Source organism: Amblyomma americanum, chromosome 1 (assembly GCF_052857255.1).
Source record: "Amblyomma americanum isolate KBUSLIRL-KWMA chromosome 1, ASM5285725v1, whole genome shotgun sequence".
Taxonomy (NCBI): Eukaryota; Metazoa; Arthropoda; class Arachnida; order Ixodida; family Ixodidae; genus Amblyomma; species Amblyomma americanum.
The window spans coordinates 528340981-528485159 of NC_135497.1; the positions used below are offsets into that span (position 1 = coordinate 528340981).

At 45.1% G+C, this 144179-nt stretch overlaps 1 protein-coding gene and 1 pseudogene across 3 annotated transcripts; one reads left to right on the forward strand and one right to left on the reverse strand.

The window, feature by feature from the left end:
• Positions 1 to 17060: 17060 nt before the first annotated feature.
• LOC144116259 (uncharacterized) lies at positions 17061 to 96184 on the forward strand. 3 transcript variants are annotated; one of them, XM_077650978.1, is made up of 6 exons: positions 17061 to 18692; positions 19095 to 23448; positions 25853 to 25997; positions 37998 to 38133; positions 70460 to 70516; positions 96016 to 96184. In XM_077650978.1, the coding sequence occupies exons 2-6, from the start codon at positions 23359 to 23361 to the stop codon at positions 96119 to 96121; spliced, it is 534 nt and encodes a 177-aa protein (XP_077507104.1). In that variant the 5' UTR covers positions 17061 to 18692; positions 19095 to 23358; the 3' UTR covers positions 96122 to 96184. The 3 variants fall into 3 exon arrangements, with proteins under 3 accessions (XP_077507104.1, XP_077507101.1, XP_077507103.1); XM_077650975.1 differs by having other exon boundaries at positions 17557 to 17715; positions 23356 to 23448; XM_077650977.1 differs by having other exon boundaries at positions 17558 to 17715; positions 23359 to 23448.
• LOC144101550 (uncharacterized) lies at positions 31668 to 34125 on the reverse strand (annotated as a pseudogene).
• Positions 96185 to 144179: the final 47995 nt, after the last annotated feature.

The following is a 144179-nucleotide window of genomic DNA, read 5'->3' on the forward strand; positions in this document are numbered from 1 at the left end:
TTTAGTGTATGATTAGTAATACCCGACTATAGTGATGCTGTGATAACTCTGATTACTGCAGCTTTTGCACAGTAATCAGTTACGTTTCTGTACTTATTTGTTATTTTAAAGTCAACTCTGTAATTGCAGTTGCAATGATTGGTTTGATTACTTAGGAGTCTGCATTTTTGTGAAGTTCAAGTTTTCTCATTTTAGTGTATGATTAGTAATACCCGACTATAGTGATGCTGTGATAACTCTGATTACTGCAGCTTTTGCACAGTAATCAGTTACGTTTCTGTACTTATTTGTTATTTTAAAGTCAACTCTGTAATTGCAGTTGCAATGATTGGTTTGATTACTTAGGAGTCTGCATTTTTGTGAAGTTCAAGTTTTCTCATTTTAGTGTATGATTAGTAATACCCAACTATAGTGATGCTGTGACAACTCTGATTACTGCAGCTTTTGCACAGTAATCAGTTACGTTTCTGTACTTATTTGTTATTTTAAAGTCAACTCTGTAATTGCAGTTGCAATGATTGGTTTGATTACTTAGGAGTCTGCATTTTTGTGAAGTTCAAGTTTTCTCATTTTAGTGTATGATTAGTAATACCCGACTATAGTGATGCTGTGATAACTCTGATTACTGCAGCTTTTGCACAGTAATCAGTTACGTTTCTGTACTTATTTGTTATTTTAAAGTCAACTCTGTAATTGCAGTTGCAATGATTGGTTTGATTACTTAGGAGTCTGCATTTTTGTGAAGTTCAAGTTTTCTCATTTTAGTGTATGATTAGTAATACCCGACTATAGTGATGCTGTGATAACTCTGATTACTGCAGCTTTTGCACAGTAATCAGTTACGTTTCTGTACTTATTTGTTATTTTAAAGTCAACTCTGTAATTGCAGTTGCAATGATTGGTTTGATTACTTAGGAGTCTGCATTTTTGTGAAGTTCAAGTTTTCTCATTTTAGTGTATGATTAGTAATACCCGACTATAGTGATGCTGTGATAACTCTGATTACTGCAGCTTTTGCACAGTAATCAGTTACGTTTCTGTACTTATTTGTTATTTTAAAGTCAACTCTGTAATTGCAGTTGCAATGATTGGTTTGATTACTTAGGAGTCTGCATTTTTGTGAAGTTCAAGTTTTCTCATTTTAGTGTATGATTAGTAATACCCGACTATAGTGATGCTGTGATAACTCTGATTACTGCAGCTTTTGCACAGTAATCAGTTACGTTTCTGTACTTATTTGTTATTTTAAAGTCAACTCTGTAATTGCAGTTGCAATGATTGGTTTGATTACTTAGGAGTCTGCATTTTTGTGAAGTTCAAGTTTTCTCATTTTAGTGTATGATTAGTAATACCCGACTATAGTGATGCTGTGATAACTCTGATTACTGCAGCTTTTGCACAGTAATCAGTTACGTTTCTGTACTTATTTGTTATTTTAAAGTCAACTCTGTAATTGCAGTTGCAATGATTGGTTTGATTACTTAGGAGTCTGCATTTTTGTGAAGTTCAAGTTTTCTCATTTTAGTGTATGATTAGTAATACCCGACTATAGTGATGCTGTGATAACTCTGATTACTGCAGCTTTTGCACAGTAATCAGTTACGTTTCTGTACTTATTTGTTATTTTAAAGTCAACTCTGTAATTGCAGTTGCAATGATTGGTTTGATTACTTAGGAGTCTGCATTTTTGTGAAGTTCAAGTTTTCTCATTTTAGTGTATGATTAGTAATACCCGACTATAGTGATGCTGTGATAACTCTGATTACTGCAGCTTTTGCACAGTAATCAGTTACGTTTCTGTACTTATTTGTTATTTTAAAGTCAACTCTGTAATTGCAGTTGCAATGATTGGTTTGATTACTTAGGAGTCTGCATTTTTGTGAAGTTCAAGTTTTCTCATTTTAGTGTATGATTAGTAATACCCGACTATAGTGATGCTGTGATAACTCTGATTACTGCAGCTTTTGCACAGTAATCAGTTACGTTTCTGTACTTATTTGTTATTTTAAAGTCAACTCTGTAATTGCAGTTGCAATGATTGGTTTGATTACTTAGGAGTCTGCATTTTTGTGAAGTTCAAGTTTTCTCATTTTAGTGTATGATTAGTAATACCCGACTATAGTGATGCTGTGATAACTCTGATTACTGCAGCTTTTGCACAGTAATCAGTTACGTTTCTGTACTTATTTGTTATTTTAAAGTCAACTCTGTAATTGCAGTTGCAATGATTGGTTTGATTACTTAGGAGTCTGCATTTTTGTGAAGTTCAAGTTTTCTCATTTTAGTGTATGATTAGTAATACCCGACTATAGTGATGCTGTGATAACTCTGATTACTGCAGCTTTTGCACAGTAATTAGTTACGTTTCTGTACTTATTTGTTATTTTAAAGTCAACTCTGTAATTGCAGTTGCAATGATTGGTTTGATTACTTAGGAGTCTGCATTTTTGTGAAGTTCAAGTTTTCTCATTTTAGTGTATGATTAGTAATACCCAACTATAGTGATGCTGTGACAACTCTGATTACTGCAGCTTTTGCACAGTAATCAGTTACGTTTCTGTACTTATTTGTTATTTTAAAGTCAACTCTGTAATTGCAGTTGCAATGATTGGTTTGATTACTTAGGAGTCTGCATTTTTGTGAAGTTCAAGTTTTCTCATTTTAGTGTATGATTAGTAATACCCGACTATAGTGATGCTGTGATAACTCTGATTACTGCAGCTTTTGCACAGTAATCAGTTACGTTTCTGTACTTATTTGTTATTTTAAAGTCAACTCTGTAATTGCAGTTGCAATGATTGGTTTGATTACTTAGGAGTCTGCATTTTTGTGAAGTTCAAGTTTTCTCATTTTAGTGTATGATTAGTAATACCCGACTATAGTGATGCTGTGATAACTCTGATTACTGCAGCTTTTGCACAGTAATCAGTTACGTTTCTGTACTTATTTGTTTTTTTAAAGTCAACTCTGTAATTGCAGTTGCAATGATTGGTTTGATTACTTAGGAGTCTGCATTTTTGTGAAGTTCAAGTTTTCTCATTTTAGTGTATGATTAGTAATACCCGACTGTAGTGATGCTGTGATAACTCTGATTACTGCAGCTTTTGCACAGTAATCAGTTACGTTTCTGTACTTATTTGTTATTTTAAAGTCAACTCTGTAATTGCAGTTGCAATGATTGGTTTGATTACTTAGGAGTCTGCATTTTTGTGAAGTTCAAGTTTTCTCATTTTAGTGTATGATTAGTAATACCCGACTATAGTGATGCTGTGATAACTCTGATTACTGCAGCTTTTGCACAGTAATCAGTTACGTTTCTGTACTTATTTGTTATTTTAAAGTCAACTCTGTAATTGCAGTTGCAATGATTGGTTTGATTACTTAGGAGTCTGCATTTTTGTGAAGTTCAAGTTTTCTCATTTTAGTGTATGATTAGTAATACCCGACTATAGTGATGCTGTGATAACTCTGATTACTGCAGCTTTTGCACAGTAATCAGTTACGTTTCTGTACTTATTTGTTATTTTAAAGTCAACTCTGTAATTGCAGTTGCAATGATTGGTTTGATTACTTAGGAGTCTGCATTTTTGTGAAGTTCAAGTTTTCTCATTTTAGTGTATGATTAGTAATACCCGACTATAGTGATGCTGTGATAACTCTGATTACTGCAGCTTTTGCACAGTAATCAGTTACGTTTCTGTACTTATTTGTTATTTTAAAGTCAACTCTGTAATTGCAGTTGCAATGATTGGTTTGATTACTTAGGAGTCTGCATTTTTGTGAAGTTCAAGTTTTCTCATTTTAGTGTATGATTAGTAATACCCGACTATAGTGATGCTGTGATAACTCTGATTACTGCAGCTTTTGCACAGTAATCAGTTACGTTTCTGTACTTATTTGTTATTTTAAAGTCAACTCTGTAATTGCAGTTGCAATGATTGGTTTGATTACTTAGGAGTCTGCATTTTTGTGAAGTGCGAGTTTTCTCATTTTAGTGTATGATTAGTAATACCCGACTATAGTGATGCTGTGATAACTCTGATTACTGCAGCTTTTGCACAGTAATCAGTTACGTTTCTGTACTTATTTGTTATTTTAAAGTCAACTCTGTAATTGCAGTTGCAATGATTGGTTTGATTACTTAGGAGTCTGCATTTTTGTGAAGTTCAAGTTTTTTCATTTTAGTGTATGATTAGTAATACCCGACTATAGTGATGCTGTGATAACTCTGATTACTGCAGCTTTTGCACAGTAATCAGTTACGTTTCTGTACTTATTTGTTATTTTAAAGTCAACTCTGTAATTGCAGTTGCAATGATTGGTTTGATTACTTAGGAGTCTGCATTTTTGTGAAGTTCAAGTTTTCTCATTTTAGTGTATGATTAGTAATACCCAACTATAGTGATGCTGTGACAACTCTGATTACTGCAGCTTTTGCACAGTAATCAGTTACGTTTCTGTACTTATTTGTTATTTTAAAGTCAACTCTGTAATTGCAGTTGCAATGATTGGTTTGATTACTTAGGAGTCTGCATTTTTGTGAAGTTCAAGTTTTCTCATTTTAGTGTATGATTAGTAATACCCGACTATAGTGATGCTGTGATAACTCTGATTACTGCAGCTTTTGCACAGTAATCAGTTACGTTTCTGTACTTATTTGTTATTTTAAAGTCAACTCTGTAATTGCAGTTGCAATGATTGGTTTGATTACTTAGGAGTCTGCATTTTTGTGAAGTTCAAGTTTTCTCATTTTAGTGTATGATTAGTAATACCCGACTATAGTGATGCTGTGATAACTCTGATTACTGCAGCTTTTGCACAGTAATCAGTTACGTTTCTGTACTTATTTGTTATTTTAAAGTCAACTCTGTAATTGCAGTTGCAATGATTGGTTTGATTACTTAGGAGTCTGCATTTTTGTGAAGTGCGAGTTTTCTCATTTTAGTGTATGATTAGTAATACCCGACTATAGTGATGCTGTGATAACTCTGATTACTGCAGCTTTTGCACAGTAATCAGTTACGTTTCTGTACTTATTTGTTATTTTAAAGTCAACTCTGTAATTGCAGTTGCAATGATTGGTTTGATTACTTAGGAGTCTGCATTTTTGTGAAGTGCGAGTTTTCTCATTTTAGTGTATGATTAGTAATACCCGACTATAGTGATGCTGTGATAACTCTGATTACTGCAGCTTTTGCACAGTAATCAGTTACGTTTCTGTACTTATTTGTTATTTTAAAGTCAACTCTGTAATTGCAGTTGCAATGATTGGTTTGATTACTTAGGAGTCTGCATTTTTGTGAAGTTCAAGTTTTCTCATTTTAGTGTATGATTAGTAATACCCGACTATAGTGATGCTGTGATAACTCTGATTACTGCAGCTTTTGCACAGTAATCAGTTACGTTTCTGTACTTATTTGTTATTTTAAAGTCAACTCTGTAATTGCAGTTGCAATGATTGGTTTGATTACTTAGGAGTCTGCATTTTTGTGAAGTGCGAGTTTTCTCATTTTAGTGTATGATTAGTAATACCCGACTATAGTGATGCTGTGATAACTCTGATTACTGCAGCTTTTGCACAGTAATCAGTTACGTTTCTGTACTTATTTCTTATTTTAAAGTCAACTCTGTAATTGCAGTTGCAATGATTGGTTTGATTACTTAGGAGTCTGCATTTTTGTGAAGTTCAAGTTTTCTCATTTTAGTGTATGATTAGTAATACCCGACTATAGTGATGCTGTGATAACTCTGATTACTGCAGCTTTTGCACAGTAATCAGTTACGTTTCTGTACTTATTTGTTATTTTAAAGTCAACTCTGTAATTGCAGTTGCAATGATTGGTTTGATTACTTAGGAGTCTGCATTTTTGTGAAGTTCAAGTTTTCTCATTTTAGTGTATGATTAGTAATACCCAACTATAGTGATGCTGTGACAACTCTGATTACTGCAGCTTTTACACTTTTGCGCAGTAATCAGTTATGTTTCTGTACTTATTTCTTATTTTAAAGTCAACTCTGTAATTGCAGTTGCAATGATTGGTTTGATTACTTAGGAGTCTGCATTTTTGTGAAGTTGAAGTTTTCTCATTTTAGTGTATGATTAGTCATACCCGACTATAGTGATGTGATAACTGAATACTGCAGCTTTTACACTTTTGTGCAATAATCAAGGTTATGTTCCTGTATGCATTTTTATTCACAGTCAGCTTTGCCACTGTAGACATTGCAGTGGTCATTTTGAATGCTTACATGTCTGCATTGCTGTGAAGTAAAAGGAGTCTTTAAAGTTTCTCATTTTATTGTGCGCTTAGTGATATCTGACTGCAGTGATGCTGCAATAACTGTGAATGCAGCAGCTTTTACACTTTGGTGCAATCAAGGTTACATTCCGTTATGCATTTTTTATTTATAGTCAGCTTTGCCACTGTAGACATTGCAGTTGCAGTGGTCATTTTCAATGCTTACATGTCCGCATTTTTGTGAAATAAAAGGCGTCTTTAAAGTTTCTAAATTGACTGTGTGGATACAGTGATCTATTACAATCACAAAGAGAACAGTGTGTTTACAAATTCATTTCTTTCCATCAGAAATACGGGGCGAAGCAAAAAGCTGCAGCAGCAGCTTGACTAGTCGTGGCATCTAGCAAGTTACTGCTTTCGAACTCCCTGATTACTGAAGAGGTTGGAAAACATAATGGCATAATGGATTCTTTGCATGGCAATGTAAAGAATGAAGTGTGCAGAGCTTTTATGGTACAAAAATTTAATACACAAGGACATATTCATAAGATGTAAAGGTACATAATCTGAATGGAGAGGCTCACATGCAAAATAAAAGAAAGTCTTCAAATGCAACAAAATAATTTCCCAATATTTACACACACACACACACTTGAGGCTGTAAATTATCGATATCCAACAAAGTTCGCTGGGGGAAAAGAAAAAAAGACAATGTGATACAGAGAATGCAGATGGTCAAGCATAATTACGCTTTTGAACTGACTGGGGACAACAGGGGCGACACAAGCACTGGTGCGCAAACAGTCAACTGAAGTTTATTGCGGTTTGCACACACATGTAAGGGTCACATGTCAAAACATAAATAAAAGAAAACATTGAAAGCAGCAACTTTCCTATCGTATCAACAAGCATAAAAAAAACTCTCCCAGCAGATCGGATATTACTTTTACTCCTTTGATATGGCAGGCAACAGTGACAGCCATACAAAAGAAAAGTTCTACATGTTCTGCTGCTTCGAAAAAGACACATTTTATCATAAATGTACAAAAATAAGAGCAGAAGTAAGAGTAAAAAAAGACATGAAGCCATTATACAAAGACTAGCGTATGCATGCACACAAGCTTGCAACAAACCCGATCACTGCATTCAAGTTAGACATAAAGCTAAGATTATTATGTTTATAGCACGAAAGTGCAAGTCATTCTAGAAATATTGAACGCAAAACTTTTCGGGTTATTAAAGGATTAAAAGAACTGGGTACATTGAGCTTATTGAGTAACACTGGCATGTATAGCTTAATGACTGTAGAAGGTAATTTGTTCGGCGGTGTGCAATTTTCCATTTTTCAGGCACGCGTTTTAAAAATATTGCAGCCTAACATTGCACCTGAAAGTGTCAATAAGAATTCTTTATACTTTGCATTACCAAAATGAAACTGGTGGAGGAGACGGTAATTATAAAAGGAGTGAATATTGATTATATGATGCTGACTAAATAGCTCGGCTGAGGGATGTAAATATGATACATTGTTTAAGCAACGTATCACTTTTTTTTCTATCACTATTCCTTTTCTATCACACCACTTTTTCATTATCAATGAAAAGCAAACCACCTTCTAGAAAAATGCCAGATTTTGGCAGATCAAACAATGAAATCATTAATGGTACCATTCGCAGTGGCTTAGTGGTTAAGGCACTCATCTACTAAGCCAGAGTATCCGGGTTCGAACCCGACCGCAGCGGCCGCATTTCAATGGAGGCAAATGCACAAGGCGCCCGTGTGCTGTGTGATGTCAGTGCACGTTAAAGAACCCCAGGTGGTCGAAATTATTCCGGAGGCCTTCACTACGGCGTCCCTCATAGCCCTAGTCGCTTTGGGACATTAAACCCTCATAAAAGCATAAAGCTAATGCAAGATGATGATAGACTGTCATCTAAGAGAATGGATGAGAATGAAACATGCAACTACAATTAGTAGTCTGCACTCGACACACACATGGCTGAGCCACTGCCCAAGCCTTACGGCTTGCTGACACCAGGTAGGCTCCACTGCCAGGGCACTTGGCCTTCAGTACCAAAGAACTCCAAAAATGTGTTGCGCACAACAGTGGCACTCTGTGCACAGTTGCGTGCCCTCGTCCTCTGCAACTGGAACATTGCAGAGGTAGACGCAGCCTCCCGCCAGGAGCCCTCGTAAACATTTCCGAACGTGTCGGTGCAGTCAGCGTAACCAGGAGGGCAGTAATAGCTAGCGGAACTGCTCTCCATACAAATAAAATTATGGAGCACACATGTTGCTTTTACCACACTGTCCACATTTTTGGGCTCGAGGTTGATTTTTCTTTCGAAGATGCGCCACCGAGACACCAAGATGCCGAATGCATTTTCAACACATCTTCTGTAAAAGAAACAATCACAATTTTGCTTGCAAAACTAATATGCGTCTCACTTTTCTCACACCAAGCAAAGCCCTTTTTGTGACTCAATAGGCTGGTTTTAGCACTTATAAAATATCGCATGCCTGCAAGTCTACGATGCTAACTGGTGACTGAGTGAGGCCAGAAACACAGTTAAATTTACTGTTAGGTTCTCACTTGAGTGATACATACCGTGCTCGGCTGAGGCGGTAGTTGAACACCACCTCTTTGGCGTCTGTGCGGCTCCCTGGCAGTGGCCGCATGAAATCTGGGCGCAACTGGAAGGCCTCATCGCCAACGAAAACATGAGGGCACACCTTCTCCGACTTTGGCAGTCGAGCTGCACGAGGCAGATTGAGCTTGCCCTCATGCAGATGTTGCCCAATGAGGGAATCTTTAAAGATGCCCCCATCACTGAGTCTTCCAGGTGCGCCCACGTCCACCAGCCGAAAAAGATACTTGCTGTCCACCACGGCCAGCAGAACAATGGAATGGGTACCCTGCGAATAAGTGCGAATACAAACACTAAAGGGGGTCCACAGGTTTCACCAGAGTGAGCAGTAGCAAGTGCGGTGACCTGGCATGTCATCCCACCCTCTACCACGTCCTGATGCTCGCTCTGCACCCACAGCAGTTGACCCTCCCCTCGTACTGAGTTTACTGCTGGAATGTCATGAACTTTGTTTCTTGCAGTGCGTTACAATTATTATTGCAATGCAGTAGTTTTCGCAAAAAAAAAGACTTTGCCTCCTCAGAATACACACTTGCAATCACGCTACACAAAACACCAGCTCAGTGTGACTGTTTCACAGTCAGATGTGACCCTTTCCACAATGCTCTTTGGGCCTTGACAGCAGTGCAACAAGTGGATTACTCCCTTTTTTACATCACAACATACAAATACTTTGCTTTCATACCTTGTAGTTGAAATAAAGGCTTCCAGCATTCTTGGGGCACTTGATTTCAATGTGCTTCCCATCAACGGCTCCCAGGCAGTTTGGAAATTGCCACAGACTCCAGAAGTCTGCAGCAATTTCCCTCCACTCGTTCTCTGTTGGAGCCTGCAATACGGAGGACTAGTGGTTAATGAAAACTGAAATGCCTATATCGTAGCTGTACTGTACTAGAGGGCAAAATTAATTGACACACCTTCATGTAAATTGGAGCAAGCACCTCCCAGAGCACTGTGCATGTCAGATGGATTGCCCGTCTGGCTGTTTCGATCCCCACCCTGAACGCCATTGCGGCATCTTTAATCAACATTCCTGATGACAGGTACCTGAAAATATAGACAATAACAAGAATTCCATCAAGTTCCAAAACGCACGCACACGCGCGCGCGCTGTGCTACTCTGTGAATTATTACAGGCAAGCAATCTCCTGTACAATGTCCCCAAACAAGCGTCGTCTGCTCAGAGGCGCTCGTCGCACAGCGTCCCTTCAGAAACAGTACGTCCTTACCGCAGCGTCAGGGCGAGGCGCTCGCCAGACGATATGGGCTCTCTGCACAGCCACTATTTTGTTAGACGACTTGCAACCATTGAGTGGAGGAGGTTAAATGTCTCCGGGGACATGCGGTAAAACTTGTGGAACAGCGATGCGTCCCCGTCTTGCATCACCTTCATCTGCAAGAATGCATTGAACCATATGCAGTTGCGCTGCTTTGATTTCTTCGCCAGGAACAACTTACCGCTGTAAAGAATTCGCTTTCCTCAGCGCGCCGCTCCCAGACTGGTCGAACCCAGTACTTGCGTGTAAGGGCCTTCTTTCTTTTCAAAATTAGGCGCAAACGTAGAGCTGCTACTTTCTGCTGCCACTCCATTTCGATCGGGGAAAAGCGCGCGGAAAAGCGCGCGGGGAAAACGGCCGAAAACAAACTCCACAACCAAGTGCCAAAAAGTTACGTGAGTGTTCAGTTAAACAGTCTACACTCAATGCACAAAGCTGTAAACACATTTTATTTTGAATTTCATGCGCAATATTTTAAACCTTGCACATAATGTGACTCTTGTTATAGGCGCAAACAGCGTTGTGGTGTATTATGCCAGCAACACTGATTGTCGTCGCCATTTCGCGTTCGCGTCTGTTTTGCGCATGGAGCTTGGCCGGTGGGCGACGGAGCGAACGCCAGCCGTCGCCGCCGCCGTCGCCTTCACGTTCGCGTGAGTTTTCGCGTACATGGAGTCCAGGCTCCGCATGAGGCGAAAATTCGCGGCGACACGCCGCGCGATGGCATCGCGCGATGGGCTGAGGGCCGCCGAAGCACAGTCGCTCATCGCGTCGCCCAGGTTCTGGGTTTGCAAAAAATTTCGCCCATCGCCCGGAAATGCCATGCGAGACTAGCCAATGACGGTAGGCCTTGCGGGTGAGTAACTTCCGATCCGTCTTGCGCGCGAAAGTCGATTTTTTTTTTCAGCGGGCTTTCCGCGCGGAGCAGACGGAGCTGTGCTGACGTGTCTCGCATGGGCTCCCGCCTCGAAGCCACTTTTCGGCAGAAAGAGTCAGCTTTCGGGCTCGAATATTTTGGACGACATCCGGGCCATTGTCCAGTGCCTGCTGCAGCCGGATTTTGCCAATCTACGGACACCTAGGCATATTGCCGGCTGACTGCCGGCCTAGCCATCGAGCTCGACCTAGCTCGTCACCTCTCCGCCGGGAACTGAGCGCCCAGGGACCCGCACAGATGGAGTACGCCGTGGAAGGCGAGAAAATATCACCGTCGGAGCTCGAGGCCGGAAAATGGGAAACCATTCTTCGTTACCGCGACCGACAACGAGGCCTGAAGAATAAAGGGCCCGCATCAACCGACGACGAGCCTGCGCAGGGGCACGGCCAAGGCAAGTCTAATTCCAATTTTCCATCGCGAAAGAACGGGAAGAAGCTACTTGCACTCAGCAAGAAAGCCCTCCTCCCGCGCTTACCGACCGATGACTACAAAATCGTCTGCCGACCACAAGGTTGGAATCTGAGGGACTTTGCGCCCGGACTACTACTCTTCTGCGCCTGCGAGGTGGCCAGGCTGCCGTATGATACGGTGAAGAATGAAGACATTATCAGAGTCAATACGGCCAACACCTTTACGCTATGCACGCCCGATCGTCAACGGGCGACTGCATACGCCAATATTGAAAAACTGAACCTCCAAGGTCAAACCTACAACGTAACGTCGTACGTGGCGGCGCCCGAAGACTCGGTAAAAGGGGTCATTTACAACGCCTACGCGGGAGACTCGCCCGAAGCGGTTCGCCAAGGCTTCGGAAACCGAAACGAAGGAATAGAAGTTGTGGATGCCCGAAGGATCGGGAAATCCAGAACAATACAAATCACCTTTTTTGGAAAGAAGCTACCCAGCCAAGTAATCTATCAGTGCGGCGTCTTTCGGGTCCACCCCTTCAGGGAGCAACATGAGGTATGCTACAACTGCAGGAGAGTAGGACACCGGGCCGATGTCTGCTACAAACCTACAAGGAACCTTTGCCGCCGCTGCGGAGAAAATCACTCGCCTCCACCTGAGGGAGAACAGCCAACCTGCCAACCCGTATGCATCGTCTGCAACGGGGGCCACAACACAGGCAGCCGGAACTGCAAATTCCGGCTGATCAACAAGAACAAACAAGGAACGCCCCATGGCAACCAGACACCCAAGCAAGGGGACAACGACTCATCACTACACGGACACCAGTCTAGACCCAGGAAGAAGGAACACGGTGCTACCGGAAAAGGAGGAAGCCACAGCCGGAACAACTCCAGCTCCTTCCCGCCCCTGGGGAACCCTGCAGGGAACGACAAGAGAAGCTCAAGCCGCGGACGCAGCGATAGCCGCTCCAATAAAAAGGTGAGCTGGCCAGCAGAGGCCTCCCAATCTATTGACGCTCGAGAGAAGGAGTTTCAGATCCAACTACAATCCCGAGACAGAGAAATTGCCAGCCTTAAAAAAGAGTTGGCTGACATTAAACGCCTGTTACAAGCGCATCAGGTACAGAATGCCACTGCGGCTAGAATGCCACCCACCGCGTCCCAGGATTCGACCAATAATGCGATGGAAACAGACGCTATTTGCCACACTCCCTCCAACGCGTCCCAGTCTTAAGCCCATAACGCGACGGGCACAGACGCCAGAATAGCAACTAAAAGACCGCATCCTACAAAAGAAGGCGAGGAATCCAAAAGAAAGGCCGAGGCTTCGGAAGCCGACACCCCGCAGCCGTCGAAAGCGCCTACCAAACTCAGGGCAGACATCAATACTCTGTCAGAGAGAACTAGCGCTATATCAACAGAACAAGCAACCTTCCAAGGCCTCGTTACTACCAAATTTGCAGAGATAGATATTCGCTTTGCAACACTAGAGGGACAGGTATCCCAAATAGCCACCTGCATGCAGCAAATAATGGATAGGCTTACAACTATCGAGGCCCGTCTACCCCCCACCTTGGATCTGTCCACGACGCCACAACCATCTATAACCCAACATGGCACCACGCCAAAAATTTGAAATTTGGCAATGGAACTGCAGAGGCTTCCGCCGCAAGCGGGCCCACTTGCAGCTCCACGTCCAACAAGCACCGTCTGTTCCAACCCCAGACGTGATTGCATTGCAAGAAGCTAGCGGCAGGGCTACACTGCCAGGCTATAAAGCATATCTGCCACCTCATTATGATACTAGTAACGCAGCCGGCTCCTTCACAGCCACTCTGGTGCATAGAAATATCACCGCAATTCAACATTTTATAAATGATTCGGAAGAAGATTACACCCTACTTGAAATAGTACCAAGGCAAAAAGGAGGCTCAAATCTCTTCATCCTTAATGTATACAACCCTCCCAGAAACAAAGGCAATGGACTCCCACACTTGTTGATAAACACAGTAAAGCTGGCTGCTAGGGCTCAACTATTAATTGTGGGAGACTTCAACGCTCAACACCCAGCATGGGGATATACCAAAGCAACTCCGAAAGGGAACCTGCTCTGGCAAATCATACAGTCACTAGGGCTCACAACGCTAAACAACCCGAGCGACCACACACGCATGGGTAACAGTGTATGTGTAGACACATCTCCAGACTTATCCCTCTCTAAAAACGTCAAGGACGCAAAGTGGGTCAACACCGGGCAAAACCTTGGTAGTGATCACTTCATCCTTAGCATCACCTTCCCCACGACAAAACTTAAAAACAAAGCAAAAGAAATACGAACCACGGATTGGGACAAGTTCAGGCAACTTCGCGACAAAACAGCTCCAAAGGAGATCTCTAACCTTAGCGACTGGGTTATCTCCCTGAATGAGGATGTCAGCTCCACTAGCGTTGTGGTGCCATTTGAGAAGGAGGAGCAGATTGCAGACTCAAAACTGTTACACCTGTGGCAGGCACAAAAAGGCCTCCAAAAACGCTGGAAGCAGCAAAAACACAACAAGCGACTACGCAAAAAGATCGCTGAAATCGAGAGGCGAATCGAGGAACGTACACTTACTCTCCAAACACAACAATGGAACCAAATATGTGAAAGCGTCAATGGACAGCTCGGAAATAAGAAGACATGGCATCTTCTAAAACACCTGCTCGATCCAGAACAAACACGTCCCGTGCAACAAAGTCAACTGTACAGACTCGTACATAAATATGAGGGTACAACTGAAGACCTAATCAAAGAGCTAGCAGAACATTATCTAAACACGGATGATAGTACCAGACTACCGGGGGACTCCTAATCCAAATTTAGACGCAGACATCACAGACGCAGAGGTCTGGTACGCAATTGGAAAACTGCGGACAAGCAGGACCAGACAAAGTAACAAATAAGACTCTCAGGAACTTAGACGCAACGTCGATCGCGGCGGTTACAGACCTTATGAACAAATACTGGCATGCAGGCAACATACCACCAGAGTGGAAACACGCGAAAATCACTTTTATTCCTAAAGCGGGTAAGAAACTCAGCACTGAGAATCTACGCCCAATTTTTTTAACATCATGCCTAGTCAAACTCATGGAGCATGTCATCCTCAATAGGCTCCAAAACTATGCGGAGGACATGAACCTCCTACCTGAAACAATGTTAGGATTCAGGGCCCAACTATCTACCCAGGACGTTCTCTTGCAGCTTAACAAGGACATAATTGAAGCTGACGAGGGAACAGGAACGAAAGCAATATTGGGTTTAGACCTTGTTAAAGCTTTCGACAACGTCACCCACAAAGCCATCTTGACAAACTTGTCAGAAATCAACCCCGGAGAAAGGACGTACAACTACATCCGATCCTTCCTCACTAACAGAACAGCAGTGATAACGGTCGGAACAATAGAGTCTCCCCCACTCAAACTAGGAAGTAAAGGAACGCCACAGGGCTCCGTCCTGTCCCCTTTCCTTTTTAACCTCTCCCTCATCAAAATTCCCCCCAAACTGGCACAAATACCAGACCTACATCACACGTTCTATGCAGATGACATCACACTTTGGGTAACCAAAGGATGCGAAGGCTACATAGAAGACACACTCCAAGCAGCAGTGGACATCATCGAGGCATGCGCATGGGATTCCGGCCTCACTTGTTCTGAGCAAAAATCTGAACTCTTCGTGATCCGTCGTAAACAAAAAGGTAGGCGTACCACGACATCCCCCCCGCAAATAAACGTCTATGTTAATGGATGATCTGTCAAAGAGGTACAGACCATGAGAATACTGGGGTTGTATTTACAAACAAATGGAAATACTGACACACTCACTAAGCTAAAACGCACGGTAGAAGCGACGGCGCGATTACTCCGCCGCATAGCTAACCGCAGACAAGGGGTGAGGGAAAGAGATTTATGCCGCCTAGTGCAGGCCTTTGCGCTGAGCAGGATACTCTATGCCACCCCTTATCTGAAATTTTCGAAAGCAGGAAAGGACAAATTGGATAGCATGATACGGCAGGCCTATAAGGCTGCGTTAGGACTCCCACTAAATGCCTCAACCGAAAGGCTTATGAGGTTAGGAATACATAACACCTACAATGAACTGAAAGAAGCCCATTTAATGGCTCAAACAGCGCGATTAGCCAATTCCAGAACTGGCAGGAGTATTCTTACCAGGCTCGGAATTAACTTTCAACCTACGAATAACGATGCTAAAGTAGACTTACCCCGCGCCTATAGGACGGCCCTACTAATCAAACCACTCCCCAAAAACATGCACCCCTTACACCATGGGGTAGAAGACAAGCACGAGCCAAAGCCTTACACAAGAAATACAGACAGTGCGCTGCAACACTTTATGTAGATGCGGCAGAATACAAAAATACCAATGCCTTTGCAGTTGTGGTTGTGAACGAGAATGGTGACCACATCGTCTCGGCGACAATCAAAACGAAATCCTCTGAAACGGCAGAAGAGGCGGCTATAGCCCTCGCACATACCCAAGGGAGCATCATCCTCAGCGATTCCAAAATGGGTATCAATAATTTCGCTAAAGGGCGAATTACAAACACCTCCCTTAGAATCCTTAACGCAACCAAATTCTCACCAAATTATTCCGAATTGATATGGGTCCCAGCCCATTCGGGGAATCCGGGGAACGAGGCAGCCCACAATAAAGCCCGAGGTTTCGTCGACCGGGCAGTGGATGAGTCTGGCTTCCTGAATTTCACGAAGGACTCAATGATCACATATCATGATCTCACCAATCATTTTAAACTAGAGAGGAGAATTTTCCCCCCTCCAGACAAAATACTTACTAAAGAACAAGAGGTTACGTGGCGTCGTCTACAGACGAGATCGATACGCACCCCATCACTCCTCGCGCACATTTATCCAGATCTTTACAACCCAAACTGCAAACACTGTGGCCAACGTGCTACCTACGATCACATCCTGTGGGACTGCAAAATAGAGCCACCTCCGGGTGATCTAGTTACAGCTCCTTCTCTCGAGCGGTGGGAGACCGTGGTGGCTAGCTCTGACCCCAGAACGCAAGTTTTGGCGGTGGAGTGGGCTGACAAAGTCGTCGAGGGCTATGTACTCTCGACCACTTAACGCGACCTCTTGCCAAGCTCTTCCCGGCGAATGTTTTACAATCAAACCGCGCGGAGCAACAGCCGACGCATCCCTCACCATGGCAGCTATGCAAGAATTTAATGAAATGCTCATTAATGAAGTTCAAATGTAAAGGGTGTTGTGGGTATGTCCTACACGCACTATAAGTCGCAAGAGCGCAGGAATGTCGCCTGGCGCCTCATCGCAGCGTCCCTCGGGCGCACGTTTCTGCGTCACGTGACTTTGTGTAGACTAAAAATAAAATTATTGCCTAATTATATTTTTCAATGTTTTTATTGTGTTTTATCTTGTATGAAGCCTTAAGAGCGTTGTTCTACGCGTTAATTAACGCAAAATGACTGAACGCTGAAGCGGCCGCAATCGAGCAACACTGAAAACGCGCCGCTCCGACGCCGAGTCCCGTCGCTTCGTGCGGTTTGCGCCAGCGGCAGCGATGGGCGACGGCGGCGTCAACGCGCGACGTATCGCGAAGGAATATCGCCTCATGCGGTTACCGCTTAACAAAATCTACGGGCTTGATATTAAGGCGCCGCACAGCGCTTGCAAGGTGCACGGCGTCGTAGCCTCCGAAGCTAAACGTACAGGTCTCAACCGACGGGCATAAACATAGGCGACTTCTGCACAATCGCTTGAGTTGCCCCCGAAGCTAAACGTACAGGTCTCAACCGACGGGCATAAACGTAGGCGACTTCAGCACAATCGCTTGAGTTGGCTGCCGCCAACAAGAACGCCTCGCATAGTCATTGCTAAACTGAGATAACGCAACCATTGCCAACCAATGTGGCCTAGGGACTGTCAAGCTCTAGGTTCAATAAGTTGAGCAGCTAAAAACGCTAGGCTAAACGCGCTAGGGACACTAGAGGGCTGGTGTACCTAGGGTGTTCCGCAGAGGTTACCCGCGTCCGGTCTAGGTTGCGGATACAAGTTTGTGTCAGCTGGGCTGTTCACGTACCGAAGTAACCGCAGGCACATTGCGATTATTTCGGCCCATTTTAATTGCTCAGTGAATAACGTTGTATTCTTCTAAAGGTAAGTGGCCGTCGGAGCAGCGCTTTGTTTCACGGCCATGTCACCTCTGTAAAACACATCCATTTTTGCGCAAATGAGTATTTGGATGTGTTTCAGAGCTCTCATGCGTAGTCAGGCAAACCTGCGCTTCACGACGACGCGAGCCTGTGGCGCAGTCTATTTTACCTGGCATTTAGCTCAAACTGACTGCCTCAAGATGGCCTTTGAAGCGCGCTGAAGCTTTCCGCAGTGACTTCAGCGCAGCCGCCGAACCTTTCGTGCCACGTGTTTACGATATGCGTATGTGTTTATCGTGCAAGACCGATCTCCGCGTTGTCTAGCCACGGGATGTCGCTCTGTCAGAACGGTCCCTTTCTCTCCGTGGACGTTTCGGTCGCCGCTTCGCAGCAAGAAAGTCGGGATTTTATATGAACAGAGCGAACGGTCCGATCATTATTGATACAAAACAGCTGATTTGCTGAAGGAGTTTTGTGCTGGGATATTTTGTGGGCAAGGTTTGGTTTTCGAAATCACATTATAGTGCTGGTATCAAACTGAATAGTGTAAGAAATTTTCTGTCGTTGCCAAGGAAATATAACAAACTGAGGCCCCCCCTCCCCTGCCCCCTTTTATTTATATAGCCTATCTCAATAGTCCATTTGAAGAGGGCTCGTCTTTGAGGGGGGTCTTTGGTTTTCCCCGTGGAAAGGGAGGAACTATTTCTAGCCGGAAAAGCACTTTTCCAGTTGAATTCCCAGCTGCAGGGGCTGTAAATGGCACTTTCAGTTCCAACTCTAGCTGGAAATGGAAAATTTCAAGCTGGAGCTAGCTGGAAGTGGAAATTTTCCGGCTGGACACGATTTCCAGTTCCATAATTCAGCTGCGGACGCCATTTTCCAGCTGGAATTGAATGGTATCCAGCTGGAAATGGAAACATTTTCATTATGTTTCTTTCACAAAGAGTCTGTGGATCATTTCAGTGTTCCGTCACATGTAAAGTTGGAATCCCATCTTGTCACACCAAATGTTTTCATGACTCATTCATACCTCGAACTTGTGTCAGCTGGAATCACCTTCCCCACGACATCGCAGGTATTTCCGATAACAATGCATTTCGTAAAGTCCTTAATGTTTCTTTCTGAGTACGTGTCGTTTATTACTGTATAAAAATTGCGTTTTTACTGTCTACACACTGTTTTAATATATCCCCACTGCATTCTAATCTTATTGCCTTCCTGTGTTTTCACTTTTTATGTATTCCTGGTTTATTTTTGTTTTCCCTCCTCGTTGTTGCTGTTTAGGCTGAATTTTTATGTATTCCCACTCCCCTCTGTAATGCCTTCGGGCCCTGAGGGTACAATAAATAAATAAATAAATAAATAAATAAATAAATAAATAAGTAGTGCTTATCGGCGCTGCACAAAAAAGGAAAGACCAAAAGTGCCCGAGTTGTACCAGCCTGTTTTCTTGCTTGCCGTCGCCTGTGTGCTTGATCAGCGAGACAACTGAACCAGCAGTGCCGAAAGAGGGTAAAGTCCTCGTGATGCTTGGGAGCTGGCTAATGCCCCTGTCACATGGCCGACTTGGAACTCTTGTGCACTTCCTTGACCTAAAGGAGCACAAGGGAGTTTCGCCTCAAAGGATTTGCCGCTTTGTCACACTATCTGTGATTAACGCGAGCAAAAACATAAAAGAATAACATTCGAAACAATTGAATAGTTTTTGATACTTCTCTTTTTCTCATACAATGCAGTTGTCACATAAAAAAAACATTATTGCAAAAAACAGTGAACGTGTTGTCAGCTAAGGGCATTTGTCTGCTCTGCTGGACACCATGTGCGGTGTTGTGCAGATTAGTAACTTTTTAGGAAAGGAAATGGTGCAGTAACTGTCTCACTTTTGGGTGGATACCTCAACTGTGGTGTGAGGGAAGAGAGGAAAGAGAGAGAGGTGCCATAGCGGAGGGCTCCGGAATAATTTCGACCATGAGGGGATCTTTAACAATATGCCCTGACATTGCATAGCACAGGGGTGCCTTTTGCATTTTACCTCCATCAAAACGCGGCTGCTGTGGCTGGATTCGAACCCGGGAACTCCGGCTCAGTTGCCGAGTGCCCTAACCACTGAGCCACCACTGTGGGTGTGGTGTTGTGCAATGCCTGTGCAATGGACTGTGACTATACGAATTATCCGTTCCGAAGCGTCGTTAGAGGAGGTTGTGCAGGTAGTGTGAATGCATCGTCCATCGTATAGCACTATATGGCATGGAGGAATGCTACATGGCTACACGTGCGAGGTGTGAGCATGCGTGTGACAGATCTAAACAAACAGAATGGTGTAGTCAAGGCTGGCCATCAGCGCCCAGTATGAGGGTATAATGAAATTGCTAAAATTAAACAGCCAAGCTGAAATACATTTTTTATGTAACAAAAAGTACTATAATTACTAGTAGAAATGGAACTATTGAAGAAAATCAACGCTCTTTACTTACTCGGAACTAAAGCACATTGGAAACGAGGATACTCTTTCACCCTTGGAGGGAGAGATCTCCTTTCGTTAGGAACTTTAAGCACTGAAGAAGTAGCGTGGAAAAATGAGGACAAGCGAGACAAACAAAGACGAGCGTTACTCACAACAGAAGGTTTATTCCAGACATATGCTCGAATATGGACGTATGTCCTCGTTTTTCCGTACCAGCAACTTCAGTATGCATATCAACCAACTAGCCCAACTTTCTGCTCCTTTGATCTAAAGTCACCTTTATTATTATTTATGGCAGTAATTAATGCTGCAAGCATACATTTGTTTAATGGGGGTTTAACGTCCCGAGGCGACTGAGGTTATGAGGGACGCCGTAGTGAAGGGCTCCGGAAATTTCGACCACGTGGGGTTCTTTAATGTGCATACGTTTCTCCAGAAAGTGGTATCCAAAACATTTGTTAAGCATTTGAACTTCATGCAGTTTGCACGTATGAGTTCATTTGTGAAAGCACTGCTTAGTTGTGCAAGTGATTGCTTTGCTTGCAATGAGGGAACCAGTGAAGCTTGTTTTTCTGTTCGCCAACGTGCATGTTGCAAAGTAAATATTTTGTAATATTGGCGCAAGGCTAATTTTTGTCACAAGCAGATGTATGCAAAAAGATGTTTTTCAATTTCAGCTGATTTAAAAATTGTTTTATGAGTGGATGTTTATATGCCCTGAACCAAAAAGTTGAAAGCTTTTTATAGGGACGGACAAACTGAAGTTTCCCTGTGTCAAGTAAATACCATGTTCTACTCACAAAGATGTTACTTTTGACTGAAAACAAAGCCTTTATGAGCAAGATGAGGTCAAAAAATGAAATGCACAAGCAAACTGCAGCGTGCCCACACAGTTTGGCATGCAGGGGCTAGGCAACATCGCCAAACATCACCGAGGGTGAATTGGGTGGTGGAAAAATTTTTAAACCAAATTTTCTCACTAATAAACATGCCTGTTGCTGCCAGGCAAAGGTCAGCATTTTCCAAGAAGAATAATTGGATATGGAGTTTTGTCCCTCTAGTCATGGCTATACCTTCAGCACTGCTTTGCACCCATTCCTAATTTGGTTTCATCGTGCATCAGAGCATATGCATTATTGGCCAAGAGAGAATGCATGCATGTCCCATGCTCAGAGCCGTGGTTTTCATTGCTGGGGAGAGACAGACTTGAAATTTGATGCTTTTGCTGGAGCTGAACGTTTTGTCGGCCTAGTCGGGGCATTCTTAAGAGACATAGCACAAGGCAGGAGACAGTCTGCGCACGAGTGACAGCTGCGTTATTTACTGGACGATTCACGCCAAAAATATGGAAGGACAAGTGGCACATGCACTGAAGAAACTCATTTTATAATTTCCTAGCAACAAGGAAGTATCTTGGAGCATTTTATTTAGAAAGACAGTCACTTTTGTGTAGCACAACTGATGTACCACCAATACAATCGTGGCCTAGTTTTGTGTAGTAGGCTGGAAAATTTGGCTAGTTGGGTTATGTTCATTTTAAAGGAAATATGTCTGTCTGAATTGATGGAAGCATTTTTGATGAAGAAAAGGGGCCACTATGGTATTAGCAAGATATCAGCTGTCCTGTGTGGAAGTGAGTTTCCCTTTCTAGGTACGCTGCCCTAAGATATCACATTGTTGCCTGGCAATGGTTGTATTTGTTCCTTCAGTGAGTGCGGCATTTTCCCCTTCACATATTTGGCAAGAACCCTCCACTAAATCAGTTGTCAGTTGTACTCGTCTTGTGTCCCACTTTGTTTTCGTGCAAACTGTGTATGTGTCAAAAACTCCATGGTTGTCAAGATATATTCAAGGGTGGAAGGATCTCTTTCTACACACATTACGTTGTGAATGCTGCAGTGTTTATCACATAAGCTATTGAAAGGTGGAAGGGAGCAACGAAAAAGAAATTGGAGGACCCTTCTTAACAATCTTCTTAAAGAAGAAAATGCAGTAGTATTTAGGTCACCTATTATGGTGTCTACAATGCATATTTAATGTACTTGCGATTTACCCGCCAAAACTTTGCTTGGAACCAGTTCCATTGCCCTTATATGGTATGGGTGAGTCATCGTCTTCTGGAATGTTCCAGTACCTTCCCATTGGATTATCGTATGGGATTACACTCATCTGACCCACTAATCCACCTTAATTCATTTTCTTTGGTGGGCTCACGGAGGGCAGGTAGTTCGCAACCAAGTGGGCAGGTTGCCATGTGCCAAGGTGGCCAGGTTCTAATGACGTTGCAATTCGCATCACCTGTCTTGGCCAGCCGTTAATTTAACTGCCAGCTGCCATGGTGGGGAACTTGATTACAGTCCGGTGGGCAGGTTGCCACCTGCCACGGTGAGCAGGTTGTGATGACATGGCATGGTCATTGCTTCTCTCGACCATTCAGGGAATTTCGTGACAGAGAAGCCGGAAATTTTTTGTGATGCTGCAACCTATATGCTATCGTATTAATAAAAGTGGCACCCAGTGCCGTCAGTATGATGCTGATGGAGGAACTGCGCGGCCAAGAGAATGTTAAATTAACCTGCCACCATGATTTGAATTTGAGCATATTGTTGTGTCCAGGGCTGGCTCATCATAATATAACAATTCTGTTGTAACTGTTGCATTTTTTTTTCGTCTGTTTGCGATTGCATCAGACAGTGCCTCTGCTGTTGCCAGAATTTTTCAGTTGCCATAGTAGATGTGAGCTGAATAGAAAAAAAAAATCATTATTTTGTGTTGGCCTTGGGTTCCTAATCTCAGTGTCTTTGCTTGCTGTAAGGTGCCATAATTTCAAGAAAAAAAACTTCAGTCTTGTACAAAAAAAGGTTGTAAAAATGTATGTCCAGCTAATTAAGTTTCCTTTTCTAATGCCCTGTGTGCAGTTTTTTTTTTTGCACACAGAGCATTAGAATCAGTTCCAATGCCATTGCACCCTCCTCAACATGTTTTATTTTTATTCAAACATTCAACATGTTGTTTTTCTTCTTATTTAAACAAATTAACCTCATTTACATCTTAATGGATGTGACTTGTTTTACTCTAAAATTGTCTGTCTTTTCTGACCTGTACATAAACCACTTGTCTGAATGTGAGTGCATCACATAACATGAGGGCCGTTCTCCCCCATCTCTTGCAACACGACAGCAGATGGGCAAGGTGAAACTGAAGCGTGTCAAGGGCAGCCGAGATGGTGCCAGGCCTGCAGACCACGCCAAGTTTGCTGATGCACGGTGTTCGGTATGTGTTCCTGGTCACGATAGTGGCTAGACCCGGTAGCTGGTACGCACACGTGTGGCCTTAGTGGTCATGGGCATACAAGGCAAGGTTACACGCAGTGTGCTACGACAGTACAGTATGAAATAAGGGAGTAATTACTTGTTAGCATCCACCCAAGCACAGCCACATAGCCTCAAAAGGAAGTGTTTCTCTGTGGGCTGCACTTGAGTGGATGCTAATGTGCAACCTTATTGCAATTCCACACCACCTTAGGAGTTTCCCCTAAACATAGGGATATACACTCTAAACATGAGTACACCTATATGGGTGTAAAAAGGGAGTAATTTGTCCTCTAGCACTTACTGTTTTATAAAGAAGGGGAGCGCGCCAGAGGACAGCTTACTATGATAATCTGGACTTGGAACATTTCCTGGCCGAGAGTAAAGAACAACATGCTGGTCGGGGCCATACAACGCATTGACCAGCCCAGCCATGTGTGCCCCTTATTTACCCATGCGGTAGCACCACCAAGTGAGCGGTAAACATCACATCCCTCCCACCCTAAGTTAACAAAACTAAAAAACAATTATAAGGTGATTAAGTATAACAACGGCAGCACTAGAGTTATGGGGAGTAACGCTGCACAGGCTGACGTACCCTGGTGCTCTGTCGGGGAGGCATGGTGCTAGGGGTTTGACAACGAGATGCTGTACTTTCCGCAGCCTTTGGCTGCCTTGGTTCCTCAGTTGGAACCCTGGAACAGGAGATTTCAGACCTGTGACCTGACAAATCAGGTGCACAACATGCCTAGCCGGGTTGGATATGTCAGGACTTCTCCCCGGAACGTCAGGGTCCGTGATTGTGCTAGACGGTTATGTTCAGCCGGGGCAATGGGTTCGTCTGTCGAAGATGATCAACGAGCCACCATGATCGTCAGTCTGCCAGTTGGACGTTTGGTGAACACGCTGCCTGAGCCGTGGCTACAGCCGGCGTCCATGCAGGCTCTGGCCTAAAGTTTCTGGCGAATACTTGTTCTCCGGGCCTCCCCTGAATCTGAAGTTTCGTTTCCCGGTCAGATCTGATCTTCTGCTTGAGCTTCCTTTGCTGCACGGTGGTCCTCGGATCCAGTTGAAGCAGGTCCATCACAGTCTTCATTGAGTAGTAGTTCTGAGGGACTGCATTCCATGACTTCATGTGGTGTTGACCTGTAAGTCAGCAGCATGTGTGCAGTTTGTGCACAAAGGTCTCCAGGACCTTCGCGCTTTCTTTAGCGTGGAAGAAGATTCGTAACGCATCCGGTCCGTCGATGGCTGCGACGAAAGTAACCAAAATCTTTCTTGTCATTTTCGGATGCTTCGCCCCTTTGCTCCCGAGTAATGTGGTAAAGCCACCGCGGCGGCTGATTGTCAGTGTTTCTGGTTTTTAAGGTGCGTTTCCCAGACCCGGCCCGTTCGTATATAAGCGCATCGCTGTAGTTTGTAGAAGCTTCGCCTCCTTTCCCTTATGCACCGCAAAGAAACGTCAGCATTTCTCCTCTTCACATCGAGTCCCCGCAGAAACGGCCGTCGCGAATGCTAGCGCGCTGTTTTGGTTTTGTTCTTGGAGGTGGTGGTGGTGCTTCGCCTCGTTGCATCAAGGCGCTGCAGGGAAGCCACCACGGCGATTGACTGCTGCAAAAAACATGTTATGTGCCGTCTCGTTCGGTTCACTTTTACGTTTGCTCATGTGCGGTTGGTCAATAAACGTATTATACGACCACAGTTTGTCGAAATTTGAAACGTAGTAGCTGGGAAATTGTGTTTTTCGGGAACCTATTGACCGGGAAAAATATAGTGTAACTCTATGAGACGTTTTTAATGTCCGCGGGTTTGATCGTGCGAACTGGGAAATCTTATGAACCGGAAACGTATCAGCGAGGTTTTACTGATGTATGCAGCAGCTGGCGGTCTTGTAATAAAGTTGGCACTTTGCGTGTTTAGGTCCCTGTCATTTTTCACTGTACCAGCTCTTGTTGGAAATCACTCGCCGGCTGCATGCTGGCACCTCGGGTGGGACTAGAGCACTGCATGCGTGCTGCCTCTTAGTGTCTAGTGCGTCTTACAGGCTTGTGAAGGGGTGAGTTGCTAGCAAGTACGCCTGCACCCAGGTGTTGATCCAGCGTTCTTGTGGCTAGTGTTATGCATGTGGTTTCGGCCACGTAATCTATCATGAATGCTAGCATGCTTTGGCAACCTTTGCCATTTGCCTCGCAGAGTACATGGTAGCACTCTGAAGAAAGTAAAGAAAGGGAAGGGAGGAAACTATGTTGAAGGGCAGCTGAGGATCACAGAAATCTGCTTGGGCATCATTTGGGGGCTGCTGAGGAAGGCCTTGTTGCCCAGACTGTGATTCTAATATCTAATTTGTCGATGGGAACGCTGCGCAGGCTGCGTCGCAGGCTTTATCGAGTGGTGCCAATGCAGAGGAGCTGGTGCATAGGCTGGGCCTGACGGAGCCCCCTGGTTGCAGCGGAGCAGCGCCCAAGACCAAGAAGGACAAGCGGAAAATGCGTCATGAGGCCTTCATAAAGAGTAGGAGCAGCTTTATTATTTTTTCCCTACTGGGTGTAGCAGTGGAAGAAACTGGTTAATCAAGTCAGGCAACTGATTAGCCTTCAGCGCATATTAAAGTCAAACCCTTGTTAAGGCATACCTCGTGGGACTGCAGAAAAACTACATGTGAGGTGACAGTGTACCCTAACTGAAAACAGCTTAAATATATTCAGTGAATTGGTAAAGGATGACACCTAAGGTATTCTATACCGGAAGGCACACGCACAAGATTTTATTCACGTAGGACCACAGATATTTACTATTTACGTCCACTATTTTAAGGCATTTAAAATGGATCCCATCTCCTATATTAGGTTTGGCCGCACTAGGCTAATCTTGGTCAGCAGAAGTGGTTGCTTCATTTGCTCTTGTTGCACTATGGTGGCACTGATGGTAAGGTGGCTTAGGTCACTGAGAGCGAAGCAGTCAGGCAGCAGTCAGCCAATTTTCTTTTTTATACTATGACAACACGATGCCTCACTGTTCCCACCAAATGGTGGCTTTCAGCATCTTCACTTCGTGCTGCATGCAGGTGTGCTCCACGACGGCTCCGGCATGCGCGGCTGTTGAATTCAGTATCTGCTGCTGACTCTTTTTCTGCTGTTTGTTCAGCAAGCAGCTCATGTATTTGCTAAAAGAATGCTTCAAACTAATAGAACACGATTCAGTGCATCAGCATGAAATTCCCTGGGGAATGGGCTGATGTCAACGGCTGCACCCAAGAGCTACGGTTGCTTGCATGTATTTATTTATTTATGCATATACCTACATCGCCCATGGGGCATTATTGTAGGGGGATTATAAACAAAGTAATACCAAACACAACAAGGACAAATAATACAAAATAGTGTAACTAATATAACGAATTCATTGAAAACATGCCTCAAGCAGAGCTGAGGAAAACATTGGAGAAAAAACATTGACAATTCTTTCAGGCAGACGATTCCATTTGTTTATTGTAAAAGGGAAAAATGAATGGGCAAAAACATTCGTGCGGCAAGCAATCTCTCAAATTGTTTTTGATGATTTTAATTGATGCGTGCAAACAGCTGTGGTTGTTTGTGTGGCATAAAATATATGCTGAACTCATACCTGCCAACAGTCTTGTGAACACATGGCAGTGCTGCATGTATAAATTGTTGTGCATCTTTTCCAATAAATTTGTTGGAAGGTAGAGCTGTGTGTGTCCTGCTCGTTCGCCGTTCCCTTGTCTTGTTGCGGTATTGCTCGTGCGTCGGTTGCTTTCCCATACGAGTGACACGGACCGCCGAGCTAGTTGGTAGGACATTATGTGGAAACACAGCAGACAAGAAAGAGGACAGGATGAGCGCTCGTCCCGTCTTTTTTCTTGTCTACTGTGTTTCATGCTGTTTCCACATAAATTCCCATATGAGTGGCTGTGGGAGCAACCATCCGGTAACCTCCGGTGCATGCGTTGCCCCAGAAACCGAAAGTATCGAACCTTTGGCTGCTCTGTTTGCTGCTACTAGGCTGGGCCACAGGCGAGGATGCTGTTTTATCGCCTTGTATCTCTATTTGCCTCTGACTGCTGGCTTTGTGATTGTATCGTTCCACGTTTATTGCTTTGAGCTGTGCACAGGCCTTTATGCTATTACATGGGGAACTGTAGAACGTGGGGTATGCATCGACATGTGGAGTCTACTTTTTTTGTTTACCAGCGAGGGGTGCGAGTTGTGGGGTTTACTTATATGTGGCAATATTTTAATTATTTATTTTATTGCAAATACTGTTGGCCATGGGACCGTTACTGTGGTGAGGCGTAACAGGTTTCCTTTTCATTATACAGAAATACAAAAATACAAAGTCATCGCCATCTACACAATCATATTTCTTGCAGCGTATGTTTTCCCTTTTTTTTTTCTACATTCCTGGCCTTCATCTTAGGCGAGATGTAATCACGAAGTGGTTAGGCATATGACATTAAAAAAACAAAACAATCACAACGACAAACAATTTTTAGTGTGAAATGGAGATAGCTTTTTCGAACGTTGTTAATGTACTGGACTGTAAGAGAGATAGATGCCAAACCAAACCAAACCAAACATTAATGTGTGGGTTCGTGGTCTGGTAAGAGTATTCATTGCTTGCTCTCAGATGTGTAAGTTGTTTTGGGACCAAGTAATGGGAGCTATTGATATTGAAGGAATTTCTTGAGAGCTGTAATAAATATTTTAGTCTGGTCATTCGGCGACGTTCGGCTAGAGGTGGCAAATTGAGAAGACGCAGCATCTCTGTTACAGAATTAGTACGCGTATATCTGGACATTATAAATCGAGCGGCTCTTCTTTGCGCACTTTCAAGTTTTTTTATTAAACCACTTTCTACAGGATCCCATATAATGCAGGCATATTCTAATGTTGGTCGCATATAAGTTAAATAGGCAGCTAACTTGGCAGATTGTGAGGCTAGTTTTAATCTTCGGCGCAAAAACCAGAGTTTCTTTTCAGCGGCTGAACAAATTTTAAGTACATGATTTTTCCAGCTTAGTTCTCTCGAAATGAGGACTTCCAGGTATTTAAGTGTTTCTACTGTGGTAAGTGCGGCAGATCCGTGCATATAACAGTGTTCATAGGCATGTTTGGTCCTGTTCGTGACTCGCAAAACTACTGTTTTCTCTTCATTGATTTTCATTGTCCAGCCTTGGCACCATTTTTCAACAGCTACGAGAGCATCATTAAGTGCTTTTTGATTATCTGGATTATTTATACCACAGTAGAGCAGGCAGTCGTCAGCGAAAAGTCTCACTGTAACATCCTTATTAATATCGGAAGCAGTGTCGTTAATATAGACTAAAACAAAAAGGGGCCCAAGACGGACCCCTGAGGTGCACCGGAGGTTACGCTTAATAATTATGATTTAATACCATTGATTTCGACAAATTGAGATATTCCACTTAGATAAGCTGATATCCAGTGCACAACTGTATGATTAATACCCATTGATAGTAATTTGTTAATTAAATCACTGTGTTGGACTCTGTCGAAAGCCTTTGAAAGGTCAAGGCATATTGCATCGATTTGTTTCTTGTTGTTCAGAGCCTTCGCGAAGTCATTAACTGTCTCTACTAGTTGTGTTACAGTTGACAACTGTTGCCGAAAACCATGCTGATTTGGAAAAAAGGCTTTTGTTTATTCAAGATGTGTATGGATTGCCTTTGATATTATGTGCTCCAGAAGTTTGCAACAAATGCAAGTTAAAGAGATTGGCCTGTAATTCTCAACTGCCTGCCGGTTTCCAGTTTTGTGTACTGGGACCACTTTAGCTGTAGGCCAGTCATATGGGACCTGTTTCTGTTCGAGTGAGGTTTTGAATATAATGATCAGATAATGGATTACCCATTCCACTTACCTGCGTAAAAAGGTGTTTGGTATGCCATCCGGACTTTTTTTTCATTTATATTTAGCACAAGAGATAACACTCCTTCGTAAGTTAATTCAGTATCAGGCATTGTTGATTCTTGTATTTGTGACGATACATTCGATGACACAGTGTTCGTTGCTGGGGCAGTAAACACAGTCTGAAAAACCTTATTATGAGCGGTCGCAATCACTGAAGAATCGGTAATCACCTCATCGCCAATAACAATGCTACAAGGGTTATTATCCCTCTGCGACAAGTGGCGCCAAAATCGATGAGGAGCAGATTTCATGTAATTAGTTAATGTCTCATCATAATACTTCGTTTTGGCTTCTCTCAGCATTTGTCGTAAAAGGCTTGATAAATGAGAGATTAAACTGCAATTTCTTGGCACTTCCCTTCTTTGTCGAATAATTCTTCGTTTTAAATGGATATCACGCGAAATCCACGGTTTATGTTTGTTTCTTTTCTTTCGTTTTGTTGGAATGTATGAGCTAACACAGTGGAAGAATATGTCCTTGAATCTTAACCACATGATATTGACGTCACCTTCTTCTCTAAAACTGTCCAAGGAAAAAGATAGATGGTCGTTAATACTGGTATCATCCGCTTTGTCAAAATCAGGTACAAGAATGACTCTCTCTTTTAGGCTTTCAGATCCAGGCTGTGTACTTATCTGTACAAAAACGAGTTTGTGATCAGACACACGCTCTTCGACATTTACTTCGTAGTTGTCGATCCGCCCGTCTAGGAACTCCAAGTCTAACGTTGTTTTCACATTGCTTGCTACACGTGTACTCTCAGTCACCACCTGTGTTAAGTCGTTATTAAAGGCAATATCCAGGAGCAATTCACTGCTTTCTGTTTATCTCGAGTTATTTGTCAATGTATTCCAGTCAATGCCTGCTAAATTAAAATCTCGGAGATAATAAGCTTATGCTTTCTCGGCTTCACGTGTTCTAGATAACACTGCAAATTTTCTAGGTACGAAACTGATGCATTTGGTGGCCTATAGAGTGCTGCTACAAGATAAGAAGTTTTATCTAAATTGATCTGGCACCAAACACTTTCATGATCGTGGATGCCGTGGACGGGTGAGAACTGAACGCCTTCTTTTATGATTATTGCGACGCCCCCTCCTCGAGTTTCCCGGTCGTTAAGGGCTATCCTGTAGCCTGGAGGTACCAGCTCGCTATCTCCCATTTCCGGGTGTAACCAAGTTTCGCTGACGGTAACTACATGTGGATCATAACTAAAAAGTACTCTAAATCATTTAGGAGAGCAGAAAGTTGGGCTAGTTGGTTGAAATGCATACTGAAGAAGTTGGCGCGGAAAAACGAGGACAAGCGAGACAAGCGAGATTGTGTTTTCCGCCCCTCGGAAGTTGGGAGCAATCTGTTCACAGGTGCACAAACGGATGGAAGAAGGAGGCGAAAGAACGGTACGAAAAACAAGAAATGAATGCAACATCAAACACAAAGCACCGTTCGTTACCTGTGCCAGGGGAGTTGTGTACAGATTGCCGTCGTCGTGTGGCGCTCTATACATCGGCCAAACTGGACGATGCGTCAACGAGAGAGTAGGAGAGCACCGAAGATTGCTCGGGGGAGATTCTCTTGATAACCTCCCTAAACATTGCCGCATGTGCATTACAAATGACAAGGAAAAGAAAATCCAGTGTAAACCGCTTTTTGAAAAAACGACCATCCTATTCAGGCACAGGGAGCAACTCACGCGGGAGCTCATGGAAGCCTTTCATATGCGCATCAGTGGCGATAAGTGCATTAGTCAGACTTCCGTCCGCTTCTCTGATAGGGAGTATCTGTTCCTAACCAAATCATTGGGATTCACGGGGTAACTTGTGGTGTTCATGACGTTTGTTTGTTTTTGTTCTTGTTGGTTTCACTATTTATTCGAGCATTGTCTGGAATAAACCTTCAGTTGTGAGTAAAAGCGCCCGTCTTTGTTTGTCTCGCTTGTCCTCGTTTTTCCGCGCCAACTTCTTCAGTATACTCTAAATCACCAGTTTTATTGACCAAGCTCCTAGCGTTCAGATTTATCAGCCAAAAAGAGGGTAGTTGCTGGTTTGCTTGAGTTCATTCCTGTTTTTGCATAGAGGGATGTTTTCTGGTACCACGAATTTTTACTCTCCGCTCCTTGTGCTCATCCCAAAAGAAAACCTCGCCATTTATAACCAGTTTATCATATTCAAGTCGCACTTTTTGTCCTTCGTCTCGATCTTTCTTTGCAGAATCCCACAGCTGTTTGCGTTTATTTTGTGTTTCCTTGCAAAAGTTGTTGCCAATGGAAATACTAGTTCCTTTTAGTTTCTTACAGTTCCTATAACGTTCTTGCTTTTCCCGATAGTCGTACAGCTTTAGAATAACCGGTCGGGGCTTCTTGGTTTGTTCCCCTCTGATTCTGTGAATTCTTTCTACGGTTTCCACTGTGACGCCTGATTTATCTAAAAAGACATCTGTAATAACTTTGGTTCTGAGCTCTTCAATAGTTTCCTCTTCGCTTTCTTTAATTCCAAACACCATTAGATTATTACTTCTGCTCCTGTCTTCTAAAGCAATTTTTTTTTTCATTTTGTTTCTGTAGGGCGTCATCAACGTAATTCACTGTCTTTGTCAGTTGTTTAATACTACGAGCATGGTCTTTAACAGCCTTTAAGCTGTTTTCAACCTCTAGAAGTCGTCTTCCCAAATCGACTAGTTCAGCCTGAATTGCCTTTTGGCCGTCACATAACTCTTTCAAAGTTGCCTTGTTTTGAGGGCCAGGATTCAGTTCCACATTTCCAGACAGCAAGAGAGACATTGAGGCAAAAACAGCAAAAATTACTTTGTGACATGGCAGCACAGCTACAAAACGATTTTCATTCTTGTAGCCATAACAACAGTAGCAGTAATAACCAACCTGCTCTAGAAGTAACAGCCGTAGGTTTAGACGCATTGCCTCCGCCGTGTTGCCATGCCCACTCTATATCGTATACATAGTGCGTTACGAGCTTTGTAGCGTCTTTTAAGACGTTTCTGCGAAATCTCTATGTAGTTTGCCCGCGCACCCCGCTTTTAAGCCTGAAGTTTAGGAAAAAAAAAAGTGCACAAATTATGCAAGTAAGTACGGTATGTTTTCCTGCCAAGCCATCTAGAGCATTGAAACAGTATGTGTAAAATGCAAAACAAGCTCAAATGGTGTGTGTACCTCAAAAGAAGTACGATGTTATAGATGTATACGTGTGTTTTACTTAATTTAGAGAAATATTTTTTTAATTATTAGTTGCAAATACTCAACACAAGACGCGTGTGTACAAGTGGCTACTTGTCGATCTGAGTGCTTTCTTAGCCATGGAGCGCCTAGAGACTGTTCAAGAATTACATGGCCTTCTTAACGCTTCTTTGAGTTGAGGAAGCGCGAAGTGCGCTTCATTTGACGTAAGAAAACCATATAAGCTAAGGAGCATTCTGGAAATTCGGCTCCAAGTATGCCACCAGAAGGCGCAGCTCTGTATTTTGGTTTAGGGTGTCTCATTGCCGGCACCTCCACTTTCAGGGTGGGGACACCCTTTGTCCTCACCCTGAAAGCCCTTTACTTGGGCGGCATGGTCTCTGTGAGGTGGTGCCGTGACTGCAGTGATGTGTCTGAACTGGGAAGAGACAGAAGATATTTTGCTTAGCCTGTGGCAGTAATGATATGGTTCTTTGCAGCCTATTTTATGCGCGATGCAGTCACTGCAGCTGCACAGCAATTGAGAAGCTGTTGTGGGCTGTTGTGCTCCTCAGTGCACGGCCTGCACTGAAAACTGACCACGGCTGTTCTGTTTCCTTCGTATTTGTAATACTATAAAGCGTGCAGGTCACCAAATCATGTAGGATTATACTACACTTGTCCGAACTTTAGGACTGTTCCTGCTTCGTGGGTATATCTGCAGCACGAGGGATGAGCTGCGTATGATAGCTGTGTTAGTGCAGCAGCTGTTTGTGCAGATAATTCTTTGAATTTCTTCCCTTAGTGGCATGTTCAGCTACAAATTCATGCGCATATATAGTTGAGTTTCCCTCTGGATAATGTAAACTAGACCGTTGCGTCATTGATTATATGATGCATCTTGTCGATTTGTAGTGGACAAGTGGTGTTACTGGAGGACAAATGTTATAAAGTGGGATTTTTTTTTCTTTTAAAAAAATGTAGGGGAGCAGGGAAGGACAAAAACTATTAAAAGTGGCTGATTGACTATGAAACCTGATGAAGTTACTCATAACCAGCTCTTTAAAATTCAAGTATCCCCGCCTTCAACATACAATAGAACCTCAGTAATTCAAACTTGGTTAACTCGAAATCCCGTATAACTTGAAGAATTTCTGCAGTCCCGTAATTTCTAATGCAAATTTGACCGGAAAATTCGAAGTGGCTGCCTGCACCAGCCCGCTATGCTATGTGGGAATCCCTGATCCCAATTTCGCCACAAACCAGTGAAGTGATGGCCCCTTGTGCTGCCGCAGAGCACTGCTTGATATGCAAAGTGCCTTGGCCCCTTTGCCTCCAGCAGAAGAACCAGTCTATGGTATGGCTTGCGGACCGCCGGAATACATGCCTGTGCATGTCCTGCGATGCAACCCTTCTTGTTCGGCAGCTCCGTGCCCACGACTGACTGGTTGACTTCAACGCCGGCCTGTGCTGTTTCTTTGGGCGATGTGTTAGGGTTAAAGGGTTAGGTTACCAGCATCTCGGATTACTTTAGTACCTTCGTGTGTGAGTCAACTTTTCTCGGAAAAACAACCATATGGCCTGAGGTAGTTTTGGACGAACGGCGCGCAGTAGGCGCCCCGTGCCAGCGTCCATTTACGGCTCCACGCATGGGGCTCCAGACATCAGAAAAGTAGTTAATATGTATGCTAATCGGTTCTGCTAAAGAAAATTTGAATTTTCTCGAGTTTACATGGTTCGTTCCGCTGGCAGTTTGCTTCCTCGGACGAGCGATCTGTAGTGCGAGAGTGACCTTTCCATAATCTCCGAGGCGTGCGTCGCGCCGGAATTCGAAACTACAGGACTGTTTGCAGTTCAGTTTGCCTCTGTAGTCAGTCGGGCTGCACGTGAGCATGGAAGACGGGATGAAGTGCCATTGTTTTCACTCTTGGTCTCCGTTGGCCTCGGACCGCTGTCCTTGTGATCGCACCATTAAGCATTTATTGCTTTGAGTTGCGGGTGTGCCGTGATTCCTCCCACGGGAAACTACATAAAACACAATCCGATGGTGGGACTATGCAGTAAGGAGGGGGGCGTCGGCTTGTAATTGGAGTCAACTTTTTTTTTTTTTTTTGCCCAGCAGGGGCTGCAGTTTGGTAGGCAGACTTTTAAACGGCAGAATATGGTAATTGCAAAGTTTGTTCAGTACAGGTAGCGTGTTCCCACAACGAAATTTTTTGTCTGCTGCCCATTTTTTTTGCTCAGCTCGGTTAATTTGAGAACCTGGTTAATTCGAATATTTTCCACTCTCCCAGTGACTTCGAATTAATGAGGTTTTTACTGTGTATCCAATAGGCGTTAGCTCACTTCGATCTCATGTGGTTTAAAGCTCAGCTAATCAGTGATTGTGGAAAGGAGAAAACAATTCTTTCCAACTAGCAAGGCAATACTATTTCTTCTCAGCTGTTCTAGAACCTTTGGAGACTCGCTGTGGGTCTCTGCAGTGTCACTTGGTTTCCCATGTGGTGGAAACGCACCACGTACGCCAACACGTGGGGTATGTTCACAGTGTTTAAGCTGATTCAAAGACAAGCCATTCCCAAGTCACTCATTAGCAACATCTAATATGCTGTCACCCGTCAAGAACTTCACGAGCAGAAGCATTTAGCGGCGTATGTTGAGGTATCTGCATTCATACCCCTGCACAAACAACACCCTGAGGGTGAACAGTAAATATCACCACTCTAGGTCACATAAATACGATAAACAGCTATTTCTTCCAAGCGAAAGTGTAGGAACACACTTGCAAAAAAACCAGTTTGGGCCGTGAAAGATGGTGGGTACCTGGAAACACCTCCTTCAGGCAGCGTAACTGTGGAATTTGGTCTAAGAGCTCTAAAGCCCCAGGCGGCTCATTACTCCACCTTGCACAGGGTCTGCAGGCATGCTAACCTAAACTATCAAAGGGAAGTCTAAGGAACAAAGGCCGCTTTCCTTGCTTCTGCCAAACCACCTGCTCTGGTCGTCTGGAATTTCCCATCGCGGCATTAAATCTCTCCTTCCTGCTGCTGTCAGCATGAGAGAAAAAAAAAAGAACTCTGAAGTCATGCCGGCGCGAAAACATGCCTGACAAATGCCACTGACGCTGCGGTTGTGGCGTCAACAACAGGAGCCCTTAGCCCCACTTTCCACCTTTTCTTTTATGCCCCACGAAGCAAGGTGTGGTGTGGCTTTGGTAGTGGAAATAAGTCATCCCGATTGCCAGAAAATTATTTGTAATTTGGAGTGTCCAGGTCAGTGAATCGTGAAGGGATATGCTGCATTCATTGCCAGAGTTTCTCAAAAAATGAGCCAACAAATATTACTTGCTTTAGCGTAATTAACTCCAGTTCACTGTTTCAACAATCTCTAGTGCCACCTCATCTTGTTAAGGTACAAAGTACGCAAAACTCCATGTACTAACCGCAAATTTCTGTTACAAACAGTTTGCCGCACTTCACTCAGCACAGTCGAAAGGGGGAGAGACACATGTAGCCAATGGGAGCAGCAGTTGCCCATTGAGGCACCCTATTTTGGTTGGTGTTAGCATGTCTCCCCTATTTTGCCGTTGGCTGTACAGAACATCAGCATTGCAGGTCTAAACTGGCTGCTAATATCATTTGTCACTTATTTGTTAACCTCTTTGGGTATTTTGGATGCTTTTAAATGCTAAAAAAAATTTAATTTATGCATGTGTTGCAAGTGCTGTTGACAGCTCTCTAAATCTTGACAAAAAAACAGTGGGATGAGTTGATGTGTTGCAGTGAGATTGCAGATATGTATTATCTCATAGAGTGGCATGATATTCATTCGTGTTACCCTCTTGGTACGAAGGCAGGTAGGTGAACAGTGAAGCAGTGTGTTTATAACTACAGTATAAACACATCTAAGAGGCGCACCTTGTTTTCCCTAAGGAAAGAAAAAAAAAAAAGATCTTTGTAAGGGCTGCACCAACTTTTCCTTAATCCATGAGGGAATAGCCTTCGAAATGCATGCGGGCAAGAGCTTCCAGGCGCTGCCCACTGATGGCGCACAAGGCCACAGGTCATCATCTTCATCGTCAAGTTTTCTCCTCCCTCCTCCGCAAACTCTCGCTATCCATATCAGCATGAGTGTCACCAGATCAACATTTTTGTGGTTGTCAACTGCACATGCACTGTGGCTTTCATGTGTTCTTTGCTTTTTCTTTTTATGAACTGCCGATGAGCGTTCGATGTTTAGCATGATGTGCAAGCACCTTAAAGAGGTCATTACACAAATTTTCAGACTTGAGTGGGTTATTGCATTTTGTTTGCTATGCATCATGTAACAACTGTGCAAAATATGAACTCATTTGGTGCAGTGAGTAGGTTGTAATTGAAGTTTTAAAAATGCTCTTGAACCATGTGGCAGTCGGGCAACACTGGTGCGCTCGCGGCCCATGACGGCATAAACCGATGGTTATATGCTTGCTCGCGGCTGAACGACTGAATTGCGCACTGCGCATAGTGAACGTAAAGGAGTGGGTCGTTCGGAAGGGGGTGCGGAGGGGTGAAGTCACGACAGTGGGAAGTCGCGACAAGGGGACAAAGGTAACAAAGGCTCGTGTCCTTCCCTTTTGTGTCTAGCTTCTGCCCACGGTCAGACTTGAGTGGGCACCCTGTGCTCCACACCCACCATGCGCGGGGCAGTTTGTAGCAGATGATGGCGCTGTCGGTTTATGACTTCACTCAGGCTGCTTCAATATGGCCGTCATTGCGAGGGGGAAGGGGCTGAGAGCCGATAACTGCAAACTGCAATTTCTAGCTCAGATGTGCACGTAGAGCCCTGCTTCTTTTTTAAGTGCGCATAGCAGCGTGGCGGCTAGTACTACCTGCAACGTAAAACTACAGTTCGTTGGCGGACCATGTCATGACCTATTTAAGCTGTTTTCTTGAGATTTGATGTGGATGGGAAGTGCATTCGACGAGCGCAGCACCAGCTTGGAGTCGGAAGACTCGGGGAGTGACGATAATTGAGTGTAGAATTAATGCCGCTCATTCCCTGATTAGGCGTTGTTTTTAATTGAAAAGGAAATTTTTTTTCGCACATTGCGTACATGGCCCACACCGCGATTGGCCCTTGAATCTGGAAAAAAAAGTGTGCCCCTTACATGCATTTATACAGTTTGGTTGGGGGCAATCATTTTGTGTGAGCAGCCATATTTATTTTATACTTACCAGAGGTATGTATGGTGGTGTGACAAACAGCTAGTAGCCGAATGCTGATTGCAACTGCTGTTAAGCTTTGCTTCTACTTGCGTCATTTTTATCAGCATTTGAATAATTGAAAAAGGAATGTGGTGATTTGTTGGTGTGCGGCAGTCAGTATACTTGGGTGTTTTGTTCTGTGCAGAGCTTGAGGCTGGCAAGGTGGTGAAAAGCAGACGCAAATGCTGCAAGAAGAAAGCTCCTATGTCCAAGTCTCTGGACATGAAGCATCTGTTTGATGCACTGCCTGCCGTGACGGACAGGACAACCCTCAAATCAGGGTGGGTGTCTGGGAGAGAAATGAAATTATTAGCCACTTGCTGCTTTAAATATGAATGCAAATTTTTAATTGTGTGTGAGGGTGGAAAGCAGGCCTCTTTCTGCACGCTCTCTTCTCAGAGCAGTTAACTGTGCCTCGCGCTTAGAGCTTGTCTGTAAGCGATGTGTGGAAGGCATGTAATGAATGTAAGGCAGCTGTGACACTGCATAGTAAAACCTTGATTATACGACTTTCAGGGGACTTCGGGAAACCGTCGTATAATCGAAAATCTTGCACAAGTGACGCGTTCGCATAATGAACGCATCCGCTACTCTGACTTTCAAAAATTAAAGTTATTTTCCCCGCGTGTTATAAAAGCACCCGTTTTCATTCTGTGAGAATTAGTTCTGAGACTGCACGCAGCCAGGCTTTTTGGTGTCCAAGAGGTGGCAACATTTATTGCTAGAACCTTATCCACTGAGGATTGTCTAGCAGTGATGTTTGAGGAACTAGTGGGCATTAAATGGGATGTCATTGGGCTTGGTGATGTTAGGTGGACAGATGAAGGGTGGACACATATAATGCTATCATGGTTTAATGAACAGACGAGAACTAGGTGTAGGGTTACTAGTCCATCAGGATGTAGCTGGCAACATGAAGGAATTCTATCTGCAATTTTCACGACCTATACTCCATCTCGGTACTTCCCCGCAGCACTGCCAAAGCTGCGATCAGTGCAACGCGACATTCTGACACTGCAGAATGTTGTGCCAGTATAAAATGGGCATATTGGGGTAGTGTGCGCTAAAAAATATAGTGTGCTTCATGGAGTACATACGCCAAATGCTGTTTCAAATCGAGCCTTACCGTACACTCGCATTGCGTGTGCTATTTCCGGAATTTAACATGCGTGGCTCTTGCGTAAGCTAAAATATCGTTTTGAAAACTGCAGTCGGCTTCAAAGCAGGGCTCCTTGCTTCGGACTGGATTCGTCGTTATTACTGCCTTTTTTAGTAGGTTCACTGGCCATAAATGGGGCACCGGGCTTTCACTTGGTCTCATCTCGCCTATAACAAAACGTATGAGCAATAAATTTGCGTACTTTTTTTATTTAGAGTGACAACTCTGCTTCTTGTAGCCCTAAAAAAGAGCATCAGTTTGTTGACAAAAATGGTTCTCGTTCTAACAACCAGGTGGTGCCAATAGACTGAAAATCTCCTCAAGGAGGAAGGAAAGAACTAACGAGAGGCCATGATGTCACTTTTTCGCAAAGCTGCCTTGCAACCAGAAGTTGGCTCACCTCTCCTCCTCCCTTGTTCCTCTCTCCTCGCCTCCTTCGGCGTGCAATCATGTGCCTTTACAGCTTGACTAACGCCGTGTTGCGTGAAAGTGATACTTCTGAAAGCCTAGTGCATAGGCAACATAGCTGCTGTTTTTCACGCTGCAGGCCACGTACATGACTTTTAGGAGGTGTTCCTTGGTTTCTCAATTGGTCGTTATTACGGTCCAGCTGTTTACAAAAAGCAAAACCTGCTGCGCGATGTCCACTTGCGTGCATTCTTCAAAAATAAGCACAGTTGAAAGACGTGGGCCTGCACTGCACACCCGGAGCTCTAACCCTATGCATTGACGCATAAGTCCAACTTTCCAGTGCTAAAATCATTTCGCTTTTGATGAGAGACAGGATGACATGGAACGGAAGTGCAGACATGCATGTACAAACTGGGTGTCATAAGGTGCAGTGTTAAGAAGGCCGCTAGACCGCAATCTGTGAGCTGATAACGCAGTCCGGAGCATTGTAATGCAAATACGTCTACCATACCTCGTATAATGCCCTGCTTTGCTCGCGCTACATATTAACTGAGCAGTGATACACAGAAGCAACGACTGAGGCCACTCGAGGAGTACGTGCACAGTAGTAAAAGCTGGATAGCAATTGTTTATATTTTCTTGAAGCTCTCTCAGTTAAAGAATTGTGCACCCCTATTTTACACAAATCTCGAGTCTTATTCCATAGTAAATTTTTTCAAATAAATTCACCTGACTAGCTTCAGATTATTCAGGTTCTTCTTAGAAATGTAAAGATGGGTATCTTATATAACTTGCACATGTTGCTATTACATTGCAAATATAGTTTTCTTCATATGCTTGCATGCGTGCTTTGCTTGTCTTGAAGCACTCTGGTTCGTTGTTTTCAGCCAGCATGGCGTGACTGACTCATTGTGATCATGCACAAATTGGTCTACGTGCAGATGTTTAACCAGGTATCATTAAGGATTAGCCTTTTTTTTTTTGCTGAGTTCATGCCCTGAAGCTGTGTTGTAAATACAAGAGATGCTCCACTGAATACCTCTCGCAAACTTATGTCACATGGACATTTTTGCATTTTGTCACCACTCAAAGTGGATGCTGGGATTACACTTGCACCTTAAGCCAAGCAGCTGAATGCTCTAGCCTCTGTGCCGCCACAACCAGTGAATGCGCATCTGTCTTTCTTATAAAAGTCTTGGAGTTAAGGTAAATGTAACCAGGCGCGTGCACTTCATTACGCTGATCATGTCTGTACACTTTTGCATATTTTATCACAGTGCTCATTGGCTTCCTTTCTGTGTGTACATAAGCTTGGTTTCTATTTTGTGTAAGACCGGCTTTCAGCTCCCGAACCATCGGCAGCTGGCGCTAAAGGAGGGACATGGCTCTTTTCCACCGAAAATCGGCCCAAAAATCCGATTTTCAATCTTTTCATTCTCGTGTTCCTCGCACCATTCCATATCTGTATGCAAATTTTCATCATTGCATCTTACGTAATTATGAAGTTATAGCGATTCAGAAATGTAGTACCACACCCACTGCCCTTTAAATTGTGGACAAACGACACCCAATTCCAATCGCCCGGCACATGGAAACTATGCGCTCCACCGCAGCCATTTTGGTCTTGTTCAAAAGCGCGGGCTTTCGGCTTATTTTTGCTTTCGTGCCTGAGCAACCCGTACATGCCGCCTTTGCCAAAAAAACGAAGGAAAAGATAACATGCAGCACACGCTGCTATTGGCCGGTTAAGGGCACAGGGTAAGGTAAAATTAGAAAAAAATCGTTTTTTTTTTCTTTTGTAATTTTAGAAGTTCAATTCTTTCTACACATGTTCCATGATCGCACTTTCCTCAGAAAGCCATATTTACGGCTGAAAAACGCTTTTTCCGAAACCAAGTAGTGAGCGGCCACGCCCCCTTTCAGGATTAACGTCAATTTTTTCAACCAAAAAGTCCACCACCTGATTTCAAAACTTGTCTAAAATCAGCTACATTTAAAAAATTGTCTGGCAACTATTGTACAGCTCCTCTTTTTTAGCCAAGACAATCCTGAGACGCTTTGCACGTTTTTTCCACGTTTCTGCAACCTTCATGCAGCTGCGTCCGAGTGCTATCCCTTTCGATCAGTATTGTAAATTGTGCCGGTGTTGGTTGCTGCTGATAAGTTGAGATGCCCAGGGCAAAGAAGGCCTTCGTCAGGCGTGAATTTCATGGCAACCGCTACGCTCATCGTGAAAAAGCAAAAGGATGTCCACGACCGAATGAGATCCCGAACGCCGAACGCGCCAGCTCCTCGACATCGAAGCTTTCAATATTTTCTCTGTGCTTCCAGGAAGAGGATGTGCTACAGAGCAGCAGCCAATATGCCTTAATGGACATGGACGGCATTTGTGCCGCAATTACATAGATTTGTGTGTGCAGAGAGTGCGGTGGAAGTGTTGAGCTCATCGAAATTGTGACAAAACGGGTAGGCGTTGCAAACGTTTACAGTTTGAACTGTGAAGTGTGTAGTGCCGCACAACGATTTGAGACGTCGAAGAAAACTACTTCTGGCCTCTATGAAGCCAACCTCAGGTTAGTGTATGCCTTGAGGTCCATTGGTAAGGGAATGGCTGCAGGAAATATACTCTGTGCTATGCTAAACCTTCCTAAGCCGCCGACAAAGTTTGCGAAATACAATCAAGAGCTTCTAGGTCACATCGAAGCTGCTGCTCAGGAGTCGATGAAAAGGGCAGCTGACGAAGCTGTGCAGCTGAATGAGGGGGATAAAGACATCGCAGTTGCTCTTGATGGAAGCTGGCAGAAGCGAGGCCATACTTCCAATAACGGCATAGTCTCTGCGACCAGTGTAGACTCTGGGAAAGTGCTGGATGTGGAGGTTTTGTCTAAACGTTGTCCAAAGTGCAGCATCAAGGGTACAAACAGTGACCCCCTTCATAGAGAGGTGTGCCAAAGCAACTACCAAGGCACCAGCGGTGGAATGGAAGTCGCAGGAGCACTGAAAATTTTCGGCAGGAGTGAGGAGCTTCACGGCGTTCGATACGTCAAATACCTTGGGGATGGTGACAGCAAGTCTTTTATGGCTGTGAAGGCACAAATGCCATATGGTGATTCCGTTGAAATATCCAAGGTTGAGTGCATAGGGCACGTGCAAAAAAGGATGGGCACAAGGTTACGAAGGCTAAAAAAAGGAAACAAAGCAGGAAAACTCTCTGATGGAAGGAGCCTCTCGGGCCGAGGCCGACTGACTGATGCAGTAATAGACAAGCTCTAGACGTACTATGGTTTGGCCATCAGAAGAAATGTAGGAAACCTGGATGAAATGCGAAAGGCCGTTTGGGCAACCTTCTTCCACTTATCGGCCACAGACGATGACCCATGCCATGGACTTTGCCCAAAGGGACCTGATACGTGGTGTGCCTTCAACAGAAGTCAGTCAGAGGGCAAGCCATTTTTCCACAAGGAGAGTTTGCCTGCATCTGTCTTGGAGGCTATCAAACCCATTTATAGGGAGCTATCGAAGGCTGAGCTCCTAGAGAAGTGCCTGCATGGGCGAACTCAAAATGCAAATGAGTCGTTCAACCATGTTGTTTGGGAACGCGCGCCAAAGAATGTGTTTGTTAGGCTTCGGACCCTACGGATGGCAACACTGGATGCTGTTCTTTCATTTAATGATGGTAGCATCGCACGGGCCAACGTTTTGAAGGCGTGTGGATTGAACCCAGGGAGCAACACCATCAAGTGGCTGAGGGAAGCTGACCATAAGCGCATGTACTTTGCGGACCGAGCAACACGACAGCTTACAAAAGAGGCCCGACAGTCAAAACGACAAGCCGAAAAGCGAAAAAATGATGGCGACAGTGACTACGAAGCAGGGGGCTATTAAACCAATTACTATGGAGGCGTTTCTGTGAATAAAAAATGGTTTTTCACACCTTTTTTCTCTTTACGCTCTATTATCTCAAAACAGTGTTTTTTCTTACAAAGGTACCATTATTTCCAATGCCTTCCAAGACAGACGGCTGATTTTTTTTTGCAATCATCTACATAAGTGTTGCCAACTACTGAACTAGAATTAAGCAATTTCACTGAGCAGTTATTCTGTTATGAATTTTGAAATGCGCAAAGAAAGGCCAGATTTGTGTACTACCGGAAAAAATTTTATTAAAAATCGAATTTTCAACACATTTCAAATATTCTAGTTCAGTAAAAAGAGCACAAAATTTGGCAAACAATGATATATGTATTATTAGGCTACTGTTATTAGTTAGTGAGAAACATGTACCTCAACATGGCCTAAAATGCATGGGAAGTATAGGGCTTACCCTGTGCCCTTAAGGCACGTGATCAAAATGGCGTCGACTGGTTGGTTTCCACAAGCTAGCCCTTCCTGGCAAGCAGATGCCCGGCGGTGCCATTTTGTCTTTCTGCCGACCACGCTAGTGCAACGCGAGAACCATGCCAGGAGGTGCGAAGAAGTACCGCTGTTTTCAAAAGTACGGGTGAAAGCGAGCAAAAGAAAAAAAACGCGTTAATGACGCAACATCGTTGCATACTGTGCAACAAGCAAGCGCCAGTGGTATGGGATTGCGTGACGGTCACGTTGCGGGCGGCGATGCTTCTCCGTCTCCGCTGGATAACGGCGGTGTTTTTCGTGCCGACTGTAGTCGCGTACGAATTGACACTGCACCTGTCACTAACAGTGACATAACTCAAGTGAGTGCCCGTGAGCAGGCTACGCTTGATCGACTGGAATCGACGCCGGTGCCGGCACGAAAGACCGCGCTGTTCACCGATGCAAGTGGTGCGTCCGCAGAATCAGACGCAGACGGAACAGCCTCCTATGCAGTAATTAACCTCAGCATTGCGAACGTCCTTCTGGATGCCGTGCGGTGCAAAACGTGTCGCGGATGTGTGAGGTTAATTACCAGTGGCCGGAGCTATGGCCTCGCTGTGAAACTGATCATGCTATGTGACAACTGTGGTGAGATTGCAGCCAAGGGGTACTCATGGAGGGGTGATGGCAAGAAAATGTGCAATCCTTTCAAGCTCAATATTTTGGCTAGTTGAATACCGTATTTACTTGAATGTAACGCGAGTTTTTTCCCATATTTTTTCCCCTTAAAGTCTACCCTCGCGTTATAATCGAATACCGCACTTTGGTTGGCCTAAAGCAGTGCCGCGGTGCAGCCATTTCAAGCAATCAGCTTGGTTTCGGTTTCTGCAGTTTTGCGATCTTATGCTGGCAGCGGGTACCACGGAAGCCAAATCTTCATCCATCCAAAGTCAAACTGTTGTTCTCTGTCATTTTTTGTGTTCGTTGCGACCTCGCGCTCAGTTCGTCATTGCATTGTGTTCTTGTGGCGTCGCTCGCGGTGTATTGATTCAGTGTGCACGATGGCAATGCGTCGTGCTCAGTACGACGGTCGTTTTAAGAGAAAAGCGATCCTGTTAGCTGAAAGGTCGGGAATTCTGCAGCAGCTCAAAGACTTGACCTCAACGAGTCAACCATTCGCAGATGGCGGCTGCAGCGGGAGGGGCTCTTTAATTGTGTGCCCGACCACAAAGGATTTTGAGGGCCTCGCCACGGCCATCACGTCGAGCTGCAGAAAAAAGTGGCGGACTTAATTATCGAGCAGCACAACCGTCTCATGGGGGTCAGTGTCGAGCTGATCCGTTGGAAAGTTAGACATTGCTCGGGAAATGGGAAGTTCAGAGCATTTCTTGGGTGGGCCCAAACGTTCATGAAGAGAAATGGATTCTCTCTGCGGCGAACAATATCGATGCGGCAGAAGTTACCGGGAGACTTCGATAGCTAAAAGGACTCCGTTTCCAAGAACTCGGCTTCCTAACGCGAGGAAGATAAATAAGCATGTTGGCCGCGATGTCTATTAAAGGTACTTTGTTTGGCGTCCTTAAGCCTCGCGTTACATCCGTAGTTTTATTTTTTCCCGCTGGGCAGCATGTAAAGTCACCCCTCGCGTTACATTTGTGGTCACGTTGCATTCGAGTAAATACGGTAATGCTGTCGACGGGTAATGGCCAGGCAACAATGAATGATATCTTTTCGGCGATGGGATTGTCACGGCGTGGAATGCATAACAAGACGTTTCAGCGGCACTTGAAAAACACACTGCAACCTGCTGCTACTCGAGCAGCCGTGGCAGCCAGTGGCGCAGGCCGCACAGCCAGTGGCGAAGGTATATGATGACTTGTGTTTTGGGCGCAGGGGGAACATTGCCGTGTGCTACAACGGCACATGGATGACGCGCGGCCACTCATGACATATAGGCGTCGGTGCCGTAGTGGACCTCTTCACTAGTTATGTGCTCGATTATGTGGTGCTATCTAACTTTTGTCTGGGAATCGCGCTACCAGTGCCAAAAAACACCAACTGCAAGTATGGCCAAATGGAGGTAGAGGCAGACAAAATTCTATTTGAGAGGTCTCTACAACACCACAACATGCGCTACACAACGATGTTATGTGATGGGGACAGTCGCACATTCAATGCCCTTCAAGATGCTCAAATCTATGGCTACATTGTAGTAGTCAAGGAGGATTGCATAAACCATGTGCACAAGCGTATGGGAGCAGCTTTGCGCAACCTCTTAGAGGCACGAGGGTACAGGAAAACAGTCTCGGTGGCAGAGGAAGGCTCACAGCTGATTTAGCTGACAAGCTGGCTATATACTATTATGGCCGAGCGCTGAGGTCAAATGTAGGTGATGTGGATGTGATGCAGCGAGCCGTGATGGCGACATATTACCACATCGCGTTTACTGATGACTGCCCCAATCACACTTTGTGTCCCACTGGTGAGCAGTCTTGGTGCCGCCACAATGCTGCAAAAGCAAAAGAGAAGCCTGAACCCAAGCATAAGTACAGTCTGCCAAGCGATGTGGCTGAAGCTGTTTTGCCTGTTTATAGTCGCTTATCAGAGAAGAGCCTGCTGCACAGGTGCATTCGGGGGAAGAGCCAGAACTCAAACGAGAGCCTTCGTTCGATCATCTGGACCTTGATCCACAAAGAGCAGCACTCGTCACTGTTTGCAGTGGAAGCAGCCACAGCAGAAGCTGTGCTGCGCTTCAGTGCCGGCTGCAAGCATACAGCAACAGCAATTCTGCAAGAATACAATGCAAACGTGCGAGCAACTGGCTCCAGGAGAGCTGAAAAAAAGGACTTGCGCCGTAACACACGTTCTGTGAAGAAGCGAGCGGCTTCGCTTGACTTTGCTAAAGCAGAAAAAAAAAAGCACCGCGACAGCATGCACTCCAACTATGCTCCTGGTGCATTTTGAAAGCATGTGAAGGTTTTTGGGATTTTCTTTCCTGAGTAAATATGCTGTGAGGCTTGAGTGCTTCTCACAATCCCCTAATTTTGGTGGTGTTGCATTTTCGAAAGGTTAATATCTCCGGTCGTGTTCTTGCTATTGCTATAATTTTTTTTTTTTTTTTGCTAGAAAGGGAACCGTGTGAGTCGCATGACACCATGGTACAATCGAGCCCACATATAACGGCCCCACTTCAGACGAACTTTCGCTTATAACGAACGAGACCTGCACGACCGTCAAAATATACATTGTTTCAGTGGCACAAAATCACACATATAACGAACGTCATTAAGCCCTGCTGATCGGCTACAGCGAACGGACGGCGTAAATCCGGCGCCGCGATGCGAGATAACCTGCCTTCGACCCCTTTGTGTACCCGGCGCGCGGTATGTTTTCCCGAGCCTCATCGCAGGGGAACTGCCCGCCCCGTTTCGTGCCGCTCTCAAGCGAGCTACCCTTTCCCCGCTGACGCACCTTCCAAGATCGCCCTCCCACCCCTCCTCGCAACTCCGCTCTCCCCCCCCCTCCTCCCCTGCTCGTCGGAAGCTGGCGGAGATACCGAGTGGGTGGGGCCGGTGCAGGAGCGCCACAATTTCACCATGCGAAAAGTGATGAGAGGAGAGAGAAAGGCGTGATGACGTGTAAATTCAGATTTTGACTACAAATAGCTCATCTTCCACAAAACGATTAAAAAAATTCTTGCTGGAGGATGTTTGTGAAGTGGCATCCTTTAGCATTGTAGGCATACCGCAACTTTATTCGGAGCCCCTTTAACACCTCAGCCGAATAATACACATCCGAATAACACACGGCAGAGAACCCACAATCATGCGCAAAAGTTGGCGAGCTCTTTCCGATGACTTTTTCATACCCGTGCCCACCTCCGTCTTGCACGTCTGCGTATGTCGGTCTAGAGATGGCTGTTGGTGAGATTCTTTCAGACATTGTGCAGTTACCATGGCCGTGACCAGTCAGCTGCGTTGCTCCGGTGGGTCAGGAAGCTTTTGCCACTCCAAGGAATCCTTGGGTGTGCCAGCAGCCAATGATGGGGCTGAGTGGGTGGAGCCGGCATTGAAGTGCCAACTCTTCAGTGTGCAAAATGTAGCAAGAGGAGAAGGAAAGGCGCTCAGATGCTGAATTTAAACTTTTGACTACAGATAACTCAGCTTCAACAAAACGTTTACAAAAAATTCTTTCTGGAGGATATTTGTGAAGTGGCATCCTTTAGCATCGTAGGCATACCGCAACTTTATTCGGAGCCCCTTTCAGAGCGCCTTTAATATACTTGTCCTGTCTAATTAATGTCGTTAATGTACCCGCTTGTATAAGTGCAGACAGCCAAACCTTAATTGGTTTGTGTCTGACAAGATAAGAATGGTGGGCCTAAAAATTATAATGCAGAAAATTATAGAAATGTTCAACAGTCTTGGAAGGGATCAGCAGTTTATGGTAGAGGTGCTTGCAGTGGTAAAGTAATAAGGCAGGTAGTGACTGCAGATCCGGATCACAAGAGTGAAATAACCAGAAGAATAAGGATGGGGTGGAGTGCATTTGGCAGGTTCTCTCAGATCGTGAATGGCAGTTTACCAATATCCTTCAGGCTGCCGCGGTGGCTCAGTTGTGGCACTCGGCTGCTGACCCGAAAGATGCGGGTTCGATCCCGGCTGCGGCAGTCGAGTTTTGATGAGGGCGAAATTCTAGAGGCCCGTGTACTGTGATGTCAGTGCACTTTCAAGAACCCCAGGTGGTCGAAATTTCCGGAACCCTTCACTACGGTGTCTCTCATAGCCTGAGTCACTTTGGGACGTTAAACCGCCGTAAAGTACATATAGCAGCTGTATCTTACCAATACTCACCCATGGGTCAGAACGGTGGAGGCTAACGACAAGGCTTCAGCTGAAATTCAGGACAGTGTAGTAAGCCATGGAAAGGAAAATGATAGGTGTAGCATTAATGGCGAATTTCATTGGCAGAACAGGAGCAGAGGAAAGAGCAATGAAGAGCAAAGCAGTAGCGCAGTGAGAGTATGACTTCTTGCTCCCCCATTGGAACGTGCACTCGCTCCGAGAGCAGTGTGAAGGCGAAGTTGTATCACGTGACATGTGACATGTGATGACCAGCACCCCTGCTACAGCCGGCTGAAACCGCGCAAATTTGTGTAGAAAGTTTCTTCCGCATTTCTGTTTGGTGTCGATCCGCTGCCATAGAAAGCGAGGCTGAACAGATTCTGCTTTTGCTAATCAGGTGCTTTAATAAATAATTTGTGATCTTTCTGTCTTCGAATATGAACCACTCACCTCTTTGTCCAAGTAGGCAGACACCATTTTCTTGTCATATGCCTCGACTTTGAGTCCTTTCTACGGTGTTGAGAACAGTTCTTCAAACATTTCAGTGTACTTTCGGTGTCTTCATCACTGCTAGAACTGCTCGAACTCGAGCTAAAGTAACTGTCACTGTTGTCGTCGTTCATTTCAACAAGTAAATCCGTGATTTGATGACGCTTTGCCATTGCCGTTGCTGCCGGAACGAAAAACACTAGCAAAATTAATGGATATGACACGTTTGCGTCACGTGAATTCCTCCGCACTTCGCTTCTCCTGCTGGAGCTGCTTGGAACTGCTCTTGACTACTCTCGGTGTCGCCAGACTGCTCCTGTTCTGCCATTGGATCACAGTGCTCCTGTTCCTGTTCCCAAACTGGAACACAGCGACTTGCGAGAGAGCACTTTGAGGGCAGTAAAAGTGCTGCTGTTCGCCGAGCGGAAACCGATATAAGAGATAGGGGAAGAGGACAGAGTGGGTGAGGGAACAAATGCTGGTTGATGGCATCCTAGTCAAAATCAAGAGGAAGAAATGGGCTTGGGCAGGGCACATGATGCGAAAGCAAAATAACCGATGGCCGTTAACGGTAACGGACTGGATACCAAGAGAAGGCAGGCGTAGCAGGGGGGGGGGGGGGGGGGCAGAAAATTAGGTGGACGGATGAGATTAAGAAGTATGCAAGGATAAGGTGGTTGCAGCTGGTACAGGACAGGGTTAACTGAAGAGACATGGGAGAGGCCTTTGCTCTGCAGTGGGCATAGTCAGGCTTATTATTATGATGACGGTGGGGGTGGCCCTTTAAAATTTTGGTAAGACTGCTTGAAGCAGCCGAGGTTCCAGTTTTTTTTAAATGTTCATTTTCTGTCTTGTTGTTGTCTAGTTTTTTTCGTGCTAGCGACTTATCAGTTAGGGAAGGCTTAGATTTCATTAAGATTCGATTGAGCCTGAACATTAGAATGAGGCTGGCAACAAGGCTCAGGTGGGCCTCTGGGATGAAAAAGGGGCCTTTGCTTTTGCTACAAACCTTTTTCTCACTTAAAGCGTAGGCTACGGCTGTTTGTCTTTGTACTTAACAAATGCTTTATTTTTCTCTTCACACAGTCAACTGAACTGATTTCACCTATCAGCAGCCTAACGTCTCGGTTGGCCTGTGCGGGCAGTGCCTGCTGTAAATGAGGTTTTTCTTTGGCTTTCCGGTTCCAGTGTGTACGCTTCGTGCAATTCACTTGTGGCTGGCTTTTGAGCAGGACCTGGGTGTGTAGTGTTTGATTGGAATTTATGGCTTTCAGTTAGGGAGTAATTAATCATTAGTGTCCACCTGAGTGCAGCCAAATGGCTACAAAGGAAAGCTATTCAGATTTATCAGAAGCTTTGCGGTTGCACTCCGGACCTTTGCTTCATCACACACCATACTGTCGCTGCCACCCTCAGTTCTTCCTCCATGGGACTTTGTGCAGCTGAGCGACAACAAACCTACCGATCTATGTTGACCAACCTCGTCTTATGCGGCATTGTCCCTTTGCAAGCAAATCGCAGAACAAGATAGTCACCTACCCCGCGGCTCAGTTATTATAGTATATGTTGATGCCAGTATCCAGGGCTGTGAAACGACTGCAGTTTACTGTCCCTGCAAGCCTGCACTTAACAAGACGGCCAGGTTTCGATTTGCGGAACCCCCTTCTTCCTTCTGTGCTGAGCTGGTTGCTATACAAGCTGCACTTCGCTCTGTAGCTGCAGTTACCTTGCTCCCTACAGCCCACATTATCATCTGCACTGACGCCCTTCAAACAACACGTCTACTCCAACGCGTCAGCCGCAGCCCAGAAATCTGCCAGAATAAACATCGCCTGGCGGCTCGCATCCCGCAAGCATTCGAATTGAGTGGGCCCCACGTGACCTGCTGAATTCACAAAGCTCTGCAGGTTCTGCAATCCGCTTGCCAACCCTACCCACATCAATGCCTCAATTCCTTGGCATGGATGATGCTACCCTCCTTCTCACAAGAAAGTAACACCCCAGGCACCGCACACGTGCTCTCGTCCCTCCGTGTGCGATAACCCTCTCCTGCGGTCTTACCCGTGCAGAGGAGGTTGTGCTCCGGAGGATCCGGGTCGGGGTTGCCCTCACTCCTGCCATCACTCGGACGTGGCCTCAATTTTGCCACTTATATCCCCGCCCAGGATGTCCTGTGTGTAACTCGCAAGATACTGAGGCTGACATTCACCATTTGTTGTGGGTTTGCCTGGCGCTGAAGCCAAGCAGAATTCGCCACCTGGCAGCAGCGGGTCTCCAGCCGGACAACCCATCCTCATATATTGCTTGGACGCAGGGGCCACATCACCGCTTACTCCTCGCCTTCATTAGATCGGCCAACCTTTTCTCGTTCATTTAACACTCACCCACTCTTCTCTTTTCTTTCCAACTCCTCTTATGCCCAGAGGCAATAAATAACGCTATCAAAAAAAAAAAAATCGTCCTGGCCCAGGGAACAGACCCGCAACCATCGCCTGTCCGTGTCGATCGCTCTACCAAGTACTGACCAGGATGGCTAGCAGATGGTATGGTGAAGCTGAATTGATCGACGACTCAAAGCGGGAGTGGTGTTAGTGCAATGTACTTTGGGGAATTCCCCAGGGTGGAGTAGATTTCAAGTAAGGAGTAATTACCCATTAGCACCCACCTGAGTATAGCCAAACGACTGCAGAGGAAAGCTAAAGAGATGGAATGGTTTGATCCTTTGAGGTAATCAAGGAGTAATTACTCTCTAATTCAAATCTTCACATTGGGGGATTCCCTTAAATACATCGGACGAATTGAGGGGATGCCTGGTAAATCAGCACAATGGGTCTGTCGGTTCAGAGTGAGGTGTGGCACTTTAAGGGAGATGCAATTATTTATTCAAAATACCCTCAATTTAGGGTATTACATAAGGGAGGGGAAGCGGGTACAAGGTATTGGTTACAAGTTATTTTTATTTGATTACAAATACTGCTATCCTATGAATTGGGACATTGCAGGAGTGGTACAGGAGGTTTCACATGAAACTAAATTATTAGGAAAGTGCATGATTACAAATGTGAGACCAAAAGTTACACAGAAAACAGTATAGTATTATAAGAAAATACATGAGTAGGTAAATGTGGCACAAAGTGATCAACAGACATCTGACGTAATGTGACGTAATGTTAAGCGGGTTTGTACGGCAAGTGACACGTGCTGAAGAACTGGCGAAAAAAGGAGGTGTTGATATAAATACGCTTGTTGATGATCTCGTGATAAAGGATAAGGCAATCACATTTGTGTCTGTGTTAAAGTGTGCCAAGTGATAAGGTGTGGATGTGAGCTGTGGGAGGAAAATGATGGTTGCAACACTTATATACTGGGTGTTTCAGCGAAAAAATTTTCAAATATAGGCTTTTTTGCCATTTTTTATCCCAAAAAGCCTATTTTTGAAAATTTTTGAAAGTGCTCACTGAAACACCTGGTATAAATCTTTTTTCTGTAGATTTTCAAGTTTAGTGACGTCTTCAGCGAAGTGCGGTGACCAGACCGCTGAGGCATATTCAAGAACAGGCCTTACTAGAGATTTGTATGCCGTCGGCTTACAGTTTTTGGTTGCATCTTTTAACGCACATTTTAAAAACCCAAGTTTTTAGGAGAGCCTTGGAGCAAGTTAAATCTACATGTTTAGACCAATTCAAGTTCGAACAGAACATTACACCTAGGTGCTTGAACTTGTTTACATGCGTTAGTTGATGTGTGTTGTTAGTATAATAAAAACGAAAAGGGTTTTTCTTATTAGTGAATGTCATCGACACAGTCTTGCTGAAATTTATCTTCGTCTGCCATGTGCTGCTCCAATCGTAGAATAAAGAAAACATTATATAAAGTGAGCTGGTCACATGCGGTATTTATATTTTAATACAGAATGCAGACATCTGCATATAAACGGATTTTAACAGATATGTTATCAGTTATCTGGACGATGTCATTAATGTAAATGAGAAATAAATTGGCCCTAGAACTGATCCCTGTGGGACACCAGATGTCACAGATACAGACATTGATTGGGAGTGATTAAACGTGACAAACTGTGATCTTTTAATAATAATAATAAAAAAGTCTTTATTCCCACTCTGATACAAGGAGCCGCCGCGGTGGCTGAGTGGTTACGGCGCTCGGCAGCTGGCCCGAAAGACGCGGGTTCAATCCCGGCCGCGGTGGTCGAATTTCGATGGAGGCGAAATTCTAGAGGCCCTTGTACTGTGTGATGTCAGTGCACATTAAAGAACCCCAGGTGGTCGAAATTTTCGGAGCCCTTCACTACGGCGTCCCTCATAGCCTGAGTCGCTTTGGGACGTTAAACCCCCATAAAACCAAAAATTCTGATACAAGGGAAGGGAGCTCAGACGAAAAGCTGCAAAGCAGCAGCTTGGGAGTGTCTAAGGCCCCACACATAGACATGGCATACAGATGTGGTCAGGTACGCGACATTGGTACAACCGCGGGACGAGACAGAAACAATGCACACACTACAGGCAGTTCAACAAAATGAAAAAAAAAAAATTATTGCGCTTGCACTCTACAATGGCTTAAATTTCCACATGCAAGCTTCTGCATGTCCGCCTGAACAAAATGCATTTCAAACTCTTTAGGGCGCAAAGTGTGAACATGTGTATTGCATAGGTTATATTTGTTTTTAAATGGTTGGCGTGAGGAACTGTAGTGCCTTTTTTCCATAGTTTGTTTTATTACCGGTGGCAGCCCATTGTTCCCTAGATCTTGCGGCGACAACTTTTTCCTTCAATGTAAGTTCGGCAAGGGATTTCAGAAATGGAGTCACCCCAGGGGGTCGAAACCTAAGATGGTATGTTAGTTTGTATTCATATATATAATATTGACATATAATCCTATATTCAAGGAAGAAAGAACGGGTGTGAGCTGTGAAATTAATTCCAGCAATATGCCTTATTGCCTCTTTTTTTAGTAACAAAAATAATTTGACGTTGTTTCCCAGACTAGATGGCATTAATTTAAATAAGAGTGAAATAACGCATGATAAATGGTTAGTTTAAAGCGCGTGGGAAATTCACATCGACATCTTGGGAGCAAGCCAACGGACTGCGATAGTTTTTTAGTAATGTAATTTACATGCCCTTTCCATCTCATGGTGGAATCGAAGACAACGCCAAGTGACCTGAAGTGGTCAACTAACTGTATGCAGTGATTTCCAAGCATAAGGTGGTTGGTCAGTGTAGTATTATAGTTCACGGGTCGAAACAGTACAGCTTTTGTCTTCCTAGTATTTATCATTAGCCCAGTCACGTTGGACCGTTTATGCAACTCTCTAAGGGTAACGTTACCTTTGCTTGTGAGTTCATCAATAGAGCAGCCATTTAGAAAAATGCTAGTGTCATCAGCATACAAAATGTAATTGGATTCATCATTTATTTTAATTAAGTCATTAATATAAACATGAAACAAGAAATGATCAAGAAGACTGCCTTGAGGAATGCCACATTGAAGAATATTTTCAGCAGAGCTAGTGCCATCAACAAAAATAACCTGCTTCCGCAGGCTTAAATAAGAAGACAGCTGGATGCATGATCCTCGAACACCATATGCTTGCAATTTGCATAATACAATATTATGATTTATTAGATCGAACGCCTTAGTGAGATTATGAAAATTCCTAATAATAGGTTTTCCCTTTCAATCTTGTGTAAAATAATTTCTTTTTGCAAGAGTAAGGCGGACTCAGTTGACGAAAACCGAACTGGGACTCAGATTGCAAGGAACGTTTATCAAAAAGTTTGTCGCTCTTTGCAATAATATTTTTTCGAAGGCTTCCGAGAACACGGGCAAGATAGAAATGGGGCGATAGTTGGCTAGATCATTTTTTTCTCCTCCGTTAAAAATGACAGACACTTTAGCTATTTGCATTCTTTGAGGGACTGTCGCGCATGAAATCGATAGATTAAAAACATCAGCTAGACAAGGGGCTAAAATGTCGGCTACAAATTTGATAGGTCTTACTTGGAAAACATCATAATCAGTGCTGGAAGTTGATTTGAGATTCATTATAATAGTAAACACTTTATTAGCATCTGTTAATTTAAAGGCAATTGACTGACTCACTCTGTTAGAGGCATAGCAGAGCTTCCGTTGGGGATCCTGATGAGGCAAAAATTATGAAAAAGGCATTAAACTTCTCAGCAAGACTACTGCCTAAGACAGTGTTACCATCGATCGTCGGTTCTCCTAGGTTGGTGTCTCGTCTCTTATTGAGAAATGTGTTGTTTATAACTTTCCAAAATGTTTTCGGATTATTGCTGCTGTTGTTAAATAGGCGAACCTGAAACTCTAGTTTTGCTCTTTTAAATTCTTTGTTTAGCTTATTGTGGTATGATTTAAAAGCGTTTAAATCTACAGGATCACGAGTAGACATAAAGCTCTTGCAAAGTTTGTTATTACACTTTATCGTTTTTTAATGGATAGGTGTAACCCAAGGTCTTCAAAGTTTAGTAGCTTTGGACATGTTAGTTTTCCACGGGAAACTGTTCTTGTAGATGTCCTTACATATTTTTATAAATAAGTGATACGCAATGTCAGGACACGAAGCTGAGTGAATGGGAGACCAATCAGTGGCACGCACACATTCACGAAAGAGACGAAGTGATTCGTCGTTAATGCACTTATAGGGGAACCAGCGGTGTTCAGAACTGTTTGAAAAGAACAAAAGTAATGAGCAAACAAAGGTGTGCTGCAAACTAGTTAGAACGCAAAGAAACAAAGCCGCGCTGCGCTGGGCTAATGCTGTAGTGAGGTCTAATATGTAAATTAAAGTTCCACATGACAAGGATACAAATATTGCAAAATGATCACTCAAATCGTATACAATGGTTCCAGCAGAGTTCACTGAAGAGGCAATGTCAACCATAAAATAATCAATAATAATACTACAGCATGAGGAAGTAATCCTTGTTGGTGAGGTAATCAAATTCCTAAAGCCGTTAGAAGCAATAATAGATTCAAAGTGAGAACTCACACTTGACTCATCAGACATGTTAATATATTAAAATCTCCTCCTACAAGAGTACAACATTTTTCCAAGCAAAAAGAATCCAAGAGACATTCAGAAGAATTGAAAACTTCATTTGGATTTCACGACGATGGTCTGTAATAATTAGCAGAAATGACAGAAAAATCTTGCTGCAAATTTGCCTTAAGACCTCGTTTTGCATAAAGCGCAGCGGCCCCCCCCCCCCTCCTGCAGGTCGATTTAGGTAAAAGCATTCATAGCCAGGAAGCTTCATCAAGTCTGTTGCATACACAGCCCAAGTTTGTGTTAATAGGATAACGTCAGAGCTATGCTTAATGCTTTGAAAGAAATAAAAACGCCATCAAACTTATTACACAGTGAACGAACGTTTAAATGGAATGCAGAGAAACCATTTGTGATTTCAGTGTGGTAACTGATATGATGAGGCAGAAGGAGGTCGAGGTACTTTATTATCAGTAGCATTCCTGCACAGGCAGCTCAACAAGATCGGCTTCAGATCAAACAACAATAGCGGTGTCACCCTGCTTCCTCCTGAGAAGCACCTTGCCATTCGAATGCCAGGCAAATGCATACCCATATTGCTTAGCCCAATCTTTGCACCTCACCAGAAGGTTACAGCAGTGCTTCGTCATATTTTCTGAAGTGAACTGATCACTGTTTGCAAGCCTTAGGGCATTTCGTTCAGCAAATCAAGGCGGACAAGGTGTACTTGAGCTCCAACTTCGTTGATCTTAGAAAGTCTGTCTTCTTTGTTCTTCTTTGTCGGTTTTTTCAATGTCATGAAACTCAAGATTCAGTCACCGATTACGGCATTCAAGTTCGTCAACAGCTGCTTTTAGCTGAACTAAATCTTCTGAGTCACTGCTTTGCTGTAGGTTGTGTACTCGCGCTTTGAGTTCTTTCGTTTCTTTTTCTTGCTTATCAAGCTGCACTGAAAACTTATCGAACTCATCCTAGAGCATCTCAGTTGATCTTTCTATTCCATCGACCTTTTCAGGGAGGCAGAGAAGATAGTTTACCTTCTTGTGCATGTCTAAAAGAACAATTCCAATATCTTCGCCAGCTGAATCACTTGTTCCAGCATTGCCACCTTTTGGCTTCCCTGGTTTGCAAGACATGCACTTCCATGGATTCCTAAAGGGTTCAATCTTACTGCTCAACATCTCTTCGGAAATTCCGGAACAGACACCCACATGAAAAGAAAAACTGCATTCAGAGCAGGTCAAAAATGGTTTGTCGTCCAGTAGGACACATTTGCATTCACAACAGCGTGACATTTGGAGCACCCTTGGAGTGCAGGAAAATGAACAAAAGACCACTGGCAGCAATGGTAGACAATATAGAGCAAGCAATGAAGCCAGGCTAACCTGCTAAAATACAGAGAGGTGCTCAGTGAGCATCCTGCCGCGAGCTGCCGAATGGTTGGAAAACGCCCCTTACGGCTTCCTGCTGATGCCATTGTGGTGTCGCTGGAAATAGCTTCACTTCGTTGCCAGTGACTGTGCGCTCCGACGAAATTTGTGGCGTTACTTTGGTTACATAGGCCTAGCTGCGACCAACACCAGCCAGAATGGATCTCAAGTAGAAAGTTCCAAGGCTACGGCTACCGCGTAGATTCAGCACAAATGTTGATGGCAGGCTGCAATAAGAGGTGTTCAGTGAGCGTCCTGCTGCGAGCTGCCGCCGCTGCCAAAATCTTAGTCGTAAGTAGTCCTTAATCCAGCCGAATAGTCGGACTCCGCGACTTGAAAAAGGTACCAAGTTAAGTCATGAGCTTACTATGAGGAACCAAATTGAATGCTTTAGAGTAGTCGATGAAAACGGTGTCCAACTGACCATGATCATTTAGGCATGATGCAATGTCTTGTGTGAATTCAATTAACTACGTGAGAGTAGAGAACCCAGCCCGGAAGCCATGCTGATTATTAAAGGGAAGATTATTGTTAGACAAGTACGAGACAGTGTGTTTATGAATTATGTGCTCTAATACCTTGCAACAAGTACATATTAACGAAATTGGTCTATAATTGGAGAGGCTTTGTTTGTTACCGGCCTTAAATACTGGCACTGCATTAGCTATTGTGGAACTGTTTCAGATTGGAGGGATTTTGGAAAATAACAGTAAAGTAGAGGGCACACCACTCGGAATAATTTTTTAGAAACATATTCAGTATAACATCGGCTCCAGCAATTTTGGTCATGTCAGTTTGTAACAAAAGATTAAGAATTCCATTATAACTTATATCCAACTTCGGGAAGGATGGCAATTCAGTGACTAAACTTAACATCAGTCTAGTGTGGTTTTCACTATCAAATACCAATCTAAAATGTTTATTAAAAGCTTCAGAGATAATAGAAGGGTCAGAACATGGTTCATCATTAACAGCAAATAATGAACAGCGACTGGACGGAATTATTGTTTTTCAGAATTTTTATGGGTTGGTTTTCATGAATGTTCTCAGCGTGTTTTCATAATAAAATTTCCTAGCGTCATGCATTTTGGTTCGCAGAGCCGCTTTCAAGGAAACTAGAAGCGCACCATCACTTTTATGCTGTGGCTTACATCACTTGCAAAGTCTCTTTATGCGACGAATACCCTGGATGATTTCCCTGCTGTACAAGATATTCTCGGGATGCCTTTTACCATGCTTCTTGGGCACGAAGTTAAACAGACAGTCATGCAAAACTTTATAAAATCGTTCAACCAACATATCAACATTGCAGTGTTCGCTACTAAATAAAAAGTCATCAAAATTTGACGCCATAGCACCTAGTATCATGTTATCATCAGCACGAGTGAGGTCAGTAATCATCCTGTATTCTGGTCTTTTACGTTCAGGTGCGATTCAATTTAAGAACGACTGATATGTGATCAGACAGACCTTCAGTAACCTTGCATTCGAACCCACACTGTACCAACTGCTCATTCAAAAGCACAAGATCCAGCAAGGAGTCACCACGCGTAGGAGAGTGGACAACTTGTGAGAAATCAAATGAGATTGTTATGTCGATGAGTGAGTCGCACTGTGCCCTGTCGCGACCAGTCGATACAAATGAGGCCCAATTTATGCAAGGCAGATTAAAGTCGCCACACAAAATCATTTTTTAATTATATAATCAATCTGTTCTGATATAATCATTCAGAGCAGGAAGCACATTGCAATCGGCATTTGGAAGACAATATATAACACCTATAACTGACGTTGAGAAGGAAATATTAACTTTGCACCAAACTGACTCAGTTTCTGGAAGTTCAGGTAGCGAAGAAAAGTCTATGCTATTTTTAAGAAATAAGGCCACACCGCCACCGCGACCGGACGGTCTGCCTTTTCTCAAGACACAATAACCAGGTGATACAATTTCTTCATCTTAAGATTGAGTTGTTGAGCCACGTATAAGTCACACAAATTATAGAAGGGTGGTATGTTTCTATAAGCCAGTTGAAATTAACAATTTTGTTCAGTAAACTTCGACAAGCCACATTTAAAAGAATAACGCACGGTACCTCATTTCGGGCATTTGCGTTCAGTAATCTCGTCTTACACTTCTTACGTCAATCTTGGTGGGGCGATTCACCATCTTGGTTGTTTGTAAGCCTGACACTCGTGTCAGACTGCGAATCCCACGTGTAAGTGGCACGATCGATAAAAAGTTTATCGCGGACCAGCTTGATCTTTGCCCCATTGCGCTTGTTTTTTTGCGCAGAACGCCAAAGCAATGTCCTTTTTTGCGATGTTTCCCGAGGATAGTCGTCAGAGACACTATAGTTGGCCCCTTTCAGTTTTCTGCGTTGTTTGAATATAGCTGCTTTTTCATTATAGTCATATATCCTCATAATTACGGGCCTGTGTCCTTTTTTCCTTTGACCAATCCTGAGAATTTGCTCCACTGATGAAACAGTGACACCAAGAGTATCAGGGAATATTCCTTTCAACACTTTATCATCAGTATCCTGTCTTGTTTCGTTAATGCCCACCGGAACACCGAAAAGAATGAGGTTATTTTTCCGCGCTCTATCTTCCAATTCAATTTGTTGTTGTTGGTCGACCGTGCGGTGCAGATGTTGAATTGCACCTTCAAGGGTAGTTAGCTTAATGCACAGCTCGGAGAAAGATTCCAGTTTATTTTCAATGCCAATTAGTCTAGTTTCCATCTGCGTCTGCTTATTCAGGAGTTGCTGTAATAACTCCTCTATTGTTGGCCCCAGATTGATTTCAGTGTCGCCAGATAGCATAAGAGAAAGATGAGAAAGATGTGACAATAACACACTGAACATTTCGTAAACATTCACAGGGAGTGGCAGTACTAAAAGAAAAGGATCCTTTGCACGAAAATGTGCTAAAGAAGTATAATATCCAGCCTCCAAGATTATCACGCATGTTGGAACGACATAGTTGATGCCGTACTGCCGCTCCCACTGAAGACTGGTCGATGCAGGGATGCTTTTATACGCCCGGTGTCAGGTGACGTGCCCCTACCGGGGTGTTTCCAAAAGCTTTCCTCGGTGATGTCACATTGCACGATGAACGATGATTCAGACGAGGCCGGAAGCTGTAGCTCGTTCCTTGGGAGGCAGTCGCAAGCGGCACCATGTGCAAGATAATCCACGCATGTTTGAACGACATAGTAGATGCTGTACTGCCACTCACACTCGCGAGCGGTATAATAATGCACTGAAATAAAACAGAAATCCCAAATATTAGTGAAAAATAGGCATCCACAAAAAGAGTCCGAACAGTGCACTTTGCAGGAAAATAACAGCACCGTACGAAAAAGACACAACATCGGAAAAAGTGCACCGAAGTACAACAAAAAAGAAGACAAGACGGAAGAAAGTGCGCTGAAAAAAAAACAACCTTTTTAGTTGTTGAAACGTGAGGGAATAAACTTATTTAGGTCAGATTCAGTGGCAATGTCTGATGGTAAAGCGTTTCATTCGGTTATTGTGCGTGGTAAAAAAGAATATGCATAATGGGATGGCTGCCAGCTTACGCATTTAATTTTGTAAGGATGATCACGACGTGAAAAGATGACTGGCGGTGGCTGAAAGAATTCGCCATGAAGGGAAGGATGGTGATAAAGCTTATGGAAAAGTGGTAGGCAGGAGATTTTACAGAGCAGTGCCAAGTTTTCTAACTCGGCTTTAGACTTTAATGAGGTGACACTGGTGTAACATGAATAATCAGAAAAGATGAATCCATCAGCATGGTTTTGCAAGGCTTCGATGTTACTGATGATATAAGTTTGATGAGGATCCTAATTGGCAGATGCATATTCGAGTTTAAGACATGTGCTGCGACCTCTTTTAAATATATGTTTGAGAAGTCCGAAAGTACGATTAGCGGAGGCAAGAGTGCGATTAATATGATGAGTCCATGATAAGTTGGACTGAAGGTTAATGCCAAGGTACTTGTAACTTGTGGTGATTCCTACACGATTGCTATCAAGAGAGTAGGTTGTCGGAATACGTGGCTTGTTGGTGAAAGGCAGGAGCTTAGTTTTGGAAAGATTTAACGGCATTAACCAATTAGAACACCATGTGCTTGTCGCTTCTAGGTTGGACTGCAGTAATTGGCTATCAATGTTACAAGTTATACATCGATACAACACACAGTCATCAGCAAATAGTCTGATTCTAGACGTCACGCAACTGTGTAAATCGTTAATATAGATGAGAAAAAGTAAAGGTCCCAATACACTGCCTTGTGCAACTCCAGACATAGCATTATCATAACATGAGTTTGTTAACTGATGTGAACTGGATTCTAGATGAGAGGAAATCTGCTATCCATGCAATAATATTAGGGTGAATGTTCAGTTGTGAAAGTTTAAGTAACAACCTTTGGTGAGGAACGCGATCAAACGCCTTAGAAAAATCTAAAAATATTGCGTCAACTTGAAAACCATCGTCAATCAGTGCATGTATGTCGTTTATAAAACCGGCTAGGTAGGTGTTGCATGAGTAGCCCTTGCGAAAACTGTGCTGACGATTGAAGATAATATTATGATCTTCAAGGTAGTTGATGCTGAGTATGTATGATATGCTCGAGTAATTTACAAACTGTACCTCTTAAGGGGATGGGGCGATGGTTAAGCGGAGAAGCATGATCACCTAATCTGAAAATAGGTATTATCTGAGCTACGCGCCAATCGTTAGGAATTGTGCCAGTTGATAGCGACTGGGAAATAATGCGGTTAACATGCAACAAATACCATGTGATGTATTCCTTATAATAATTGAAGCCCAGATCGGCACTAGAAGATTGTTTAGTAGAGATAAAACACCAGGCTCACTGATGACTATTTCGTCCATGGTTAGTCCCATTAATGCACTTAACTCTTTCATTACCGCGAGAAAATGGCCGTTTTTCATAGGTCCCGGAAGAAATTTTTTTTCCGGTACAAATAATGCTCCAGCACACGTTACAGCTTGCCAAATTGCACATAATGGAATGCTCTTTCCAAAAACATAAGTTACAAAGCAAACAATTTATTAGGGATAACACAAAATTTTGGAAAAGTGCCATTTTTGTGGCGAGTTGATAAAAACAAAGAAAGGCACAATATCTACATATGCATTATTAACAAAGAAAATTTAGAATATGCATTTTGAAGATCAATGACTCAGGAACACTGTCTAAAAAAAATAAATTCTCTGTACAGTGCCGTTCTACAGCTTCATAAAAAAAGAGACCGGAAACAGCTCGTGCCATGCGGTGAAACAGTTCCTGGTTTTTGTGAGGCACAGGTGCACTCTGCAGTTTTCGCAGAAAAAGTTTGTTTTTTGTTCGATTTTTCGTTCCTGGTAGCACATCCGGCAGTTTCGCCTTTTCGACATCTTTTGCGGATGGTGCGGCACTTCTTTTGGGACAGGATCTAGTTGGGCAACCTCTTCATCATCAAGCTCGAGCAGCTGTTGGGTGAGCTCCATCCGAAAAGAAAGTTGGTCGAAGTGGGCGCTCCTTTGAAATTCCGGTGTCGAGAGGTGTTGCTGGTGGTGCTCTTGAAAAATAATGAAGCTATTCACAACAGCGATGTCAGTACAATGAAAGAAAAGTGTTTTCCACTACCTCACGCACTTCATCAAAACGTTATAAGATGCAATCAGCTGATCCGACTTGTCAACACCGAGCATCCCAGAATTATAGTCGTCAATCAGTAGCGGCTTCTCGATTGGGATGGTAGTCCACACGCCCCCTCATTTCTCTTTTCTTGTGGGTGTTACATGCCTGTTGGCAGTGTGTGCTGTAGACATCATGTGGACAATCTTCCTGTCCTTCCATTGCAAATAGAGGATGTTGTTCCGTCGGAGCCACCGAACATCACCTCTCTTTGCCTTCTTCTCCAACGACACGTCCTTCAGTTCAGATGGGAAGCACCGATGATCTTTATGTGTCGTGCCACAAGCGAGGGTTTTGTGATTTTGCAGGTGAGCAAAGAGAGACGCAGATATGTAAAAGTTATCCATGTAGATAACGTATCCTTCATTGAGGTAGTTATTGCACAGTTGTGTCACCACATCAAATGCTAGTCCACTTGCACTAGCTGTTTCCTGTTTGCCTGCATACACATAAAATTGAACGGAATAGCCAGTCTGCGAATTGGCTAGCACCCACAATTTGTATCCCCACTTTACAACTTTGTCCCGCATATATTGCCGAATACCCAATCTTCCTTTCGATTTCACCATTCTTTCATCCACAGAGAGGTTCCGCGCAGGTTGAAAAAGTTCTCCTAAAGTAGTATTCACATGTTGCAGAAGCCACAATATGCGGTGCAGCTTGCCGTGTGAAGCTACAGTAGTCGCCTCCGGATCAGTGACACTTAGGAAGCGCAGAAGTGCAGAAAACCGTCTCCTTGGCATAATGTTCCACGGAAGAAGCCTTGAAAAAGGCCCACTGGTATTTTAGTAAAGGTGGATGCGTGGCACATTAACAATGCCCATATAAATGAGCAGTCCAATGAACTTCACTAGTTCATCGGGAGTCACTTCTTTCCATGACCCATCTCTTTCAGCATAAGTTGGAAGGTCCAAAATATGCATCCAAGCATATTTGTTCGTATTTTTGCAGATAGCATGTATCACTTCCGCGGTGAGGAATAGGAGGAAAAAATTGCGCGCTGTTGTAAAACGTCTTGCGCTGCTCCGAAGTGCTGGGCCGAGGTGTGCTCAGGGCGGCCTTGTTGGCGTGAACTGAAGTTTCTTCACAGCCGGTGGCAGCACATCCTGGCCTAGCGACGTACGGACCCTGCACATAACAAGAATAGCCCTAAGCTTGTGCACAAAGGTCGGCAGATAAGCGCTCATGACGCCGGTGACTGCTCAAAGCCGTAAAGGTAGCTCACCAGTGAGCAGCTGCGGATGTCCCGGGCTGACTTGAAACATCATCGCCGTCAGAGCTTGAAGCAGAGGTACTGTCATCTTCGGACTCGAAGCTCGAATCCTCGTCACTAAAATCAGGTGCGGGTGTAGAATACTTTCGAGCAGAATGCTTTCCGTGCGGCGCAGTCGCGAGGGATGCCGCCGCCATGGCAGCGACCAAAGCGACTGGCGTTGTAGCGATATAGTAACAACGGATGCGGCCCTCTAGCAGATTTAACAAGAGAAGCGAAACCAAAACTGCTGCAAACTGGCTCTAAAGGCCAGGTATACATGCTGGACATGCGGCGGACCTTCAGGAATGCATTTTCGTGGAATAAAACCACCCGGACTCCAAGTCAGAGCTCACTAGTGAATAGCTGGCATCATTTTCGGGTAATTATCACCACTCAGCACTGCCAGATAACAAAGCCGACGATATGATTCAATATTTCACTTGTTGGGAGTCTTTTGATAACAAAAATTTGATGTTAATGCTGCATTACCACACGTGGCAGGTTTTTTTCTCTAGTGCGGCCGCCACGCCCCCTTTCGCAACAACACATGCACATTAGTTCTCAAAAAGGTGCATAAAAAATCAGAACGTCACCAGAGCGGGAAAATTTAAACTGTTTCTACAAGTGCAGTGCCTAGACTAACCACTGGACGGCGCTAGGTGCACGTGAAACGATTCCAACCTGTCGAAATCGGAGATATAAAGCATCGATCACTGGGGATCAATTTGAATAGGCATGGTAACGAAAGAGTTAATGTAGGCAAGGAAGTAATGTCTTCCATCAGTAAACACAGTTACAGTCGTATTGTAAAGAAGTTGAGCACGCTCTGAATCGGGGATAGGAACACCAATAGAATCTGTAAGAGTGATGTTAGGTCGAACTGCTGGGTTTACCACACGCCGAAAACGGCGAATATTATTTTTCAGCATGGAAGACAAGTCGTGAGAAAAAAAGTTGCGCCGAGTAGATTTTAATGGTGCCTTATAATCCTTTTCACATGCTCTGTATTTGTCATGTGAACTCTCAAGACCATTCAGTTTTGCCTGTCTGTATAGTTTTTTTCTTTTTGTTGTTCAGCCGCCGAAGACGGTTGGTAAACCAAGGAGAACTGCTATCACAGGTAACATGGGAATGAACTGGTCGATGAGTGAGGTCAGGGGATCCAGTTCTGCTCTATAGAGCAAGAACAGAAATCATGCAAAAATTCATCTGAAAACTTCAATAATTCTGTGTTAATTGCGTCAAAATTGGCTTTGCCGCAACATCTTTCTTTTTAGTAATCTTTTTACTAGCGCAAAATTTAATGCACCCAGTGGTCATATCATGGTCAGAGATGCCTTCTTCATGAGTTATGCCTGAAAATATATCAGGTTTGTTTGTCAGAACTAAGTCAAGTACATTGGCAGAGGCTTTAGTTGATCATGGTGGTTGATTAATGAGGTGCGTTAATGAAAAATCAAGACAAGTACTGAGAAAAGAATGTGCTGCTGCATCTGTGGCTGCTACGGAAAGTGTTGACCAATTTATGCGTGGAAAATTAAATCTCCAAGTTTAATAACAGTCGAATTGGGAAAACACGCATACATTTTGTTTAGCACTTGATGATATTCATCTGAAAACGCACCAGCCATGTCGGGCAGACGGTAGGAAACGCTGATGATAACACGAAATGCAGCACCCTTCAAAGAAATCCAAGCACATTGAAGGAAAGAATCGATAACAATAGGCGTGGCAATGAATTCCTCCTTTATCTCGATGAGAACACCCCCCCCCCCCCCCCCCCTCGCAATTGTTTATCACAGCGAAAAAACTTGAAATTCCATGCACTGGTAGAGATGCTGACATCATGAGTAGTGTTGTTCAGCCACCGCTCAGTTAGTATCACTAAAGAAACTTGACATGAATCTATGAAAGATGATAGTGCAATACCATTGGCCACAACACTTCTAATATTGATATATAAAGAGACATTTGTTATCACCACAATGTAATTTGGCAGGTGAGGTGGTAGATGAACCTAGGCTTCAGGAAACAGAGGGAGGACGTCATCGTGCCCTGATATAAAAATGGCCAGACTTTCATTGGCGTTCCACGCGTAAAGATTATCATTAACGAAAAGCTTGTTGAAAACAAGTTGCACTTTATCCCCATCTTTCTTAATTGATTTTGAGAACTGGAGAAGCTTCCATCACTTTTCGCGAACGGCTGCGAAGTAATCGCGCGAGATGTTTAAGTTGGTGTTTTGAACTTATAGCCGCGGCTCATGACCAAGTCAACTTCCCTCTCATTAAAGAATTTGGCTATGATAGGCCACTTTTTCTTGGAAGAAAAGTGGCCCACGCGATGCGCCCTGGAAACAGACTCTACAGTAAGCCCAAGGTTTTCTTTACAAAAGTCATGTATGAGACGTTCAGACTCTTCCCAAGTTTCCGATTTCTCTGGATCAGCTATACTGTAAAATAGAACATCGGGCCGCCTAGAGCGATTTTCAAGGTCAACAGTTTTTTCTTGTGCAACTGCAAGACCCTTGTTTGTCACTGTTCACCACGAACTCGGCAGATGGCGAGATTGCAAATTTCTGCTCTAAATCATGAACTCGCTTTGTCAGTTTTTCTAAATCACATGTTAAGTCTGTGTGAGTCTGGAGTACTTTGTTGACAGATTCTTGAAGGACTGCATTGCTAGGTTCAAGGCATAAGATAGAACCGGCCACAAGGTCAAGCTTTTCCTCTTAAGCCTTAGTCATGGGTCCCGGGTTTAGCTTGACATCGCCTCCCAAAACTAGCCGACACCATAAATATGATACACAAGTGCGGACACATTTCAAAACATGAGGTGGCCATGACACCGCTAAAAGACAGACATCATCGTCACAGTAACAGTAAGCGTCATAGTAACCAACCTGTAGAAACATCAGTGCTGAGCCAGGGATCGCAGTGGCGGTGCCATGGCCCAGAAGGGCTTCGAAAGGTGCGTACATTTGTACCGCCCGATCAGCAGTTACGGTCCCGCTTTGCCAGACGGAATTGACCATTGCATCCAGAAGTAGCGGAGCATCCAGAAAAGGTGAAGCAGGCAAAAAACATGTTGATAGGCCGCAGTCGGTTGATGAAAGTGCGCAGAGCTGGGAGCCTGTGTCGTTTAGCCATTCCATCTTGTGCATCGTCCATGGCCAGCCCAGGAAAATCAGCAGCAGGACCTGTAGAAACACCAGTGGTGACCATGGGATCAGAGTGGTGGTGCCGTGACCCCTTTTTCTTTAGTCCACTGCCAAATCACAGACAAGCAAGTTAAAGCTTAAACACTATCTCTGGGCCGTTGCATCCACGAGTGGTGCTTCATCACAGGATGTATGCTGGTGGCTGTCTTGCTACTGGCTGTTATGTGCATTGATGCTTATAGGGGACCACAGCTTCCCAGGGGGGCGCTGCAAGTGCCAGTGATAATTGTAGGGGAAGCTCTTTGTTGTTGTTTGAGGCCAGGATAGAAGTTTTGCGGACTAAGACATAGAGTCAGGTACCATGAGATAGACACGTGCGTTGCGTGCGGAGAGGAGGAGGAAACGGCTGAACACTTGATACTTTTCTGTAAAGGGCTTCACCCTACAGTGGAAAGCAGCGGGGCTGATTTACCCAAGGCATTGGGGTTTAAGGACAGTGAAGGGAAAGTAGATTTTAAGCGGGTAGAAGTAACCAAGCGAAGGTTATTTGATTGGTCCCTAAAATCAAGAAGAGTAAAATTTCACATGTCATGGCTACGTGGCTTGAACCACCGCCTGATTTAAAGGGTTCAGCCTTATCCATCTGCCTGTCTATCCGTCCACCCACCCACCCACCCACTCATCCATCCATTCACCCTTCCATACATACATACATACACCCGCCTGCCCGCCCGCCCGCCCGCCCATCCACCCACCCACCCACCCACCCACCCGTCCATCCGTCCGTCCGTCCGTCCTCTCCGCGGCCGACTCATCATAATTGACCGGGCAGACCGGTCACCCCTCCTATTGAGTAGCTGCGCGTGTAGCGCGCTTTCTCTTGAAATGAAAAAGGCCAGTTCTGCACGTGCTTTGCATGCGTTGGCCTGCCTACAAATGTGTTTGGTCAGTCGCATGCTTTTTCCTTCTTGCTTGAATGCTGATGAGCTTCAGAGGATGAGGAAAATGCAAGGTGTGACAGAGAGAAATGTGAACAGTGCGGCGCTGACACGCTGCGTAGTTGGAATTTATCTTCAATGTGCTTGTACCTGGGTGGTAACCAAAAGATGCTAGAGTGGTCTAATATTGTATCGTGGATGTCTCTAGAGCATTTGTGTTGCGAGCCAAGTATAATCATAACGGAAATAAATTGCAACAGCTGAGGGCGTAGGCGCACGCTGTTCGTATTTCTTTCTATCGCGACAGTATACTTTGAGATGTAGATTGAACGGAATAGTGAAAAATTTTTTTCGCAGCGCAAACTTGAAAAAAGGAGAACTGCTAGTGGATCAGGTCCACTCCGGGGAGCTGATTGTTGACGAAAACGCCTTTACTGACACATAATATGTGTCGCAAGTAGATGACAAGATCCTTTTAAGATGTGGAATTTGAGGTAAATACATACCTTTTTTTTTTTGGCACGGTCAATTTCACAAAATAATTTCTTAATTTTGTTGGATGGCTGAGCAGTTCGGTGCCCACACAACTCAGTTGGCCAAATAGTTGCCATTTCGTTATGTTCTTCTATAACTATTAAAATAATTTTTATTCGAACATAAAATGAAGTGCCCGTAAAGCAATACGCGAGGCTGAAGAGAAAAACGAAAACCCGCTCGAAATGCGCCTACCAGCTGCTCGCTTATGGCTAACGGAAAAATGCTCTAGTTTGCTTAATCATTACCACTAAGATAAACAGTTTATTTTAATGCCGATCATAGCGCACGCGCATCCCCAAAACAATGTATGTGCAGAGCCATCGCTTATATGCAAGTGCTCATTCATGTGCAAGCAAACATTTTGACTACTTTTATTTTTAGAAATTTTTTACATGTAGTAAAGTAACTTCTTAAATTGTGCCAGCCATCACACGTTGGAACAATATGCCGATCATTGACCTTGTCTCACACCCATCTGCAAAACGCAGCTGTTGATATCAGTCTCCAAAATAATTTTATGCGTTACCTGAGTTGTGCAGGGCTTTACTGCCCCCCCCCCCCCAAAAAAAAATAAAAAGGAGTTTCATTAGTGCAACTCAACAATTGCAGACAAAAACATTTTTGAACAAGAAAGAGTGTATTGAAGCATTTTTTCATATACTTTAAAATTTGGCTATAACAATCTCCCATCTACAGGCTTGCATTTTTTTTTTTTGCTATTAACGTTTTTGGTATCGTCAACTGCTCTATGCGAGCGATGGAAAACTTTTAAAAGACTTTACTACACGTTGAAAGGATGGGCCATTACCTTCAATATTTCCATAGAGTACCTCGCAATTTACCAATATGAATTTTTTTTTTTCCAAGAATGCAGGTCATGTCCAGGAAATCTGTATAATTACGCTGGCATATCTTGGCCATTGGTGTTCAGAAAATCATTGTGGCAGCCCTCGACGCAACAATAAGTTTCTCCACTCTTTGAACGTTGCGGAATTCCAGCCGTGCCGCATAACGAGTGGCAACCCCTCTTTTGTACCCTTGCGAGCAGGACTGCACGTGCATGCAATAAAGGAGATAGTGCCAGTGGTGCCAGCAATATGTGTACCAGTCAAGGTGTTGCTGACTGAATGCGCTCCGCTGGCGACATGCCCGGTCAAAACTTCCGAAATGACCGCCAGAGGAGAGGCGGCGCTAATGCAGGGGGAGCAAACTTTGTTTGCTTCCCTATTACATTGGCAGTAAATTGCTGCCTTAATTGGTCTTTTTATTCATATCATGCTGAGTTGCCATGCGGCTTTGCTTTATTTCAGAAGGCCAAAAGGAAAATCCCGGGCGTCTAAAAGCTTCCAAGCAAACAAGAAGCTACTGTGAGTCTTTTGGATGCATTCTTTTAGTGCTGAGGTACTGCTGCGACATATACAGTATTGTGCATTGTTATCGTGAAGACTTCAGAACATTTTCTCGCCTCAACCGCTGGTTCGTTTGCGGTAATACTGAGCACAGAGCATGTATATTGTGATAACTTTTGTCTCGTAGCAAGTTTTACAACGATACTTACTTGATTCAGCCGCGATTGATGTAACTCTGTAATCGTCTGCGCCGAGATCGACGAACTGAAAGCCACCAGCCCCAGAATGCCGCAAAGGGTGGCAGTGGCACCATCAGTCTGTACACATAAAACGCGTGGGGCACTGAGTTGTGTTGGTGTGCACATGACTCCCTCGTTGTGTACGGCTACCTTGGACAATGGTCTGGAAGCTCAGTAAACGAGGAGAGTGATAATACCCTGCAAGCATCGCTAATAAACAAACTATGGACACTGTTAGTCACACGGAGAAACCAAAACCACGGGAGCAAACCATGGGACTTGCTGAAGGTCGAAGTTCTCTTTCTCTGTAAGAAGGTAGGATAAGCAATTTTCTAACACTTCTTATAGTCCAAAGAGCTGGCAGCACCTCTCAGTGAGCGTGTATTGCCAATATGGCGTGAATTTTCAAACGCAAAGTTGGAACCATTCTCGTGCAGCAAAAACCCTGTGGGACAGAAATCCTCCAGCATACGTGAATGCCAGAAAGCATTTAATGGTTAAGCAATCCGTCAAACTTAAGTGTTATCTATAAATTTGCCATTTGCTTTAAATAAAAATTTTAATCCTGAACTTGTAACCTTATCACTGCCCTGCTTTTGAGCCACTTCCGTCTACTAACTTCCACCGCAGATTTATTTACATCACCTTTCTTATCTCTAAACCCTTGAGCCTCATGGAGAGTAACTGTGCCTGCATCGACATCTGGGTGGATACCTCCACATACTACAGATTTACCAAACACTCTACATGTGTCATCTTCTTGGTTAAACTTCCTTTGGTAGCTTCATGCTCTGAGACTCCCTTATCTGGCTTCAAAAAGTAGGACACTACCTATTCAGTTATCAGAGAACAATTCCTTCCCGATTTCTCTTTTACGGTTTCTATATAGTTCTACAGTCTGGTCCTTTTCCATTGAATTAGTCCAGTTTTTACCTTCTGCATTTTTTACCTATCACTTAAAGCTGTTTATTTGTTAGTACTTGTTTCCTGCATACTTACTGGTTAGTCTCCTGGTCGTTATCTTACAGTGCAGGTCAACGCTCTTTCTTATAGGTATTTTAATATCTTAGCTGCCCACCTGTTATCGTCCAATCTCCTCGGGCGTTCTTCCTATAGTATTTTACTCTGAGCTTCCCGTGCTTTGAACGTTGCCCAGCCCATATCCCCCCGTACTGCCTCGTTTGTGGTTTTCCCGTGGGCACCTAGGGCTAATCTTCCAACAGCTCTCTGATTTACTTCTAATTTCGACTGAACTTCTGCCCTTAAGCGCAGAACTGCATTCCCAAAAGTAAGCCCCGATACTTCATACCTGTTGTGCCCTCCTATATAATTATTTGTTATTTATGCATTTACAGATAATGCAATCCACAAAACGGACTTTAGCAGGGTGGACATATAATATATCGGAACATAAATGCAGGAAATGAAACAAAATGGAGGCAAAGTACACTGCTTCAGTAACAACACAAACAACATCGTCATTCAATGAAAAGTGGCATGAAAAAAAAATACATATTTCAGCGTGTAACAAAATTAACAGCAAATTAGGAGCAAATATGGACATGGAATGTTGAGCAACTTCGATATTAGTCAGGGTATTCCATTTAATTGTAGTCCCAGGAAAGAAGGAATATTTAAAACAGTTGTTTTTTTTTATGCGGAATGGTGTCATTCCTAGTTGATGCCTCTGCCCTGCTGCATATCTGGACGAAAATGTAATTAATGTATATTTATTTACTTATTTTATACTCAGGGCTTACAAAAGCATTTTAGAAGGGAGGGGCAGAAATACAAACGGCACTCTGCAATTTCAATTAAGTTTAGAAAAATGGAGAGGATAAAGGCAACAACAACAAAAAACAAAAACTGCGCTTATCCAAAAAACACGTGTAAGTTCCAAATGCGCAGTAGATTGGTTTGAACACATCACAGCGTATGAAGTCAGATGCCTTCGCACCAACGTATCAAAGAATGAAGGAACAGTCATACAGAACGGGATGAACGCCAAGTGCGATTAATAATAAAAAAAAGGACTTCAAAATGTTAGTGAAATACGAAAGCGATGGTCGTCGGTGATAGCGACCAGGGTAGCAGGTAGGTGGTTCCAATCACGGGATGTTCTTGGTAGAAATGAATGTGCATACGTCATGGTGTTTTGGCGAGGTATGGCAACTTTGTAGTGATGGTCGACGCGCACAGAAGCATGAGCTGCATGTGTGATCAGGCGTGATCTGAGTTGGTTGTTATAATGATAAATCTTATGGAGGAGGCAAATCTGAGAGATCTTACAACGGACAGCGAGAGGGGTGGGGAGGGGCCAAATTTAGACTTTATTTCATGTTGGTGACGCTTGCTGTGTGGTGGTAATTATTGAGGATAATATGAGCAGAGCGGTTTTGTACACTCTCTAAGGTATTATTCAGTGGTACATGGCCGGCGTCTCATATGGATGAAGTGTGCTCAAGATTGGATTGGACATAGGTAGCATATAACTTTTTTTTTTCAGTGAAAATGGTGCTAGTGAAAAGTTCCGATACCCAAGCATGCAGTTGGCTTTGGATGTTATGTAGTTCATATGATTCTTCCACAAAAGGTTATTCGTAATGTGTACTCCTAGGTACATATAAGCTGAAACGGAGTCAAATGGAGAATGATTAATAGAGTAGCTGCGACAGGGTGATTGACTGTGGGAAATTCACATTATTTTGCATTTTGCAGCATTCAATTCCATCTGCCAAAGAGGGCACCAAGAAGTGATATTATTTAAGTCAGTCTTGAGTAATTTCGTCTCAGAAGCATTAGTTATTTTACGGCAGATTACTCAGTGGTCAGCAAAAAGACAAATGGAGCTAGAAACACAGTAGGGTAAGTCATTAATATCAATAAGAAAAAGTAATGGAGCCAAGACTGATCCCTGAGGCACTCCTGATTGGAGGGTACTTGAAGGGGGGTCTGTCTCATTAGCGGTGAGGTACTGGATGCGGTTAGACAAATGCAATTATCCAGTTAAGTACTACAGGATCGATGTTAAAGCAACTTAGTTTTAGTATAAGAAGTTGATTAATCTTATCGAATGCCTTGGAAAAATCTAGAAACATGCCATCAATAATGAACCCTGAATCTAAAAATGAATGTAGAGCAATCGGAAATGAAGGAGCCACTCCCTGTTTTTGTCCTAAATGGTGCGATTCCAACCTTGTGTGTGTGGTCCAGTTGTAATGAGATATATGAAAGCGAAGTGATGAGTGTGCTACAAACCTTTTGACAAACATGAAAGATTTTATGGCATAAGCAAATGGGAGAAAATTTCTGGCGAGAAGCTAATGAAGGTAGCTCTAAAATGTATTTCATGTTAAAGGGATCCCAGATAATGGCTGCATAATCTCGTACTGGTCGTATAATTGTTTGAACAGATGAAGCACACAAAAGACACACAGACAAAGAATAACACGAGAAAGGTGGTTATATAATCGTGTTATATGCTAGTCACTATGGGTGTGCGAATATTAAATTTTCTAATATGAATCGAGTACAATATGAAGAAAAAATGGCTTCGAATATCATTAAGTAAGAAAAAAAATATTTCAGGCAAAGAAATGCAGGCAAATGTTGCCGTTATTTTTGTTCAAATAGTGTATGGTCTTTGCAACTGAAATAAAAACTAGACCGACTCAGCACCATATAAAAAAACATGATGTGCACAGAAATGTATACTACTTGATAGAGAGCATAATCTGTAATGTGGTCATGCAAAATTAAATCCATGAAGCGACGCATGACTGCTGACTAAAAATAGCACAGTGGCCAGTGAAAGCTTGTAGAAGTGTTTTCTGGCGGGCTAGTTGGTGTGATACGTTAATCTTCAAAACTGCGCTTGTGTATCCCTAGCTCTGTTTTTTTTTTTTTGCGTAGTTTCGGAGTAAAGCCTTATTAATTAGATTTCGAGGGACTGGAAGAAATGCCTGTATCATCCAAAGGTTGATTTTTAAAATGCTCCGCACCCCGAAAAAAATAAAATGCTGAAAATGCGATGTTATGAGGAGGCTGCATCGCACAAATGAAAAGCTCATGACAGGCACGCAGTTTTGGCGTGCTGGAAGAACAATGCGAACGTAAGCAAGGGGAACGCACATTGGTGTCGAAACAGCAAGTCTGCTTTTAAAAAGAAAAAAAGAAATCACCAGTGATGCATCGGTCGGCATCCGAAAGTGTCAGGGGAGGAGCTGGGTTCGGACGACCGGCGAGAGCGTAGGACAGATGCCATTGCCGTGGACCGGTGGCGAAGCTCAGAAATCGAAACTACGCAGCCAGGCTTTTTTTGGCCTCATGACAGGGGGCCCTTTCGTCACGCCAGCCGTTGAGCACATTTAAGAGGTGCGTGGGTTACAATGCACCATCAAATAGGCGTTACACGATCACTTGCCCTGCTGTCTGGACTCGCCCCTTCATGCAAAGTTCCGCAAGTGGGCTTTCGCGCATATCACAGTTGACCAAAATGATATGGCGGAGCTTGCACTTAGAGATTTAAGGAGGCAACAGGACGACTGCCATGGGTATGGGCGTTAAGTGTGTAACGCATTATGTAAAGAGCAAAGAAAAAACGGCGCTTTCTCATTGTGATTGTTTGAAGCGAGTGGTCAGCCATCTTGTTCTTATTGGCCGTCGTGTGTGGGAGAGCCAACTTGCGGGGTTTGGCACGAGATCATGCCTAGCGTTGTCCGAATGCGATCGGTCTACACGATAAAAACCAGAGAAGAAAGCATTTGAATTGTTTCCTTGGCACTTTAAACTCGATCTTCGGATAATTTGCCCAGATATTGTGTTTATGCCATGGCCGAATTGAAAGCCAGAATTTATGAAAGCCAGCGTGGTATACGATGACTGGCAAATATTCGAAATTTTTCGAATATTCGGAAATTTTCAAATATCGATTTCTCGAATGCGAGTGCGAACTGAATATCAAATGGATTCGATTCATAAATTTCGAGCTTTCGCACACCCCTACCAGTGAGTGAACGAGGCATGTGGACGTTTTTTCAGTGTGTTGATTCAGTTTGAGGTTGTGTTAGTTATCCACAGCCCAAGTTACTTGTGTTCTGTTGCTTCAGATGAAACAGTATTGTTAGCCGAGTAATTGAAATTAAGCTTATTCTTTTTTGAGTAAGACTTATAAAAAAATGTCTTCTTAAAATCTACGGACAGCAGCTGATATTCACATTACCTAGCAGCCTTCTAAAATGCATCAGTCAACATTATTTAATTGAGGGGCTTTCTGTTACCAAGTTTAGAACAGTGTCGTCCCTATATAATTTGATTTTACGGGAAGGTCATTTACGACGTCATTCATATAGAGGAGAAAAAGAAGAGGCCAAAGAACCGAGCCCTGGAAAATGTTTTAATCGTCTTAAAGATTCTTGGAGTCATGACTTTTAAATGTAATGAATTGTTCATGTGCGCTAAGGTAATCTGAAGACCAATTAATTAGGTCAGGATTTTTAAGAATTAAAAAAAATTTATGCTGTAGCTTCTAGCGTGAGACTTTGTCAAAAGCTTTAGAAAAATCCATAAATATGGCATCTGCCTGTTTACCATTGTTATAGGATTAGCAAAGTCATGCACTGTTTGTAACAATTGTTTTATTGTTGAGTAGTCTTTCCGGGATCTATGCTGATGGATTGCTGGAAAGTTATGCTTCTCAAGGAATTCCAAAATGTGTTTATGAGTAATATGCTCCCAAGATTTTAAATATGGTTGATGTTAATGAAATAGGATGGTCATTCTGAATGTACTGCTTATTACCGGTCTTACGGAGTAGCTCGATCCGGGGCATCTTCCAGACGCTCAGCACTTGACCAAGGCGCAAAAATTTAACAGACAAAACATATAAATATTTTGGCATCCTTCTGCATAGCGTTTGAGAAACTCATTTGGAATGTCATGTGGGCCAGAAGATTTACTGTTGTCTAGATTAAGAATCAAACTGAGAGTGTTGTGTTCAGTTATCTCAATATCAGGAATAGGAGTCAGGTCTGTATCACAACACGGTAAATGTCATTATCTTGCATAAAAATAGATTTTGAAATAAACATTAAATAGGTTTGCAATTTCTTTGCGTTCATGAGTCCGTGTGTTATTTACTTCAAACACATCACACTCTTTTGATTTAGGGCTAACGCTTCTCCAAAATTTATCTGGATCCGATGCAGTGCAACTTGACAAAAAGTCACCATAATAGCGCCGCCTGCCACTACTGGCTTGGGCTTTGAGCTTTGAAGTTAATTCACGCACTTCTTTTTTCTGGCACGGAGAGTTTTGACTTTTTATTTTATTCTTTAATTATGTTAGCCTTTTCAAATGGAGTTTTTCACGAGAACTGCAGGGTTTATTATGTTTCTTCCCTTTCATAATTAGTGGTAGAAAACAGTTTGTAGTCAATTATAATGCTTTTAAACCTGACCGAAACTCATTTACATTGCATTTGCTGCTTGCAAACACTTCCAAATTAAATGCAACTTTGTCAAATTAAATGCAACTTTGTCAGTAATTGAAACATCGTCTGCCTGAGAGAAATCGGGGAAAGATGAACATTCTAGTTTTTTGACCAATGAAGTGTTGCTTAGGGTTAATATCACGGTTCGGCAGTCCCAAATTCCTGGAGGTACCTCAAGTTGTTTGAGCATTGATGGATCCGCTGACAATTAAGTCCAGGACTGACTTGAAACATTCCAGAATTCTGGTATAATCTTTTAAAACTTGCAGCACATCACATATAAATGCAATGTTCAGCATTGCGTCTCTGACGAGATTGTGTGTTTTATGAACGAGAATGTTGACCAGTGTATATTAGGTAACTTAAAATCCCCTGAAAGGTGATATTATCGTGCAAGTATTTCTCCGGTTCTTTGAGCATGGAAACTGGCAAGTGTGCTTGTCTATATATAACACCTAATGTACCTAATGCCATTGTAATAAGCCTTACAAAAACTACCTCCAACATCTCGTATATTTGGCACTCGCAGGACATTGTGATGGCTTTAAAAGAGTACTGACACCACCAGCCCTACCGTCTCAATCTTTCCTAGATACGCCATACCCAGTAGGAACAAACTCATCATATATTGAGTCATTGAGCCATGTTTATGTTGAGGAAGGCTCAAGCCTTATCAATCATAAGCCCTCACAGGCTTTCACTAATTATCAGAGGGAACTTCAGTCCCCTATGTCCAAATTGTAGCGAGGTTGGTACACAAAATCACACTATGTGATGTGGGGATGTCGGGCAGAGCCCACACCCACACACACACACACACACACACACACACAAAAAAACTCGTGCCAGCCCCGGACCCAGATTTCTAGGAACACCTGCTCCAAGACAAAGAAGCACAGCAAGGCCACGTGGAATGGCCTATAGAGGCCGCCTCAGAAATGGGACTACCTAGTGGACCAGTGCAGGCTTAGCACACAAGACAGCCTCTTTTCTGTTAAATAAAAGTTTTATATCTGTCTATCTGTCAGACTCTGACAGCAGAATCATGTGAAAGGACAAGAGCCTCCAACTCCGCAACCTTGTTAACTATACTCCTACAGTTAACATTTATTACCTTTCAGCACCGAGTGTTAGGGTGCTGGTGTCATTCAGACTTTGCCTTAACTGAAACCATGGATGTTTTCCTTCAGCCCAGTCCGAACAAGATACCATTGATGCTCAGCTTATCATAGACCAGTTTTACTTTCGTGCTGTCTTCTCTTTCTACTGCTGCACTTTTCCGCAGTTTATGTCGTGAACACACTTGAAAAAGTATTCAGATATATCTGTGCCTGTTAGCTTATGGGCAGTCTTCAAGATGGACATTTTTTCGTGATTGACGAGAACCTTCAAAATAACTGGACGTGACTTACTTGTTTCTTTTATTCCTGTCCTGTGGCATCTTTCCATGCCATCTACCTCCTTGCTGGAGTGCTTATGAAAATGTCTTGTACTTTTTTCTCTAGGTCATCATTTGACTCAACAGTTGACTCGTCTAGACCTTATACGACTAGATTATGTTGTTTCTGAGCCCTCTGTTCTCTAAGTCGTTTATCTGGTCTCAAACTCTCAAGACCTGATATTCATATTTCAAGACCGTTTATTCCATATTCTCAACCTTCGTGGCTAGAGCATTCTGTTTGTGTAACTGCTCATCTATGCCATCAGTATGCTCAGTTATTCTGGTCAGCTTGTTTTTGGTTTCTTTATTTGCACACCGCATGCTTTCAACTGTTGTACTGATCCATTTTTGGCCTTACATAAATTCGGATAACATTTCCTTCTGACAAGGCCCAGAATTGGCCTCGATGTCACCAAAAGATAACTTATCAATTGTGGCTGGCAAAACACAATTCAAAAACCTTTTAATAACAGAATGGGCAAGGCAACAGCACTAGGAAATGGTTGTCGTTTCAGCAACAACTTGTGGGCAATTAGCTACTAAACTGGACAGCGAAGTAGAGCGCATTTCTAAGCATGTTGCCGTCCGTGGTGCAGCCGAGCCCACTGAGGAAGAGCTGGCCCGGTGGGTCTTTTATAGCCTGCGAATGCGCCGTGTGACATGACAAAATCATTGGTACATAAACAGGCATCATGACACAGGCTTCAGGAGCACCGGAGACGATGTTGGTCTGTGTCGATGCTGCCGCATGTAGTCCAGGAAAGTAGCTCACATGTATTGCCGCCAGGCAACCATCGTGTGTAGGCTTCAGAATTGTGAGGAAAACCTGGACAGCGAAGCAGAATGCATTTCTAAGCATATTGCCGTCAGTGCTGCAGCTGAGCTGTGTGATTCATTATTGCGGCATATCTGCGTCCTTTCGCCCTAACAGTCTATTCATGCTTTTCTATGTATATTGGTCCTTTGTTTACCCGTACCCCGAGATGTTTGTATTCTGCCAGTCTGGGTATTCATGACCTTGTATTGTAAGCACCTGATCAATGGAATCGTTAAAATCATTAGACACGACTTAGCTGTGCAAAAAAGTGAAGCCTAGAGAGTCCTGTCCGCAAGAATTAACCAGAGTCTTCAAATCTTCCTGGCTGTCAGCTGATAGTACAATTTCATCGGCATACATTAAACCAGGGAGCTGCTGGTCTACGAGCACTCCACCTAATTTGTATAAGAGATTATAACCTACATTACTTTCTTGTAGCCTTCTTTCCAAATTTATCATATAAAGCTTGAACAGCAGCGGTGACAGAGGACAACGCTGCCTTAATCCTTTGTGTACCTCAAGAGTTGTACTTTTTATCCCTTCCGGTGCAATTTCAATTTTATTTGGTTTGCTTTATAGGGATTAATGACCCAAAGCAACTCTAGCTATGAGGGACGCCATAGCGGAGGACTCTAGATAATTTTGACCTCCTGGTGCTCTTTAACGTGCACTGACATCGCATAGCACATGGACCTCTAGCATTTTGCCTCCATCGAAATGCAACTATCGCAGCCGTGATGAAACCTGCGTCTTTCGGGTCAGCAGCTGAGCACCATAACCACTGAGCCACTGCAGTAACTTTCAGTTTTATCATCTCCATATATTTTCTTTAGGAAGTTAATTACCTCATGACCGATACCTTGATCTTTCACTATGTTCCACAGGAATTTCCTGTTCACGGTGTCATACGAACAGCTTATGTCCAGGAAGGCTAAATACAGAGGTTTGTTTTCTGCCCTAGCTATTTCTATGCATTGGTAAGCACGAGCAGTCTATCACCTAAGCGCCTACCACTTCTGAACCCGTTCTAAAGTTTTCCCGAGTATCTTATTACTTTCTGTACATGTCTGCATTTTTAATTTCGCCGCCTGGTTTGCCAGCCTGTATATAACAGATGTTATCGTAATTGGTGTGAAGGATTTTATGTTTGCCCTTTATAAATCAAATTCATTTTACCCTGTTGCCAGCGGTCTGGAATTTGGTTATTTGTATGACTGTTTCCAATGCTTTTAACAACGCTTATTTGCTTCTTGAACCAAGGTTATTAATCAGCTTGATTGGAATTTCGTCTGTCTCTGTAGATGTCCATTTAGGAATATTTGCCTCCGCCTTTTTCCATGAAAGATTGGTCATTTCTAAGCTCCTTTTTATCATGCTGTCCTGTGCTGCTCCCTCATTTGGGAAATTACCCTACTGTCTCTCGTAAATGACTCGGCTATAGCTGATGTAATGTAGTTCACAGCGTCGTCTCCTTCTAAACACTTTCCCTCGGCATGTTGAATCCATTCCTGCTTTCTTTGATACTTTTTACCCAGACACCTTATATGGTTCCAGAATTTTCTTGGCCCACCTTTAGTTGCATCGCGAACTTCGGTCATCCAGTGATCAGTGGGGCGAAGCCCCGTGGGAACTTATCCGAAGAGCTTGTCTCGTCAGGCCTCGTTAATCGTCCTGCCCTAGCATTGGTGAACACTTGCTCACCCCCCTGCTGGTGAGTCGGACGACCTCAGTTCCTTGGTGCATTTTATTACTAGCCTGCATTATCACTCTAGCAGCAATAAGTGTCTTATCCCACAGACCATGGCCCGCTATGGTCGGCGTGCATTTTGTAGTGCTTGCAATTATGGGGTGAGGTTGATGGCTTGGAACGGTCAGGCGCGGATAAGCGGGGAAGATATGTAATCCGTCGAATAAAATCCTATTAGTGGGATGGAATCATTCAATTCTGATGCTTCCTTGAAGGTGGCAGTTATGGGCTTCAGGACAGCATTGTCAGGGAAGCTAAGGTATTAGAAAGTCGCAGCTGCACCTCATCTCGCTAGTAGTCTTTGGTACTGAAAATACTACAGTAACGTGAGCCAATCAGGATGGTGCTCGCTTCATAAATATGTTCTTCTGCGCCAATATTTGCCAGCTGGTGGCTTCATCTCTAGGGAGGAAGGAGTACTAGTAGTCAGCTGCTCTATCTTCGCAGGAGGTGATTCGTTGCAAAGCGATTTGAAAACTCAAGGGAAATTGCTTCGCTTGCTTGGGGAAACAGTGCACTTTTGATGGATGGCACACAGGAGGCATGTCCAACTTGGTGAACACATTTGCGAATCGTGGCTTGCACCACTTCACAGCATGCCTCCGCAGAGATTTGTCGGTACAGGCTTTCTCTGTTAATGTGAGCACTGATTGAAATGCTGGCTTATTTGAAAAACTTCAGCCTGAACTACCTATTCAGTTACTGTATTAATTGTTTGAAAATTGCTCTGCACTGTTCAGATATTTGAGAGGCTATTTGTTGTGTTCCTGCAGCCTATAATAGACAAGAGAACTATGGGTTGCACACTGCTGCAATCTGCTTGTTATGTGGAGTATAGAAAGACAGGCTAAATTGAAACAGGGATGAATGCATTCCTCCTGTTTGAATGAAGAATAGTGACAGTTATGCACGATGTGCCTGAACTAGCTGTGAGGCCTGTTCAGGAGCCCTATGCAGAGATAGGCTGTACTCGAGCACATGAAACGCATTTTTGCACGTGAACATACCTAGCACATGAAGGAAACACTGAAAGGAGAACCAGACAAGAGCTGACACAGACAAAGCAAACATTCTACTGTGGGTGCCAATGCGCTTGCTTTTGGAGGTGCTGGCCGTGCTGCCAGAAGCCACAGATGGACAGCTGGCAATGGGCGTCGGGGAGCTGGCCCATTCGGTGGATGGCAGGTGTGTGTGAGCCGGCGATGGGTGTGAAGAGGGTAGCTGGTCCCTGAAGCTTGAGATCCAGCCGGATCTGACGAGCCGGCCTTCTCACGTTGAGCTTTTTAAAAGATGTGTCACATAGTGGGAAACCGCAGCTTCCGACACCAGCGCACCAAACATGTTCTACGTCTTGTGTGCTTGAGCTCACCCCGCATGCGGCGTTCTGCCACACTCCGCACATCAGCACATTCCACATCATCACAGTTGCATTGATAAGCGTCCAAGCAAGTGAAACTGAGCGGATTGTATGGTAGCCAGAACCAGAGAGACCTCCTGGATCCTGCACCAGATGTTTTTCAGTGCACGTATGTTCTCACACATGCACATCTACTCCACAGTCCTGACTGCATGCCGGCTTGTTGCTGCCCTAGTGTAGGTGCAAACTGCCGGTAGAAACTTGAGCAGTCATTGTTTGTCTTCACATGCAGCTGCGGTCCCAATGTGTGGCCGGCAAAGTGTCTCCCTTTCTGTGGTAGGATTTTCTTGTGACAGCAGCCCAACAAAATTGTTTGATTTGTGAGAAACTAGGAAGCCTATCATCGGTGAAGGTGTAGCCTGCTCATTGCATGCATTTTTGATCAGCGTGCTGCATTGACGTGGCAGCTGCAGGTGCATTCAAGGGCCTCTGTCATAACGGTGTAACCCTGCTCGCTCAATGATGCATGGCAAAGTCGTCATCTTACATGCAGAGCTGTCAAAAATTGCACGGCAGCACACGAGTTGGATGTTGCCGTAAAATGTATCGGGTACCGAAATCGAAGAAATGATGTAGGAGTGGCTTTCTCGCGTGTAGTAGCAATGCCAAGTTTTCCGTGCAACCGAAGAGGATTACTGCTGTTAGTGTGCGACATACTGTGGTGCTGCGGGTGTTAAGCATGTCTGCTGAACTTTATTGTAATGAAACAAAGGTTTTTGCGTCCCGTTTGTTCTGTTGTGCTTCGTCGGGACAATACATTATATTCGCGCTCTGTGCGCAAGTGTGGCATCTCTGGTGACGAGTTTATCACTGCTCCACCGCTGCTCTATGTGATGCACTGTGCCAGTTGCTATTGTTAAATGTTTGCAGCGTGGAGCTTCTATTGGTTGACCAATGTGGCATTCTAAAATTTTCATTTCTTTTACAGCTTCCCGAAGTTATGGGCCAACTTGCATGATGCTTTAAGCTAATATGTGTGTAAATACCAGATAGCATGCCATTATCGCTACATACAGTAAAAACCCTGCGTATTATACGAACCCAAATATAATACGAGGTGAAGTTTGAGACGCGAAATGGAAAAAAAATTTTACCCGTGTATAATACGAGTGATGAATGCTCAGAGAAGACATTTATTGAAATCGCATCCCGCACTTCACTTCAATCACTTTCATCTTCAGAAGTGCTTTCTTCGGACATTTCTTTGACAAATTGTCTCAAATGTACTCATCTTCCGTGCCATCGAGGGCGTTCGAGATGCCGCACTTCTTAAAAGAACGACGCACAAGATCTTCTGGGATGGTCGCCCATGCATCCACGATCCATGTGCACAGCGTGGCTGGCGAAGCCCGCTTGAGCTGCCCATTTGGCGTCATTGCAGGCTAACCTGATCGCATCCACTCTGCGTAGCACCGCTTGACTGCGTCCTTGAAGGGTTTGTTTACACAAATCTCAAGGGGCTGTAGTTGTGACGTCATCCCACCCAGATTCAGCATGGATCCGGCTGGCGTAACTTAAATGGTGGCCAGACTACACTACCAATGTTGTCAGACTGCATGACAGATTTAGTACAGCCGAGTTTGACGACCATAGTGTTGCTGTTAGCGCCCGTGCGACTTGCCACTCCTCTCAACCTGCCTCCTCATGCATTCAGCAAGGTCATGCATCCTCATGCATGCCCCCTCAGATACAGTGTTTCACACCATGTAACGCACGCGCTATAACGTGTTTGCTGCTACATAAGGCTGCACTGCTCTGACACGACAAACTTTCCCTCTTCGCAGCCACTACAGCCGGCATGCATACGTCTCCGGAAGGCGTTGCGTAATTTTGGCGCGCTTCCAACAGCCTCGGGAGCTTTCAATCCCGGATAGCGTAAATGCATCCTCAGGACATCCTGAGGAATAATTTTTTAGGATGTTGTGTTGTCGTGAGGATGTCCTCTATTGATCATCAATAAGTCCTCACATAGTCCTGTTGTCCGGCCTCAGGACATCTTCAAAATTCCTCTCAAGGACCTTATTATGTATTCAGGACGTCAGATGACGATTTAGCCCAGAGAATACGGGTCATTATATTGCTTAATTACTTTGGGGAGTGTGCACAGAGGCTGTCAAACAGCTTTCTTTTTGCTTCATTTGTCGTGGATTCTAGCAAACAAATTATGCAGTTTCGCCATGCTCAAGATAGGTTCATTTCATACCTCGGCAAAATCATTAGTGCTCACTCAGGCTCACAAAAGTTTGGTCAACCTGCGAGCTCACTCACACTTGCACTTACAGAGGCCTGAGCTCATTCGAACTCATGAACTCAAACTCATTTATGATCAAAACTCACTTGGGCTCACTCAAATTCACCACTCATCCGGGGTCAACCACTCATAGCGACTCACGATTCATCAAGGCTCACTCACTTATTTCAACTCACGACTCATTTGGGCTCACTCACCCATTTCAACTCACGACTCATGTGGACTCACTCATTTCGACTCGCGACTCATGTGAACTCACTCATTTCGACTCAAACTCATCTGGGCTGATTCATTTCGTCTCACGAGTCTCAACTCATTCAGGCTCAGTCGCCCATTTCAGCTCATGGCTCAGCCAGTCTCTCCTTGACTTACGACTCCTATAAGCTCACTCATCGGACAGATGAATCTGCTTTACGCCCAACGGCCCACGTTACGCGCCTGAAAGAACATTTACATGTGGCAACTATGGGACCTGTACTTGTACTTTTTGTGGTTTTGTGCTCTAGAATTCACTAACAATTTTGGGTAACGTTTAAAACATAAACACTTCTTTTTGGTGTTGCAGTATTTTTGCCTTTATTGTCCTTTTTTGTTTCTGTGCTGTGGTACCCTTTCTCCAGAATTAATCCTATTATCAGGCCTTTAAATCGGGCTGTTTCTGTGTTTGACACCCTCTCAAGAGCAGTGAGATCCTCCCCTAAGGACTTTAGAACTGCTATGTTACTGTTATTTACGTTACTGCTATATATATAGTCGTTATAAGCTAATTTTCTTATTATACAGCTTTTCTCCTCTACGACCCTTCTCCCTCATTATCTCTTAATGGATCCCATCTGGAGTATATTGTTTAGCCTCGCTGTCAGGGTTGCATCCTCTGCCGTTTTCTTTTTTATCCGCACTTCATGGACGGGAGCAAAAATTGCGCCTTCTAGCGTGTGATCAACCCACCAAACACCTTGGGTCCAAGCTTCACCGATTCACCATGGACACACAAATGCTTGTGTAGCGGTGCGGCTCGCACACATTTGCAGGTAGGAGAGAGGTGAGGCCCGCCTACGAAAACTGTCCCCCAAGTTCACAAAAATTATGCGGGCACCTAAGCAATTCTTATGATGCATAAATGCGAGAGCACTGCTTGTCTCGGCGTTTTTATCGGGGACTTGGGGGGGGGGGGTGAAGTTGTTTCGTTGCAGCATCTCACTTCGCACGTTTCGCTGCCTTGGTCGCGTACTTAGTCGGCAATGAACTGCTGCCTCCAGCCACGCTTTGCTGTCCCGCCTGATGGTGTAGACGCAAGCGATTCAACTGAAGGCTAAATCACCGCGGTGTCGAGTACTTTCCCTTTTGTGTAATCTCTAGCCTTGTTTACAAGAATACGACAGGGGCGCATCGTATTTCCTAGTGACACGCCACTGTTTACATGTACATCAAGTCATGCGGGACAGTGGTATCTCGCCCATATGGCGGAGGGGGTCAGCTGCTCTCTTCTTGAGAACTTTGCTAGAGCTTGGTCTGCTTTGTTATCTGAGTGAGGGGGTATTGTACCCCAGGCAGGAGGAGGGTTGCCTCCAGACCTGTTTCCATTCATCGCAGAAGTCGTCTTGCCATTCTCGGAAGGAGAAAGTCGCAATAATGGTGATGACGTCACTCGCGTGCGGGGTCTCTGCCACGAATTTCTGCCACGCGTGTCTGCCACGGCTTTCTGGCTACGGCCCGGTTTTCGCACAAGCCAAGTGATGCTCTAGCTGTGATGCGATGAGCTCTTAATTGCTGCTAGCCTGTAGGAAGGCCTGCATGAGAGGCCTGTAGCTGCCCCTCAAGAGGGGGGGGGGGGGGGGGGGGGGGAGGGGGGGGGGGGGGGGGGGGCAAAGATCTGAGGCCACTGCATGCGTTTTGCAACAAATTAAGAATTTGCAAAAAAACTACAGCAAGCGCGTTACAGCCAGACACAAGTAATATCCACCGAGACCAAGCGCGGTGGCCAATAAACATTTCTCGTGTTTTAATAACCTACAGCCACAGAAATTACATATCAGGAAACAATGAAATTGCTTTGCATCATCATCTGCATTAGAAGCTTGATAAGTATTACAAGTGCACAGGAAGCTCGACCGGACTGACCACGACGGATAATGATCTGAATGTGACCACGGACTCTCCAAGACTCAGATCATGATCTTAATATGAGCCTGGACTCATGACTCATATTGCGATCTGAACATGAGTCCGGACTCTCGACTCGGATCTTGATCTGAATGTGAGCTCGGGACTCACAATGACTCAAATCATGATCTGAATGTGAGTCCGGACTCATGACTCGGATCACGATCTGAATATGAGTTTGGACTCACTCACAACTCATACCATGATCTGAACGTGAGTCCGGACTCACTCACGACTGGGATCATGATCTGATTGTCAGTCCGGACTCGCAATTCAGATCATGATCTGATTGTGAGTCCGGACTCGCTCACGATTCAGATCATGATCTGAAATGAGCGTGAGTGAGCTCGGGTGAGTCCACTCATGAGTGAGTTCGCCTACCTATGGTTCGTTTGCCACATTTCTTGGTACGTACAGGCTGTTCTTGTGCGTGCACTATTTTCATACAGCGACGACTACAACTCTTTCTGGAGTTGAACTCTGCCACCTCATTGCAAGAGATTTCTGGACTAATGGCCCTAAAACATAAGTAGTCCATCCCCACCAGAAGCATGCAGCACATAAGAATGGGTTTAAAAGCCAAAATACCTTAAAAAATCTTCTCAAGGGTATATAGTTTCTTAGTCAGAATGGTTTCCTTCATTGTATTGCTATTGTACACAAACATCTTTTAACAAATATCTTTTAACATGTAAAACACGCTTATCTAAAACACGCTCGACTATCTCTGTTTCACATGCATTACCATCACAACGTTTTGCATGACGACTTCTTTCAGCTGCTTTGCCACATCTTCCCTCGCCGTGATCATCCTTACAAAGTCAATCGCCCAGTCTGTCAGTCATCACTTTACACGCAATCATTCATACGTAGAACCATAAGGGACTGGAATAACCTACCATCAGATATTGCTACTGAAGTTCACCCAGACAAATTTCACAAAATGCTGCATACTCACATCAGAATGTGACGCACCTGTGCACCACTTTACTTTTATAGAGTTAGTAAATCTTCTTTTGTGCTCCCTCGAATACCACTGCCTTCTTCCAGATGTTTTTTTTTCCATTCTTTTTTTTCTTTCTGCGTTGTTTTTGGATTCTTAATCCCGGCTGTTTGAATTTTTACGCTTTCTATTTGCATTATAGTGTTATTGTTTATTACTGTACTTCAAAATGATGTCTATTTTTTTATCTTCCTTTTCATTTTCTAGCAAAGTGTTATCAAAGTGCTTCGTGTCCCCCCCCCCCCCTATGTAATACCCTCCCCGGAGGGCGTTTAGAGTTGTTGAATAAATAAATAAACCTGAGCCGTTGCGGTGGCCGAGTAGTTATGGCGCTCGGCTGCTGGCCTGAAAGACATGGGTTCGGTCCTGGCCATGGCGGCCGAATTTCGATGGAGGCGAAATTCTAGAGGCCCGTGTACTGTGAGATGTCAGTGCACGTTAAAGAACCCCAGGTGGTCGAAATTTCCGGAGCCCTTCACTACGCCGTCTCATAGCCTGAGTTGCTTTGGGACGTTAAACCCCCATAAACAAACAAACATAATAAGCCTGCAGTTTTTAATTAATGAAAACCGGGCGCGAGCAATAAACCTTTTTTATCTCAGTTCAGTGCCACAGTATTGTCCTGCGATAGGACGTTTTTTGGACACTTGAGCAATTTTCATCTTCGAGTCATCCAGCGAAGTACAAACTGAAGACATCTTCATCAGGAAGTTTGGTCATGACGCACTCAAATAGTACTCAGAATGTCCTGTTAGGAATGAGGACATTTGGTGTTGTCTAGGATTTTCAGCTGCACTGCTCTGACACGACTGAAACTTACGCTTTTCGCGGCCGCTATAGCCGGCATGCATACGTGTCCGCCAGGCATTGCATGATTCTAGCACGCTTCCGACGGCCTCGGGAGCGCTCAATTTCAGCAGCACTGCTCTGACCCGACTCAAACTTTCGCTCTTTGCGGCCGCTGCATCCCAAGCTTCCAAGGAGTAAACGGAGCTCCCCTGAATCTAGACTGGCACACTGTTAATCATAGCACCAATTTCGTCGACCTGGTGACAGAGGCCAACACTCAGTGGACAGGGTGCGTGGCAGAAGGTCAAGTGCAAGCTTGTCCGGAACAGGCAGAAGGCCTGCTCGTCTCTGCTGCAGTCGCACCTATCCTTGCAGTGGTGAAAATCCATCAACGGTCGCACCAAGATCCAGGACCCATTTCTGCGGCTAATGGAGGCCATTGCACGGCGCTACCTGCTCTAAACCATCACCACGCAGCCGCTGTCGCCGATCCACACTCCCTTTTGAAGAGGAGTGTGCACTCCGGCTTCAGCGAAGGCACCCGCTGTCGCTATTTTTTTAACGGCTTCTATTGGAGGCACTAAGAGCTGCCTAGGCAGAGGCACCGCTCTCCGCTCCGCCCGAATTCTCTCTCATATGGCAGTGATAATTTCTTGCGGGTCTTAATTATGCAATCTGAAATCAGAGGCGAGTAAAACACTATTATTTTACTCTCAGTGCCATGCAGGCTTGTTAGAGTGGAGTTGGGTATACAGGGAGAAATATTATAAAAGCACTGATTCATGCATTGTATGCAATCTTACCAAGCATCCACGAAACAAGCTAGCTAATAGCACATACAAATTTCTTGCCTCTAGCCGAAAGAGTGGGTAAAATGCCGCATTAAATGTGGCTCTTAGAAATACTTAAATTTTGGTGGCCAATCTTGTTCTTAACATGAAGCAGCACCCATATGCGTATACCGGCTAGCGGCCGCGAATAGCAAAAGTTTCAGGCTGAAATTGGTCGCTCCCGAGCCTGCCCGAAGCGTGCTAGAATTATGCAACACCTGCCAGATACACATGCATGCCAGCTACAGCGGCTGCTATTAGTGAAAGTTTCAGTCGTGCCAGAACAGTGCAGCTGAAACTGCGCTTTCCCAAGGCCATTAGAAGCGTGCTAGAATTATGCAATGCATGCCGGCTATAGCGGCCACGAATAGCGAAAGTTTCAGTCGTGTCAGAGCAGTGCAGCTGAAATTGGGCGCTCCCAAGGCTGTCAGAAGCATGCTAGAATTATTCAACGCCTGCCGGACATGTATGTATGCCTACTATAGTGGTTGTGAGTAGCGAAAGTTTCAGTTGTGTCAGAGCAGTGCAGTTGAAATTGGGCGCTCGCAAGGCCATCGGAAGCGTGTTAGAATTATGCAACGCCTGCCGGAGGCGCATGCTTGCCGGCTATAGCGGGCGCGAATAGCGAAAGTTTCAGTCATGTCAGAGCAATGCAGCCTTACTTATACCAGGAAACGCTAAAGCGCACACATTATGTAACGTTAAACACAGTATCTGAAGAGGCGGGTGGAGAGGATGTGGCCATGCCGCACAGCCGCTAATAGCAACACCGTGACCGTCAAACTTGGCTGTAATAAATCTGTCATGCAGTCTGGCAACATTGGTACTGTAGTCTGGCCACCATTTAAGCGACACCAGTCGGATCCATGCCCTGGAATTACGAGTTCAATGCCACAGTTGCATAGCAGCCTCTTCACTGAGTCAGCCAAATGCTAACGAAATGCATCCAGCACAACGATGGACGGCAGAGACAACAGTGCACCACGTCACCTACACCACACGGACCTTACCGAGTCCAAGACTAGATCCTCATTCATCCAGTGTTTCTCATGACATCTCGCGACATTTTTCGGCAGCTCCTCACCTTTCGGCATTGTTTTCCTCTTTAAATTTACATAAAGGGGGATCATGTGGCCATCTGCTGTGGACAATAACATGACTGTAACTCGCGTCTTCTTGTTGCCAGTGGACCGGACGCTTACTTGTTTAGACCCCTTCACGTGCACGTTGAGGGGCGATTGCATGTCTAGGCCCAACGGAATGTTCTTCGACTTGGGCAAAAAAATAACATGGTGCTGAAAACTCACAAGCAGCTCTTGAAACGCTTCAGGCAGCTTGTGTGAAATCGAGGCTCGCTGTCGTTGTGAAAAGCCAGCATGGCACATGTAGCGATGGATCCAGTGCTTGCTCATTTTGAAGGCAGAGCTTGGTATCCCTTTTTCTTTTGAAAGCGTTCTAGCTTTTGCCTGCTTAAGCTCCACACTTACAGCTAGATGCGCGACTCGCTGTTGCCGTTCAAATTCCGTCAGGCCAAGTTCTATTTCTGGGACTGCGCCATGCTTCCGGCCGCTAAAGCGTCGTCGCGTTCCGTTGCACGCGAAAAGGGCTTCTTTCTGTCGTCGCTATCCACGAATGCTTCCCTTGACGACACCAAACTGCCTCCCGGCTGCACTGTTGCCGATGTTCTTTGCAGCTAAGGTCACATTTCGCTTGAAAGCAGCCGAGTGGTGTTTTCGAGACCCTGAAATCTTGCTCCGAAAAAAGCATCCACTTCACCAAGCGTGGCTTGCAAGCACGTGCGTTGTCAACAGGCACGCGGCACGCTACAGCCCCCCTGCACACCCTGCGAATCAGCAACAAAGAAACGACATCATGAAGTTAAGATGGCTAGAATGGGAAGGTGGAAAAACCGGCCGGGGAAGTGTGGCCCCGTAGCGCGCAGATGCCATTTGGCGGTGCTGACGGCAGAGGCGCGGTAAGGTGCGCAGCCGAAAAGAGCTCATCGTGCAGGATAAATTTTTACCACTGAGGCGAAAATGAGCCCTTTTCGCTTATTGCGCGTTTTCTGTGAGTGTCAAAAAATGAATCTTTCCCATAAAAATAATGTTTCGTCAACTTCCATCATTATTCCCGTGAAATATGCTGCTTCAGAAGCCCAGTTTGCATTGCATAGCTGGAGTAAAGCGCGTTTTGTGCGTGCACATTTCGAGACGCTGCCTAGGATGTGAGGTACGCCGTAGTGGAAGGTTTTGTAATAATTTAAGCCAACTGAATTTCTAAAACTTGCACTGACTCTGTACATTGCACCACCATTGCAGCCACTACGATGAGAAGAGCAGGCTCTAAGGGCTGTAATGTGTGCCACTGTACCTCAAAACTACACTCGCATTGGCTGAAGGCGCCCCAACGCACAAACCAGTTTTTGTCGGCGCTTGCGAACCTGGAGCATGTATGCCATCTTGACGCTCATGTAAGCAAGGACCCCGGAACGGGGGGGGGGGGGGTCCTTCCCCCCCAAAATCCAACATTTTTTCCAGCGGGTTAGCGCCCCCCATCTCCAATTGCTGACAAATAATTTAAACACTTCAGTTCTACGACTCTTTTAATGCAAAGCACAGTGGGGCTGAGCTATTTGGCTTCTTAGCCTGTTGCTTTGTATGAGTAACCTAAACCAGTCATGTCCCAACATAAGTCGACAGACAGTCTGACCCATGTACATGATCATGATTAGCAGAACTTAAACAAACTGGACAAACTTTTTGTTGCAATTGATCACTACTCGTGCGTATTAAGGCTTAAGTTCCCATTTCAATTCGGTTTATATGGCCGTGAATCTTTGCACCGTTCGTTCGAACTCAAAATCGCTGGCACACGGCTTTATCATTTTGTTTTGTAATGCGAGATGCGACCAGACTTATTTCCATTGATCGTGGCCACGTGCAAATGCTTCCACATTTTTCCAGATTGTTGTAGTCCCTTTTGGTTTCTTATCTCAAAGGTTCCTTGTCATCTTTAAATTGAGCGCGGCCAAGTACTGCAGGCATTCAGTCCGATGACCGCCGAGTCATTCAGTTCTTAGTGGGCGCGAGTCAGCCCCTTAAACAGTTTCTTTTGGAAGTTTTTCGTTGTCTTCCTTACTGCTGGAGCGTTGTCACCACACGTGACAGTTTGCATCAACCTTTGCCCTTTAAAAAATAAGAAATAAAATATAAAATTTATTGTATAAATGAGCATTAAATAAATAACAAAATAAGCTCATAGTCTTGCCCCCTCAAAAAAAAGTTCCGGGGTCCCTGCATGTAAGCAGTCTCTGACGATTACAGACAGTGAAGCAGCACGTCTGGCCATGAAACTGTTTATTTACAGGTTAGAGGGAAAGTTTATAACACACAAAGTTTCAGTGTTTTCCTTTTCATCTCACTATCCTTCTTATTTATACCCTTAAGCAGAAAGCGAATCCTTGTGACGCAATAAAAATGTGCCAAACTGATGCTGTCAGCGCAACAGAATGTTCAGAACAACCAATTTTTGGCACATCACCAATGGACTGTAGAATCTCTGCTGCAGCTTCGGCATGCAAGAGCGTACTGCTGAACACGTGTAAGTTTGTTTTCAAGGACGTTGACAAGATTGTGAAATGATACTGACGGATATAAAAAGGCCCCAAGGTCCCTCTCATTAGTTGCCTCAGCTGGAAGTTCTTTTGGAATGTTGCCTTTATCACAGAAACATGCTCGTCTGCAAGCTTCACACTGAGTTGTCAAAACACGCTTCCTGGCAACATAGCCTGTAATGTAAAAAATCAGCTGTGCATCGCTGTGTCGCACAGCATAGATATGATGGTCTACAGCCACTTCAATGTTTTCCTTAGCCACTTTTCTGTTGAAGGCATCTCGCCCTCGCATGAGAAAACACTGCTACAAACACTCCAATACAGGCGACGAAACGAACTGAACTGACTACCTGCTACGGCGTGTGCAAGGCAGACGCCGCTGGCAGAGCTTACCGCGCCGCTAGTAGCAGCGCCACATTCCCCCTAGCGGCATCTGTGCACAGAGGGGTCACGCGCGGCCGACGGGAAGCGCCGCAGTCTTCACACCTCCCCATTCTAGCCACCCTAGTGAAGTCGTTTGTCGAGAGTAACGAAGCCAAACCGTAGCCACACCACAATAATGAAACCAAAACTTTGAACAACTTCAAAAATTTTTTTTGTGATCCGCAAATAGTACGAGGCGGAAAATATAGGACGCTAATTATGGGGAAAAAAACCTCTTATTATACACGGGTTTTTAAAGTAATATTCAATTGTAATGCGAGGGTCACTTTTCTATTTTAGGCAAAAAACTTCGTTAAATGTGAGTAAATCTGCTATATTCTTTCCTAAACAAAAGCAAGGAATAGCTGTTGGGACTGGTATTCTGAGGTGAACATGGGGAACCCCGACAGCTATCAAAAGACACTGAGGCAGGAACCAGCGTGTCTTAGCTTCCGTCCCTTCCTGCTTGAGATGCCTACAAAAACAAGCGTGACAATACATAGCCCCTCAAAAAAATGCACTAATTCAATTAACAATGACTGGCTGTACAGTGAAACAGCCTGCTTCTAAGCTTTTGAAGCATGAATAGTCCAAAAACGGAGTGTATAGAGGAAAGAAAGGGTTGAGGCATGCATGAATGTAAATGCTTGGGGGACTCCGGAAAGCACTTCAAGGAAGCCAAGGGTTCAGTGGAACCCAGTTAGGATACCTTTGGTAGCCATTGTTCAACTAGAAGAAAAAAATTCAGTTTTAGCTTGTTTAATACTGTAAGATAAAAATGCAGAAAGAATTCAAAGAACTGAAATGTATACCGTGCAGGTATTAGTTCCTAGGTTAATAAGTAAATACTTGCCGAAAAGGTTGTTCCACTTCAAAAGAATTGCGCCACACATTGAAGTAGCAGTTGTCTGCTCAGGAATTAAGGCTGTAGGCACAGTTCAAAGGTCATTAGTTGGTGTAGATGGAATGGTCTACAGTTTTGGCTTGGTCTTGGTCCCTGCTGAGTGGAAAAATGTGAAAATCCCAAATGGTTTGGTTTAGGTTTGCTTTATGGGGGTTTAATGTTGCAAAGAGACTCAGGCTATGAGGGGCACCATAGTGGAGGGCTCCGGAATAATTTCGACCACCTGGGGTTCTTTAACATGCACTGCCATTGCACAGTACATGGGCCTCTAGAATTTCGCCGCCATGGAAATGCGACCGCCGGGTCCAGGATCGAACCCACGTCTTTCAGGTCAGCAGCCAAGTGCCATAACCACAGCCACCATGGTGGCTGAAAATCCCAAATGTCACTTCTGAGTTCAAACGTTTTACCTATGTTTCATTCTAAAGAGGACATTTATTAGCTTACTCATACCAAATCAAGGCACCTGCGAGAAGTGGCAGGTTTTTCTCATTTGCTGCTTCAGTAAGCAGCATTAAAGGCCAGAGAGAGATGTTCATACTGTATTCAGCATCAGCATACCAAGTGTTTCACTTGACTAGTAAATTAGGAGGGGCTGTCTGTATATTGTACTCGGTAGCTTGGAGCAATTGTTGAAAGAAAATGCCAGGGACGAGCTTGGGTTGCTTGTTGGAAAATTTTCAGAAATGAGCAATCTGTGATCATCCAGAAAGGAATGTCTGGGACAGAAAGATTATTGTGGTGTGATGTAAATTGAGTATGTTGCTGAAAGGTTGCAGTGATGTCTCTTGGCAGAAAACTTTAGGAAACTAAGTCCTTTCTTCCGGCCCACACTTAAGAAGCATGTGACAGGTTACATAGCGAGATGATTGTTGGTAAATATGGCTCCTGCTCTCCAAAGGTTTAAGTTTGTGCATTCCTTGAAGAGAGCTACGTGAGCCAGAAATGGGCGTGACTGCATTGAATACATGCAATATTTGGATGCAATGGATACTGCAGGTGGTACAGTTCCATTAGTCTACATGGTATGAAACCCTGATCGGTTAGAAAAGGAGTACTTCTTTAGAAGCTGCACCATGCTATTTTAATTTGGGAAGTAAAGCTGCAGCGTGAATGCATTGGGTAGTGGTATTGTCTTGTTATTTGCAGAAAGAATTTTAATGTTCATCCTGGAATTGCCATGCTTTTTTCAGAGTCTGGTGCAGGGCATTGGCCGCTTCTTCTGCAAGCTGAACAAACTGTTTATGGCTAGTTGGAGAGCCCTTGTTCTGATGTGAATCTGAATCAACTAAATGAGTGGCATGGAGATGGTACAGGGCTGTGAAACTTGTTCCAGTGGCTCTCGCTGTGAGTTGGCTGCCTGCCTCATGTCCCCCCTTGTTCTGCGCAGATTGAAAGACATGAAGCACCTGGAGCAAGTTGTGAAGCACCCCCATTTCCAGGCGAATCCCATGGAGGCAGTCTTGAACCACCTCCGGCATGCATACGGGTCCTGAAGTAACATTTCTAGTACAGGCTGTAGCATTTCTTTGGCTCATTAAAATCAATGTTTATTCTCATTCTTGAAGATCTGGTTAGTCTTTGCTGCTGTACTATATATATTGGGAAGAATATTCCGTGGATTTAGAACGATGGAATAATTAGGTCCGGTAATTTTCAAACTGCCAAAATTTTCTTGCATTCAGTATCATGTAATGTTTCAAGCTTCTTGGTTACCAAATTTACTAACATGAATTTGAATGTTCGGGCTGCTTTGCTCCGCCGGACTGCGGAGTGGCACCATTTCCTATTTGCTTTTGTGTCCAAATCCCCTTTTTCGTGACGGCAGTTTCTCTACAGGCAGTGGCAGCGAAGTTATCTTTTGTTGCTCTGATGTCTCTACCTTTATTCCTCACTCCAACCGTGCAGCAGGATCATTGGATCGGAAAGGGACAAGCCAACGACTAAGAGCAACAAGGCAAGCAGTTAGCCTAGCATTCATTGCTCCACCAGACTGGCGGGCCACCGTTCGCTATTTGCTTTTGTTTTGTCAAATCTCTTTCGTGACAGCAGTTTCTCTGAAGGTGGTGGCGACGAAACCGGTGCGATGAATGAAGATGGAGACACTGCAGGAATGAACCATAGCTTCGCCGTCATTGCCTACAGTTGAAATGGCATTGCAAACCATGGAATTTGGACACTATAAGTGGAAGCAGCAAATGGGGCCACTCCGGAATCCAGTGGAACATCGGTGTGTCTCTTTTTGATCTGATGATCCTGCTGCACATCCAAAACGAAGAATAAAAGTAGACACCAGAGAAACGAAAGACAGCCTCACCGACATCTACTTCGGCTGAAGTGACATCACGAACCACATGATTTGGACGCTATAAACGAAAGCACTGAGTGGCACCACTCCAAATATCAGTGGATCATCTAATGGTGTGATTGCTATTTGTCTTGCGTCCCTTAAGTGTCGGTGTGACCTCTCCAGGTCTGAAAGTCGTGCTGCACGGCTGAAGCTAAGAATAAAGTGGAGACACTGGAGAAACAAAAGATAGCTTCGCCGCAAGCATCTACATTGCAGCTGATGCCATGAACCGTGGGATTTGAGTTCTATAAGCAGAAGCAAAGGACAGCGCCACTCTTCAGTCCGGTGGAGTAACAAATGCTGGACTTGCTGCTTGGCTTGTTGCTCTTAAGCGTTGATGTGTCACTTTGTACTTGATGGGTCTGCTGCACGGCCGGAGCGAGGTTGAAATGTAAAGACACACCCAGTGCAACAAAAGAGAGCTTCGCAGCCATCATCTCCAATGGAACTCATCTCACGAACCACAGAATTGAAGCACTATAAATAGATGTAGTAAGCAGCGCCACTGCGCAGTCTTGTGAAGAATAGAATGGTCGCTTGTTTTTCTTTTTGCTTTTATTCATCAGGACGTTTTCTTTTTTTGTTCTGATGATTCTGCTGTATGGCCGGAGCGGATAATAAAGATTGAGATACCGAAGCAATGAAAGATAGGTTCACTTCCATTGCGTACTGCGGAACATATGCTACGCACCATGGGATTTGGACACTAAATGAAAGCAGCTTATGGTGCCATTCCACAGTTCCGCAGTCTGGTGGAACATCGAATGCTGGGCAAACTGCTTGCCTATTTGCTCTTAGGCGTCGGCGTGTCCATACCCGGTTCGGTGATCCTCCTGCACTTCCGGAGCGACGAATAAAGAGACACCAAAGCAATGAACGATAACTTCACCTTCAGTGGAACGGACATTGCAGATTTAGACACTGTAAAAGGAAGCCCCGAACTGCACCACTCCACACTGGTGGCGCATTTAATGCTGTGATACCCAGATGTCTTGTGTCCCTCACGTGTTAGTGTGTCATTTCCTTGTCTGAAGGTCCTGCTGCCTGGATGAGCGAAGAATACCATGGAGGCACTGAAGCAATGTAAGATAGCTTCACCGCTGTCGTCTACTGATGAACTGACATCACTGTCCACAGCAGTAGGACAATATAAATGACAACAGGAAATGGCGACACTCCGTAGTGTCGCAGACCAACGAATTCTGCACAAACTGCTTGGTTTGTTGCACTAGGCATTCGCGTGTCAGTTTGTGTTCTGATTGTCTTGCTGCGAGGCCAAAGAGGGAATTTAAATTAGAAACAACAAAGGAATGAAAGATAACTTTACCACCACTATGTTCAGTGGAATGGACGTCATGGAGCGCTGTATTTGGGCACTAAAACGAAGCATCGAACGGCGCCACTCCACATTCTGGTGGAGTATCTAATGCTGTGTTGACTTTTTGTGTCCCTCAAGAGTTAGTGTGCTCCGGTTGCCCGGCTAGAGCAGAGAGTAAATTTGACACTGGAGAAACGAAAAGTAGCTTCAGCACAATCGCCTACATTTTAACTGACTGCATAGCTGAAAAAAGCATACTAAGGAACACATGAATGAAGAAAAAGAATTACAACAACGGTGCTCAGATTATTTAGGGCGAAATGCTTGGGAAATGGGTTGTTGACCCCACCTTGAGTAGAAGAAAACCTGTGCCATGGCACTGATCACAGATGCCCTAGCGCCATAAAAATCCATCATCAACATCAGTGTGGCCAGCAGCGCGTGCATGCCCCCGTGATGACGACCAAGAAAAAAAGTGGCTGAGGAGAGTAGCAGCAGCTTCACAGCCTGAAATGGCATGCTAGGACCTCCAGGCAAGATCACAAGAGCTGTTGCATTTTAACAAGAGTCTATGGAGAGAATATTTCTCAAAGAGCACGAGCAGCCATGTTCTCTGAAGCTGCCACCAGCAGCGGAAAATGCACACTTCCTTTCTTTTGCACTTCTGCCAAACTACACATTTTGGTATTTGAAAACGTGTTGCTCAACGGCACCACTACGCCTAACATTTAAACACGGTCGTCAAGGTCCATGATCATTTGGGTTGTAATCCATGCCACCCTTTGCCCATCAACTTTCAATGACCTGGACCACATTAACAGAAAGACCTGGGCAGCAAGCATCGCAGAGCTGTCAAATTTGAGTGCTACGAGAACAATTTGGCAATAAAATTTCAGTGCAAAAGCAGTCTCGGAAGAGGACATCAATGTCCGCTTAATATAGATTTTACCCCGCAGGGGAGCGTCTGCAGCTTGCAGACGTTGGTGAGTGGCGACACCACGGGTTCCCGAGCATCCGCCGGGACATCCCCGCAGGGGGACGATGGTGAACAGTGCATCACCACAGAACCGAGCACCCGCGCCTAGCTGTGCGTGCCATCGCAGTTCGCCGTGTCCAGGGAAAAGAGGATCCTGGTGGTTAAGCCGATGCCGAGCGTTTGGACCTTTAAGGCCCCTCGGCGTAGGCAACACACCGCTTTGGCCCCAGCTTCCTGTAAACGGCATCTCCGGCCTGACCCGACCGGGGGAAATCGGCAGTCGCCTTTTCCTATCTTCCCCTTGATCTTTCACTTTCCTATTTTCTTTCTCACAACTATCCGGTCTCATCCTCTCTTCTCCGTCATTACACTTTTTCATACGCGGCTAGGGTTAGCCTTGTGTGGTGTAACTACCCTGAGTTATCTATATTTGGTTATAGTAGTGGTGTACAGCTGGCGTCGGCAGGACTTGTTTTTAAGTTCCTGTCCCGTACCCTGTTTGGGCTCCGTAGTGGGCGGCTGGCACCATGGCCGAACAATGCACATATTTCATGGCTTCCCCGTCCCAAAAAAATGATCGCCCTCAAAAAAGAGTGCGGAGCGATTTAACCTCACAATGCTTCCAGAAATCGAAGGAAAATTTTCCTAAATTCCACGTTGTACGCAGTGAACAGACAGAACAAGCCACTCGAATACTATCGCCATTCTGATAGCAAAAAGCGTGATCGCTGCCTTGGGCACATGTTACAAACGAAAAAATGCCTAGTGGCGACCTCCTACTGGAGCTCAAAGACAATGCCCAATTTTCGAAACCCTCTACCATAGTGTCAAATGGGGGAACCCCAGTCTCAATCACTTCACACCGATCCCTGAACACAGTCTGTGGTGTCATTTCTGAAACAGACTTCACCTTACTGAAGAAATCCTTGAGGGCCTCAAATATCAGGATGCCATACATGTGCATCACATCAAATAAGGAAAAATTACAATGAAATACCTACAAAGCATCCAGTACTGACTTTCAACTCGAGCACACTCCTGGAGTTCATAGAAGCAGGTTACAATGGAAAATAAATGTCCGTCATTACATACCGAATCCACGAAGGTGTTTCAACTGTCAAAGGTATGGTCATGGGTCACAAAGCTGCCGTGGCCACAAAACTTGCGCTAATTGCGCTTCAAAGGAGCATGCTTCTGAAAACTATGAAGGAGCAGCACTTCGCTGCGCAAACTGTGAAAGTGATCACCCCGCATATTCAAGGTCATGTCAAACATGAAAGAAAGCGATAATTACAATGAGAACAAAACAAACACTCAAGGAAGCGAGACAACTATTCAACGCGAAGAACACTTTCACCTCCTCAGAAACAAACTTCGCTGATGTGCGCAGGGATGGTGCACCACACAGCACTCCGGCATCTGCCCAGGCCGCTTTTACCGAGCCTACGGCAGGGCCATCCACGCCCCAGGCAGGGGCAGCGAAGGCTGCTCTGCCATCTCCACAGCAGGGAGTCCCGGTCCACGGGTCGGCACCCCGCAGGGCTTCCCCCGACAAGGAAGACCTGAAACTAACACGTCCGCGGCTACGCGGTCGTCCAGCACCTCTGGTGAGGTGATGAATGAAGAAGGGAACGTCGACGTTGCCGCCTGCCTTCAACGCGCAGAAGCTCGAAGGCTTGCCCTATTACGGATCAAAGATCAGCAGCGGTCCGACGCCAGATGCTACAACCTCCGAAGACGCAATGCGGAATACAAGCCAGGAGACCAAGTCTGGGTGTGGACGCCCATTCCCCGCCGTGGATTGAGTGAAAAGCTTTTGCGCCGCTATTTCGGACCGTACAAGGTACAAGAAATCCGTGAGGGCCTCAAATATCAGGATGCCATACATGTGCATCACATCAAATAAGGAAAAATTACAATGAAATACCTTGTCCATGCGGCAACACAAAAACGACGTTCGCGATTTGACAAGTGAGCACAATTGAACAGCCGAATATTCCGAGGACTCAGACCATAGAATCAATTTTGACGAAAGCGTCATCCTTTGGACCGTAGCAAATTACCAAAAAAGGCTCTTAGTCAAATCTTGGCACATTCAAACGATCACTAACCAGAAGAAAAAACCTGCCATCGACCGTCGCGCACCTTTCACATCATCGCTTTCCTTCTTTCGGCCACTTTGCACCCTACCATGGAAATTTAAAGATATGCTAGTCACTGAGAAGAAGAGGTGAGCGAATAAATGGTTCGCAAGAAATATTTGCCCGTGCTTGTCTTCATGTCATCTTTCTCTGTTTGGGTCAGCGTTTGGTCGATTTTTCGTGCTGCGCTGTAATGTAAGGCTAATTTTTGCATTTCCATTACTACGGTATGGTGCAAAATAATTAAACAAAAAAAGAAATCCGCATGTAGTTTCGACATTCGCATGTATGAATTCCTTTCTTCCAGATAAGGTGTAGCCTTCTGACTGTGCGTCCAGACGGACTATGTTTTGGGACATTGTATGCATAAAAAAGAAAGAATTAAAGGTAAAAATATGGTGCTATGGGTAACAAAACTGGGTTAAGTTCAGACTTAATGACTTACTTAAAGTTAAAATGCAAAAAAATGCTAACATTGTGATGCAATGAGCTCTTAATTGCTGCTAGCCTGTAGGAAGGCCTGCATGAGAGGCCTGTAGCTGCCCCTCGGGGGGGGGGGGTCGCAAAGATCTGAGGCCACTGCATGCGTTTTGCAACAAATTAAGAATTTGCAAAAAAACTGCAGCAAGCGCGTTACAGCCAGACACAAGTAATATCCACCGAGACCAAGCGCGGTGGCCAATAAACATTTCTCGCGTTTTAATAACCTACAGCCACAGAAATTACATATCAGGAAACAATGAAATTGCTTTGCATCATCATCTGCATTAGAAGCTTGATAAGTATTACAAGTGCACAGGAAGCTCGACCGGACTGACCACGACGGATAATGATCTGAATGTGACCACGGACTCGCCAAGACTCGGATCATGATTTTAATATGAGCCTGGACTCATGACTCATATTGCGATCTGAACATGAGTCCGGACTCTCGACTCGGATCTTGATCTGAATGTGAGCTCGGGACTCACAATGACTCAAATCATGATCTGAATGTGAGTCCGGACTCATGACTCGGATCACGATCTGAAAATGAGTTTGGACTCACTCACAACTCATACCATGATCTGAACGTGAGTCCGGACTCACTCACGACTGGGATCATGATCTGATTGTCAGTCCGGACTCGCAATTCAGATCATGATCTGATTGTGAGTCCGGACTCGCTCACGATTCAGATCATGATCTGAAATGAGCGTGAGTGAGCTCGGGTGAGTCCACTCATGAGTGAGTTCGCCTACCTATGGTTCGTTTGCCACATTTCTTGGTACGTACAGGCTGTTCTTGTGCGTGCACTTTTTTCATACAGCGACGACTACAACTCTTTCTGGAGTTGAACTCTGCCACCTCATTGCAAGAGATTTCTGGACTAATGGCCCTAAAACATAAGTAGTCCATCCCCACGAGAAGCATGCAGCACATAAGAATGGGTTTAAAAGCCAAAATACCTTAAAAAATCTTCTCAAGGGTATATAGTTTCTTCACTCAGAATGGTTTCCGTCATTGTATTGCTATTGTACACAAACATCTTTTAACAAATATCTTTTAACATGTAAAACACGCTTATCTAAAACACGCTCGACTATCTCTGTTTCACATGCATTACCACCACAACGTTTTGCATGACTTCTTTCAGCTGCTTTGCCACATCTTCCCTCGCCGTGATCATCCTTACAAAGTCAATCGCCCAGTCTGTCAGTCATCACTTTACACGCAATCATTCATACCTAGAACCATAAGGGACTGGAATAACCTACTATCAGATATTGCTACTGAAGTTCACCCAGACAAATTTCACAAAATGCTGCATACTCACATCAGAATGTGACGCACCTGTGCACCACTTTACTTTTATAGAGTTAGTAAATCTTCTTTTGTGCTTATCGAATACCACTGCCTTCTTCGAGATGTTTTTTTTTCATTCTTTTTTTTCTTTCTGCGTTGTTTTTGGATTCTTAATTCCGGCTGTTTGAATTTTTACGCTTTCTATTTGCATTATAGTGTTATTGTTTATTACTGTACTTCAAAATGATGTCTATTTTTTTATCTTCCTTTTCATTTTCTAGCAAAGTGTTGTCAAAGTGCTTCGTGTCCCCCCCCCCCCCCCCCCCCCCCCTATGTAATACCCTCCCCGGAGGGCGTTTAGAGTTGTTGAATAAATAAATAAACCTGAGCCGTTGCGGTGGCCGAGTAGTTATGGCGCTCGGCTGCTGGCCTGAAAGACATGGGTTCGGTCCTGGCCATGGCGGCCGAATTTCGATGGAGGCGAAATTCTAGAGGCCCGTGTACTGTGATATGTCAGTGCACGTTAAAGAACCCCAGGTGGTCGAAATTTCCGGAGCCCTTCACTACGCCGTCTCATAGCCTGAGTTGCTTTGGGACGTTAAACCCCCATAAACAAACAAACATAATAAGCCTGCAGTTTTTAATTAATGAAAACCGGGCGCGAGCAATAAACCTTTTTTATCTCAGTTCAGTGCCACAGTATTGTCCTGCGATAGGACGTTTTTTGGACACTTGAGCAATTTTCATCTTCGAGTCATCCAGCGAAGTACAAACTGAAGACATCTTCATCAGGAAGTTTGGTCATGACGCACTCAAATAGTACTCAGAATGTCCTGTTAGGAATGAGGACATTTGGTGTTGTCTAGGATTTCAGCTGCACTGCTCTGACACGACTCAAACTTTCGCACTTTGCGGCCGCTGCATCCCAAGCTTCCAAGGCGTAAACGGAGCTCCCCTGAATCTAGACTGGCACACTGTTAATCATAGCACCAATTTCGTCGACCTGGTGACAGAGGCCAACACTCAGTGGACAGGGTGCGTGGCAGAAGGTCAAGTGCAAGCTTGTCCGGAACAGGCAGAAGGCCTGCTCGTCTCTGCTGCAGTCGCACCTATCCTTGCAGTGGTGAAAATCCATCAACGGTCGCACCAAGATCCAGGACCCATTTCTGCGGCTAATGGAGGCCATTGCACGGCGCTACCTGCTCTAAACCATCACCACGCAGCCGCTGTCGCCGATCCACACTCCCTTTTGAAGAGGAGTGTGCACTCCGGCTTCAGCGAAGGCACCCGCTGTCGCTATTTTTTTAACGGCTTCTATTGGAGGCACTAAGAGCTGCCTAGGCAGAGGCACCGCTGTCCGCTCCGCCCGAATTCTCTCTCATATGGCAGTGATAATTTCTTGCGGGTCTTAATTATGCAATCTGAAATCAGAGGCGAGTAAAACACTATTATTTTACTCTCAGTGCCATGCCGGCTTGTTAGAGTGGAGTTGGGTATACAGGGAGAAATATTATAAAAGCACTGATTCATGCATTGTATGCAATCTTACCAAGCATCCACGAAACAAGCTAGCTAATAGCACATACAAATTTCCTGCCTCTAGCCGAAAGAGTGGGTAAAATGCCGCATTAAATGTGGCTCTAAGAAATACTTAAATTTTGGTGGCCAATCTTGTTCTTAACATGAAGCAGCACCCGTATGCGTATACCGGCTAGCGGCCGCGAATAGCAAAAGTTTCAGGCTGAAATTGGTCGCTCCCGAGGCTGCCAGAAGCGTGCTAGAATTATGCAACACCTGCCAGATACACATGCATGCCAGCTACAGCGGCTGCTATTATAGTGAAAGTTTCAGTCGTGCCAGAACAGTGCAGCTGAAACTGCGCTTTCCCAAGGCGATTGGAAGCGTGCTAGAATTATGCAATGCCTGCCGGACACGTATGCATGCCGGCTATAGCGGCCACGAATAGCGAAAGTTTCAGTCGTGTCAGAGCAGTGCAGCTGAAATTGGGCGCTCCCAAGGCTGTCAGAAGCATGCTAGAATTATTCAACGCCTGCCGGACACGTATGTATGCCGGCTATAGTGGTTGTGAGTAGCGAAAGTTTCAGTTGTGTCAGAGCAGTGCAGTTGAAATTGGGCGCTCGCAAGGCCACCGGAAGCGTTTAGAATTATGCAACGCCTGCCGGAGGCGCATGCTTGCCGGCTATAGCGGGCGCGAATAGCGAAAGTTTCAGTCATGTCAAAGCAATGCAGCCTTACTTATACCAGCAAACGCTAAAGCGCACACATTATGTAACGTTAAACACAGTATCTGAAGAGGCGGGTGGAGAGGATGTGGCCATGCCCCACAGCCGCTAATAGCAACACCGTGACCGTCAAACTTGGCTGTAATAAATCTGTCATGCAGTCTGGCAACATTGGTACTGTAGTCTGGCCACCATTTAAGCGACACCAGTCGGATCCATGCCCCGGAATTACGAGTTCAATGCCACAGTTGCATAGCAGCCTCTTCATTGAGTCAGCCAAATGGTAACGAAATGCATCCAGCACAACGATGGACGGCAGAGACAACAGTGCACCATGTCACCTACACCACACGGACTTTACCGAGTCCAAGACTAGATCCTCATTCATCCAGTCTTTCTCATGACATCTCGCGACATTTTTCGGCAGCTCCTCACCTTTCGGCATTGTTTTCCTCTTTAAATTTACATAAAGGGTGATCTTGCGGCCATCTGCCGTGGACAATAACATGACTGTAACTCGCGTCTTCTCGTTGCCAGTGGACCGGACGCTTACTTGTTTAGACCCCTTCACGTGCACGCTGAGGGGCGATTGCATGTCTAGGTAAACCGGCGTCTGTTTGGTATTGTCTATTTGGCCCAACGGAATGTTCTTCGACTTGGGCAAAAAAAATAACATGGCGCTGAAAACTCACAAGCAGCTCTTGAAACGCTTCAGGCAGCTTGTGTGAAATCGAGGTTCGCTGGCGTTGTGAAAAGCCAGCACGGCACATGTAGCGATGGATCCAGTGCTTGCTCATTTTGAAGGCAGAGCTTGGTATCCCTTTTTCTTTTGAAAGCGTTCTAGCTTTTGCCTGCTTAAGCTCCACACTTACAGCTAGATGCGCGACTCGCTGTTGCCGTTCAAATTCCGTCAGGCCAAGTTATATTTCTGGGACTGCGCCATGCTTCCGGCCGCTAAAGCGTCGTCGCGTTCCGTTGCACGCGAAAAGGGCTTCTTTCTGTCGTCGCTATCCACGAATGCTTCCCTTGACGACACCAAACTGCCTCCCGGCCGCACTGTTGCCGATGTTCTTTGCAGCTAAGGTCACATTTCGCTTGAAAGCAGCCGAGTGGTGTTTTCGAGACCCTGAAATCTTGCTCCCAAAAAAGCATCCACTTCACCAAGCGTGGCTTGCAAGCACGTGCGTTGTCAACAGGCACGCGGCACGCTACGGCCCCCCTGCACACCCTGCGAATCAGCAACAAAGAAACGAAATCATGAAGTTAAGATGGCTAGAATGGGAAGGTGGGAAAACCGGCCGGGGAAGTATGGCCCCGTAGCGAGCAGATGCCATGTGGCGGTGCTGACGGCAGAGGCGCGGTAAGGTGCGCAGCCGAAAAGAGCTCATCGTGCAGGATAAATTTTTACCACTGAGGCGAAAATGAGCCCTTTTCGCTTATTGCGCGTTTTCTGTGAGTGTCAAAGAATGAATCTTTCCCATAAAAATAATGTTTCGTCAACTTCCATCATTATTCCCGTGAAATATGCTGCTTCAGAAGCCCAGTTTGCATTGCATAGCTGGAGTAAAGCGCGTTTTGTGCGTGCACATTTCGAGACGCTGCCTAGGATGTGAGGTACGCCGTAGTGGAAGGTTTTGTAATAATTTAAGCCAACTGAATTTCTAAAACGTGCACTGTCTCTGTGCATTGCACCACCATTGCAGCCACTACGATGAGAAGAGCAGGCTCTAAGGGCTGTAATGTGTGCCACTGTACCTCAAAACTACACTCGCATTGGCTGAAGGCGCCCCAACGCACAAACCAGTTTTTGTCGGCGCTTGCGAACCTGGAGCATGTATGCCATCTTGACGCTCATGTAAGCAGGGACCCCGGAACGGGGAGGGGGGGGGGGACCAAGGGGGGCGGTCCTTCCCCCCCAAAATCCAACATTTTTTCCAGCGGGTTAGCGCCCCCCGTCTCCAATTGCTGACAATATATTGCAGATATTGCTGACAATTAATTTAAACACTTCAGTTCTACGACTCTTTTAATGCAAAGCACAGTGGGGCTGAGCTATTTGGCTTCTTAGCCTGTTGCTTTGTATGAGTAACCTAAACCAGTCATGTCCCAACATAAGTCGACAGACAGTCTGACCCATGTACATGATCATGATTAGCAGAACTTAAACAAACTGGACAAACTTTTTGTTGCAATTGATCACTACTCGTGCGTATTAAGGCTTAAGTTCCCATTTCAATTCGGTTTATATGGCCGTGAATCTTTGCACCGTTCGTTCGAACTCAAAATCGCTGGCACACGGCTTTATCATTTTGTTTTGTAATGCGAGATGCGACCAGACTTATTTCCATTGATCGTGGCCACGTGCAAATGCTTCCACATTTTTCCAGATTGTTGTAGTCCCTTTTGGTTTCTTATCTCAAAGGTTCCTTGTCATCTTTAAATTGAGCGCGGCCAAGTACTGCAGGCATTCAGTCCGATGACCGCCGAGTCATTCAGTTCTTAGTGGGCGCGAGTCAGCCCCTTAAACAGTTTCTTTTGGAAGTTTTTCGTTGTCTTCCTGACTGCTGGAGCGTTGTCACCACACGTGACAGTTTGCATCAACCTTTGCCCTTTAAAAAATAGGAAATAAAATATAAAATTTATTGTATAAATGAGCATTAAATAAATAACAAAATAAGCTCAAAGTCTTGCCCCCTCAAAAAAAAGTTCCGGGGTCCCTGCATGTAAGCAGTCTCTGACGATTACAGACAGTGAAGCAGCACGTCTGGCCATGAAACTGTTTATTTACAGGTTAGAGGGAAAGTTTATAACACACAAAGTTTCAGTGTTTTCCTTTTCATCTCACTATCCTTCTTATTTATACCCTTAAGCAGAAAGCGAATCCTTGTGACGCAATAAAAATGTGCCAAACTGATGCTGTCAGCGCAACAGAATGTTCAGAACAACCAATTTTTGGCACATCACCAATGGACTGTAGAATCTCTGCTGCAGCTTCGGCATGCAAGAGCGTACTGCTGAACACGTGTAAGTTTGTTTTCAAGGACGTTGACAAGATTGTGAAATGATACTGACGGATATAAAAGGCCCCCAAGGTCCCTCTCATTAGTTGCCTCAGCTGGAAGTTCTTTTGGAATGTTGCCTTTATCACAGAAACATGCTCGTCTGCAAGCTTCACACTGAGTTGTCAAAACACGCTTCCTGGCAACATAGCCTGTAATGTAAAAAATCAGCTGTGCATCGCTGTGTCGCACAGCATAGATATGATGGTCTACAGCCACTTCAATGTTTTCCTTAGCCACTTTTCTGTTGAAGGCATCTCGCCCTCGCATGAGAAAACACTGCTACAGACACTCCAATACAGGCGACGAAACGAACTGAACTGACTACCTGCTACGGCGTGTGCAAGGCCAACGCCGCTGGCAGAGCTTACCGCGCCGCTAGTAGCAGCGCCACATTCCCCCTAGCGGCATCTGTGCACAGAGGGGTCACGCGCGGCCGACGGAAAGCGCCGCAGTCTTCACACCTCCCCATTCTAGCCACCCTAGTGAAGTCGTTTGTCGAGAGTAACGAAGCCAAACCGTAGCCACACCACAATAATGAAACCAAAACTTTGAACAACTTCAAAAATTTTTTTTTGTGATCCGCAAATAGTACGAGGCGGAAAATATAGGACGCTAATTATGGGGAAAAAAACCTCTTATTATACACGGGTTTTTAAAGTAATATTCAATTGTAATGCGAGGGGTCACTTTTCTATTTTAGGCAAAAAACTTCGTTAAATGTGAGTAAATCTGCTATATTCTTTCCTAAACAAAAGCAAGGAATAGCTGTTGGGACTGGTATTCTGAGGTGAACATGGGGAACCCCGACAGCTATCAAAAGACACTGAGGCAGGAACCAGCGTGTCTTAGCTTCCGTCCCTTCCTGCTTGAGATGCCTACAAAAACAAGCGTGACAATACATAGCCCCTCAAAAAAATGCACTAATTCAATTAACAATGACTGGCTGTACAGTGAAACAGCCTGCTTCTAAGCTTTTGAAGCATGAATAGTCCAAAAACGGAGTGTATAGAGGAAAGGAAGGGTTGAGGCATGCATGAATGTAAATGCTTGGGGGACTCCGGAAAGCACTTCAAGGAAGCCAAGGGTTCAGTGGAACCCAGTTAGGATACCTTTGGTAGCCATTGTTCAACTAGAAGAAAAAAATTCAGTTTTAGCTTGTTTAATACTGTAAGATAAAAATGCAGAAAGAATTCAAAGAACTGAAATGTATACCGTGCAGGTATTAGTTCCTAGGTTAATAAGTAAATACTTGCCGAAAAGGTTGTTCCACTTCAAAAGAATTGCGCCACACATTGAAGTAGCAGTTGTCTGCTCAGGAATTAAGGCTGTAGGCACAGTTCAAAGGTCATTAGTTGGTGTAGATGGAATGGTCTACAGTTTTGGCTTGGTCTTGGTCCCTGCTGAGTGGAAAAATGTGAAAATCCCAAATGGTTTGGTTTAGGTTTGCTTTATGGGGGTTTAATGTTGCAAAGAGACTCAGGCTATGAGGGGCACCATAGTGGAGGGCTCCGGAATAATTTCGACCACCTGGGGTTCTTTAACATGCACTGCCATTGCACAGTACATGGGCCTCTAGAATTTCGCCGCCATTGAAATGCGACGGCCGGGCCCAGGATCGAACCCACGTCTTTCAGGTCAGCAGCCAAGTGCCATAACCACAGCCACCATGGTGGCTGAAAATCCCAAATGTCACTTCTGAGTTCAAACGTTTTACCTATGTTTCATTCTAAAGAGGACATTTATTAGCTTACTCATACCAAATCAAGGCACCTGCGAGAAGTGGCAGGTTTTTCTCATTTGCTGCTTCAGTAAGCAGCATTAAAGGCCAGAGAGAGATGTTCATACTGTATTCAGCATCAGCATACCAAGTGTTTCACTTGACTAGTAAATTAGGAGGGGCTGTCTGTATATTGTACTCGGTAGCTTGGAGCAATTGTGGAAAGAAAATGCCAAGGACGAGCTTGGGTTGCTTGTTGGAAAATTTGGAAGTGACATCACGAACCACATGATTTGGACGCTATAAACGAAAGCACTGAATGGCGCCACTCCACATATCAGTGGATCATCTAATGGTGTGATTGCTATTTGTCTTGCGTCCCTTAAGTGTCGGTGTGACCTCTCCAGGTCTGAAAGTCGTGCTGCACGGCTGAAGCTAAGAATAAAGTGGAGACACTGGAGAAACAAAAGATAGCTTCGCCGCAAGCATCTACATTGCAGCTGATGCCATGAACCGTGGGATTTGAGGTCTATAAGCAGAAGCAAAGGACAGCGCCACTCTTCAGTCCGGTGGAGTAACAAATGCTGGACTTGCTGCTTGGCTTGTTGCTCTTAAGCGTTGATGTGTCACTTTGTACTTGATGGGTCTGCTGCACGGCCGGAGCGAGGTTGAAATGTAAAGACACAAACAGTGCAACAAAAGAGAGCTTCGCAGCCATCATCTCCAATGGAACTCATCTCACGAACCACAGAATTGAAGCACTATAAATAGATGTAGTAAGCAGCGCCACTGCGCAGTCTTGTGAAGAATAGAATGGTCGCTTGTTTTTCTTTTTGCTTTTATTCATCAGGACGTTTTCTTTTTTTGTTCTGATGATTCTGCTGTATGGCCGGAGCGGATAATTAAGATTGAGATACCGAAGCAATGAAAGATAGGTTCACTTCCATTGCGTACTGCGGAACATATGCTACGCACCATGGGATTTGGACACTAAATGAAAGCAGCTTATGGTGCCATTCCACAGTTCCGCAGTCTGGTGGAACATCGAATGCTGGGCAAACTGCTTGCCTATTTGCTCTTAGGCGTCGGCGTGTCCATACCCGGTTCGGTGATCCTCCTGCACTTCCGGAGCGACGAATAAAGAGACACCAAAGCAATGAACGATAACTTCACCTTCAGTGGAACGGACATTGCAGATTTAGACACTGTAAAAGGAAGCCCCGAACTGCACCACTCCACACTGGTGGCGCATTTAATGCTGTGATACCCAGATGTCTTGTGTCCCTCACGTGTTAGTGTGTCATTTCCTTGTCTGAAGGTCCTGCTGCCTGGATGAGCGAAGAATACCATGGAGGCACTGAAGCAATGTAAGATAGCTTCACCGCTGTCGTCTACTGATGAACTGACATCACTGTCCACAGCAGTAGGACAATATAAATGACAACAGGAAATGGCGACACTCCGTAGTGTCGCAGACCAACGAATTCTGCACAAACTGCTTGGTTTGTTGCACTAGGCATTCGCGTGTCAGTTTGTGTTCTGATTGTCTTGCTGCGAGGCCAAAGAGGGAATTTAAATTAGAAACAACAAAGGAATGAAAGATAACTTTACCACCACTATGTTCAGTGGAATGGACGTCATGGAGCGCTGTATTTGGGCACTAAAACGAAGCATCGAACGGTGCCACTCCACATTCTGGTGGAGTATCTAATGCTGTGTTGACTTTTTGTGTCCCTCAAGAGTTAGTGTGCTCCGGTTGCCCGGCTAGAGCAGAGAGTAAATTTGACACTGGAGAAACGAAAAGTAGCTTCAGCACAATCGCCTACATTTTAACTGACTGCATAGCTGAAAAAAGCATACTAAGGAACACATGAATGAAGAAAAAGAATTACAACAACGGTGCTCAGATTATTTAGGGCGAAATGCTTGGGAAATGGGTTGTTGACCCCACCTTGAGTAGAAGAAAACCTGTGCCATGGCACTGATCACAGATGCCCTAGCGCCATAAAAATCCATCATCAACATCAGTGTGGCCAGCAGCGCGTGCATGCCCCCGTGATGACGACCAAGAAAAAAAGTGGCTGAGGAGAGTAGCAGCAGCTTCACAGCCTGAAATGGCATGCTAGGACCTCCAGGCAAGATCACAAGAGCTGTTGCATTTTAACAAGAGTCTATGGAGAGAATATTTCTCAAAGAGCACGAGCAGCCATGTTCTCTGAAGCTGCCACCAGCAGCGGAAAATGCACACTTCCTTTCTTTTGCACTTCTGCCAAACTACACATTTTGGTATTTGAAAACGTGTTGCTCAACGGCACCACTACGCCTAACATTTAAACACAGTCGTCAAGGTCCATGATCATTTGGGTTGTAATCCATGCCACCCTTTGCCCATCAACTTTCAATGACCTGGACCACATTAACAGAAAGACCTGGGCAGCAAGCATTGCAGAGCTGTCAAATTTGAGTGCTACGAGAACAATTTGGCAATAAATTTTCAGTGCAAAAGCAGTCTCGGAAGAGGACATCAAGGTCCGCTTAACATAGATTTTACCCCGCAGGGGAGCGTCTGCAGCTTGCAGACGTTGGTGAGTGGCGACATCACGGGTTCCCGAGCATCCGCCGGGACATCCCCGCAGGGGGACGATGGTGAACAGTGCATCACCACAGAACCGAGCACCCGCGCCTAGCTGTGCGTGCCATCGCAGTTCGCCGTGTCCAGGGAAAAGAGGATCCTGGTGGTTAAGCCGATGCCGAGCGTTTGGACCTTTAAGGCCCCTCGGCGGAGGCAACACACCGCTTTGGCCCCAGCTTCCTGTAAATGGCATCTCCGGCCTGACCCGACCGGGGGAAATCGGCAGTCGCCTTTTCCTATCTTCCCCTTCATCTTTCACTTTCCTATCTTCTTTCTCACAACTATCCTGTCTCATCCTCTCTGCTCCGTCATTACACTTTTTCATACGCGGCTAGGGTTAGCCTTTTGTGGTGTAACTACCCTGAGTTATCTATATTTGGTTATAGTAGTGGTGTACAGCTGGCGTCGGCAGGACTTATTTTTAAGTTCCTGTCCCGTACCCTCTTTGGGCTCCGTAGTGGGCGGCTGGCACCATGGCCGAACAATGCACATATTTCATGGCTTCCCCGTCCCAAAAAAAATGATCGCCCTCAAAAAAGAGTGCGGAGCGATTTAACCTCACAATGCTTCCAGAAATCGAAGGAAAGTTTTCCTAAATTCCACGTTGTATGCAGTGAACAGACAGAAAAAGCCACTCGAATACTATCGCCATTCTTATAGCAAAAAGCGTGATCGCTGCCTTGGGCACATGTTACAAACGAAAAAATGCCTAGTGGCGACCTCCTACTGGAGCTCAAAGACAATGCCCAATTTTCGAAACCCTCTACCATAGTGTCAAATGGGGGAACCCCAGTCTCAATCACTTCACACCGATCCCTGAACACAGTCTGTGGTGTCATTTCTGAAACAGACTTCACCTTACTGAAGAAATCCTTGAGGGCCTCAAATATCAGGATGCCATACATGTGCATCACATCAAATAAGGAAAAATTACAATGAAATACCTACAAAGCATCCAGTACTGACTTTCAACTCGAGCACACTCCTGGAGTTCATAGAAGCAGGTTACAATGGAAAATAAATGTCCGTCATTACATACCGAATCCACGAAGGTGTTTCAACTGTCAAAGGTATGGTCATGGGTCACAAAGCTGCCGTGGCCACAAAACTTGCGCTAATTGCGCTTCAAAGGAGCATGCTTCTGAAAACTATGAAGGAGCAGCACTTCGCTGCGCAAACTGTGAAAGTGATCACCCCGCATATTCAAGGTCATGTCAAACATGAAAGAAAGCGATAATTACAATGAGAACAAAACGAAACACTCAAGGAAGCGAGACAACTATTCAACGCGAAGAACACTTTCACCTCCTCAGAAACAAACTTCGCTGATGTGCGCAGGGATGGTGCACCACACAGCACTCCGGCATCTGCCCAGGCCGCTTTTACCGAGCCTACGGCAGGGCCATCCACGCCCCAGGCAGGGGCAGCGAAGGCTGCTCTGCCATCTCCACAGCAGGGAGTCCCGGTCCACGGGTCGGCACCCCGCAGGGCTTCCCCCGACAAGGAAGACCTGAAACTAACACGTCCGCGGCTACGCGGTCGTCCAGCACCTCTGGTGAGGTGATGAATGAAGAAGGGAACGTCGACGTTGCCGCCTGCCTTCAACGCGCAGAAGCTCGAAGGCTTGCCCGATTACGGATCAAAGATCAGCAGCGGTCCGACGCCAGACGCTACAACCTCCGAAGACGCAATGCGGAATACAAGCCAGGAGACCAAGTCTGGGTGTGGACGCCCATTCGCCGCCGTGGATTGAGTGAAAAGCTTTTGCGCCGCTATTTCGGACCGTACAAGGTACAAGAAATCCTTGAGGGCCTCAAATATCAGGATGCCATACATGTGCATCACATCAAATAAGGAAAAATTACAATGAAATACCTTGTCCATGCGGCAACACAAAAACGACGTTCGCGATTTGACAAGTGAGCACAATTGAACAGCCGAATATTCCGAGGACTCAGACCATAGAATCAATTTTGACGAAAGCATCATCCTTTGGACCGTAGCAAATTACCAAAAAGGCTCTTAGTCAAATCTTGGCACATTCAAACGATCACTAACCAGAAGAAAAAACCTGCCATCGACCGTCGCGCACCTTTCACATCATCGCTTTCCTTCTTTCGGCCACTTTGCACCCTACCATGGAAATTTAAAGATATGCTAGTCACTGAGAAGAAGAGGTGAGCGAATAAATGGTTCGCAAGAAATATTTGCCCGTGCTTGTCTTCATGTCATCTTTCTCTGTTTGGGTCAGCGTTTGGTCGATTTTTCGTGCTGCGCTGTAATGTAAGGCTAATTTTTGCATTTCCATTACTACGGTATGGTGCAAAATAATTAAACAAAAAAAGAAATCCGCATGTAGTTTCGACATTCGCATGTATGAATTCCTTTCTTCCAGATAAGGTGTAGCCTTCTGACTGTGCGTCCAGACGGACTATGTTTTGGGACATTGTATGCATAAAAAAGAAAGAATTAAAGGTAAAAATATGGTGCTATGGGTAACAAAACTGGGTTAAGTTCAGACTTAATGACTTACTTAAAGTTAAAATGCAAAAAAATGCTAACATTGTGATGCAATGAGCTCTTAATTGCTGCTAGCCTGTAGGAAGGCCTGCATGAGAGGCCTGTAGCTGCCCCTCGGTGGGGGGGGGGGGGGGGGGGGGTCGCAAAGATCTGAGGCCACTGCATGCGTTTTGCAACAAATTAAGAATTTGCAAAAAAACTGCAGCAAGCGCGTTACAGCCAGACACAAGTAATATCCACCGATACCAAGCGCGGTGGCCAATAAACATTTCTCGTGTTTTAATAACCTACAGCCACAGAAATTACATATCAGGAAACAATGAAATTGCTTTGCATCATCATCTGCATTAGAAGGTTGATAAGTATTACAAGTGCACAGGAAGCTCGACCGGACTGACCACGACGGATAATGATCTGAATGTGACCACGGACTCGCCAAGACTCGGATCATGATTTTAATATGAGCCTGGACTCATGACTCATATTGCGATCTGAACATGAGTCCGGACTCTCGACTCGGATCTTGATCTGAATGTGAGCTCGGGACTCACAATGACTCAAATCATGATCTGAATGTGAGTCCGGACTCATGACTCGGATCACGATCTGAAAATGAGTTTGGACTCACTCACAACTCATACCATGATCTGAACGTGAGTCCGGACTCACTCACGACTGGGATCATGATCTGATTGTCAGTCCGGACTCGCAATTCAGATCATGATCTGATTGTGAGTCCGGACTCGCTCACGATTCAGATCATGATCTGAAATGAGCGTGAGTGAGCTCGGGTGAGTCCACTCATGAGTGAGTTCGCCTACCTATGGTTCGTTTGCCACATTTCTTGGTACGTACAGGCTGTTCTTGTGCGTGCACTTTTTTCATACAGCGACGACTACAACTCTTTCTGGAGTTGAACTCTGCCACCTCATTGCAAGAGATTTCTGGACTAATGGCCCTAAAACATAAGTAGTCCATCCCCACCAGAAGCATGCAGCACATAAGAATGGGTTTAAAAGCCAAAATACCTTAAAAAATCTTCTCAAGGGTATATAGTTTCTTCACTCAGAATGGTTTCCGTCATTGTATTGCTATTGTACACAAACATCTTTTAACAAATATCTTTTAACATGTAAAACACGCTTATCTAAAACACGCTCGACTATCTCTGTTTCACATGCATTACCACCACAACGTTTTGCATGACTTCTTTCAGCTGCTTTGCCACATCTTCCCTCGCCGTGATCATCCTTACAAAGTCAATCGCCCAGTCTGTCAGTCATCACTTTACACGCAATCATTCATACCTAGAACCATAAGGGACTGGAATAACCTACTATCAGATATTGCTACTGAAGTTCACCCAGACAAATTTCACAAAATGCTGCATACTCACATCAGAATGTGACGCACCTGTGCACCACTTTACTTTTATAGAGTTAGTAAATCTTCTTTTGTGCTTATCGAATACCACTGCCTTCTTCGAGATGTTTTTTTTTCATTCTTTTTTTTCTTTCTGCGTTGTTTTTGGATTCTTAATTCCGGCTGTTTGAATTTTTACGCTTTCTATTTGCATTATAGTGTTATTGTTTATTACTGTACTTCAAAATGATGTCTATTTTTTTATCTTCCTTTTCATTTTCTAGCAAAGTGTTGTCAAAGTGCTTCGTGTCCCCCCCCTATGTAATACCCTCCCCGGAGGGCGTTTAGAGTTGTTGAATAAATAAATAAACCTGAGCCGTTGCGGTGGCCGAGTAGTTATGGCGCTCGGCTGCTGGCCTGAAAGACATGGGTTCGGTCCTGGCCATGGCGGCCGAATTTCGATGGAGGCGAAATTCTAGAGGCCCGTGTACTGTGAGATGTCAGTGCACGTTAAAGAACCCCAGGTGGTCGAAATTTCCGGAGCCCTTCACTACGCCGTCTCATAGCCTGAGTTGCTTTGGGACGTTAAACCCCCATAAACAAACAAACATAATAAGCCTGCAGTTTTTAATTAATGAAAACCGGGCGCGAGCAATAAACCTTTTTTATCTCAGTTCAGTGCCACAGTATTGTCCTGCGATAGGACGTTTTTTGGACACTTGAGCAATTTTCATCTTCGAGTCATCCAGCGAAGTACAAACTGAAGACATCTTCATCAGGAAGTTTGGTCATGACGCACTCAAATAGTACTCAGAATGTCCTGTTAGGAATGAGGACATTTGGTGTTGTCTAGGATTTCAGCTGCACTGCTCTGACACGACTCAAACTTTCGCACTTTGCGGCCGCTGCATCCCAAGCTTCCAAGGCGTAAACGGAGCTCCCCTGAATCTAGACTGGCACACTGTTAATCATAGCACCAATTTCGTCGACCTGGTGACAGAGGCCAACACTCAGTGGACAGGGTGCGTGGCAGAAGGTCAAGTGCAAGCTTGTCCGGAACAGGCAGAAGGCCTGCTCGTCTCTGCTGCAGTCGCACCTATCCTTGCAGTGGTGAAAATCCATCAACGGTCGCACCAAGATCCAGGACCCATTTCTGCGGCTAATGGAGGCCATTGCACGGCGCTACCTGCTCTAAACCATCACCACGCAGCCGCTGTCGCCGATCCACACTCCCTTTTGAAGAGGAGTGTGCACTCCGGCTTCAGCGAAGGCACCCGCTGTCGCTATTTTTTTAACGGCTTCTATTGGAGGCACTAAGAGCTGCCTAGGCAGAGGCACCGCTGTCCGCTCCGCCCGAATTCTCTCTCATATGGCAGTGATAATTTCTTGCGGGTCTTAATTATGCAATCTGAAATCAGAGGCGAGTAAAACACTATTATTTTACTCTCAGTGCCATGCCGGCTTGTTAGAGTGGAGTTGGGTATACAGGGAGAAATATTATAAAAGCACTGATTCATGCATTGTATGCAATCTTACCAAGCATCCACGAAACAAGCTAGCTAATAGCACATACAAATTTCCTGCCTCTAGCCGAAAGAGTGGGTAAAATGCCGCATTAAATGTGGCTCTAAGAAATACTTAAATTTTGGTGGCCAATCTTGTTCTTAACATGAAGCAGCACCCGTATGCGTATACCGGCTAGCGGCCGCGAATAGCAAAAGTTTCAGGCTGAAATTGGTCGCTCCCGAGGCTGCCAGAAGCGTGCTAGAATTATGCAACACCTGCCAGATACACATGCATGCCAGCTACAGCGGCTGCTATTATAGTGAAAGTTTCAGTCGTGCCAGAACAGTGCAGCTGAAACTGCGCTTTCCCAAGGCGATTGGAAGCGTGCTAGAATTATGCAATGCCTGCCGGACACGTATGCATGCCGGCTATAGCGGCCACGAATAGCGAAAGTTTCAGTCGTGCCAGAACAGTGCAGCTGAAACTGCGCTTTCCCAAGGCCATTGGAAGCGTGCTAGAATTATGCAATGCCTGCCGGACACGTATGCATGCCGGCTATAGCGGCCACGAATAGCGAAAGTTTCAGTCGTGTCAGAGCAGTGCAGCTGAAATTGGGCGCTCCCAAGGCTGTCAGAAGCATGCTAGAATTATTCAACGCCTGCCGGACACGTATGTATGCCGGCTATAGTGGTTGTGAGTAGCGAAAGTTTCAGTTGTGTCAGAGCAGTGCAGTTGAAATTGGGCGCTCGCAAGGCCATCGGAAGCGTGTTAGAATTATGCAACGCCTGCCGGAGGCGCATGCTTGCCGGCTATAGCGGGCGCGAATAGCGAAAGTTTCAGTCATGTCAGAGCAATGCAGCCTTACTTATACCAGCAAACGCTAAAGCGCACACATTATGTAACGTTAAACACAGTATCTGAAGAGGCGGGTGGAGAGGATGTGGCCATGCCCCACAGCCGCTAATAGCAACACCGTGACCGTCAAACTTGGCTGTAATAAATCTGTCATGCAGTCTGGCAACATTGGTACTGTAGTCTGGCCACCATTTAAGCGACACCAGTCGGATCCATGCCCCGGAATTACGAGTTCAATGCCACAGTTGCATAGCAGCCTCTTCACTGAGTCAGCCAAATGGTAACGAAATGCATCCAGCACAACGATGGACGGCAGAGACAACAGTGCACCACGTCACCTACACCACACGGACTTTACCGAGTCCAAGACTAGATCCTCATTCATCCAGTCTTTCTCATGACATCTCGCGACATTTTTTGGCAGCTCCTCACCTTTCGGCATTGTTTTCCTCTTTAAATTTACATAAAGGGTGATCTTGCGGCCATCTTCCGTGGACAATAACATGACTGTAACTCGCGTCTTCTCGTTGCCAGTGGACCGGACGCTTACTTGTTTAGACCCCTTCACGTGCACGCTGAGGGGCGATTGCATGTCTAGGTAAACCGGCGTCTGTTTGGTATTGTCTATTTGGCCCAACGGAATGTTCTTCGACTTGGGCAAAAAAATAACATGGTGCTGAAAACTCACAAGCAGCTCTTGAAACGCTTCAGGCAGCTTGTGTGAAATCGAGGTTCGCTGGCGTTGTGAAAAGCCAGCACGGCACATGTAGCGATGGATCCAGTGCTTGCTCATTTTGAAGGCAGAGCTTGGTATCCCTTTTTCTTTTGAAAGCGTTCTAGCTTTTGCCTGCTTAAGCTCCACACTTACAGCTAGATGCGCGACTCGCTGTTGCCGTTCAAATTCCGTCAGGCCAAGTTCTATTTCTGGGACTGCGCCATGCTTCCGGCCGCTAAAGCGTCGTCGCGTTCCGTTGCACGCGAAAAGGGCTTCTTTCTGTCGTCGCTATCCACGAATGCTTCCCTTGACGACACCAAACTGCCTCCCGGCCGCACTGTTGCCGATGTTCTTTGCAGCTAAGGTCACATTTCGCTTGAAAGCAGCCGAGTGGTGTTTTCGAGACCCTGAAATCTTGCTCCCAAAAAAGCATCCACTTCACCAAGCGTGGCTTGCAAGCACGTGCGTTGTCAACATGCACGCGGCACGCTACGGCCCCCCTGCACACCTTGCGAATCAGCAACAAAGAAACGAAATCATGAAGTTAAGATGGCTAGAATGGGAAGGTGGGAAAACCGGCCGGGGAAGTATGGCCCCGTAGCGAGCAGATGCCATGTGGCGGTGCTGACGGCAGAGGCGCGGTAAGGTGCGCAGCCGAAAAGAGCTCATCGTGCAGGATAAATTTTTACCACTGAGGCGAAAATGAGCCCTTTTCGCTTATTGCGCGTTTTCTGTGAGTGTCAAAGAATGAATCTTTCCCATAAAAATAATGTTTCGTCAACTTCCATCATTATTCCCGTGAAATATGCTGCTTCAGAAGCCCAGTTTGCATTGCATAGCTGGAGTAAAGCGCGTTTTGTGCGTGCACATTTCGAGACGCTGCCTAGGATGTGAGGTACGCCGTAGTGGAAGGTTTTGTAATAATTTAAGCCAACTGAATTTCTAAAACGTGCACTGACTCTGTGCATTGCACCACCATTGCAGCCGCTACGATGAGAAGAGCAGGCTCTAAGGGCTGTAATGTGTTCCACTGTACCTCAAAACTACACTCGCATTGGCTGAAGGCGCCCCAACGCACAAACCAGTTTTTGTCGGCGCTTGCGAACCTGGAGCATGTATGCCATCTTGACGCTCATGTAAGCAGGGACCCCGGAACGGGGAGGGGGGGGGGGACCAAGGGGGGCGGTCCTTCCCCCAAAATCCAACATTTTTTCCAGCGGGTTAGCGCCCCCCGTCTCCAATTGCTGACAATATATTGCAGATATTGCTGACAATTAATTTAAACACTTCAGTTCTACGACTCTTTTAATGCAAAGCACAGTGGGGCTGAGCTATTTGGCTTCTTAGCCTGTTGCTTTGTATGAGTAACCTAAACCAGTCATGTCCCAACATAAGTCGACAGACAGTCTGACCCATGTACATGATCATGATTAGCAGAACTTAAACAAACTGGACAAACTTTTTGTTGCAATTGATCACTACTCGTGCGTATTAAGGCTTAAGTTCCCATTTCAATTCGGTTTATATGGCCGTGAATCTTTGCACCGTTCGTTCGAACTCAAAATCGCTGGCACACGGCTTTATCATTTTGTTTTGTAATGCGAGATGCGACCAGACTTATTTCCATTGATCGTGGCCACGTGCAAATGCTTCCACATTTTTCCAGATTGTTGTAGTCCCTTTTGGTTTCTTATCTAAAAGGTTCCTTGTCATCTTTAAATTGAGCGCGGCCAAGTACTGCAGGCATTCAGTCCGATGACCGCCGAGTCATTCAGTTCTTAGTGGGCGCGAGTCAGCCCCTTGAACAGTTTCTTTTGGAACTTTTTCGTTGTCTTCCTGACTGCTGGAGCGTTGTCACCACACGTGACAGTTTGCATCAACCTTTGCCCTTTAAAAAATAAGAAATAAAATATAAAATTTATTGTATAAATGAGCATTAAATAAATAACAAAAAAAGCTCAAAGTCTTGCCCCCTCAAAAAAAGTTCCGGGGTCCCTGCATGTAAGCAGTCTCTGACGATTACAGACAGTGAAGCAGCACGTCTGGCCATGAAACTGTTTATTTACAGGTTAGAGGGAAAGTTTATAACACACAAAGTTTCAGTGTTTTCCTTTTCATCTCACTATCCTTCTTATTTATACCCTTAAGCAGAAAGCGAATCCTTGTGACGCAATAAAAATGTGCCAAACTGATGCTGTCAGCGCAACAGAATGTTCAGAACAACCAATTTTTGGCACATCACCAATGGACTGTAGAATCTCTGCTGCAGCTTCGGCATGCAAGAGCGTACTGCTGAACACGTGTAAGTTTGTTTTCAAGGACGTTGACAAGATTGTGAAATGATACTGACGGATATAAAAGGCCCCCAAGGTCCCTCTCATTAGTTGCCTCAGCTGGAAGTTCTTTTGGAATGTTGCCTTTATCACAGAAACATGCTCGTCTGCAAGCTTCACACTGAGTTGTCAAAACACGCTTCCTGGCAACATAGCCTGTAATGTAAAAAATCAGCTGTGCATCGCTGTGTCGCACAGCATAGATATGATGGTCTACAGCCACTTCAATGTTTTCCTTAGCCACTTTTCTGTTGAAGGCATCTCGCCCTCGCATGAGAAAACACTGCTACAGACACTCCAATACAGGCGACGAAACGAACTGAACTGACTACCTGCTACGGCGTGTGCAAGGCAGACGCCGCTGGCAGAGCTTACCGCGCCGCTAGTAGCAGCGCCACATTCCCCCTAGCGGCATCTGTGCACAGAGGGGTCACGCGCGGCCGACGGAAAGCGCCGCAGTCTTCACACCACCCCATTCTAGCCACCCTAGTGAAGTCGTTTGTCGAGAGTAACGAAGCCAAACCGTAGCCACACCACAATAATGAAACCAAAACTTTGAACAACTTCAAAAATATTTTTTGTGATCCGCAAATAGTACGAGGCGGAAAATATAGGACGCTAATTATGGGGAAAAAAACCTCTTATTATACGCGGGTTTTTAAAGTAATATTCAATTGTAATGCGAGGGGTCACTTTTCTATTTTAGGCAAAAAACTTCGTTAAATGTGAGTAAATCTGCTATATTCTTTCCTAAACAAAAGCAAGGAATAGCTGTTGGGACTGGTATTCTGAGGTGAACATGGGGAACCCCGACAGCTATCAAAAGACACTAAGGCAGGAACCAGCGTGTCTTAGCTTCCGTCCCTTCCTGCTTGAGATGCCTACAAAAACAAGTGTGACAATACATAGCCCCTCAAAAAAATGCACTAATTCAATTAACAATGACTGGCTGTACAGTGAAACAGCCTGCTTCTAAGCTTTTGAAGCATAAATAGTCCAAAAACGGAGTGTATAGAGGAAAGGAAGGGCTGAGGCATGCATGAATGTAAATGCTTGGGGGACTCCGGAAAGCACTTCAAGGAAGCCAAGGGTTCAGTGGAACCCAGTTAGGATACCTTTGGTAGCCATTGTTCAACTAGAAAAAAAAATTCAGTTTTAGCTTGTTTAATACTGTAAGATAAAAATGCAGAAAGAATTCAAAGAACTGAAATGTATAACATGCAGGTATTAGTTCCTAGGTTAATAAGTAAATACTTGCCGAAAAGGTTGTTCCACTTCAAAAGAATTGCGCCACACATTGAAGTAGCAGTTGTCTGCTCAGGAATTAAGGCTGTAGGCACAGTTCAAAGGTCATTAGTTGGTGTAGATGGAATGGTCTACAGTTTTGGCTTGGTCTTGGTCCCTGCTGAGTGGAAAAATGTGAAAATCCCAAATGGTTTGGTTTAGGTTTGCTTTATGGGGGTTTAATGTTGCAAAGAGACTCAGGCTATGAGGGGCACCGTAGTGGAGGGCTCCGGAATAATTTCGACCACCTGGGGTTCTTTAACATACACTGCCATTGCACGGTACATGGGCCTCTAGAATTTCGCCGCCATTGAAATGCGACCGCCGGGCCCAGGATCGAACCCACGTCTTTCAGGTCAGCAGCCAAGTGCCATAACCACAGCCACCATGGTGGCTGAAAATCCCAAATGTCACTTCTGAGTTCAAACGTTTTACCTATGTTTCATTCTAAAGAGGACATTTATTAGCTTACTCATACCAAATCAAGGCACCTGCGAGAAGTGGCCGGTTTTTCTCATTTGCTGCTTCTGTAAGCAGCATTAAAGGCCAGAGAGAGATGTTCATACTGTATTCAGCATCAGCATACCAAGTGTTTCACTTGACTAGTAAATTAGGAGGGGCTGTCTGTATATTGTACTCGGTAGCTTGGAGCAATTGTTGAAAGAAAATGCCAGGGACGAGCTTGGGTTGCTGGTTGGAAAATTTTCAGAAATGAACAAGCTGTGATCATCCAGAAAGGAATGTCTGGGACAGAAAGATTATTGTGGTGTGTTGTAAATTGAGTATGTTGCTGAAAGGTTGCAGTGATGTCTCTTGGCAGAAAACTTTAGGAAACTAAGTCCTTTCTTCCGGCCCACACTTAAGAAGCATGTGACAGGTTACATAGCGAGATGATTGTTGGTAAATATGGCTCCTGCTCTCCAAAGGTTTAAGTTTGTGCATTCCTTGAAGAGAGCTACGTGAGCCAGAAATGGGCGTGACTGCATTGAATACATGCAATATTTGGATGCAATGGATACTGCAGGTGGTACAGTTCCATTAGTCTGCATGGTATGAAACCCTGATCGGTTAGAAAAGGAGTACTTCTTTAGAAGCTGCACCATGCTATTTTAATTTGGGAAGTAAAGCTGCAGCGTGAATGCATTGGGTAGTGGTATTGTCTTGTTATTTGCAGAAAGAATTTTAATGTTCATCCTGGCATTGCCATGCTTTTTTCAGAGTCTGGTGCAGGGCATTGGCCGCTTCTTCTGCAAGCTGAACAAACTGTTTATGGCTAGTTGGAGAGCCCTTGTTCTGATGTGAATCTGAATCAACTAAATGAGTGGCATGGAGATGGTACAGGGCTGTGAAACTTGTTCCAGTGGCTCTCGCTGTGAGTTGGCTGCCTGCCTCATGTCCCCCCTTGTTCTGCGCAGATTGAAAGACATGAAGCACCTGGAGCAAGTTGTGAAGCACCCCCATTTCCAGGCGAATCCCATGGAGGCACTCTTGAAGCACCTCCGGCATGCATACGGGTCCTGAAGTAACATTTCTAGTACAGGCTGTAGCATTTCTTTGGCTCATTAAAATCAATGTTTTTTCTCATTTTTGAAGATCTGGTTAGTCTTTGCTGCTGTACTATATATATTGGGAAGAATATTGCGTGGATTTAGAACGGTGGAATAATTAGGTCCGGTAATTTTCAAACTGCCAAAATTTTCTTGCATTCAGTATCATGTAATGTTTCAAGCTTCTTGCTTACCAAGTTTAGTAACATGAATTTGAATGTTCGGGCTGCTTTGCTCCGCCGGACTGCGGAGTGGCACCATTTCCTATTTGCTTTTGTGTCCAAATCCCCTTTTTCGTGACGGCAGTTTCTCTACAGGCAGTGGCAGCGAAGTTATCTTTTGTTGCTCTGATGTCTCTACCTTTATTCCTCACTCCAACCGTGCAGCAGGATCATTGGGTCGGAAAGGGACAAGCCAACGACTAAGAGCAACAAGGCAAGCAGTTAGCCTAGCATTCATTGCTCCACCAGACTGGCGGGCCACCGTTCGCTATTTGCTTTTGTTTTGTCAAATCTCTTTCGTGACAGCAGTTTCTCTGAAGGTGGTGGCGACGAAACCGGTGCGATGAATGAAGATGGAGACACTGCACGAATGAACCATAGCTTCGCCGTCATTGCCTACAGTTGAAATGGCATTGCAAACCATGGAATTTGGACACTATAAGTGGAAGCCGCAAATGGGGCCACTCCGGAATCCAGTGGAACATCGGTGTGTCTCTTTTTGATCTGATGATCCTGCTGCACATCCAAAACGAAGAATAAAAGTAGACACCAGAGAAACGAAAGACAGCCTCACCGACATCTACTTCGGCTGAAGTGACATCACGAACCACATGATTTGGACGCTATAAACGAAAGCACTGAATTGCGCCACTCCACATATCAGTGGATCATCTAATGGTGTGATTGCTATTTGTCTTGCGTCCCTTAAGTGTCGGTGTGACCTCTCCAGGTCTGAAAGTCGTGCTGCACGGCTGAAGCTAAGAATAAAGTGGAGACACTGGAGAAACAAAAGATAGCTTCGCCGCAAGCATCTACATTGCAGCTGATGCCATGAACCGTGGGATTTGAGGTCTATAAGCAGAAGCAAAGGACAGCGCCACTCTTCAGTCCGGTGGAGTAACAAATGCTGGACTTGCTGCTTGGCTTGTTGCTCTTAAGCGTTGATGTGTCACTTTGTACTTGATGGGTCTGCTGCACGGCCGGAGCGAGGTTGAAATGTAAAGACACACCCAGTGCAACAAAAGAGAGCTTCGCAGCCATCATCTCCAATGGAACTCATCTCACGAACCACAGAATTGAAGCACTGTAAATAGATGTAGTAAGCAGCACCACTGCGCAGTCTTGTGAAGAATAGAATGGTCGCTTGTTTTTCTTTTTGCTTTTATTCATCAGGACGTTTTCTTTTTTTGTTCTGATGATTCTGCTGTATGGCCGCAGCGGATAATAAAGATTGAGATACCGAAGCAATGAAAGATAGCTTCACTTCCATTGCGTACTGCGGAACATATGCTACGCACCATGGGATTTGGACACTAAATGAAAGCAGCTTATGGTGCCATTCCACAGTTCCGCAGTCTGGTGGAACATCGAATGCTGGGCAAACTGCTTGCCTATTTGCTCTTAGGCGTCGGCGTGTCCATGCCCGGTTCGGTGATCCTCCTGCACTTCCGGAGCGACGAATAAAGAGACACCAAAGCAATGAACGATAACTTCACCTTCAGTGGAACGGACATTGCAGATTTAGACACTGTAAAAGGAAGCCCCGAACTGCACCACTCCACACTGGTGGCGCATTTAATGCTGTGATACCCAGATGTCTTGTGTCCCTCACGTGTTAGTGTGTCATTTCCTTGTCTGAAGGTCCTGCTGCCTGGATGAGCGAAGAATACCATGGAGGCACTGAAGCAATGTAAGATAGCTTCACCGCTGTCGTCTACTGATGAACTGACATCACTGTCCACAGCAGTAGGACAATATAAATGACAACAGGAAATGGCGACACTCCGTAGTGTCGCAGACCAACGAATTCTGCACAAACTGCTTGGTTTGTTGCACTAGGCATTCGCGTGTCAGTTTGTGTTCTGATTGTCTTGCTGCGAGGCCAAAGAGGGAATTTAAATTAGAAACAACAAAGGAATGAAAGATAACTTTACCACCACTATGTTCAGTGGAATGGACGTCATGGAGCGCTGTATTTGGGCACTAAAACGAAGCATCGAACGGTGCCACTCCACATTCTGGTGGAGTATCTAATGCTGTGTTGACTTTTTGTGTCCCTCAAGAGTTAGTGTGCTCCGGTTGCCCGGCTAGAGCAGAGAGTAAATTTGACACTGGAGAAACGAAAAGTAGCTTCAGCACAATCGCCTACATTTTAACTGACTGCATAGCTGAAAAAAGCATACTAAGGAACACATGAATGAAGAAAAAGAATTACAACAACGGTGCTCAGATTATTTAGGGCGAAATGCTTGGGAAATGGGTTGTTGACCCCACCTTGAGTAGAAGAAAACCTGTGCCATGGCACTGATCACAGATGCCCTAGCGCCATAAAAATCCATCATCAACATCAGTGTGGCCAGCAGCGCGTGCATGCCCCCGTGATGACGACCAAGAAAAAAAGTGGCTGAGGAGAGTAGCAGCAGCTTCACAGCCTGAAATGGCATGCTAGGACCTCCAGGCAAGATCACAAGAGCTGTTGCATTTTAACAAGAGTCTATGGAGAGAATATTTCTCAAAGAGCACGAGCAGCCATGTTCTCTGAAGCTGCCACCAGCAGCGGAAAATGCACACTTCCTTTCTTTTGCACTTCTGCCAAACTACACATTTTGGTATTTGAAAACGGGTTGCTCAACGGCACCACTACGCCTAACATTTAAACACGGTCGTCAAGGTCCATGATCATTTGGGTTGTAATCCATGCCACCCTTTGCCCATCAACTTTCAATGACCTGGACCACATTAACAGAAAGACCTGGGCAGCAAGCATTGCAGAGCTGTCAAATTTGAGTGCTACGAGAACAATTTGGCAATAAATTTTCAGTGCAAAAGCAGTCTCGGAAGAGGACATCAAGGTCCGCTTAACATAGATTTTACCCCGCAGGGGAGCGTCTGCAGCTTGCAGACGTTGGTGAGTGGCGACATCACGGGTTCCCGAGCATCCGCCGGGACATCCCCGCAGGGCGACGATGGTGAACAGTGCATCACCACAGAACCGAGCACCCGCGCCTAGCTGTGCGTGCCATCGCAGTTCGCCGTGTCCAGGGAAAAGAGGATCCTGGTGGTTAAGCCGATGCCGAGCGTTTGGACCTTTAAGGCCCCTCGGCGGAGGCAACACACCGCTTTGGCCCCAGCTTCCTGTAAATGGCATCTCCGGCCTGACCCGACCGGGGGAAATCGGCAGTCGCCTTTTCCTATCTTCCCCTTCATCTTTCACTTTCCTATCTTCTTTCTCACAACTATCCTGTCTCATCCTCTCTGCTCCGTCATTACACTTTTTCATACGCGGCTAGGGTTAGCCTTGTGTGGTGTAACTACCCTGAGTTATCTATATTTGGTTATAGTAGTGGTGTACAGCTGGCGTCGGCAGGACTTGTTTTTAAGTTCCTGTCCCGTACCCTGTTTGGGCTCCGTAGTGGGCGGCTGGCACCATGGCCGAACAATGCACATATTTCATGGCTTCCCCGTCCCAAAAAAATGATCGCCCTCAAAAAAGAGTGCGGAGCGATTTAACCTCACAATGCTTCCAGAAATCGAAGGAAAATTTTCCTAAATTCCACGTTGTACGCAGTGAACAGACAGAACAAGCCACTCGAATACTATCGCCATTCTGATAGCAAAAAGCGTGATCGCTGCCTTGGGCACATGTTACAAACGAAAAAATGCCTAGTGGCGACCTCCTACTGGAGCTCAAAGACAATGCCCAATTTTCGAAACCCTCTACCATAGTGTCAAATGGGGAAACCCCAGTCTCAATCACTTCACACCGATCCTTGAACACAGTCTGTGGTGTCATTTCTGAAACAGATTTCACCTTACTGAAGAAATCCTTGAGGGCCTCAAATATCAGGATGCCATACATGTGCATCACATCAAATAAGGAAAAATTGCAATGAAATACCTACAAAGCATCCAGTACTGACTTTCAACTCGAGCACACTCCTGGAGTTCATAGAAGCATGTTACAATGGAAAATAAATGTCCGTCATTACATACCGAATCCACGAAGGTGTTTCAACTGTCAAAGGTATGGTCATGGGTCACAAAGCTGCCGTGGCCACAAAACTTGCGCTAATTGCGCTTCAAAGGAGCATGCTTCTGAAAACTATGAAGGAGCAGCACTTCGCTGCGCAAACTGTGAAAGTGATCACCCCGCATATTCAAGGTCATGTCAAACATGAAAGAAAGCGATAATTACAATGAGAACAAAACAAACACTCAAGGAAGCGAGACAACTATTCAACGCGAAGAACACTTTCACCTCCTCAGAAACAAACTTCGCTGATGTGCGCAGGGATGGTGCACCACACAGCACTCCGGCATCTGCCCAGGCCGCTTTTACCGAGCCTACGGCAGGGCCATCCACGCCCCAGGCAGGGGCAGCGAAGGCTGCTCTGCCATCTCCACAGCAGGGAGTCCCGGTCCACGGGTCGGCACCCCGCAGGGCTTCCCCCGACAAGGAAGACCTGAAACTAACACGTCCGCGGCTACGCGGTCGTCCAGCACCTCTGGTGAGGTGATGAATGAAGAAGGGAACGTCGACGTTGCCGCCTGCCTTCAACGCGCAGAAGCTCGAAGGCTTGCCCGATTACGGATCAAAGATCAGCAGCGGTCCGACGCCAGACGCTACAACCTCCGAAGACGCAATGCGGAATACAAGCCAGGAGACCAAGTCTGGGTGTGGACGCCCATTCCCCGCCGTGGATTGAGTGAAAAGCTTTTGCGCCGCTATTTCGGACCGTACAAGGTACAAGAAATCCTTGAGGGCCTCAAATATCAGGATGCCATACATGTGCATCACATCAAATAAGGAAAAATTACAATGAAATACCTTGTCCATGCGGCAACACAAAAACGACGTTCGCGATTTGACAAGTGAGCACAATTGAACAGCCGAATATTCCGAGGACTCAGACCATAGAATCAATTTTGACGAAAGCGTCATCCTTTGGACCGTAGCAAATTACCAAAAAAGGCTCTTAGTGAAATCTTGGCACATTCAAACGATCACTAACCAGAAGAAAAAACCTGCCATCGACCGTCGCGCACCTTTCACATCATCGCTTTCCTTCTTTCGGCCACTTTGCACCCTACCATGGAAATTTAAAGATATGCTAGTCACTGAGAAGAAGAGGTGAGCGAATAAATGGTTCGCAAGAAGTATTTGCCCGTGCTTGTCTTCATGTCATCTTTCTCTGTTTGGGTCAGCGTTTGGTCGATTTTTCGTGCTGCGCTGTAATGTAAGGTTAATTTTTGCATTTCCATTACTACGGTATGGTGCAAAATAATTAAACAAAAAAAGAAATCCGCATGTAGTTTCGACATTCACATGTATGAATTCCTTTCTTCCAGGTAAGGTGTAGCCTTCTGACTGTGCGTCCAGACGGACTACGTTTTGGGACATTGTATGCATAAAAAAGAAAGAATTAAAGGTAAAAATATGGTGCTATGGGTAACAAAACTGGGTTAAGTTCAGACTTAATGACTTACTTAAAGTTAAAATGCAAAAAAAATGCTAACATTATGATGCGATGAGCTCTTAATTGCTGCTAGCCTGTAGGAAGGCCTGCATGAGAGGCCTGTAGCTGCCCCTCGGGGGGGGGGGGGGGGGGTCGCAAAGATCTGAGGCCACTGCATGCGTTTTGCAACAAATTAAGAATTTGCAAAAAAACTACAGCAAGCGCGTTACAGCCAGACACAAGTAATATCCACCGAGACCAAGCGCGGTGGCCAATAAACATTTCTCGTGTTTTAATAACCTACAGCCACAGAAATTACATATCAGGAAACAATGAAATTGCTTTGCATCATCATCTGCATTAGAAGCTTGATAAGTATTACAAGTGCACAGGAAGCTCGACCGGACTGACCACGACGGATAATGATCTGAATGTGACCACGGACTCGCCAAGACTCGGATCATGATTTTAATATGAGCCTGAACTCATGACTCATATTGCGATCTGAACATGAGTCCGGACTCTCGACTCGGATCTTGATCTGAATGTGAGCTCGGGACTCACAATGACTCAAATCATGATCTGAATGTGAGTCCGGACTCATGACTCGGATCACGATCTGAAAATGAGTTTGGACTCACTCACAACTCATACCATGATCTGAACGTGAGTCCGGACTCACTCACGACTGGGATCATGATCTGATTGTCAGTCCGGACTCGCAATTCAGATCATGATCTGACTGTGAGTCCGGACTCGCTCACGATTCAGATCATGATCTGAAATGAGCGTGAGTGAGCTCGGGTGAGTCCACTCATGAGTGAGTTCGCCTACCTATGGTTCGTTTGCCACATTTCTTGGTACGTACAGGCTGTTCTTGTGCGTGCACTATTTTCATACAGCGACGACTACAACTCTTTCTGGAGTTGAACTCTGCCACCTCATTGCAAGAGATTTCTGGACTAATGGCCCTAAAACATAAGTAGTCCATCCCCACGAGAAGCATGCAGCACATAAGAATAAAATCTTCTCAAGGGTATATAGTTTCTTCACTCAGAATGGTTTCCTTCATTGTATTGCTATTGTACACAAACATCTTTTAACAAATATCTTTTAACATGTAAAACACGCTTATCTAAAACACGCTCGACTATCTCTGTTTCACATGCATTACCACCACAACGTTTTCCATGACTTCTTTCAGCTGCTTTGCCACATCTTCCCTCGCCGTGATCATCCTTACAAAGTCAATCGCCCAGTCTGTCAGTCATCACTTTACACGCAATCATTCATACCTAGAACCATAAGGGACTGGAATAACCTACCATCAGATATTGCTACTGAAGTTCACCCAGACAAATTTCACAAAATGCTGCATACTCACATCAGAATGTGACGCACCTGTGCACCACTTTACTTTTATAGAGTTAGTAAATCTTCTTTTGTGCTTATCGAATACCACTGCCTTCTTCGAGATGTTTTTTTTTTCATTCTTTTTTTTCTTTCTGCGTTGTTTTTGGATTCTTAATCCCGGCTGTTTGAATTTTTACGCTTTCTATTTGCATTATAGTGTTATTGTTTATTACTGTACTTCAAAATGATGTCTATTTTTTTATCTTCCTTTTCATTTTCTAGCAAAGTGTTGTCAAAGTGCTTCGTGTCCCCCCCCCCCCCCCCCCCTATGTAATACCCTCCCCGGAGGGCGTTTAGAGTTGTTGAATAAATAAATAAACCTGAGCCGTTGCGGTGGCCGAGTAGTTATGGCGCTCGGCTGCTGGCCTGAAAGACATGGGTTCGGTCCTGGCCATGGCGGCCGAATTTCGATGGAGGCGAAATTCTAGAGGCCCGTGTACTGTGAGATGTCAGTGCACGTTAAAGAACCCCAGGTGGTCGAAATTTCCGGAGCCCTTCACTACGCCGTCTCATAGCCTGAGTTGCTTTGGGACGTTAAACCCCCATAAACAAACAAACATAATAAGCCTGCAGTTTTTAATTAATGAAAACCGGGCGCGAGCAATAAACCTTTTTTATCTCAGTTCAGTGCCACAGTATTGTCCTGCGATAGGACGTTTTTTGGACACTTGAGCAATTTTCATCTTCGAGTCATCCAGCGAAGTACAAACTGAAGACATCTTCATCAGGAAGTTTGGTCATGACGCACTCAAATAGTACTCAGAATGTCCTGTTAGGAATGAGGACATTTGGTGTTGTCTAGGATTTCAGCTGCACTGCTCTGACACGACTCAAACTTTCGCACTTTGCGGCCGCTGCATCCCAAGCTTCCAAGGCGTAAACGGAGCTCCCCTGAATCTAGACTGGCACACTGTTAATCATAGCACCAATTTCGTCGACCTGGTGACAGAGGCCAACACTCAGTGGACAGGGTGCGTGGCAGAAGGTCAAGTGCAAGCTTGTCCGGAACAGGCAGAAGGCCTGCTCGTCTCTGCTGCAGTCGCACCTATCCTTGCAGTGGTGAAAATCCATCAACGGTCGCACCAAGATCCAGGACCCATTTCTGCGGCTAATGGAGGCCATTGCACGGCGCTACCTGCTCTAAACCATCACCACGCAGCCGCTGTCGCCGATCCACACTCCCTTTTGAAGAGGAGTGTGCACTCCGGCTTCAGCGAAGGCACCCGCTGTCGCTATTTTTTTAACGGCTTCTATTGGAGGCACTAAGAGCTGCCTAGGCAGAGGCACCGCTGTCCGCTCCGCCCGAATTCTCTCTCATATGGCAGTGATAATTTCTTGCGGGTCTTAATTATGCAATCTGAAATCAGAGGCGAGTAAAACACTATTATTTTACTCTCAGTGCCATGCAGGCTTGTTAGAGTGGAGTTGGGTATACAGGGAGAAATATTATAAAAGCACTGATTCATGCATTGTATGCAATCTTACCAAGCATCCACGAAACAAGCTAGCTAATAGCACATACAAATTTCCTGCCTCTAGCCGAAAGAGTGGGTAAAATGCCGCATTAAATGTGGCTCTAAGAAATACTTAAATTTTGGTGGCCAATCTTGTTCTTAACATGAAGCAGCACCCGTATGCGTATACCGGCTAGCGGCCGCGAATAGCAAAAGTTTCAGGCTGAAATTGGTCGCTCCCGAGGCTGCCAGAAGCCTGCTAGAATTATGCAACACCTGCCAGATACACATGCATGCCAGCTACAGCGGCTGCTATTAGTGAAAGTTTCAGTGGTGCCAGAACAGTGCAGCTGAAACTGCGCTCTCCCAAGGCGATTGGAAGCGTGCTAGAATTATGCAATGCCTGCCGGACACGTATGCATGCCGGCTATAGCGGCCACGAATAGCGAAAGTTTCAGTCGTGTCAGAGCAGTGCAGCTGAAATTGGACGCCCTCAAGGCTGTCAGAAGCATGCTAGAATTATGCAACGCCTGCCGGACACGTATGTATGCCGGCTATAGTGGTTGTGAGTAGCGAAAGTTTCAGTTGTGTCAGAGCAGTGCAGTTGAAATTGGGCGCTCGCAAGGCCATCGGAAGCGTGTTAGAATTATGCAACGCCTGCCGGAGGCGCATGCTTGCCGGCTATAGCGGGCGCGAATAGCGAAAGTTTCAGTCATGTCAAAGCAATGCAGCCTTACTTATACCAGCAAACGCTAAAGCGCACACATTATGTAACGTTAAACACAGTATCTGAAGAGGCGGGTGGAGAGGACGTGGCCATGCCGCACAGCTGCTAATAGCAACACCGTGACCGTCAAACTTGGCTGCAATAAATCTGTCATGCAGTCTGGCAACATTGGTACTGTAGTCTGACCACCATTTAAGCGACACCAGTCGGATCCATGCCCCGGAATTACGAGTTCAATGCCACAGTTGCATAGCAGCCTCTTCACTGAGTCAGCCAAATGGTAACGAAATGCATCCAGCACAACGATGGACGGCAGAGACAACAGTGCACCACGTCACCTACACCACACGGACTTTACCGAGTCCAAGACTAGATCCTCATTCATCCAGTCTTTCTCATGACATCTCGCGACATTTTTCGGCAGCTCCTCACCTTTCGGCATTGTTTTCCTCTTTAAATTTACATAAAGGGTGATCTTGCGGCCATCTGCCGTGGACAATAACATGACTGTAACTCACGTCTTCTCGTTGCCAGTGGACCGGACGCTTACTTGTTTAGACCCCTTCACGTGCACGCTGAGGGGCGATTGCATGTCTAGGTAAACCGGCGTCTGTTTGGTATTGTCTATTTGGCCCAACGGAATGTTCTTCGACTTGGGCAAAAAAATAACATGGTGCTGAAAACTCACAAGCAGCTCTTGAAACGCTTCAGGCAGCTTGTGTGAAATCGAGGTTCGCTGGCGTTGTGAAAAGCCAGCACGGCACATGTAGCGATGGATCCAGTGCTTGCTCATTTTGAAGGCAGAGCTTGGTATCCCTTTTTCTTTTGAAAGCGTTCTAGCTTTTGCCTGCTTAAGCTCCACACTTACAGCTAGATGCGCGACTCGCTGTTGCCGTTCAAATTCCGTCAGGCCAAGTTCTATTTCTGGGACTGCGCCATGCTTCCGGCCGCTAAAGCGTCGTCGCGTTCCGTTGCACGCGAAAAGGGCTTCTTTCTGTCGTCGCTATCCACGAATGCTTCCCTTGACGACACCAAACTGCCTCCCGGCCGCACTGTTGCCGATGTTCTTTGCAGCTAAGGTCACATTTCGCTTGAAAGCAGCCGAGTGGTGTTTTCGAGACCCTGAAATCTTGCTCCCAAAAATGCATCCACTTCACCAAGCGTGGCTAGCAAGCACGTGCGTTGTCAACAGGCACGCGGCACGCTACGGCCCCCCTGCACACCCTGCGAATCAGCAACAAAGAAACGAAATCATGAAGTTAAGATGGCTAGAATGGGAAGGTGGGAAAACCGGCCGGGGAAGTATGGCCCCGTAGCGAGCAGATGCCATGTGGCGGTGCTGACGGCAGAGGCGCGGTAAGGTGCGCAGCCGAAAAGAGCTCATCGTGCAGGATAAATTTTTACCACTGAGGCGAAAATGAGCCCTTTTCGCTTATTGCGCGTTTTCTGTGAGTGTCAAAGAATGAATCTTTCCCATAAAAATAATGTTTCGTCAACTTCCATCATTATTCCCGTGAAATATGCTGCTTCAGAAGCCCAGTTTGCATTGCATAGCTGGAGTAAAGCGCGTTTTGTGCGTGCACATTTCGAGACGCTGCCTAGGATGTGAGGTACGCCGTAGTGGAAGGTTTTGTAATAATTTAAGCCAACTGAATTTCTAAAACGTGCACTGACTCTGTACATTGCACCACCATTGCAGCCACTACGATGAGAAGAGCAGGCTCTAAGGGCTGTAATGTGTGCCACTGTACCTCAAAACTACACTCGCATTGGCTGAAGGCGCCCCAACGCACAAACCAGTTTTTGTCGGCGCTTCCGAACCTGGAGCATGTATGCCATCTTGACGCTCATGTAAGCAGGGACCCCGGAACGGGGAGGGGGGGGGGGGGGACCAAGGGGGGCGGTCCTTCCCCCCCAAAATCCAACATTTTTTCCAGCGGGTTAGCGCCCCCCGTCTCCAATTGCTGACAATATATTGCAGATATTGCTGACAATTAATTTAAACACTTCAGTTCTACGACTCTTTTAATGCAAAGCTCAGTGGGGCTGAGCTATTTGGCTTCTTAGCCTGTTGCTTTGTAGGAGTAACCTAAACCAGTCATGTCCCAACATAAGTCGACAGACAGTCTGACCCATGTACATGATCATGATTAGCAGAACTTAAACAAACTGGACAAACTTTTTGTTGCAATTGATCACTACTCGTGCGTATTAAGGCTTAAGTTCCCATTTCAATTCGGTTTATATGGCCGTGAATCTTTGCACCGTTCGTTCGAACTCAAAATCGCTGGCACACGGCTTTATCATTTTGTTTTGTAATGCGAGATGCGACCAGACTTATTTCCATTGATCGTGGCCACGTGCAAATGCTTCCACATTTTTCCAGATTGTTGTAGTCCCTTTTGGTTTCTTATCTCAAAGGTTCCTTGTCATCTTTAAATTGAGCGCGGCCAAGTACTGCAGGCATTCAGTCCGATGACCGCCGAGTCATTCAGTTCTTAGTGGGCGCGAGTCAGCCCCTTAAACAGTTTCTTTTGGAAGTTTTTCGTTGTCTTCCTGACTGCTGGAGCGTTGTCACCACACGTGACAGTTTGCATCAACCTTTGCCCTTTAAAAAATAAGAAATAAAATATAAAATTTATTGTATAAATGAGCATTAAATAAATAACAAAATAAGCTCAAAGTCTTGCCCCCTCAAAAAAAAGTTCCGGGGTCCCTGCATGTAAGCAGTCTCTGACGATTACAGACAGTGAAGCAGCACGTCTGGCCATGAAACTGTTTATTTACAGGTTAGAGGGAAAGTTTATAACACACAAAGTTTCAGTGTTTTCCTTTTCATCTCACTATCCTTCTTATTTATACCCTTAAGCAGAAAGCGAATCCTTGTGACGCAATAAAAATGTGCCAAACTGATGCTGTCAGCGCAACAGAATGTTCAGAACAACCAATTTTTGGCACATCACCAATGGACTGTAGAATCTCTGCTGCAGCTTCGGCATGCAAGAGCGTACTGCTGAACACGTGTAAGTTTGTTTTCAAGGACGTTGACAAGATTGTGAAATGATACTGACGGATATAAAAGGCCCCCAAGGTCCCTCTCATTAGTTGCCTCAGCTGGAAGTTCTTTTGGAATGTTGCCTTTATCACAGAAACATGCTCGTCTGCAAGCTTCACACTGAGTTGTCAAAACACGCTTCCTGGCAACATAGCCTGTAATGTAAAAAATCAGCTGTGCATCGCTGTGTCGCACAGCATAGATATGATGGTCTACAGCCACTTCAATGTTTTCCTTAGCCACTTTTCTGTTTAAGGCATCTCGCCCTCGCATGAGAAAACACTGCTACAGACACTCCAATACAGGCGACGAAACGAACTGAACTGACTACCTGCTACGGCGTGTGCAAGGCAGACGCCGCTGGCAGAGCTTACCGCGCCGCTAGTAGCAGCGCCACATTCCCCCTAGCGGCATCTGTGCACAGAGGGGTCACGCGCGGCCGACGGAAAGCGCCGCAGTCTTCACACCTCCCCATTCTAGCCACCCTAGTGAAGTCGTTTGTCGAGAGTAACGAAGCCAAACCGTAGCCACACCACAATAATGAAACCAAAACTTTGAACAACTTCAAAAATTTTTGTTGTGATCCGCAAATAGTACGAGGCGGAAAATATAGGACGCTAATTATGGGGAAAAAAACCTCTTATTATACACGGGTTTTTAAAGTAATATTCAATTGTAATGCGAGGGGTCACTTTTCTATTTTAGGCAAAAAACTTCGTTAAATGTGAGTAAATCTGCTATATTCTTTCCTAAACAAAAGCAAGGAATAGCTGTTGGGACTGGTATTCTGAGGTGAACATGGGGAACCCCGACAGCTATCAAAAGACACTGAGGCAGGAACCAGCGTGTCTTAGCTTCCGTCCCTTCCTGCTTGAGATGCCTACAAAAACAAGTGTGACAATGCATAGCCCCTCAAAAAAATGCACTAATTCAATTAACAATGACTGGCTGTACAGTGAAACAGCCTGCTTCTAAGCTTTTGAAGCATAAATAGTCCAAAAACGGAGTGTATAGAGGAAAGGAAGGGCTGAGGCATGCATGAATGTAAATGCTTGGGGGACTCCGGAAAGCACTTCAAGGAAGCCAAGGGTTCAGTGGAACCCAGTTAGGATACCTTTGGTAGCCATTGTTCAACTAGAAAAAAAATTCAGTTTTAGCTTGTTTAATACTGTAAGATAAAAATGCAGAAAGAATTCAAAGAACTGAAATGTATAACATGCAGGTATTAGTTCCTAGGTTAATAAGTAAATACTTGCCGAAAAGGTTGTTCCACTTCAAAAGAATTGCGCCACACATTGAAGTAGCAGTTGTCTGCTCAGGAATTAAGGCTGCAGGCACAGTTCAAAGGTCATTAGTTGGTGTAGACGGAATGGTCTACAGTTTTGGCTTGGTCTTGGTCCCTGCTGAGTGGAAAAATGTGAAAATCCCAAATGGTTTGGTTTAGGTTTGCTTTATGGGGGTTTAATGTTGCAAAGAGACTCAGGATATGAGGGGCACCGTAGTGGAGGGCTCCGGAATAATTTCGACCACCTGGGGTTCTTTAACATACACTGCCATTGCACGGTACATGGGCCTCTAGAATTTCGCCGCCATTGAAATGCGACCGCCGGGCCCAGGATCGAACCCACGTCTTTCAGGTCAGCAGCCAAGTGCCATAACCACAGCCACCATGGTGGCTGAAAATCCCAAATGTCACTTCTGAGTTCAAACGTTTTACCTATGTTTCATTCTAAAGAGGACATTTATTAGCTTACTCATACCAAATCAAGGCACCTGCGAGAAGTGGCCGGTTTTTCTCATTCGCTGCTTCAGTAAGCAGCATTAAAGGCCAGAGAGAGATGTTCATACTGTATTCAGCATCAGCATACCAAGTGTTTCAATTGACTAGTAAATTAGGAGGGGCTGTCTGTATATTGTACTCGGTAGCTTGGAGCAATTGTTGAAAGAAAATGCCAAGGACGAGCTTGGGTTGCTTGTTGGAAAATTTGGAAGTGACATCACGAACCACATGATTTGGACGCTATAAACGAAAGCACTGAATGGCGCCACTCCACATATCAGTGGATCATCTAATGGTGTGATTGCTATTTGTCTTGCGTCCCTTAAGTGTCGGTGTGACCTCTCCAGGTCTGAAAGTCGTGCTGCACGGCTGAAGCTAAGAATAAAGTGGAGACACTGGAGAAACAAAAGATAGCTTCGCCGCAAGCATCTACATTGCAGCTGATGCCATGAACCGTGGGATTTGAGGTCTATAAGCAGAAGCAAAGGACAGCGCCACTCTTCAGTCCGGTGGAGTAACAAATGCTGGACTTGCTGCTTGGCTTGTTGCTTTTAAGCGTTGATGTGTCACTTTGTACTTGATGGGTCTGCTGCACGGCCGGAGCGAGGTTGAAATGTAAAGACACACCCAGTGCAACAAAAGAGAGCTTCGCAGCCATCATCTCCAATGGAACTCATCTCACGAACCACAGAATTGAAGCACTATAAATAGATGTAGTAAGCAGCGCCACTGCGCAGTCTTGTGAAGAATAGAATGGTCGCTTGTTTTTCTTTTTGCTTTTATTCATCAGGACGTTTTCTTTTTTTGTTCTGATGATTCTGCTGTATGGCCGGAGCGGATAATAAAGATTGAGATACCGAAGCAATGAAAGATAGGTTCACTTCCATTGCGTACTGCGGAACATATGCTACGCACCATGGGATTTGGACACTAAATGAAAGCAGCTTATGGTGCCATTCCACAGTTCCGCAGTCTGGTGGAACATCGAATGCTGGGCAAACTGCTTGCCTATTTGCTCTTAGGCGTCGGCGTGTCCCTACCCGGTTCGGTGATCCTCCTGCACTTCCGGAGCGACGAATAAAGAGACACCAAAGCAATGAACGATAACTTCACCTTCAGTGGAACGGACATTGCAGATTTAGACACTGTAAAAGGAAGCCCCGAACTGCACCACTCCACACTGGTGGCGCATTTAATGCTGTGATACCCAGATGTCTTGTGTCCCTCACGTGTTAGTGTGTCATTTCCTTGTCTGAAGGTCCTGCTGCCTGGATGAGCGAAGAATACCATGGAGGCACTGAAGCAATGTAAGATAGCTTCACCGCTGTCGTCTACTGATGAACTGACATCACTGTCCACAGCAGTAGGACAATATAAATGACAACAGGAAATGGCGACACTCCGTAGTGTCGCAGACCAACGAATTCTGTACAAACTGCTTGGTTTGTTGCACTAGGCATTCGCGTGTCAGTTTGTGTTCTGATTGTCTTGCTGCGAGGCCAAAGAGGGAATTTAAATTAGAAACAACAAAGGAATGAAAGATAACTTTACCACCACTATGTTCAGTGGAATGGACGTCATGGAGCGCTGTATTTGGGCACTAAAACGAAGCATCGAACGGCGCCACTCCACATTCTGGTGGAGTATCTAATGCTGTGTTGACTTTTTGTGTCCCTCAAGAGTTAGTGTGCTCCGGTTGCCCGGCTAGAGCAGAGAGTAAATTTGACACTGGAGAAACGAAAAGTAGCTTCAGCACAATCGCCTACATTTTAACTGACTGCATAGCTGAAAAAAGCATACTAAGGAACACATGAATGAAGAAAAAGAATTACAACAACGGTGCTCAGATTATTTAGGGCGAAATGCTTGGGAAATGGGTTGTTGACCCCACCTTGAGTAGAAGAAAACCTGTGCCATGGCACTGATCACAGATGCCCTAGCGCCATAAAAATCCATCATCAACATCAGTGTGGCCAGCAGCGCGTGCATGCCCCCGTGATGACGACCAAGAAAAAAAGTGGCTGAGGAGAGTAGCAGCAGCTTCACAGCCTGAAATGGCATGCTAGGACCTCCAGGCAAGATCACAAGAGCTGTTGCATTTTAACAAGAGCCTATGGAGAGAATATTTCTCAAAGAGCACGAGCAGCCATGTTCTCTGAAGCTGCCACCAGCAGCGGAAAATGCACACTTCCTTTCTTTTGCACTTCTGCCAAACTACACATTTTGGTATTTGAAAACGTGTTGCTCAACGGCACCACTACGCCTAACATTTAAACACGGTCGTCAAGGTCCATGATCATTTGGGTTGTAATCCATGCCACCCTTTGCCCATCAACTTTCAATGACCTGGACCACATTAACAGAAAGACATGGGCAGCAAGCATTGCAGAGCTGTCAAATTTGAGTGCTACAAGAACAATTTGGCAATAAATTTTCAGTGCAAAAGCAGTCTCGGAAGAGGACATCAGGGTCCGCTTAACATAGATTTTACCCCGCAGGGGAGCGTCTGCAGCTTGCAGACGTTGGTGAGTGGCGACATCACGGGTTCCCGAGCATCCGCCGGGACATCCCCGCAGGGGGACGATGGTGAACAGTGCATCACCACAGAACCGAGCACCCGCGCCTAGCTGTGCGTGCCATCGCAGTTCGCCGTGTCCAGGGAAAAGAGGATCCTGGTGGTTAAGCCGATGCCGAGCGTTTGGACCTTTAAGGCCCCTCGGCGGAGGCAACACACCGCTTTGGCCCCAGCTTCCTGTAAATGGCATCTCCGGCCTGACCCGACCGGGGGAAATCGGCAGTCGCCTTTTCCTATCTTCCCCTTCATCTTTCACTTTCCTATCTTCTTTCTCACAACTATCCTGTCTCATCCTCTCTGCTCCGTCATTACACTTTTTCATACGCGGCTAGGGTTATCCTTGTGTGGTGTAACTACCCTGAGTTATCTATATTTGGTTATAGTAGTGGTGTACAGCTGGCGTCGGCAGGACTTATTTTTAAGTTCCTGTCCCGTACCCTCTTTGGGCTCCGTAGTGGGCGGCTGGCACCATGGCCGAACAATGCACATATTTCATGGCTTCCCCGTCCCAAAAAAAATGATCGCCCTCAAAAAAGAGTGCGGAGCGATTTAACCTCACAATGCTTCCAGAAATCGAAGGAAAATGTTCCTAAATTCCACGTTGTATGCAGTGAACAGACAGAAAAAGCCACTCGAATACTATCGCCATTCTGATAGCAAAAAGCGTGATCGCTGCCTTGGGCACATGTTACAAACGAAAAAATGCCTAGTGGCGACCTCCTACTGGAGCTCAAAGACAATGCCCAATTTTCGAAACCCTCTACCATAGTGTCAAATGGGGGAACCCCAGTCTCAATCACTTCACACCGATCCCTGAACACAGTCTGTGGTGTCATTTCTGAAACAGACTTCACCTTACTGAAGAAATCCTTGAGGGCCTCAAATATCAGGATGCCATACATGTGCATCACATCAAATAAGGAAAAATTACAATGAAATACCTACAAAGCATCCAGTACTGACTTTCAACTCGAGCACACTCCTGGAGTTCATAGAAGCAGGTTACAATGGAAAATAAATGTCCGTCATTACATACCGAATCCACGAAGGTGTTTCAACTGTCAAAGGTATGGTCATGGGTCACAAAGCTGCCGTGGCCACAAAACTTGCGCTAATTGCGCTTCAAAGGAGCATGCTTCTGAAAACTATGAAGGAGCAGCACTTCGCTGCGCAAACTGTGAAAGTGATCACCCCGCATATTCAATGTCATGTCAAACATGAAAGAAAGCGATAATTACAATGAGAACAAAACGAAACACTCAAGGAAGCGAGACAACTATTCAACGCGAAGAACACTTTCACCTCCTCAGAAACAAACTTCGCTGATGTGCGCAGGGATGGTGCACCACACAGCACTCCGGCATCTGCCCTGGCCGCTTTTACCGAGCCTACGGCAGGGCCATCCACGCCCCAGGCAGGGGCAGCGAAGGCTGCTCTGCCATCTCCACAGCAGGGAGTCCCGGTCCACGGGTCGGCACCCCGCAGGGCTTCCCCCGACAAGGAAGACCTGAAACTAACACGTCCGCGGCTACGCGGTCGTCCAGCACCTCTGGTGAGGTAATGAATGAAGAAGGGAACGTCGACGTTGCCGCCTGCCTTCAACGCGCAGAAGCTCGAAGGCTTGCCCGATTACGGATCAAAGATCAGCAGCGGTCCGACGCCAGACGCTACAACCTCCGAAGACGCAATGCGGAATACAAGCCAGGAGACCAAGTCTGGGTGTGGACGCCCATTCGCCGCCGTGGATTGAGTGAAAAGCTTTTGCGCCGCTATTTCGGCCCGTACAAGGTTATTCGTCGGCTAGGTGAACTGGATTATGAAGTCATCCCTGACGCAATGACTGCATCCCAGCGACGCCGCGTACGACCAGAAGTTGTCCATGTAGTCCGTCTTAAGTCGTATTATGCGCGATAGAGCCCGCTGCATTTCCATGCTCCATTTTCGCAAGATACGTTTTTTTCTTACTAGTCGCATTATTTGTTTTAATGCATCGGGTCGATGCTTCTTTGAGAGGGGAGTAATGCCGCGAATATTTGCAATGTTTGTTCGTTTTTCAAATCTGCCGCCACACTACCTTATCGCTTTCTTTGCGACGCAAGACGCGACTAGATTTATCTCGATTGATCGCAGCCAGGCAGAGCTGATTCTACGTTGTTCTGGAATGTTCTAGTAACTTTTCACGCTTTATCTCGAAAGTTCGCTATCAGCTTTAAATTGAGCACGGCCGACAGCGGCAGGCATTCTGTTCGACGACCGTCGAGCACGCTTGTCGCTTCGCCGCCGCCGAGTGATTCAGTCCATTTTGGGTGCAAGTCAGCCCAATCAACAGTTTTCTTTTAGAAGACCCTTTCTTCCGTCTTCATCGCTGCTTCGACTGCTGTCACCACTACGTGACAACATAACTCCCACTCCGCCTGCTTTACAGCGGCAGAACAGCCCTCTCGAGCGAAAAAAAAAGACAGAGCCATGATAACGGGCCCAGAATAGTAAATTCCTTGTGTTCCATTTCCACCCAAAAACACAAACA

Bases quoted from the DNA above. Each gene is read 5' to 3' on its own strand.
- LOC144116259 (XM_077650978.1), top strand. From the start codon at position 23,359: ATGGGCAAGGTGAAACTGAAGCGTGTCAAGGGCAGCCGAGATGGTGCC. The intron at 25,998-37,997 runs GTAGGAGCAGCT...TGTTCTGTGCAG, and splicing joins TCATGAGGCCTTCATAAAGA to AGCTTGAGGCTGGCAAGGTG. The intron at 38,134-70,459 runs GTGGGTGTCTGG...GCTTTATTTCAG, and splicing joins AGGACAACCCTCAAATCAGG to AAGGCCAAAAGGAAAATCCC.